This window comes from Brugia malayi, assembly GCF_000002995.4.
Source record: "Brugia malayi strain FR3 genome assembly, contig: Bm_v4_Chr4_scaffold_001, whole genome shotgun sequence".
In the NCBI taxonomy this organism is placed as follows: domain Eukaryota; kingdom Metazoa; phylum Nematoda; class Chromadorea; order Rhabditida; family Onchocercidae; genus Brugia; species Brugia malayi.
In genome coordinates, this window is record NW_025062478.1 from 12,856,382 (window position 1) to 12,995,181 (window position 138,800).

The window sequence follows — 138,800 nt, forward strand, 5'->3', positions numbered from 1 at the left end:
AAATGACTTTTAAACTTAAAGATACATTTATAAAATTTAATATTTTCTAATTGTTTCACTTTTTTTTTTTTTTTTAAACTAACAAAAATTTTAAATATTATTATATTTTTGCATTACTAATATGCAAATAAGTGCAATATAATTTTTTTTTTTTTATTTTTTTGCATAAGTAAATTTCTGATTAATTTAAAATATAATTAAAAAATTATTTATTAAAATTTCTGCATATCGATTTTCATTATTTTAAATTCTTTCTTATTTTATTCATCAGAAAACGTTAGTTCCAATTTATTTCACATGTAACTTTTTCTTTTTCTTTGCTAATATCTTTTTTTTTTTTTTGTTTTAATTTAAATTAATATTTTATTGATTAAATTAATACATGAATACTTTTTGCTTCTTTTTTTCATTTATTTATTTATTTATTTTTTTTTTAGGTTAACAAATTGAATAATTCTTATTTTGCAAATAACGAAAAGATTTGCAAGAAAAAAGGAAAAGAAAAAGAATACTACTATAATCATTATTAACCTATGTATTACTGATAATGATAACTGATAAAACAATTACAACAAATGCTAATGATAGCATAAATGATAATAATGATAAGAATATTGATGCAATTGTTGTGGTACAACGACAAATTGAAATTAATGAACATAATCCAATTGATGCAACAACAATAATGCAATTATTAGCAACAACAACTGAAAATGCTAAGCAATTAAGCGATAGCAATAAAAAAATTGAAGCATCAAAAGAAATGGATGAAAAATGCATTTTAGGTAAGTAAAAATGCTTTCTCTTTCTTTTTTTTAAAAAAAAAAAAATCTTTTTTCATTTTTTAATATATTCAAAATTTAAATGATTTCATCAAAAAGAATAAGAAAAAAAAAAGAAATTTATGCAATATGATGAATAAGAAAAAAAAAGAAAAATAAACAATTTAAATATTATTTCATATATATAAAGTAAGTAATATAAATTATTTAGTAATATTATAAAAAAAAAAAAAAAAAAAAACGAACTTACATTCTTTTATTTATTTGTTATATAAATGATATAAATTTAAACTTTTTGTTGTTTAATTTTAAATGTGAAAAAAAAAAAAAAAAAAACAAATAATAATAATGATAATGACAATGATAGTAATGATAATAAATAAATAAACAAAATTTTAACCCAACAATTTTAGAAGTATATTCAACAAAATTATTGAATGTGCCACCACCAGCATATTCATTAACTAGTCCATGTTTACCACCAAATAGTCCACAACAATTAGATTGGCCACCTGAATCGCCATCATATTTTGATGGCTATCCACCGTATCCAGCTGGTTTGTGTATTAAAAAAATTTTTTTTTTCTTTTTAATATAAAAATTAAAAAAAAAAAAAAAAGAAATGAAAGAAAGAAAAGATTTGTTGCAAAAATTTGTTTTTTATGATTATTTAATTATTTAATTAGGAAAAATTGTAAAAAAAAAATTTTTTTTTTCCTTCAGTAATTTTCTAATTGTTTTAGCTATTTTGTTAGCATAGCTTTAATCTAATAAAAGTGCTTTAAAAAAAAAAAAAAAAAAATTTTATTCATTTCAAAGAAATAATTTCTGATCTTTGTCCTTTATTATTTTACTTTTACAAAATAATATTATAACTTTTTTTTTTTTTATTTTTGCTTGTAATATAACATGAAGGAAACAAAATTAAGCATTTATAGTTTAATTTAAAAAATAAAATTGAATATAAATTTAAAAAAAAAAAAAAAAAACGAAAGAAAAAATTACATTAAAAAAATTTTTGTGATAGATATTATTTTTGCAATACAAATTATTAATTAAAATAAAATTAAAAAAAAAAAAAAAACTATTATTAAGATTTTACAAAAATTGTTGCAACTAATAAATGTAAATTAAAGGTCCACCATTACTTAAAATTGCTTACCCAAAAGATATTCCCGGTCCAACATATGCTTGCCCGAAATGTGATGGAAGATTTTTGGTAAGTTTATTTTTTTGTTTAAAAAAAACTTTTTTCACTTTAATTAACTTTTCATATATTAATTAGTTCAATTTTTTTTTTCAAATATGATTGGTAATTTTTTGATTTTGCTAGAATTTATTTAATTTTATAAAAAGATTTACAATTCATTTTGAATTTACACTGATCAATCGATTAATCATTTTTTAATGCATTCGTTTTCGTTTTTTTTTTTTTTTTTTTTTTTTTATTTCTTTCCTTTTCTTACACAATTAATTTGATATTTTGAATATTATTTATTAGTTTTTTTTTTTTTTTTTTTTTGTTTTTCATTTATTTGAAATGACTTAAAAATGAATTAAAAATTATTAATCAAAAATAGATAATAAATTATTTTTTAATCAAAAGAAAAGAGAAGAAAAATAAATAAAAAAAAGCAAAAAATATTTCTTTTTTTAAAATTATTTATTAAAATAATTGCAGAAAATATGAATTGCTAAAAAAAAAAGAAGAAGAATTAGAGATAATTACAATTATTTTATTAGTAAATTTAAAAAATTAAAAATTGCAATTATTATATTGGTATAAAAAAAATTTTTTTAAAAAAAATTTAAAAAAAAATATCGATTATTTCATTTTCTTCATTAATAAATTTAACAAATTAAAAATTGAATTATTAATTAATTAATTAATTTTGATTTCAGTACTACAGACAAGCTGGCATAGTGCAATGTCCATTTTGTCATTCTGCAATTTCTATTGGTCGATATGTATGTCTAAATATTTTATAAAATAAAATTTTTTCAAAAAAAAGATTTAAAGTGAAACAAAGAAATGGGAAAGAGACAGAGAGAGAGAGAGGGAGAGAGGGAGAGAAAGGGAAAGAGAAGACAAAAGAAAATTAAGCAAGAATTTATTAAATAAAATTATTGTTATCTTTTCTTTTTGTATAAATAATTCTTGGAAAAAAAAAAAGAAAAAATTACAATATAAAGAATTTTTTTTATTAAAAATATTTAAATTATAAATTACTGCAAAGAAAAAAAAAATAACGAAAACAAAAACAAACAAAAATTATTTTAAAATAAATTTGAAATATTCAAAAATGTTATTATCAATTAATTTTTTTGTCATATTTTTAAAAAAAAATTTATTTGTTTATACAGGTACGAATACGTGCATGCTCATTTATTATGTTTGGTTTACTATTTTTAATTATCAGTTTAACTTTTGGTTTGGCAACAAAAATACTTACTGATTGTTCGACAGGCTATTTTATTGTTTGTTAGTTTTTCCCTCTCATAATTATATTCAAATTTATGTAAATTTTAATTTGTAGCTACTATGAAAATCTTAGAATTTTATTAATTCGTTAATTAATTAGTTAATAATTAGTAGCTTTTATTACGATTTCTTAGAATTTATTAATTAGTTAATTGATTATTATACAATATAATTTATAAAAATGGATTATTTAGTAAATTGCGCAAAAATGAACAAATTATTATGTAATATAGTTTATGTAATTTTTTTTTTTTTCAAATTTAATAAAAATTTGATTTAATTACAGAATTTTTTCAATTAATTTGTATGATGTATTGAAGTACTATCCTAATTGTTCTTCTTTTTTTTTCTTAGACATAAATAATGCAGTATTATGATCAATTAAATTTTCTAATTTTAATTAGATTTATTATTATTATTTGTAAAGAAAAAATTTCTTTAACTTAATAATAAATATTATGTATTAAATATGTTAATTAATAAATAGTTAAGTACTAAATTGTTAATAATAAATATTAATTCAATACTTTATCTATAATAACTCAATTTATTAGTAATAATTAATTTAATACAATTATCAGTTCAGTATTCTAACCCTTTTTCTTCTCTTTTTTCAGTTGCAATGATAGCAGTATCAGGTCTAATGTTATTGATTCGTGCTTTTCATATGTGTTTCCGTTATCAGGAAACGGAACGTATCGAATTTCCATAAAAGAAAAAGAAAAAAAAAAAAAAAACGGAAGAAGAAAGAAGAAAATAGAAAGAAAAAAAAAAAAAGAAACATTATAAAACTATAATGCATCAAAGTAACTTTTATAAAAATAATAAAATTTTTATTCAAATAAGTTTAACAAAATTTAGCAATGAATTAAATTAAATTAAATAAATATTTACAAAAAAAAAATTTTTTTTAAATGCTATGTTTCTTTTTTTTTTCTTTTTATTTAATAATAATTTAAAACTCAGCGAATCATTTTTCATTAATTAATTAATTCATTTGTATTGTCAATAATTATTAATTTATCACCACTTATTTCTTCATTTATTTATTTGTTTATTTAATGAAAGTATTAAAAGATTAATTGCTAAAATTTTTTGAAAAATCTTATCAAAACTCTTATCATATCATTCTCAAATATCCATATGAAAATTTTGCAAACTTTTTTCCTTTCTTTTCTTTTGATACTTTCAAATGAAACTCTGTAAAAATATTCAAATTAATTTGTTTTTTTTTTTTTTTTTGTCTTTCTCATTCTTCCTTTCTCTCTCTCTCTCTCTCTCTTTCTCTCTCTTTCTCCACCAAAAACTTATTCAGAATTCATAAACTTTTAATTTTCTTTTTTTTGAAAAGCAACAGGTGATAATAATAATAATAATGTTACAAGAATAATTTCCATATAAAAAAATAAAAAAAAAAAAAAAAGGATATTTGAATTAATTAATTTTATTCCATTTTTATTATAACAATATATGATCATTTTAATTGCATACTAAATTAAAAAAAAAATAGAACAAATATTAAAAATAATAATTTAATGAAAATTTTGCATTATATTTGCCTAAATTTCAGTTGATCGTTAATTATTTAAAAAAAAAAAAAAAAAAGAAAAATGATACAAACAATTAATAAAAATGAATGATAAAATTATTTCCAATTACTTTCTTATTCTGCTCAATTTCATTTTGTTTTTTTGCTTTTTTGCTTTTTTTTTTTTTCATTTTTCAAATTTTGTATAATAAATTTATTTTTACTTCACATTGTCACATATTTTTGTTGCAATTTTCTTTTTACAAATTATTCATATTGCTGCTTTCTTCACTTTTTTTCTTTTGATTCTTTTCTTTTTTTTTTTTATATTTATTTATTTCAAATTTGTTTATATTTTATGCTCAACAATATTTATTTGTATAAAAAATGTTCATTTATTTATGTTTTTCTGTTTATTTATTTATTTATTTTTTTTGTTTATTTGTTCGTTTGTTCGTTCTTCTCTCTGTTTCTTCTTCTCTCCCTCCCTCTCTCTCTCCCTCTCCCTCTCTCTCTCTTTTAAATTGTCATAGTTTTGATTTGCATGTATTATGTGCCTAATTAAAGATTAAAGTAATGTATTATGTGCCTAAAAGTTTAAAAATAAGAATGCACTGATGTGTAGTTGAAATAATAACATTTCTTCAATTAAAATTAAAATAAAACAATAGCAGAAGGAATGAATTCATTTAAATTATAAAATGAAAGGTAATTTTAACTTTTTTTTTGTTATGAATTATTGCTATTTGTGTGATAGTTCAATTATAGCATATTATTAATATTAATAATATATTAGTAAAATATATATATATAATATATTAATAAAATAAATATATAATATATTAATAAAATAAGGAACAGTTGTTAAAATTGTATTGCAAAAATATAATATATATATAAATAAACAAATATAATTAGTTGAGAAAAAAATAATTAGAAAAAGATTTTTTAAAAAATTAAAAAAATAATAATTTTGAAAAAATTAAAAAAAAAAAAAAAAAAAACCTGAAATTCATTCTTCATTAAAGAATAATAAAAGAAAGAAAAAAGTTAGAATTGATAAAAATGATTTTAAAAAAAATAAAAAAATAAAAAAGAGAAAGAAATAAAATTGAATTGATTATGGAAATAATAAAGTAAAGCAAGAAAATATACTAATTATCATTAATATATGATAAAGAATAATGGCAGAAATAAATATATAAATTAAACTTATTTAATTAATAATTAAAAAATGCGAAATAATTGCAAATGTTTTTTTGTAATTTCCTTCTTTCGTTCATTTTCTTTTTTTTTTCATTAAAATTTATTTTTAATCATTTCATTACAATAATTTGAAAATAAATTCATTAATTCATAAATTAATTTCGATTTATTTCTTCTTCTCTTATATCTATTCAAATTATCTTTTCTTATCAAATGTGTAAAAATTTCTTCAAATTATACAGTAACAATTTGATTATGTTCGATAGAGATAGTCATATTAAACTATCATCAAACTATTTCAATTATTTCTTTTGCTAAAATAAAACTTATCATTTTATAAAAGTTAAAGTTTGAAAATAGTAACAATTGTTGCTTGTAATTGGAAATAATTATTATGCATTTTTAGAATAATTATTACCTGTTAGAATAATTATCATCATTATTGTTTGTGACTAGAATAATTATTATCTTTTTTTTTTTCTTAATTTTTTGATTGAAATAAATAAAAATATGAAAAAGAAAATATGACCACAGGGGGATTAAAATTTTAAAAGATTTGATTTAATTAATTAAAGGATGATAATAATACAGGATATGTTCTTCACTTTTCGGATTAATATAACATAATTTGATAAAACGATAAAAACTGTAGTGCTTTGATGAAATTTAAAAAATAACATTTCATAGTTAACAATAGTTTTCTGATAATTTCAAACGATTGATAATGGTCAAAATGAAACAATCATTTTAATTGTTAAATACCTTAATAATAATTCATCAATTCTTTAAAAAAAAAAATAACCTTGCATAAATAATTTTACTGTTATTTTATTTTGATATTAAATTCTGCTTAATTTCTTAATTTAGTGCAAATTTAATCACGAATAACTTCTTTAGTTCTTTATTATGAATTTATTTTGTAAACAAGTTATTTTCAATTAGAAAAATTTATTTCAAATATTTTCCTATTATAATTACATGTTTAAATTTCAAGCTATTAAAATATTACTGATATTTCCAATTCAATTATTATTCTAATGATAAGAAAAAAAAAAAGAATTATTATTCTACTATGTGCAAGGTAACAACTAAGCGAAACCAATATTACAGAAATTTGAAATATGTTATAAAATTAGTTAGAGTAAAAGTAAAGTTAATTTAATTGATGCATTCAGGTAAATTATAGAGAATATTCACGATAATTTACGAAAAAAAAACCGGATAAGGATTGATATCCTGAATCAAAGCTGATAGTTCTCGAAATCCCGAATCTCAGCTAAAACTTGGTACCCTAAATCTTAACTAAAACATCTTAATATCTTTAATTCTAACTGAAACAACCCGATATAATGAATCTCGACTACAACATCTTAGTGTCTTGAATTTCATCTGGTTGATCTCGATATCCCGAATCACAGCTAAAACATTTCGATGTCCTAAATTTTTGTAACACAAGATCTCATTCATCATATTTTACACATAGTAATATTAGAAGTCGGAAACCTGAAGAAAATTAATAATACCATCAAATAATAAATGATTGAAATAAAAAAAAAAGAAAAAAAAAAAACAATTTCATATCAGAAAATATAAAAGTAAACAACAATAAAAGGATAGCAAATAATATTTTGAACAAAAATGTTATAATTTATTAATAATCAAATTTATTAAATTATTCAAAAATTACTAAATTTAATTTAATTTTTACCTTTTATTATTTGCAAAGTAAATATTTCATATCATTCAAATTGTTTGACTTTCTCTTTTTCTTTAAAAAAATAAAAAATAAAAAAGCAAAAAAAAAAAAATAAATAAATAACGAAAAAAAGAAAGGAGAAAACAGTTCATTCATTCATTCATTCATTTATTAATTCATTCATCGTTTCCTTAAAAAAAGAAAACTAATGGCCGTGACCGGAAATTGGTAAAAGACGAATCGTCCCGTTCTTAAATTTGAGTGAATTTAAAGTTTTAGGAGTATGTCTGAGAGTTCGACTGGATGAGTTGTTGTAATGCAATATTTTGAATTAATTGTTCATTGGGAGTTTTTTTCTTTAGTCTAATTTTTCTTTTTTAGTTCAAATTATGCGAAAATATTTTCTTTGTTATCTTTTTTCCGAAATAGCTGAAAATTTTTAACTGCCTGAAATACTTTTCCTTTTTTTTTTTTTTTTTTTTTTGGTTTAATTAGATTACATTTTACGTTATGGTTAAATTACGTTACGTTTTACGTTACAATTAGATTACGTTGCGTTTTATGTTATAGTTTGATTATGTTTTTAAGTTATACTTTAATTATGTTGCGTTTTAAGTTATAGTTTTATTACGTCACTTTTTTACATTGAAGTTAGATTACGTTGCGTTTTATTTTATACTTTAATTATGTCACATTTTAAGTTATAGTTCAGTTATGTTATGTTTCAAGTTATAGTTTAATTATGTTGCGTTTAAGTCATAGTCTTATTACGTCACGTTATGTTTATAGTTAAATTCAGTCATTCGGGAAATATGCTATTGTTTTATACCGGAAATATTTCAGGCGAAAATAAAATATATCATTGATTATGTCGTTTAACATAAAAGCATGAAAACATGCATGAAACACATAAAAGCATGAAAAAACTATGGGCATTGTGTTTGAAAACACAAGATTTTTTTTTCTTTAGAGCATAAAACTTTTTTTTTTTTGGAAATCTTTAGACGAAAGCGCAAATATTTTATTGTTATTGCTTTTTTGGCTTTTTAGTCGGAAATTAAAACTTGAAAGATTGCTATATTTTGATCCTGAAAAAATGTGGTGTGGAATTTGTGAGATTGTTATATTTTTTTTGATTTAAATTTCGTGTTTATTTATATATAAGATATATATATAAGAAAAGTTTTCATGTGTTTTTGTAATTTAACGTACAGTGGCAAATTAAGTTACAGAGGGTGCTAATTTACAATTAATTAAAGTTTCGACTTTGTACTTGATAAGTTTTCCATTTTTATTCCCAGCTTGAATATTAAAACTTACTGTCAAATGTTAAAGTTAGAATTATTATAAGCAAAAGCTATTTTTTTTTTAAATAATTTAAACGTGCTGTTTTCTTTCCCTTTTTTTTTTCTTGCTGTTGTAAAAAATAGTATATTGGTTAGCTAATTGATATATTCTTTTTAGTTACTGGTAATAATTGAACAATAATACGGAATTTATTTGTTATTGTCATCATTTTCCGCATTGTTCTTCATTTTATTACTGTTTGTTTTCAAGATTTCACTCTTTATTATGATTATTACTTTCCGTTAATCATTGTTATTTTGCATTTCAGGTCCATTTTACCAAAATAAAGATGGGGAATGAATCGTTTCTATCAAGTATTTTTTCACGTCAACGAATCGTCACTGCAGCTGGTATTGCTGCTGCTGCATTTGTTGGTTACTGCATTTATTTCGACCATAAAAGACGTTCGGCACCTGATTACAAGCAGAAAATACGTGAACGTAAGTAAATATTAATTTTAAAAGATTTCCTTTAAATGTGGAAAAGAAATTTTCCATTTTACAGCAGCGCAATTATTGAAATATAAAAAAAAAAAATCATTTTAGCTAAGTTAGATTTTGGAATCATAATGTGATGATTTTATTCTTTGTTCACCACATTTGTTTCGATAATCTTACAATTTTTGTTCTTTGATTTAATTGTCTAATATTTATTTGTAAAATGCATTAAATATTGCACCACTGAATGTTTGTAATTTATCATGTTGTATCAAGCATAAATCGATATTGTTACACCTGAATTATGTCCAAATTTCATTGAAAATTTTTTTTTTAAAGTTATTGTAAACAAATGAATTACTTTTTAACAAATATATGCTTCAGAACGCCGCGCTACGGAAAAGAAGAAGCAACCGACAATTTTCCCGAATCCACATAATGCCACTGAAATGCAAGCGTTTTTCCTGCAAGAAGTGCAATTAGGCGAAGAACTTGTAGCAGATGGTACATTTCTTTCTTTTCAAATTTGACAATAGCAGAAGTGCACAAATAAGTTATTTTATCATCGTTGATATTACAGAATACAGAATACCTATCATCTCTATTATTTCTTTTTATATCGTTCAAATCTTTCATCAGTAGATTCTATTAACAGCACAAGATTTATCTATTTGAGTTCCTATATTTATCATAATTTTAATTATGTATCAGTTGTAGTCTATATGTTTTAGAGATTTGAAATGTGGGAAAATGATTTTTCTGGAAATAATTTTATCTATGCAATTTTTTTTAATGCATTTTTTTAGAGTAATGCATTTCCTAATCAGAAAAGCTTCCCAGTAGATAAGACTTATTTAAAAATGATGGATGGGAATTGGATTTTTATTACTAATTGAATTAAATTTTTATTATAGGTAACTGTTTCATATTTAATATATTTATCTTTTATTTTATTCTATTTTTTTCAATTTAAGGACACACTGAAGAGGGTATTGAACATCTCTGTAATGCAATCACTCTCTGTGGTCAGCCGGCACAACTGATACAAATTTTCCAACAAACATTGCCAAGCGAACATTTTGATCTTTTGATCCAGAAGTTGCCGGAAACTAAAACTGTGAGATTTAATTATTTTTCTATTTCAATTACTAGGCTTTCAAATTCATTCTTTCAGCATCTTTTCATTATTTTTTTAAATTTTAAGACGACAGTTATATATGATATATGTCTTTAAAAGGTTGTTTCGACTACAGTTCTTCCTTATCTTTCTTATATAGACTTGAAACCAATAATATCAGTCTTCAATCAGTATCAGGAGAGGATGAGAGACTTCAAAAAAGTCTGTCTCTTTAGTAGTACTAGTAATACTTATTTAAAAATAATAAATACTTACGTTTTTATAGTTAGTAATACCTACTTAAATAAATAATCGTTAGAATAGCCGTTATGGAAAGTTAATGGTCGAATAAAGTGAGCAATTTCAGGACTATAATCCAAGAAGATAAGGTAGAAGTACGATAGTTACAAAATAAATCGCTTTTATCTACTTTTCAAATTTATTAACTTTTAAAACATATGCAGCGTCTTATGCGGATGTTCGGTGATCGTGTGGGGCAAGTTGAACGTTCACATGCTGGAGCGGAAGATGGTGAAGGCCCACTAGCTGTTGCAGCACCGAATACTATTGAAATCAGTGATGATCTCGAACTTGAATAGTTTATGATTGATCATACTTCTTTAATTTCTAGAATTCTTCTTTTCTTTTTGTAGGTGGATAAGATAGATAAGGTAATTTAAAGCTTATTTATAATTTAAAGCTATTTATAAGTTATTTTGTATGAAATGATAGCCGTAAGTTAAAAGTCATGAAATTTAAATATTCATAATTGATCGAATTAGTGCTCTGAAATAATACAAGCTTAGCTGATAATGATACAGAATTCATGCAGTCATGTTCAAGACTAACTTCATCTTTTAGTTAGTTCCTTTGAACCATTTTGCAAATATTAATCTTCTTTATCGAATGTGACTTGTACTTTCATGCAGTTTGTCTATGTCTAACTTTTCTCGTCCATACAGTGCCTATAAAATTAATCTTCATTTTGTAGGGTTGGTATTATGGATCGCTTAACACTGGTACTATAATTATATGTGTTGAGAAATTATGATGGAATTTTATTTTTCTTTTTTTTTTTGAATGATTTTTGTTATTGTTGCTGTTGCTGTTGCTGTTTTTCTGCGAAAAGAAAACGAAGTATACTTCGAAATATGTTCCTCGATGCGGTGTTACTGTCAAAATACTTCACTATTTTTTATCTGGTGGTTAATTAATGACTGGTCGAATTTCGTACTATTTACCTAGGAATATTGCAAGATATCAAATGTTGCAATCTATTTTCCGATTGAAATGAGGACACAGCATGTTGTCTTTTTCATTTGATCACAACAAATTATTACAATAGAAATATGGTAGTTGATCACTAGAAAGGGCAAGTTGCAGGAAAGAGGAAACAAGATAGAAAGTATGTTTCAAACAAAGTAGAAAATATGTAGAAAGTTTGAGTATGTTTCAAAAATTCTAGTAAAGCTATACTTGAGGACAATTCTCGTACATCTCAAAGTATTAATGAGAGTTCTGTATTTCTAATACTTTTTATATTACATTAAATTTATTTATTATTGGAGGTGCTGTGTGTTGAAGTGGTCCTAAGATTTCGGAATATTTCACATTGTATTTAATCGTGTTTTGGTTTTCCAACTCGATTTTTCACTCATCTCTGATAAAATGATGAATACAATATGCAACACATAGATATTACTTTTATTTTTTAATTGTATTTAAAGTTTGAGTGGTCGAAATTGTGCTACACTATTACAACAGTCATCTATTTTTTTTTTTTTTTTTTTGCAATGATTTTTTTATTTGTCAGCTTTTCAACATGACTTTCTTAATTTTAAATTCCTTTACCGATTTTACAATTTGAATATATGCAAATTCTCTTCGATAGCATTTGACATATAATATTTCATTTCTTTTTCTTACTTCACTTCTAATATTTCAATTATTTTTTTGTTTCAAATTTTATTGCATGATTAGATGCATTATGAGAGAGTTGCATGAAAAGCGGTTTTTATCTCTTGAAAGTTGTGCACTGTTAGTAGTTTTAAATTCGAAATTTTCTTTTATTTTATTTTAATATGAAGATATTTTTAAGTTCGATATTTTGCAGTAATAAATTTATGCAAACTCACCTAAAAAGGAAGCATAGAATTTTTACTGAATGATATCATCAAAATGTTAATCTAACATTAAAGCATATATCGGTTAGATCATAAATGATTCATTTTTTGTTCGAATTAATGAGTATATTATGGATAAAATGATTGCATAGAATTTATAATAATAAAATATCTATCTAAAAAATTAATGTAATATCAATGAGAGGTAATTAACGTAATGGAAATGGTCGTCGAAGAAAAAAAGAGTAAAATAAGTAAAAAGAAAGGAAAAGTGAATCAAATGAATGAATGATTAATTATTGGATTAAAAAATAAGTATTCAAATATATAATTTCGTTCTTTTTTTTTCTTTTTTTATGATGATGCAAATCTTTTTTTTTTTTTTCTTTTCTTTTTTATTTGTAGATACAATCATTTTGTAAAAATATTCCAATTTCTATTCGTTCGCTACATCGAAATTCAATGTCACTTTAAGAGATGGGACAAAAAGATGATGGATAGTAGGAAGGAAGAAGGGGACAATTTTAGTGTTTATTGCAAAAGTTAGGAAGTGGACTGGTTGTGAATGTGTTGAGTAGTGTTAGTTGTATCGTTTACTGGTCGCGGTCGATGTCCTCGTATGGTCATGACCGCCGATGTCATCCTTGTCATCATTAATCTGTCATAGTAATAATTATAATTATAGTAATAGAAACTCTAATTACTTATTAAAACTTTCGTCATAATTTATTAATATTCAAAAAAAAAAAAAGAATTTTTTATATTTCTATATGTTAATAATCATTATGATAACTAAAGGCAAATAAAAAGTAATTAAATAATGAAATAATTGAATGATTAATTTTTAGAAAAAGCATATGACATTTTAATTAGCGTAAATGGTCAATGAATTTCAAAAGTATTATTATTTTGGATGTTACTTATCATTACTATTTCGTTATCATTATTATTATTATTATTATAATTACTATTATTGTTATTGTTACTGTTAATGTAACGGATTTTGCACTGAATACCAATAATTCTATGGATAATATTATTGCACCACCAGCAATACTACCACCACCATCAGCGCCACATCACCGCCACGACTACCACAACCACCCACAACTATGCCCTCTTTACGATTCATTCTCTCTCTCCCTCTCCCTCTCTCTCTCCTTTCCCTATTCTTACAAATAAATTAGTTCAGCGGTTTTGTTGGAAGAGATGAGAGGATGTATGTATTTCAACCCGCAACAGTTTTCGAAATTGTTATGTCCAGCGTCACTTATTCATTACTCTCAACCACTACTACTACTACAATTACTATTACTAATTATTGCTACTGCTATTACAGCTATTACTGTTGCTAATATCACACAATCATTAACTATGAAGGATAAATGGCGCTTTTGTCTGTGCAGATTGACCTGTCGCAATTGTCATTTAAATCCGATGAATGTACAATTATTTTATATATAGTTTAAATTGTATATATATATAGGCATACATACATACATATACATATAGTGTATGTGTATGTATGTGAAGCATCGTAATAGATGTATGTATGTATGTGTATGACAAATGGGTGATGGCCTCTTTCTACATCTATCATCACAGCTGACAGTAGTACTGCCGTTTACTTCGACTATAACTATCATAAAATACTCCAATTTATGTGATTTGTTTTCAAGTTGATTTTAAAATTCTTTGAAATGTTTATCTCATGTATATATGTGAGATAAACATTTCATTCATGAAATTTAATACTGTCACTTATACTACAACTGTTACTATTTAGTACTAGTAATACTATTATTATTAGAATTAGTAATAGAAGTAAGAGTAGTAGTAGTGGTAGTAGTAATAGTAGTAATAAGAAGTGTGGTATTAAGAGTACTTCAAGAAATTAGAAATAATAATTTAATATTGGGAATTGTACACCTATTTCCTATCTTGTTTTAACTTTTTATTATTTAAGAATTACTACTACTACTAATAATAATAGTAAAGTGGAAGACAATTTTCATTCATATAAGAAAAAAAAAGCTATATGATAAGATTAATTATGATTTTTAATAAGAAATAAATATTTCATATAGTGATTTTTTGTTGATAGGGATAATAATAATAATGATTTAAAAATTGGAGATTTTATCAACGATAGCATTTAATATTGAGGGGCAAATAACTGATAGTTATTAGCAAAGTTAATGATTTCATTTTTTAATGTTGTAAATATAATTTATCACCATAATCAATCAATAATGATGAATAATCATACTACAGGCCTTTCTTCACCTTCAAATATTCACTATTTTTTGTTTTTTCTTCAACTAAAACAAAAAAAAAAAAGTGGAATTGATACAAACGGAATCGATAAAGACATTATCACAAAATACTTTACTGCTATTATTATTATTATTATTATACAGTAAATAATATAGTACTGTAATTACTCCTCTAACTGTTACTGTAAACAATACAGTACCATAAATGTTACTTTAATTATTACCGTAAAAATATTGATAAGTAGTTACTGTTATTGCTGACATTACAAAATTGTTACTATTATTATCGATATCACAAATTATTTTGCTTTTATCACTAATACCGTGTAATGCTAATATCATACCTCAAAGTGATTGCTATTAATGCTAATATGATAAAAATGATATGATAAAAGCTAGGATTACTTCTGATACTGCAAATGAGCATCCTAAAAGATTATCATTTAAAATAGTTATCATTACTATAAAAACAAATACCTTGCTATTAGTATAAATGAATACCTTAATACCTTGTTGACACTATAAACATCTTAATACCTTGCTGATACTATAAATCAATATCTTAATACATTGTTGACATTGTCAATAAATATACTAATCCTTGCTGATACTATAAGTGAATATCTTAATACCTTTCTGATTCTATAAACAAATACTTCAAATAAATAGCATTTTATCACTAACACGTCTATTATTATTGCTTAAAATTGTTCATGTTAACATACTTCCCCAATTTTGAAATGAATTTAGATAGAATAGTTGTCAAATTTATTATTTATTTATTTATTGTCTTTATTATTTTCATTAATTAAGTACTGCTTATTATTGTTATTATTATCATTATTATTACTACTATTATTATCACTTGTCATTGCTATTATTTTCACTATTATTATTATTTCATATACTGAAGTAATATTAGTTTTACCTGAATGGGGTCATGTCACATGAATCAATGCACTGCTTTAACATGTTTCCTTTCAATTAAATTCAATTTATTTAAATTTAAAATTTTCTCTTTTAGAATTTTACATAATTAACATCCATACTTCTTTATCTTCACAATTACTATATTTCATTTTTTTTTTAACTTTATAAAAAGTTAAATATTGTTATTCATATATTTTACTAATCTTTCTTTTTTCATACCCATCTATTTTCCTTGATCCGATTATCATTATCCTGCATTTTCCATATGGACAATTTTTTAATTTATTTCCTTTAATTACATTCTATTTTCTTTTTCCACCTTTTTCTCTCCTCTCTCCCTCTCTCTCTCTCCATCCTTTTCAAATTGTTATGCGCTAAAAATTTATTGAAATTTATTATTTTTCAAGTTTTTTAAAGATTCTTTTAAAGGCGCGCATAATAACTTCATGCTTTCTCATTATTATTATTTCTTTCCATATTATCTGCGCAATTGTCTAATTAATTTCATTAATGATTATTTGTATTATTATAAGTGTCACTAAATAAATTTAATTATATATTGAAAAAGGAATAAAAAAGGCAAATATATCATTAATTAATAATGATTCGTGCGCATTAATTCATTCCTACATTTTCAAGCAATTCAATTAATTTTAAAAAATAAATTTTTTTTTTGCTAATTTCAGTAAATATTATTGAAATAACTTCGATTTATCAAAATGTTACGACAACTTCTATCAGCAACAAATGGTGTTAGTTCGAGTAATGCATTATCCAGTGATTATGATCATTGTTCATTATATCCATTAAGTAGCCGAAATTTTGAAAATTCAACAATGACATCACCTCTGCCATCGTTATCACAACCGTCACTACACTTATCACAATCACAATTATTACCACAATTACCATCATCATCGTCATCATCATCAGCATCATCATCATCATCGTCATCATCATCATCAGCATCAGCATCATTATCGTCATTATCATCATCATCATCATCAACATCATCGTCATCATCATCGGTATCAGCATCAGCATCATCATCAGCATCATCACTATCATTACCATTATCATTATCACCAGCATCAACATTACCATCAACAGATACTGTATCAATATCAACATCACAGAACCAGTTCCGGATTAATGACAAAAATTTGGTAGTTAAATAATTTTTCTTTTTTCTCCCTCTCTCCCAATCCCTCTCTCTCTCTCTCTCTCTCTATTTCTCCTCTTCCTTTTACCTTTTTTGATTTTTACTGAAATATTCCTTTTTTTTTCCTCACCTTGTTTAATAAAAATTTTATTTTTTATTTCATATTTTCAAAATTTCAAAATATTTAGTTTATGAAATTTATGCAACAACAAGAAGTGAAGAAGTGAAAGTTTAATTGTGCTTAAAGCAATTTATAATACCATTTAACAACAAAAAAAAATTTATATGTGAAAAACATTTTATTCACATACATACTGCAATTAATTTTAGTCATTAAAAAAAAAAAAAAAGAAAAACTCTTTTTTGCTTATATCTATTGGAAAAGAAAATGATAAAACAAAATAAATTTTATGATTTAGTAATTTGAAAAATGATAATTAAAAATAGATTGTAAAAGAAAATTAAATATTTTCACAATTTTTTTATTGTTCCAATCATTTGTGTAATGAAATATGTTATATTTTTTCGTTTTTTTTTTTTTCAAATTTTCTTTCAAATTTTTGTTTTTTTGATTTTAAATCTATTTTAACATTCTAATATTATATTTATTTTCATCAAGATTTTTCAATCATTCCTCCTTTTTTTTTTTTTTGCTATAGATTGAAGTTTTTATTTTAGATCACCACCGAATATATGTCATTGGCCGCGGGTTATGGCATGCAAACACCGATAATATCAAATCATTTGGAAATTTTAGACACAAATAACGATTTGAATGGTTTATTGAATTTAATTACTATGAATATTTTATAATGATGAATAATTCTACAATTATTATTGCATTAAATAATAGAATAAATATTGAATACTACTAGGAAATTTGATATTAATTATTAATGTTATTTTTGAAATGTCTGATGAGAAATGAAAATAATGAATAAGTAAACGAATAAGCTGCTTACTATAAGCATTAATTTTATTTTATATTTTTTTGTTAATGAAATAAATAAACGCAATAATTTTTACTTTATATTTTGCTTTTTTTTTTTTTTAAATTTAAATTATAAAATATTGCTAAAATATTAAATTATTATTTATTTGACATATCTATGCTTCACTTCATTTCGATTATTTTCTGGCTTAATTAAAAACTAAAATTTTATTTGCCAATGAAATAATTAAAATTAATGTAACCAACATAAGTAAACAAATTGTTCTCAACTGATGTTGGGATTTGCTCTAAAGTGCATTTTTCCGCGTAGAATTTAAATTCATTAATTGCATTCGAATTTTTATAGCTAATTACTCGTTCCGAAAATTTTCCAACTTTTTTCTCTTTTGGAAAATGATTAAATTTAAAAAAAAAAAAAAAAAACAATTAGAAAAGTAAGGATTTATTGGTACGCAGCTGAATGTATTAATTGATGAAAAAATTAGTAAAATTTTATCGTAGATATTTTTCTTTTTTTTTTTTAATCCTTTTGTTTTTACTTTGTTAAGCAATTCGTCTTTTTTTTTTTTTTTTTGAAAATTTCTTTGCGATAACAATTAAAATCTTCAAATGTTAAAATTAATTTCAAATAAAGAATTATTGTTTTTTTTTTTTTTTTTTTCAAATAATTTTAACTGAAGTTTTGATTTTATTAATTTAATTAATCAATTGTTTAAGTTATTAAATTTGACTTTATTTCCCTTTTTTTTTTTTTAAAATTTTATTAAGAAGTACAATTGTTTTTCATTTTATATTATTTTTTATTTTCGTAAAAAAATTTTGTACAATTAAGTTTTTTTGCAATTATTTTTTTATTTTTTTTATTTTAAAAATTTTTATAAATAATTTATTTTGAGATACAACAGAATTATTCTCATCAACATATGCAATGCTTTCGGCTGATAGTACATTATCATGGAATGTTTGGGATGAACAAACACGATTTTCAAATAGTACAAATGATTTTACTAGTAATCAAGTAATTATTAATTTTTTAGATATATATATATTTTTTTAAATCATAACTTATACTTTCATTTATGCAGTATGTCAGTGTTATAAATACTTTTCATTTTATAAATTATTTGATAAAATTGTTGAAAACAAAAAGGTATGCTTGTAAAGGAAAAAAAAAAGAACATTTTAATATTGAAGTTAATAAAAGAAAAGAAAAATAAGTAATTAATTACTTAATAAGAAAGTTAATGAAAGGAAAAAAGAAACTAAATTATATATTTTTCACATAAATATAATTGTTATTAAATATTATTAATTTATTTTTCTTTCAAGATTTCTTTTTCTTGTTTTCAATTTTAGTTTTAATATTAATAAAAAAAAAACATTCATAACAAAACACTTTTTTACAAACAAAATAATATATATATGCAATGAAAAATTTTTTAAATCAAATGAATAAATATTTAATTAATTTGACAGTAAAATTTTTACTAATTGATTTAATTTTTTAACAATTTTGTCAACCAAATTTATACTAAATGAATTAATTTCAACAATTTTAACAATGAAAAATTTTTTTAAGAAAAAAAAAAATAATTATTCTTTTTTCTCTCATTTTTTTTTTTTTAAAAACACAGGTACCAATGAGCATAAATAATCATAATTTTGGTTATCCGATACACACAACAATACCTGGTTGCTCAAATAATATTAGGTAAAATAATTATTATAAATTCAGATATTTTCAAAAATAAATGTTTACAAATTAGTCATCAATTTTTAATAATAATTAAAAGATGTTTTTTTTTTTTCAAATTTCATATCTATAAAATATCTATAAAATAGAGGAAATATCTATAAAATATCTATAAAATAGAGGAAAAAAAATTACAGTTTAATTTATAATTTTAATTTATTTTTGTTTCTTTCTTCCTTTTTTTTTTTTTTTTTTTTCAGATATCAAACATGTAATACAAACCGAATTGATAATAATTATACAACAAATTGTCATGAATTAATCAATGATAATCGATTAGAACTACAACAACAACAACAACAATTACAATTACAGCAACAACAACAACAACAATTACAATTACAGCAACAACAACAACAACAACAATCGATGCAGCAGCATGCAGTTGTGCTACCGATTATTAATGAAAGTAGAAATTATGGTCAACAAGAAAAATGTACCGAAAATTTGAGTCAAATAACACAATTACGATTTTCTGACTCCAATCAAAAAATGATGAATCATGCTACAGGTTAATTGCTAAAAAATAAGAATTTTTTTTTTTGTCCTACTCATTTCTGGAACAGGTCCTTTAGAGAAATAATATAGTAATTAAATTAAATTTTTAATAATTGAAATGCATATTTGTATAGAAGTAGTATAATAATTAAATTTCCACTCATTTCTGAAATTTAGGTCATTTAGAGAAATAATATAATAATTACATTTCTAGAGAGATAATTAAATAATTAAATGACATAAAATCGAAAATTAATATAATAATTAAATATAATAAAATTCTCATTTCTGGAATTGAAGGATTTTTAAAGAAATAATATAATAATTTAAAAAAATTTTTTCCTTATAATAAATGCAGATTTGCATATATGTTCTAGCTAATTTGCAAATAATTAAATATTACTTTCTTGTAAGTAAATTAATTCATATAAGTAAAAATTCATAGAAGTAAAATCAACGTTAAGCTATAGCATTTACGTTTATTAAAGGGACATTACTTTTTAATATTTATTAATTAAAAAGGGCAAGAAAAATTCTTCTATTATAATAATAAGTGAAAGTATTAATATGTATGAAAGAAAATAATTTTAAAATCTAAAAGATTTTAAAATAATATATTGCTTACAACAATATTATTATTATTATTATTATTATTTTATTTTTATTTTTTAAAAAAAGGGCAGAAATTAAAAAATTATTAAACTAATAAAAATTATAAAATAATTATGTAGGAAGATAGGAAGAAAGAAAGAAAGAAAAAAAGAGGCCAAAAAGGAAAGGAAATTTTTGACAGGTCTTGGTGAAACAGTTGTCAACAAATGTGATAAGAAGCAAATAACGTGTATGGCATGTCACGCTGTTTACTCATCACGTAGATCACTTACTGGGCATATTGGACGTAATGAAAAATGTCGAGAAATTATCGGTAAAGAAAAAGAAGAACTACTAAACAAATTTCAAATGAGAAAAAAACAAACAAACAAATAAAACTTTTAAATATTTGATGACAAAAAAAAAAAAATAATTAATATAATTTTGCCACCATTATTATTAGTCATGACTATTAATACCACCATTATTTTTATTATTAATATTTATTATTTATTATTATTATTATTATTATTATTACAACGAAGAAATTATTTTATGAAAGAAACGAATAGAATTTATTTCATTCTAATTTTACTTTTTAAACTATCTGTTTTTCCATCATTTTCTTTTTTTTTTTTTTTTCTTAAATTTATTTGTAAGTTACATACAATATTTAGTAGAATTTTTACTGTGTTTTTTCATCCTTAGCACTAAAATAATGCACTTTATCAGAGTGTCATATATATTTTATTGATTTTGTAGAATGTTTAAATTAATTTTTTTTCATTTTAATATCATATTAATAAGATTGATAGGCTGTTGGACCTGTTCCATTTCTTTCTTTTTTCTTTTTTTTTTTTTTTTTTTTTTGTTACAAAACTTTAACATTTTCATTTTTTCTTTTTTATTTTTATAATTAAAGTTCTCTTTCTGTGAGACTTGTTATAATTTTTGAATAAAAAAGAATTTACACGTTTTCTTATTTATTAATATTATTACATATTTAACAAAATGTCATTTAAATTGCTATTTCAAACAATAACATTTAATTCTTAGCAAAAGAAAAAGGAAAAAAAAAGTTTTTTTTCTATTTAATTAATCTGTTTAAATTTTAATTATTTTTTAAATCATTATCGATCATAAATTAATTATTAATATTTATAATACAAAATCCATCATCATTCTTTAGCAAAAGCATTTAGATTTAATTGAATTATTATTCATATGTTAGCATTAAATATTAAATCCTAAAATTAAATTTAGGATAGGTTTTTATTAAACAATTACAGGTCGAAATTATTTAGACCAAATGGGTGGTTCGACTGGAAATATAGGATTATGTGAACCAGGAAATATTACAAATTCGAATGGCATTGACCCAGTTTGCCCGTACTGTGATCGTTTTATCAGTCATTATAAAGTAAGCATTTGTTTATTTTGCTTTTCTTTTTTTAGTAAAGTGCATTTTAGTGATAAATGATTGGTGAATAAATAAAATTTTTTTGTACGAAAAAAAAATATAAAAAAATATTACATCAAAATATTAATATTAAATTTAGTAGTATACTAAAATTAAATAGTAATTTAGCTTTTTATTCAATTTATTTCTAGCTCCGTATTACAATGGTTGCAAATCTATTAAATTCCAATAAAATTTTTAACCATAATTGAAATTTTATCATTTTGTTCCTTTTTTTTATGTGATAATTTAACAGTATTAATTATGGCTATGGGTTGATGTAAAATTTATTTTGTTTAATTTATTCAATTATGAATTCTACTATGTTTCATTTTATCTAATTTTTATTTAAGAAAATTTCAATGATATAACATAGTAATACTATGCTAATGAATGAAAAAATAAAATCCAAGATATGTTTTCATTCTTTTAAAATTTTCTTTTTTAAAAAAAAAAATTTATATTTGTTTATTATTTGCCCTAAATTATTCAAATTGTGCCATTTCACTTTCACTAATTAATATATAAAATTACATAATGATATGATTTATGGTAATTAATAATAATAATAAAAATAATAATAATGATGATAATAATAGTAATAATTAATAATAATAATAATAAAAATAATAATAATAACAATGATAATAATAGTAATAATTAATAATATGAATCGAATGTTATTTTATAGGGTAATATTAGACGTCACGTCAATCAGTGTATGAGATCAACACGTAATGGTAATAAACTGAAAAGAAAAGGTATTTTTTTTTGGTGTCTCTATAAAATTACTTTTAAATTTATTTCATAAATTTTTTTTTCTGCAATTTATTTTTAGTTAAAGAGTTAAAAACAAAAAAATAATAAAATATAACGGAAATAATTTATTTTTTTTTTATTAAAAAATTACTCTAAATAGCTCTTTTAACAAGAGAAAACGAAGTATTAATATTTATATTTCTTTTTTGTTTTCTTTTTAGATACAATCTTAAAACAATTCACATCTGATACAAATCAATTTAATAATGGATGCAATGATTTGATGATATTTTCGGATAATTATCAACCAAATGTCTTAGAAACATCAATGACTGCAGAAAAAGCACAATGGTTGAGTAATTTTAGTGATGTATTATTGGAACAGAATTCAATAATTAAAACTAAATTATCAAATACGAAAAGAGATCGTAGTAATGATGATCCATTTCGATGTCCATTATGTGATTTTGCTACCATTTATAAGGTTTGTTTATTTATTTATTTATTTATTTATTTATAATAACAAAATGATAATATTGAAAGGAAAAAGGAAGGATAATAGTAAGTAAAAGTAAAAATATAAAGTAATAAATAAACAAACTGTGACTAGAATAATTTAAAAAATATGAGAAATGAGAAAATAGAGAGAGATAGATTAATGAAAATTATAAAAAGTATTTGGATTAAATTAAGCATTCCAGTCTTTTTCTCTCTCTCTCTCTTTATTTTTTTTTTTTTTTAGATAAATATATTTAATTATATAATAGACGAATAAAAAAAAAATTTTTTTTTAAATTTAAAAAAATTGATTTTTAAACTAAATGTATTAATATAAGGATGCGTTTTGATTTTTATACACATATCTATCTAATCTAATATTAATTGCTTAACATATTATTTTAATGAGAATTATTATATTAAATTTAATATTTTCAATAATAATTATTTGTTTGCTTACTGAGTAACAAAGAAACGATAAATGTTGCAATTTTGTAACAAAGAAACGATAAATGTTGCAATTTTGATCTGAAATAAATTATTGATTTGTCTTTTTTTTTTTGTTAATAGGGCAATATGAAGCGACATTTGAGTACCTGTCATGGTTTACAAGACGATGATCTCAAAGATGGTTGTATTGATAAAATGAAATATAAGGAAGTGATCGAATCACGTTTAGAAAATGGATCACGTAATAAACGTCCTAGAAATTTACAAGTTTGTTGAAATAAGCTTTTGTCTTTTCTTTTTTTTTTCGTTTATTTATTTATTGATTTTGAGCAATTTTTTGATTAATAAGCTTTTTTTTTTTTGAACAGTTAAGCTTAAATAAAAAGTAAAAGCAAACACTTTTTTTTGAAAAAAAAGACTTTTATTTAAAATTAGACGAAAAAATTTTATCAGAATTAAATGTAATTATTTTAATATTAATAAGATATTACATATGTTATCTAATGCTATGTTTTTCTCTTATTTGTTTTTTTTTCCAAAAAAAAAAAAAGAAAATTTTAATATTATAATAATCTAATAATTATTTAGCAATATTATTTTTAATTTTTTGTACATCTTTTTTAAAATTCTAGTTTTATTTCAAAAAATGAATGGTTCTAAAATTTTAAGTTTAAACTTTTTTAAATTTCAGCACCTCAAAGTTACATCAAAATTATCAGAAATTGTCAGTGATAATGCTACTAGTAGCTCTTCTACTATCACTGATTGTAATACGATGAAAATGATATCAGAAGTAGCAATAGCAGATGAAGCATTATCAACTTTTCCAGTTATTTCTTCTTCTTTTATTAATTGGTTTGTTACTTTAATTTACGCAAAATTCATCATTTAATTCTTATTTTCAAATTTGAAATAATTCTAATTTAATTAATTATCTAATCCTTTCATAAATTGTATATGTGTATATATTTAATTCTACAACAAATATTTTAGCAAACAAGAACAGTTCGCCTTATCATTGATAAATTCATCCGCTGATAATATCGCATTAGAAGCTGGAAAGGAAGGATCATTATCAGAAATGACTGAAATATCATCAAATGATAACACTAATCAGTTCATGAGATTGAACACAATCGATGAGACAATTGAAGCTGTTATAGCAAATGGAAATGAAAATTCCATTAATAAAATGGGTAAAAATAATTGTAATAATAATAATAGTAATAATGATAATAATGATAATAATAGTACTGGTAGGAATAACAATAATAATGATGGCAATAATAATAATAGTGATGGTAATGATAATAATATCAGTAACAAGAGTAATTATAATGGTAGTAATATCATTATTAGTGACAATAGTAATAACATTAATAATAATAGCAATAATTATGATAATAATAGCATCAGTAATCATAAGAATAACAATAATATCATTACGTGATAATTGATATTATTCACAGTGACAGTAACTGTTCATAGTTTCCTGAATTAATGATTATTAATAAATGAATGATAATCTTTAATTTACATATTTTATTCTTGTGATCTTTTTTAAAAAAAATGCTTAACAGAGAAAAAAAAGAAAGAAAGAAATTAGTTCGAATAATTAATAAAATTAGCACATGAGATTTTTTCCTTTTCCAAAATTTAATTCCAATAAATTATTTTATTATTATTATTATTATTATGATTATAATAATAATTATTATTATTCCTGCTACTTTTATTACTATTATTTTCTGCCAACTTCATTTTCTTCCTTCATTTCATCAAATTTAGTTTTGCTTTATTAATTATCATTGAATATTTTGTGATTGTTGTTGTTATGATGCATAAATTTAGCAATTTAGAGAAAAAAGACACAATATATTCTAAAATATATATTCATTAGCATATCGAATAATGAAACTTAAATAATTATAATAATTATTAATAATCTTTAAAGAATTTATAAAATTAGAAAGATAAATTTGTCTAGAAATGATTATGATCATAATTGATATTAATAATTATGAACGATTTCTTTTCATTCATATTATAATTATCAATTACCTTTACCCTCGTCTGATATCATTACCTCTATGATTTCTTTTTATTTTATCTCTCCAATTTATTATCACTTCCTTCATTGGTTTATTCCTGCTAATAATATTATATGTCTAATGAAACTCTTTTATTAAAAAAAAAGAAAACCACTTCGTACATTTACTAGACACAAAAAAATTTTAATGAATTTCATTATTTTATGTTTCAAAAACTATACAAATGAAAATATGAATAATAAATTATTAATTTCTCCAAATTTTGTCAAAAAAAGTTTCTTCATTCCTATTTGAAAATTTTTTCATGAAATACTTTTTGTTATTCATTTTAAAATACTTATTTACAAAAAAGTAATTGCATAAATATGTTGTTTGTTTGATTTTGTCTTGAAATTTCAGTAATGAAAGTGCGCAAAATTAGCAAATAATTTATATTGGGTTTCTTTCAAGTCTTTCAGTTTCTTTTTTTTTTTCTTTACTTTATCCTATGATTCATGCTTAATAATTCATTGTTATTTCATTATTTTAATTTTTTGTATGAACTGCCTTATGTTAATTACTCTCATATACTTACTGACAGCATTATTCATTGATTTCTTTTTTTGAAAATTCTTCATCAATAAATCTTCCTACAGCTGCAGCAGCATTTTCGGACGAAAAGAAAGTGAAAATTCATATTTTCATTACCAAATTCGATTATGCCAAAGAACGGTACACACAGACAACACGCGCACACGTAACGTAAGTACACACCACACACGCAAATCGACGCACCACTTTTTACTGACAGAAACCACACCCATCATTATTATCGCAATCGTTGTCACATATCGAGACCAGAAATTTCACGGTTAATTTTTCAAGATCTTTGGTTTGCTGCCTTTCAGACCATGCCGTAGTGTTAGGTAACAATGATAGTAGTTGGTGCAGCGGTATGAAAATCTTCATCTTACACCCATTTTTTTCCTTTGCTATTCCGCAGTGCATTTCATTTCAGGATATGTTGCATGAAATGAAGCATGAAATAGTGAATCTCATTTGACTAGCTTCTTATGTATATTTTGTTATCATATAAGGGTGGATGAGAGGTTGTTGAAGGATTTTACGGAATATGATAAAATCATATGGGATAGCTTTTATTAATAGTTTCGAAAGCTTTTTGGTAGTATATGTTTTTTTTCGTAAGACTAATATATCAATTTTAAGTATACAAAAAAGGCAAACTTGAGTTAGAAATTTCGCATTAGATATGGAAAGATTTTCAAGTTAAAAAAAAAAGTATGTAATCATGAAAATAATTAAGGGAATTTATTATTTATTATCTTAATAAACTAGTTTCTGACCTGTAGTAATAAGCAAGTTTTGAAATTATAAAGTAGGCAATTGTGTTTTTATCCTTGATAATATATATATTGCTGCTCTTCTCTATTCTAGCACTTGCAATGCTAACTTGTCACTTTTCCATATTGCATTTTCGCAGCAGTTCGTAGAATTTGTTGATATTCACTAGAATCAGTGATACTACAAATACTGATAGTCAAATAGAATATGGCATTATTCAACAATTTTTTTATCTCTTCCATCACATACTGTTAGGGTACCAATATCACTCTTATCATCCGGTCCATTATCATCATAAAATGATTATCAAATTGATTTTCACATCTAACTCATACTTCACGTAACCTTGCACTTTTGATCGGGTGAAGGGTTTAAATCAACTTCAATTCGGAATTCGATCAGTTTTAATGACTGTTATAGAAATTCCACAACACCTTTTCTATACTGCTCTTTTTTTGGCAATGAACGTTGCGATTTCGTAAAATTTGTTTCTCCAGTAGCATAGAAATCACCGATGGCTTTGTGTCTGAACTTGATGAACTCACTCAAATCAGATCGACTCAGCAATGTAATTATGTGAAATCCAGAATGGAAGATCTAATAAATATGTGAACCCTAGAACAGAAGATCCAGAGAGGCAGATTCAAAGATGTTTGTTAATTTTCGAGATGCATTATCAGATGAAAATTCATTTTGAAAACCATCTCAGTCTATTCTTAAATCAGATGACCGCCTCTATATTATCTTCAGTTTATACCAAGTTTTCACACTTGAAATAATGAATATAAGCAGATATGAGTTAGAAAATTCGGTCCTGATATAGAACATATCCCTTTCAGAAACTCTCAGAAGCAGCGGTTTTATTTAATTCACAATGATATCAGGCTGACAAGGACGTCTGAACATCGAATTTTGATGTTCCAAGAAATTATGCAAGATTGTTTAACAACGAAAGTGTGAGTAATGAAAGCATTAGTTTATTAGTAAGACCACTCAAAACTTTCAGTTCACCGAAAATATACCTAAACTCTGTGGGTAAGAAAAAAACTCCAAAAAAAAAGTGATTTCCTGTTTTTTTTTTTTTTTTTATGTGTAATTTTCACAAAATATCTAATAAGCAAAAAAAGCTCTGATTTTCTTACAATTACATTTCTAGATCTACCAGCACATTTGCAAATTGTTTAATTTATTTACATTTAGCTATTTTAGTATCTGAAGTGTTTCTTGGTGCAATTTATGTAAAAATTTTCACAAAATATAAATTTATTTACAAATCTGTAGATTTCTGAAAATTCTCACCAGACAAACATTGGTTCTAAATCTTTTGATGAAAATGAAAGAAAATTGTGGGTTATTTGTTCACCATTTCAATTTTACTCCTTTATAGATGTCAACACTTCAAAACGAAAATGGAAACGATATCGTACAGGATGAATCCAAAGGATTGCTGTCACTTCTGGATGAAATTATCATTCATATAATTGAAAAATTGAATTCCGAAGATATAGCTAATATAGCCGATACTTGCATTAGACTGCGAGAAGTTTGTGTTTAGAAAATTTACTTATTTAGCTTATTTTTTGTAAGTTCTGTTTTATCTCATGTTCATTTCGAAATGTATTTTGATCCTTTAAAGTAACTAATTTACTAAAATTCCAATTATTTTTGATTTCGACCACTCGCGTAATTGAAAATTTGATGTTTTCAATATATAGCTAATATAGCGGCATATTAGAGGAATTTTTCATTTGATAGCACGGAACACATTATTTATTTGCAATATATCTAAATAAACGATTCCTTTAGCGCTATCTGTTTGCACTGCTGTTATGTCTCATTGTGAAATATTTGAATAAACTGTAGTATCTTTTTGAATATGAAATTATCGGAAGCAATTATTTGTCTTTTTTTTTTTTTTTTTGCATTTCGAAATCTCCAAAAAAAAAAAAAAAAAAAAGAGTTATTCATTCTAACTTCATTCTTCATACTTTAAGTTTGTTTTTTGTTTTTTTTTTTTTCAGATTGTACGAAAAATGACGGCAGGTGATGAAAGTTTATCCGATTTCAGCATTGAAAGCATTGATGAATTGGATTGCAAATAAAAACAACTGCATAATCTTTTCTTGATTTTTAATGATTTTAATTGATATTAAGTATGCTGTAAATAAAATATAATTTTTAAACTAGAGGAACTGATGTTGTTATGTTACATCGGTATTCCTATATATTATGTATTGTTATCTTAATGTCATTTAATTAACAGTATAATTAATATCAATCATCTTAATCTTTGCTTCCAACTTCTTGCATTAACATTTGCTGGCATATTTTTTTAATCAACAAATAATAAGTGCTAAACAAGTCAAAACTTTACACAAGTTTTATATTTGATGGTATTGTTTGTGAAGTCTGTTATTTACTGATTTTGCGGATTAAATGTTCGTTTAAATACTTTGTGTTTGCTACAAAATGTAAATTAGCACTTTTTATCCCATAATTCGTGTTTACATCTAAAAATTACATCTCATGTATGCAATTTATTGTGCTAATTTTGCAATAAAATTTATCAATATTTGTGTTTCATTTGATATAATGTATCTAGCTGTATTTAGCACTGTGTCACGTTTTATTTGAATATTTCATTTGTAAATGTTAAAAATTTTTAGGCTGATCTGTTATTGATTCATCTAGAATATTAATCTCGTAAGAATACTAGTCAGTTCTGATTACAGTTTTAGAACATTCACTTCATTCAAAATGAATTTCAGATTTTCTTATAGAGAGTTATTATAGAATCCTATGAGCATTGCAAAATAACTTAACTGTTATATAACTCGAAATCTAACAGTTACTTGTTGAACTTACGCTTGAAACTTTCACATGATACTTATAAAATTATCTTCTTATGCCGCTGTAAGATATCTTTTTTAACCTATATTTTCAAAATAATATAACAGCATTACGAATTTTTTAAATGAAAGTTTTTTAAAGTTTTCATAATTTTCTTTTTTTTTTTTTTATTACAGATGCGGAAGGTGCCAGCTAATGTAGCAAATGATGGTAAAGCTAAGAAGAGAAAGAAAATGAAACGGAAGAAAAATCATACTGTAAAAGAAGTAGCTAGCGAAGATGAACTCGTCAAAAATCGATTAAATGCAAAATTTAAAATGAAAACACAACGATCAAATGATGATGGTATGCCATGTCTAAGACTGACTAAAAGTAAGCATTCGTATCATTTCCTCATTTTTTGAATATCTTGTTAAATCATTCCTGTTTAATCGACTTGTTCATTTGGAACTATCAATAATTATTAGCTAAAATGATTCGAATGTTCTATATGATATTATATGTGTTAACAAGTTATGATTATGCTATCAATATAATTGTACCGGAATCATTTATTCTCGATTATTTGCTTTCGATTTATTGGTGCTAAGCTTTTAGCAACTTTTACTTAAGCTTCTCTGAAGTTAATCTTAGTCTTTCTTTGCATTAGATATTAATTGTTAGTAAGAAACATTTACTAATTATATTTAACAGAACTGCTTAATATAATACAGATTTTTCTTTTTTTTTTTTTTGTTGACAATAATTATTACATTTATTTTATCGGTGGTTATTTCAGGATGTTTTTAGAAATAGTTAATTCGAGAATTTCAAAATAATTTTCTAAATGTTTATTGTTTTATAGAAGAACAAATGGTGGTGAAGAATGGCGAAAAACATGATGTTTTATTGAAGAGAAGTCAAGAAGCGTTGTTAAATCGTTTAAATCAAGTAAGAAGATTACTTGATATTTACTTGTTAGCCATGCCAGATGATCTAGAAGACTTTTTGTAATACCCATTCAGCTATTTATTTTTCGTTTATTTGCTGGTTAGACTATATTTTTTGAGTTTCATTTTAGATTTCACTTTTCATTTTGTTTTTTCGGTCTATTTTTAACTTTATTAGGTTGAGTGTAACGAACTAAAAATAGTAACTCGATGGAAATGTGCTCTTTGTCAACAACGTACTTTACGCTCTGTCTTGGGTGATCTATTCGGTCCATACTTTATACGATTAAATGGAAATTATTGGCCTACACATTTGGCTAAGAAACCACAAAAAATAAATGAGCAAGTTGGTTATTGCTAAAAAATTCAAGTTTCTAAAAAATATATATGAAATTTTGTCGGTTTTCTTTTTTTTTTTTTTTCTTCTATAAAATTCTCCCTTCCCTATAGCTTTGGTTCTATACTTATAATGAAGTAGTTGCGGGTTTTATTGTGACAAATATTTTTCTTGTTTATCATTTGATGAAAAATGACGTATATTAAATCAGTACATCATACTTAAGGGATACCCTAATATAAGTACTGAATGGAAAAAGCATGACATTCTATAAATGAAGAGGAAATATTCATTTTAATCGTAAATCATTTTTTTGTTAAAATCACTTTAGACTGAATTATATTGCGATATTTGGCTTCATGGTCCATGTGCTCTAACTGCACCTGGTATATATCTGGTCGGTAATCAACTTGACGGACTGGAAACAAAAATTGGTGCTTTTTGGGCACAGGTTTTGAAATTTATTCACTTTTTGAAGAACAGTTCTCTAGTAAATATTGGTCAAAAGAAATGACGTTAATTAAGTATAATCAGATAGTTATAATTATGTACCAACATAAATTTTAATTTTCGTTTTTTTTTTTTTTTTTAAAGTTCAGTTTAAATTAGCTCCAGTAAATTTTTAGATTTGTAATGAATTAAATTAAAGGGAGAAAATAAACTATACTACCTTTTACTTTATTTCTGTTTATGTCTTTGTTCCTTTCCTTTTTATGATGGTAATAAAATAATAAAATTTCTATAGCACTGTGCTGTATGCTCTAAAGAAGGTGCAGCAATTGAAAATCGCGGCAAATATTATCATTTTCCATGCGCTCTACAAAAAGGTTCCGATCATTTAATTTTTATCTCAAATATACGTGTTTATTTTATTTGACTTTTACTAGATGCCATGATTGTGACTCATCCTTCGTAACTTTACAACCATTACCCTCAATTGTATATTTTCTCCGAAGTTTTCTAAAATAATAAAATCTCAAACTTAGGAAATATTGTATTTCAATGATGAATATATTTGATTTTTTTTTTTGCCATTTGTTTACTGTAATCTAATTTTAGGTTTAATTTTTTTATATTTATTATGAATAATTGCACAATTCATTTCAGATATCGAAGCATGATTCATGCAGAAAAAGTGATTTTGTTTTGGAAATTTCCTGTGATACTTGAATATTTTGAAATTAAAAGATTTCCTTTTTACTATTTCTGGAATTGTTTTTAAATCTCTGATCTCTGATCTTCATTTATTTATTCGTTGTTTATTAGTACTGTTTTGTTTAATTTCTGTTTTTTTTTTTTTTATGATATATAATATTTAAAATGCTGCGAAGTTTTTTTTTTTTTTTGCAGAAATTTAATGAATTCTCAAAGTGATGGATCATATTTTACGTCATATGTTTTATCATCATATGTAAGATATAAGTGAAATTTTGATGAATATTTCTTCCTTTTTTTTGAAATCTTATCACTTTTATTAACAAGTTATGTCATAAATAACTATTGAAAGTATCGTAGAAAACTTTGACAGCATCTAATAATTGAAATTAGCAATTTCAATTATTTCTATTCTTCAAACTTTCCAAAAAAAACGGAAGAAAAGATAATGAATGTTTCTTATTGTTACATTTTTGTTTGTTTGTTTTTTTTTTTTTGTAAGTGTTAATGCCTTTCATATTAATATTTTGTATAAACTATGCTTTGTTTCAAAAATTATTCATGAAATAATAAACTTACATTTATATCTCCAACACTATTAATATTTTAAACTTCTTGACACCAATCTTTTCGGCAATATAATTTGAGGTAATTTGAGAAATGAATATTCACATCACCATATCAATTTTAGTTTTTCTTTTTTTATTCTTAGTGTGATTGAGTCTTTTTTTTTTCTTTAATTTCACATTTAGCGAAAAAAATAAATAAATGAACAAAGAACAAAAGGGAGGCAAGAGGTAAATATTGTTTTTAGTATTAATTTTATTTATTATTTTCTTAATTAATGAATGAAACTTACCAGCAGACATTTCTATTGTTTTCTTTCTCACTAAACAAGTGAAATCAATAATTTTTTGATGAAAATTTGCATATTACCAAGGAATTATATGCAAATTTCCTCTACTATAAAAGCCAATCATTCACAAAAATTTCTCACATTTGCAAGAATCGGTCAGTTCATTGCGAACGTATCTATATTGATTGAGATTTTAATAATGGAAAAAAATAATGCTAAAGTAAGTTTATTGTTGAAATTAGCAAAAAAAAAAAAAAAAGAAATAATTTGAAATTGTAAATATAATTACCATTTTTTTTCTCAGTCATATTAAAATTTCATTTAAATATTTTGAAGAAATTTTTTTTTTCCTTTTTTGTGTTTGTTATTACAATTTTTTTAATGAACAAATGAAAGAATTGAATTATGTATTTACTAAAAATTAATTCTATATTTATTAAATTTTTGAAATTTAGATTTTTTCTCAAATAAATTGAAATCAAAAAGAAATAAGCAAAATTATTCGACGAATGTTAGCAAATTTTAGGATCTACAAGCAGTGGACAAAGCAACATATGAATTACAAGAAAAAGTTATTGCTGTCATATGGGATTGGATATCAGTTCAAGTACCACTTGATAAAATTAGCTTATTTATTAGTAAAGTTAGTCATTTATAAAATTTGACAAAAATTTTAAATTCTATCATTCAATACACACAATATTTGTTTATACATAAATTTTAAAAAAAAAAAAATACATAAATTTTTTTAAAAAAAAAAAAAAAAAAAAACATAAACATAAATTTTTCTCAATTTTCCATTCTAATTTTGCGAATTTTTTTTTATTATAAATTTATTATTCACACATTAAAGCATTTTTATATTTAAAAAAATATTTCCTTGCAGTAAAATAGAGTAAATTTAATAATTTAACAAAAGTTTTACTTTACTCCTCGAACTAATTTATATAATTAATTCACTTATGCTATTATTATACATTACTTTGTTGCAACATACAATTGAGAATTTCATTTTTTTTTTTGAAATAGTTTTTTAATCTAACTGATGAAATATCGGTTTTTAATTCTCAACTTCAATTCACATTTATTGGATTATTTATAAGCAAATTTAAATTTACATATATTTAGTTATTTATAAGCCAACTTAAGTTGATAACATTCAGTTATGTGTTAACCAATTTAAGTTCATCTATATTCAATTACACAATACTAATTTAAGTTTATATATATATATATATGACAACCAATTTAAATTCATTTATGTTTAAACTATTTGTTATCAGTACTTGATTATTTCATATTAAATAATGATATCATCAGCTTATGCTATTTAATTAATAAATTCGAACATTCCTTTTCCACGATAATATTTCTAAACAATTATGAATCATAAATTTTTACAAGTATTAAATATTTTCAAAAGAAAAGGAAAAAAATTTTTTTTTTTACTATCATTTAGAATATGAAATAATATTTTCTAGCTAATATCTAAAATAATTCATATCTTCAAGCTTCCTTTTTTTAATAATAATAATAATAATCTCATATTAGTCTTGCAATTTTTAAACAAATTGTCAAATTTTTAATTTAATTTAATTTTTTCTAAATTTCCACTTTATAATATATTTGTTTTAGATTCGTTCTACTGTTGTAGAAAATTTGGATGAATATTATCCACGTGAATGTGCTTTTGTGGTTTATTGTGATGCTCGTTTTACGCCACCTGTTATAACTCGTGAACTGGCAAAATCAACGGTTTATATTTCCGGTTTTTAAAAAATTAATTTTCTGAATTAATTTTTTTTTTTAAAATCCAATTATATAAATATAATTCATTTCTTTCTTGAATGGAAAGCTATTTTTTTTTACTCTTTAATTAATTAAATTATAATAGTAATTTTATATATTTAGACAAATTTAATCTAATTTCTTTCCAATAAGTAACAAAAAAAATGAAATACTAACATTATTATCATAGGTAGAATTATCTGTGATATTTTTGTTATCAGTTAAGAAATGATATATGACATTGAGATGAATTTTATATGATTTAATTGTTACATCAATTGATAATTGTTTCATTAAATTTTGTTTTAGTCTAAAACATTATAATTCTTTTGACAATAAAAAAAATAACCTTTAGTTATAATTAATTTAAAAAATAAGTTTAAAATAAATATTTCAATTTTTACCACTGGGAAAATTGATAAATTTTGTTTATCTTAATTTGATCAATGTAATAATTTTGTCATTATGCAAATATTAATTTAAAAAAAAGAAAAATCGTTAGTAAATTTAATAATATATTAGTTTGATCTATTTATTTTCCTTATCTTTTCAAATATTTTTTATCATACTTTAGAATAAGTAACATAAATAATTTTATTTTTTACATAAATGTAAAATATCGAAAATTTTTTTAAAAAACAATAAATTTATATGAAAAATATCTTTTTAAATAGGCATATTTAATGGAAAAATAATGGAAAAAAGAAAGAACAACGAAATAAAAGCAATGAAAAAATTAATAGAATGAAGAAAAAGTTAAAATAAAATTAAATACAATTTTTTACAGTTTAAATATAAAATCTATAAACATAAGCGATTTTACATATAATTTAGCATAAATGTAAAATATAGAAAATTATAAGTAATAGTAAATTCTATATGAATAATATAAAATTTTGAAAAAACATTTTTTTTTTGGAAAGTTTTTATCATAAATATATATAAATTTTGTAATGATTTGAATAAAATATTTGATTATTAAAAAAAGAAAAAATGAAAAAATAATATTAATTATTAGAATGTGGACATAAATCACATCGAATCAAATGAATCGTCCTGGGCTATTTGTAAAAAATTACATCGTTTTCACAGTGATTACGATCCTGGTATAATTGCGCTTATCTCTGGTAAATTTTGTTTTTTTTTTAAGGAAAAAATAAAATGATATTTTAAAAATTTTCAATAATTTCAATAGTTTATCACTCATTATAAAATAAAGAAAAAAAAATATAAAAAATAAAAAAAATGTAGATAAAATTTTTTAAAAAAAGAAGAAAAATATAAAAAAAATAGAGAGAAAATTTAAAAAGAATTAAAAATTTTCATTTCTTCTTTCTTTTTTCTTTTTGAAAGTAAAAAAAAAAAAAAAATTTAACAAGTGAATGTTTTTTAATAGTTTTGATTTTAATTGATAAATGCTAGAAATAATGTTTCATTTTTGTTTTATAAAATCAACAAACAAACAAACAATCAAAAATCCAAAAAGAAAAAGAATAGATAAATGAATCAAATTTAATTTCAAAAAAAAAAAAAAAAACAATGAAAATTTAATTTCTTTCTGTTTAATTTCGAAAAAAGGTTAAAAAAAGAGGCTAGTTGAAATTTGGAATGTTTTAAAATGAATTTCAATCATTTGTAAATATAAATGTAAGTGCAAAATTTAATATATTACTGAAATTAGGACAATCTATTGCATAAAAATTTTATTAAAATATTTTTCAACAGGTGCATCAGCAGCTTATGGTCCAGTGCTTACAAAACTTAGCCGTTGCGGTTGGCATATTCAATTATTTCATCCCGAGAATACATCTCGAGAATATGCACATTATGGTGATCGCAACTGGTCAATTGAGCGATTACTTGATGGCGAAATTGAAAATATTAATGTTTGTTTTTATAATTTTCAGTTTTTTAAAACAATTTAATCATTTTGGTAATTTTTTTTTTGTTTTGTTGCTTTTAAGTTTAAACTTTAATTTTTTTAACTTATTTCATTTATTATCATAACAGTTAAAATATAAATAACAAGATTATTTATTAAAATAGTTAAAAAAATTTTCATATGTTTAATATTTTTTAAATGTAAAATATTAAAATGCTGGCTTTTTATCAAATCATTTTTTTTTTTTTCGCTTAAAAAACTTAATCATATTTTTAATAATTTCCACTTTTTTCTTGTATTTATGTTTTGTTTTGTTTGAGAAACAACAATGGCATTATTTTTTAATGAAATAATTTTAACTATCTAAGCTAATAAATAGCTCATTTTCAGCTTTAAAATTTTCATATAATTTTATCATTTTTTCTTGAAATAAAAAATCTTAAAACAGAAAGATTTTCCCTTGACATGGATATAGTAGTTGAAAAAAGTTAGGAAAAAGATTTTACAAATTTTAACTTTTATTTTTAGATTAATACAAATTTCCCGCATACGGTACACTTTTTGATAACTGAATTATGCAATAACGATGAATCACTTGGTTTTTTGACTAATATTACCGAGCAGTATCAAACAAGAGTTATCTATTTTAATGAAAAAGCTGCTGAAGCAATTATTGAATTGAAAGCATTTGATATTGAAGGGTTAGTTGTTTATTTGATTTTAAAAAAAATAGAAAAAAAAATTTTTTTATTTTAATAGAAAAAAAGGATAAATTAAAACTTGAATTGTTTGTTTGCTTGTTGTTGTTGTTGTTTTTTTTTTCTTTTTTGAAAATATCATAAAATATGATCAAATCTTTTTTTATCATCTCAAAATTTGATTATAAAAGTTAATTTTTTATTGATCTAGAAATTTTGTTTTCAAGTTATTTGTTTTTAAATGTTTAATAATAATAATAAATATATGATTGGAATGAAAGGTATGCAATTATAGAATATATATATTATATATTTGTATTGTTATTAATGTAATGTAAACATTATTAAAATGGTATGTATATACAATATAGGTGATTGTAAGTGACAATATTTACCAAAAGATTAAATGGTATATACGAGGTAGTACGTTGGAATATAGAAAAGTAAACGTTTTGGTGAAAAGATTGATCAGATTGAATGGAATGAAATAAATTTGGTAGAGTTTTACTTAGAATGATTTTATGTTTTTTTTAATAGTTTTAAACTTTTTGTAAGTGTTTAACAATAACAAATATAATATTTCAACTTTATTGATAATAAATGCAATGATTTCTCATTTTGATTTATATTTTTATTGATTTTCATTCAAATTACCACAAATTAATCCAATCCAATCTTTAGTAAACAAATGACCTTCAAAAGTTTCTGTACCTTAAAATACACCTTACTTCTATGCTCCTCTCATCATATTTTTCATAAATTTTTTTTTTTCCCAATTTGATCCAAACTTTATCGTTTCGCCTAAATGAATGAATGAGAACTTTTATAAATGAAAAAGATATAATTATATGATAAGAATTGAAATGAATGTATCATTGAAATTTGAATAATAAACTAATAAGTAATTATTTCAAGCTAATAAATTAGCAATTAAAGGAGAAAAAAATAAGTAAATAATTCGTTGTTGATTTTTGTTTTATTTACAAAAAAAAAAAAAAAAAATTTGTAACCACTAAGTATGATGGAACATTGCTCATAATTTAAAACAGTCAATAATTTAAAAATATTTTTTAAAGGACGTTAATAAAACTTTGAACAACCATAATTTAAAACATTTAATAAACGTTTAAGACAATTTAAAAAAAAAAAAAAAAACGCATTAGTAGATATAATCTAAAAAATCAGTGATTGATTTGCAAATTGTTTGGTATTATTACTATTTCACTTTTCTTTTTAATTTTAATGATTATTTTTTGATTAAATTTTATTAGATAATATTATATAGTGGAAAAATTAGAGTCCTATAATTAATTATTTTCACAATAATTATCAATTTTTTTTTTCTTTTTTTTTTATAACAATGTAATTCAGTTACTCTTTTTATTAAAATTAATACATATGAAAAATTATAATATAAAATTATAAAACAAAAATATAAAATTAATACATATTAATACATATACATATATCTATTGTATACATTATTATTTCTTATTATGTATAAAATTTTAACGATCTTATTCGTTTCCATTTTTCCCTTTCAAATCAAAAGTTTTATCGATTTTGAATTATCTATTGAAGAACGAGGACGATGAACGAGTAAAAGGAATGTGAAAAAGGATAGGATGGGCGACAAACTGGCTGTTTTCTCTCTATATTATATATATATATATATACCATCATTTATATTCTATCATATATCTATATATTTGTATTTAACTAATTAATTAATTAATCCTTTATCTATTTATTTCATTTTATGAATTTACATAATTATCGAAAAATTTCCCATTATAATATATATTTATTATTCATTTATATTTATTTGATCGTATATAATTGTTTATTTATTCATTTATTTACATTTATTTGATTATATATATATATATATATATATATATTTACTTATTTATATTTATTCATATTTAATTTAATAATATAAACATTATTCATAAAACATACATGGTTATTTCATAAAGGAATATGAATTTTGTTCAAAACTCTCGAAATTTCACCTTTTACTCTTTTGTATTCATCACATCACATCACGTCACATCACATTTCATCGTTGTCAACTAACGTCATCGCTGTGCCTTTATTTCGTTAGTTGGATCTCTTCCCTTACTTTTCTCACCTGTCTCTCTCTCTCTCTCTCTTTTTTTTTTAATTTTAAAATATACCTATACATATATACTTAATACAATATTACAATGAGCACTTTTTTTTAAGCAATTTCTTTAAATATTTCTCACACACACACACACACATACATACATAGGCAGACACAGACACAGACACGGACACATACATACACATACACACATACATATTACATATAAAATGTTTGCTTTTTCACAGTCATCCAAACAAATATTGTCTGTGCATACCGTTTTGCTTACATTTCATTTCGTTCTTCTCTCTTTTTTTGTTCTTCCACTTTTTTTTTTTTTTCCAAAATTTCGTTGTAAAAAAATGATTAATTATTAGCACTGTAATATAATTAGATAAAAATAGCACTTAATTTATGGTTTAATTATTGAAAATAATTATTATTTGAATTTTTATTAGAGTAATACTTTCTACATTATTTAAATCATTAAATCAATAATGTTTTATCATTTATTTTATAAAATAATCATTGATTATTATTATTATTATTATTATCAATTATTATTACCATTATTATATATTATATTTGATTTTTATTATATTAGTAAATAAATTCGAAGGAATGATGCAAAATGAAGAATGACCGCTTTGACATTCATTCATTCATTCATTCACCATCCTTTGGTAATCATTCCATTCATCAAAATTCTCGAGAGCACTGTCCGGTCATATGTGGTAGCAATGACCTTCAGAACAATTAGTAATTTTGTTGAGGGATCAGGTATGAGAGATGGAAGAGTAAAAGCAAAGATAGATGGATGGATGAATATTATCATCAAGATAGACATAAATGATTTGAAAGAATGAAAATGCGAAGAATGTATATATGTCTATGTCTTGACAGGTGAACTTCATCGTCCGATTATCTGTCCATTTTAAGAAAGAGGAAAAAAAAAAAAAAGAAAATAAATGACCAAATTTTCGCGCAATTCAATGAAAGTACTGATTGATTGACCTTTGAATTTTTGTTCACCTTGAGAGGAAAAAAGTAAGATAGTAAAATTCATTTCGCGTAACGAACGATGACCGGACAGACTAATAAATAGATGGGACAGACACAGACATACACTTCAACCTAACGATGATGAACCACCGATCAAATAAATCTTACCATACTCCATAACCATTTGTCCGTTCCACTTCTCACTTCAATTTACTTCTACTAGCATACTATTTGCGCTTTCTTAGTGTGTGTGCATGGCATTTCTAATGAGTTGAATTAAATTTAGTTAATTTATTTACATTTTGCGCAACAATTAATATTGGTTAATGCATGATAATTTGTTTTTAATGCAGTGTTATAGTTTTAACTGTGACAATGACAGCGATAGTATTGTAATAGTAAGTGCAACAACAATAACACAAAAGCAATAACAATAACTAATAACAATAATGTGTAACATTAACAATTATTGATTTCTCGTCTTATTTTCTCATTAGATGGAATAAAAAACAGATATTGATTAAAAGAATTATTCATAATTTAAAACTTTGAAATTCAAATAAATCATTTCCCATAGAAATTATTATAGAATTGTTAAAAGTTGTTAAATAATAGTTTTATTAGTCAATTGATTTTGGCCAGTTAATTAATTCATTATTATTACTTTTCATAATGCTATTATTATTATTATTATAATTCTCTCTCAGGACAAATCTCACAAATAAAATTATCATATATAAATTCAATTGAGAATTTATCTTTTTTCATTTCTCTGTGTCATCTCATACATTATACATCAATTGTTTTTGAGCAAATAATACAAAATTTTCGTCTTCTTTTTGTATGAATTTTCTACAATTTTTTACTTTCTTCATTATAACAATTATAATTCCGAAAATTTTTATAAATTCCTCAAATTTAATTAGTAACAACAACAAGTAAAGAAATCATTTTCATCATTTTCTTACAATACTAAGCTAATTATAAATATATGTGCATATAATGGTTAAATAAACTATTCCTATAATTTATGAACAATTAAAATTTCCTAATATTAAATAATATCAACATTTTCTTTCATTTTTTTTTTTTTTTTTTTTCATTTCTCTGCCTTTTTTCTTCATTAATTGTTTACTTTTTATTTTTGTATTATTATAAATGCATTCATTAGAAGTTAACAAAAAAAAAGGAAATTGAATGCAATTTTGTTGGGTACTGTATTTTTCATCAAAAATTCTCATTACACCTTTTTTTTTTTCTTCGATCTTTTACCCTTTCCTTCTCTTTTCTTTGCTTCCCTTGTAATCATCTGTAATTGTAAATTTTAATTTTGGTTGGTTTATATATTACTCAACCGAGAGTATACTGTGTTTTTTTTTAATTATTATCCACTCTTTCTCTTTCTCTCTGTCTTTCTCTCTTTTTATTACTATCAAAAAATCACTTTCTTTGTTCTTAAACAATAGAATAAATAATCGTCGCTATTAGTAGACATGCATATAGATAGATAAATTAATTGACAATTTAATTAAATTTAGCAAAAGTAATGGAATGGTAAGACAAAAGAAAAAAACAAGAGAAAAGAAAAGAAAGATGAGAGAGAGAAAAAGTGAAAAAAAGAAAGAAAGAAGATAAAAATAACAAAAATTAGAACAACGATTCAACAAAATGATAGAAAAAAAAAAAAAAAAAAAAAAAGAGGAAGCAATGAATAAAGAGAAAAAACGATGAATTGTTAGGTTTAAGAAGTGTGCAAGAAATATTTGTAATTAAAAAAAAAAAAACACTTAATTGTGATATTAATGGTTAAAAAAAGTACCTGTGCATTTTACCTGTTTCTTCATACGATTCTTGCATTGCATACCCGTCTGTTCACATTTCTGTCAAACATCTATTTAGTATGTTATATAAATTGCTGAGGAATATGATATGTGTCGCATGTATGTATGTGTGTGTGTGTGTGTATGTGATTATTCATTTATGTACACCACGTATATTATGCATGTCGTTTTGAAAGAAATTTTTTGACTAAAAATTAGTGTGAAATGATATAATTGATAATGGTAGTTATACGTTTGTGATAATTATGATAGTGCTGATAATACATATGATAAAGATAGTATTAATGATTGTAGCAATAAATGAATGGTGATAATTAATGATAACCATAGTAGTAGTAGTAATAATAATAATAGTATATTAATGACAAACAATACGATGATAAATTTTTAGAACAATTTAAATTAATTCAAATTGTTAATAATATAAACAAATTATCAAATACTATCAACAATAGGGAAGTAGAGCAAAGATTATTATTGTCAAATAATGCATTGCAAATATAATCACTATGCTACTATCAGTGTTAGCAAATTTTTTAATCATATCAATATTTATCATTTATTAGTGCAAATATATGACATTTTACTATCATTTATTAGTTATAACACTTTACGTTTTTATTCATTACATATAAATGTGTATTAAATTTGAAGTGATTCTGAAATTTTATTGACTTGAATTATTTAATTAAATTAAATGATTTTGATTTAAAATAGGTTTCATTTTTTATTAAATCGATTAATCATATTTTCAACATATAATCTATTTCTTTTAGCATTTTTTCTTTTTTTTTTTCTCATTTTTTCTTTTTCAAGATAAATTATTTTTCTTTGGAAAGAAAAAACAAATTCTTATACATACAATCACCATTTTTGGGCAATTTGTGCATAATATTTTTCTTATTAGTATCACTATTGTATTTCAATATTTATTAATTTTTTTGTTTCAGTATTTTATTCAGCATTTCTCATTTATTTTTGCTCTTTTTCTTTAAAGTTAATAAAGTTTTCTCCAATTTTTTGTTATTTTAATATCATTTTTTTTTTTTTTTTTTTTGATATATTAAAATATATTTAATAGAATGAAGTTCCTCTATCAATAAATTAATGCATCATCAGTATCTTAATTAATCATAACATTGTTGTTCTCGATGATAAAAAATTTTATCAGCATTTCCTATACTTAACTAATTCTAGTTATTGCTTCATTTCTCTTTTTGTATAAAATAAGATGAGTTTTTAAAAAAAAAAATGAAGTGATCCAAATTATTAAAAACATTATAGTTTATAATTTGGAGATGAGTCTTAATTTAATTTATTCTTTTTATTTTTACGAAGTATCAGACGGTATTACAAAATAAATCTTATTTAAAATATCCAGAATAAAATTTTTTTTTGTAGTATTTTATTTCAAAAAAAGAAAAAATTATTATTATAAATTTGTAATGAGAGTGTTGGTGATAAATGAATTTATCAATGACATTTTGGCATACCAGAAGGTCGTTAATAGCTGATTACGATCAAACTAAATCAAAAAATTGCATTATTGCAATTGTGATTTTTGTATTATTGTCATACATGTCTAATGCAATTCGTATTATAATTTTGTGATTATTTAAATTTTGATCAAAAAAGAGGCTAGTATTATTTATTTTAAGGAAGAAAATTTTTCGATCTTTAAACTTTTAAATTCATACATTTAAATTTCAAATTTTGCAAAAAAAGATCGATAATTTCATTAAATTAAGAACTAAAACATTAAATGTTACAAATTTAAGGATATAACAATTTAGCTGTAATTTGGGTGGAACAAAAATTCGTGCAATATCATTATGTGAAATAATTTATTTACTAAGTGAATACTTATAGTTAAACTTTTTATCAAATTAAAATTCATTCAAATTTTCAGTGCAGTATCGTTACTTGAAGCACGTATTCGGGCTTGTTCGCCGAATAACGGCGTTCTAGTGGCTTCTACCACGGATGCTTATCGTTTGGAAATTTTAACCAGTGCATATTTCCTTTCCAACATCAAAATTGCAAGACTAACCAATGCACCCAATGAACGGTAGTATAATTTAAAGATTTTCTTTCGTTTGCTTTACTTTTTCTATTTTTTGTTTTTTAATTTTTTTCAATTGATTGCTGAAATTTATCATTCTTTTTCATTTTGATATTAAAAGATATTAATGATTTTTCAATCTGTGATAAAAAACTTTCTTATAATTATCTTTTCATGTGACATCGAAATGTATTAACAAAATATCGATATAGTATCCTATATATACAATTCAAAATTGTTGAGAACTTTTAATAATAAAGTGATAAAAAATAATAATAAGAATAAAATTTCTTTAAAAACGAAAAATCAATAAGAATAAAAAATTTTTACTCTTAAGCATTTCTTAATTGCATACTGTAATGTATTGTTCTCAAATGGCATACTGTAACTACAGTGATATTTAACCCAAATTTTTAGGCCCAACATACAGTATCCGAACACTCCAACAGATATAGGAACACTGGAAGCAACAATCGGTAATAGCTTCAATGCTGCAATACCACAACCAGTAGCTGTACCGTATTCAGTGATGCTACCATTAAATTTTATACAACAGTTGACTTTTCCATTTCGCTTAGATATTACTTCTGCTGCTATTGCACATGTTGATACGGCTGCAGCTGCAGCTTCAGCAGCTGCCACTACAATATTCAATATTGCATCATCAGCAACAGCAGCAGCAGCAAATATTACAACACATACTGCAATACCACAACATACAACATCAACTCCTGCTGCTACTACTGCTACTGCTACTGCTACAGCTACTTTCGATCCATATGTAGCGGAACAAATTGCTGCTACTACTACAACATCACAACTTTTGCAAGAGCGACACGAACTGCAACAACAAGTTATGCAACAGCTCAAAGTTAGTAATTGCAATATGGATGATACGACAATTGATTATGAACAGAATAAGGTATGAAATATATATATATTTTAATTATTTATTTTAATTTTTAATTATTAGCTCATTTCCAGTTATATATTTTAATTATTTAAGTACATATTTTATTTTAACCACATATTTTCATCATTTTAATTAATTACTGTGAATTTTACATGACACCTATGAATATTACATCTACGTATAGCATGTATCACGTTTAGCAGGTTAAATTTTTCCGATTGACTATAAATTTTAAAATAACTCTTTCTCAGGGTATTATCATTTATTGCACATATCAGGTTTAATAGGCCAAAAATTTCCCACTAATTATAAATTTTACAAATAACTATTTAGCACATATCATATAATGCATACACCACATTTACTGGGTTAAATTTTTTTCACGAATTATATGAATCATAAAAGTTAATGTTTTTTATCACGTTAAGTAGGTCAACTTTTTCCCATGAATTATGAATTTTGCAAATAATTATTTAGCACATCTCATATTGCATTACATACATATATGACATTCTGTAACAGTTCAATCAAAAAATTCCTGAAACTTATAATTCTATAAGAAGTTAGTGTAATTTTACGACATTTAACCCTGGATTAATATGAGATTTTGTTAAAATGTTTAAATTATTTCCAAAATTATTACATTTTATAATAATTTAAGTAGAAATGAAATGAAGAGATGATATATTGATGTGGTAGAAAATTAATTATGGAAAAGTTTATGAGAATAGCAAGCACAAATATATGATTACACAAAAGCATGTTACTAGCCTAAGGAGGATTGAAATTTCAAATTCTGAATTATTGATTAGTGAATTGGTAATTTTATTATTGTTGTTTATAGAATAAAGAACTAGAGGATGATTCAAAAAGTCATAAAGAGGTTAAAATTGAAGTATTTACTGAAGATGAAGATGACTATGGTGTTGAAGAGGATGCTGTTTGTGCAGTCAATCAAAATGGTAAATAAATTTGAAAAAATATCTTTGAAAATTTTCGTAAATTTTTTAAAAAATTTTTTTCCAATTGTATTGCAAAAATGTTTGATAATTTTAGGGATAAAAGTTGCACTGTTTAATTTTTATTTAAAACAAAATAAATTAGTTTAACAGCAAATTAAAACAAATTTGTGTTTATTTTAAATACTTCTCCAACTTGTTTAACTTATAAAACTTATTTAAGCTGTTTTTCAATGATTGATTTATCTGGCAGTATTATGATTTATAGATAATAGAAATAGCTGGGAAATGGAGTGTAACAAAAGTTTAAATGAAAATACGAATATGGCGATGAATCATTCATCATATGATGGAGCAGCAGTATGTATTTCATGTTCTGATGATTTCTAGCAATTAAAATTAGATTTAAATGTTTTCATTTATCTTTGAACAAAAATTCTCTGTTTTTTTCTCGTTTTTACTACATGTCAAAAAAAAAAAAAAAAATCATACTTAAAGTTATTTTTGGAATTTTATAAAAAAAAAAAAACAAAAACAAAAAAACAGGATTTTATATTTTTCCAATTATTTTTTTCATCATAAATTTTACATTAAGTTAAAATATTTTATCAATTTTTACAATTCTTCATTTTTCAAAAATTTTTTTCTAAAAATCATTAATTTATTTTTAGAATTACAATATAGCAGAATATGTAAATGAATATCCACCATTACCAAATACGGAATCCGGAAGTCCACTATGTTATTCAGCTGTTGTAAAGGGTATTAAACCATTGAACAACAATAACAATAAACCATCAACTAATCCTATAAAAGGCAAATGATATTTTAAAATTTTTAAAATAAAATATTTGACTGACAAAATTTAGAGAGAAAAAAAAGGCTTAGAAAAAATTTGAAATATTTAAACAAAATTTTCAAAAAAAATTTTTTTATATTAACTTTTTCTTTTTTTTTTTAAAGATTGTTCAAATGTAGCAACACCACAACGACATACATCAAGTATGACCTCAGTGTCAACCCAAATGTCACAATGGGATCAAATGGTAATCGAACGTGGCGGCAAATTTAATAAGCCAGCACCGCAGTGCATCCATTGGAATAACCCCAAGCATCGCCTCGATTTTCCATGTCGTTTTTGGCATCCACGTGAGCAGTGCCGGTAACTTTTTCAAATTTTACGTACATTTCCTTGCAAATATATATTGATGTAACCAGAAAAAAAAAGTGAAAATCAGTCAATAATTTATATAATTCAGTAATATTTAAATTATAAATTTTATATTAATTTATTATTTTTTCATACTATTTAAAATAATTTTCAATTTTATTATTTAGGTTTTAAAAGTTAATTTAATGTCATTTTTTTTTTTTTAAAAAAAAAGAAAAAACATTTATTAATTCAGCTATTATCCAAATTGCTCAAATACAGCCGATGAATGTGGTTTTGCTCATCCATTTTGTGGTGATTTTTGTCGTTGTCCAAGAGGAAAACGAGATCCACAAAAAAATCATCGTATTCCAGAGGAAAGATATTTCGGTAATTTGAAATTAATTATTCCTATTTTTTTCTTTCTTGAAATTAATTCGTTTATTAAAATTGTATGCAGATTTTTGGGTAAAAAGTTTAAAATAAAAAAATATCGAAAATTTTTTCTTTCATTTAATATTTTGACATTTTATTTATATCATCATTATTTCCGTTTATTTTAACGATTCATTTTCTGTTATTTTTCTTTTTCATTTCAAATAAAATTAAATATAAAAGAAATAAAATAAAACATTTGAAACTGGAATATAAAAAAAATTTTACATAATATGAAAATTTTTTGAAATTAAAATTATAGGTGGTGGCGATCGAATGAAATACGCCACTGAGAGCGATATACAATAAACAATGAATGAATTAAGAAAAAATATCATTCAGTTATGAGCAACAAAAGAAAAAAAGGACGAAAATTTTTAAAATTATTTATTTATTTTTCTTTTTTTCTTAAAATGATTGATGTATACTAAAATTATTAATATTATTTGTGTTTATATTTGTTTGATAAAAATTTATAAAAATATTTTTTTTCTTTCAGGTAACATTTTTCCATTTCAAATTCAATAATTTTCCCTTTTATTATTATTATTATTATTAATTCAAAATCAAATTGACTCGGCTAATTTAAATTTTTATACAATTTAATATTACGATGAAAACATATTGTTCATTTGTTTTGAAATCGAAAAATTTTCCATCCTAATAATATTTTATTAAATACTTCATACTTATAGCGGAAAAGCGATGTCCTTTTTTTCAATGTATTAAATTTTCTACTTGTTTCTTATTTCTTTAAAACTTTTGATATTCCAGTCAAAAAAAATAACGATTCCATTTTAATTTCTGATACATAATTGAATTCAAATATCTTCATTGTCTTTAATTTAGTATAAATTTTTTTGAAATTTCACTTATCGATTCATTTATATATAGGCAGATTCTTCGTTCTTCTTTTCCACATAAAACTTATGGGTCTTCTAGGTTTCTGTTTTTTTCTAATCCATTACCAAATATTTAATTGTTCAAGAAAAAAAAAAAAGAAAAAATTATAATTTATAATATTCTTTACTTATGCAGTGGAAATAAATTTAAATTTAATTTCATTAAAATTAATCGTTATGAATGATTGGTATTTTTGTTTTTCTTCAGACATTATCAATGATACTAAATTATAAATAAGTGAAAATATTTAAAAAAAAATCTATATTAGCCCATATTTACCAAAACTCATAACATTCGATTCTAATTAAACAGTATTTAAATTAAGAAGTGATTCCAATTTCGTCTGATTTTCTTTTCTTTTTTTTTTCTGTTTTTTTCCTTCATTAAATTTAAACCATTTCATTTCTTTTTTTTAAATCTTTCTTTTATTCTTTTCTGCTTTTTATTTATTTGTTTTTTTTTTCTTTTTTAAATTTTTTTCAAATGTAAATGAATGCAACGCCGAATTTCAGCGAATCTGTGATTATTGTGTACAGTTTTTTTTTCATTTATTTATTTATTCATTCATTTATTCCATTCATTGAATTTAGTTGATTGATTTTTTTTAGATTTTTTTCTTGAAAATATTTATTTTTTGATCAATCTGTGTTATGTAATAAAAATTAAAACAATTAAAATTGTTTTTTTTTTTTTCTAATTGCATCATTTCTTAGCAGCCAATATTTATTTTTTTCTCTCTCTTTTATCAGTGTAACAATTTCCATCTTTATTTATCATTTTTGTAATGGCTCACCATTCGTGCCTTTTTGTGCCAAATTAATGCATGAAACATATTCTCTTTTTTTTAATTTTATTTTAAAATTACATATATATATGTTTTGTTTTTGTTTTTTTCAAATTCAAGATTATTTTTTTTTAATTAAAATGTTTAAAATTTTACCATCTAATTGTAACATATTTTCCTTTTGTATTTTTTTTTTTTTTTTTGTAAAAATTTTTTTTCATTTGTGGCAGTATGGCTCTTATATATGTGTAAAGTATTTATTTTATTTATTTATTTTTTTTTTTTTTTTTTGATTATTATTTTTTATTTCGATCTTTTCCTTTGTTGCGAAAATGTCAAATTTTTGTTTTTCAACCATATTTATTTTATATAGTAATGTAAAATGCTAGTAAATGATAAATGATAGTAAGATAAGACAAGGAATGAGATGAATTAATTGATGTAATGATGAGGAAAAATTTATCGTCAAATCTGATAACGGTGTTAAAATGGTTTCTTTTTTCTTTCTTACTTCTCTATTTTACTGTCATTCATAAGAATTATATATAATTTAAAGTAATATTTAAATCCATAACACTCATCAATTTTATATTCAACAATAAGATTTTATATTTTTATTTCTTTCTGATCAATTAACTATGCAAAAGATCTAGAAAATGCAGCGAAACTATATTATATTTATAATTAATCTCAAAGTTTTTTTTTTAAAAAATGAAAAAAAAGAAATATTTCAGGAATATAAGATGGTAGAAGTGTTAATGGAATATATGTGTAACTGGAATATATAATCTGAAATTAATTTCTTGAAAGTATAATATAAAGGAAAATGAATGAATAATATAAAAGGAAAAATCGAATTATTACTCTTTAGTTAAATAAGCAATCAATTCTTAGAATGATTACAATAAATAAAAAGAAATATTTTACCTATTTTTTAAAAAAAAATATCTTTTCATTTTCTTCTCGTTAAACTGCATTGATAGAATGAAAATAAAAAATGTTATAAAAATTAAATTAAAACATAGTATGAAAATAATTGAAATTATGATAATGATTAAACATAACTAAAACTTTTAATTCAACATATGAAATATTAATATAACTATTTTTAGCTCAATATACAATAATAACATATTGTTAAGCTAATCATCCGTCGTCTTTTTTCATTTCTTTAAGTATGGAAAATAAATTTACCGAAAAGGATCAAAAATAAAAACGAAAAAATTTGCTAAAAATTTTTTATATATTTTAATCATTTTGTTCATAACATGCCTATACTACTATAATATTAGTAACAGAAATAAATATTCATTGATGTTTGATCTTTGACCCTTTGTTGAAAGACATACAAAATACAATCATGCTGGTATAGCGAAGGAAGATAAGAGGAAAAAATATTAATTGATGATAATTCATGCATAAAATTTTTTTAATAAATTTTTTTCATCTTAAATTCGTCTCACAGAATCATTTTGATGTAAACTGTAGAATATTTTAACTGACATAAGAATAATCATCATTTAATATTTCTTAGTTCCATAATTGAAAAAGTTAAATTTATAAACTTAAAAGGAAATTTTTCTATAAGAAAACGAAATTTTTCATATTCTTTTAGGTGACAATTGGTATAGAAAATTGTTCCACAAGGATTTTTTAACTTAGTGAAATTCAATTTAAAGACATAGAAACTATGAGTTAAAAGAAAAAAGATATTTCCGATATATGTGTATTATGTTTTAATACCATCATATAACTTTTGAGAAGGTAAGTCATCAAATTCAAAATTTCTTTCTGATTATTAGTATTTCATTAATGAGTTTCAACTGTGTTCATGTAATATCCCTCAGATATCACATATCACGAATGCATTCGGTGTTATAATTTAATAATATGATCGATTTTAGTATATTGTGATCACAACATTATCAATCACAGTGTTTTACCTTACTTTCATGCATACAATGTGAATATTGTCGATGCATCCGGCAATAATCAGTGGAACACTGCAATTTAAAATAACAAAATTTAAAAAAATATTTTTTACTTATTTGATAAAAACTCTAAGATTACGAAAATGAAGAAAAAAAAATAAACATCATATTTTGAGGTTATTCACATCATTGCTATTGTTATCACTGATGAAGAATTCGATGAATTTCTTTTTATCAGTGTTAGAATTTAAAAAGTAATTGATCAGAACAATGAATATTGTTATGGTTTCACTTACAAATTGAATTAAATGGTGTTTCTTTCATTTGAATGAAATTTTAATTAATTTAATTTAAACATCATTTAATTCATTAGCATATACATAATACACAACCTAATAATTGATGATATCATCCTAACTTCTTGGATGATATCATCCTAACTTCTAACTTCTTGGATAATATTGGGCTAAAGACGTAGCCTTTGACACTTCTATACTAACGATAGATTATTCAAGCTTTGTAATGAAATTTTACCTTAACAGTTGATTCAAATTTTTTGGTGTTAAACTTTTGGCGAATATCTTCCTAATGCATGTATCAGGAAAGAAGTGTAGAGAGAAAAAAAATTAATGGTTTTCATTTATATGATAAAATTTTTGATTGTTTTGTCCTTAGCAAGCAGATAATCAAACAGATTTTTTGCAATAATTTCAAAAAAAAAAAATGTATAATCAGTAAGCAGTGGGATTTTAAATTTCGAAACAAATGCATATCAAGATCGTTTCAAAGAAAACAGTATGTGGATGCCGGCAGAAGGAGAAATGAATCATTTGATATTACTATATCGCATTCATTTCTTTTATCTTCTTCATTGCAGTTACATAGCCATTATTATTTCATGTAACTTTTGATCAATGCCAATAATTTTAATCTATTTCAATCAAACTAACCTTCTATATAAATCTAATAAATGCAAAATGTAGAACATTAGCATTGAATCTGTCTGAAAAAAATATGAACGAATTTGACCAAAGAAAAATTTAAGGAAGAAATTTAAAAATGGTGTTCAAAAAAATATTAGATGAAATCAGTTAACATATGTAAATCATTTATATCAATTCCAAGCGATGTAATTACGTAGTTTTCCCGTCTGACCAATATTGCAAAGATTTGAAAATTTGTGAATCGAAACGAAATAAAATTGTGCAAAAAACGTTGCAACTGCTTTGCATAAATTATTTCCAACAATGAAATATAGCAGCTAAAATGAAACAATTCAATGCAAAGGATTAAACACTGACTGTTTTTATTATACTAATATAAATTCTCTTATTACTTATATTATTATACGTGGACATAAGTTCATCAATATACGTAGTTTGCCACTCCCATCTGAATGAGCATTTATACATACAATTCTCGAATAATACCTAACAGAAGTGATCTTGTGGTCTCTGTCAAATTCTCTTCAACAAATTTCATTCAGTAAGTTCTATTTCATTTATTTCGACAGAGTATGTTGTCTTTTTCGAAAGTTTCAATGATTAATTTGTAAATAATCCATTATACTTAGAAAAGCATTTACACTAAGATATTTTTACTTCGCGCATTTGTCAACACAGCGGTGATATTTCTTGTGAGCACCGTCCAGTAAATTTGAATGTTTTTTCAGAATTGTCAAGAAATTATTCTCATTGGCATGCATTTCATCTATTACTTCTGCTTCTTCTTCCAATTGATCAATATTCAAACCACTGTAAGTCCACTTAAAGTTTGAGAAATACAACAACGCTGCAATACCTTGAAATTTTAAAATTTTACACAGTGTAATTCCATATCATTTGAGGCAGCGCAAACGGACCAAACAGAACCGTTGGATTTATCAATATCAAAAGTGAAGGAGAAAGGAGATGGATCACAAGGCTTATCAATGGAGGCAGTGAGTGATGAAGGAATTAAACCGCTGTTACGGCTCGTTCCAATCGAATCACTGATGGAAGAGATCGAACTATCAAAGCAAAAAGAGAGGAGAAAGAAGCAACGTTGTGATATATGTCGAAAGGAAGTAACATACATGAAAACACATATGATGACTCATACTGGGGGGAAGCCGCACAGTTGTCCGATATGCAAAAGGAACTTCACTTGCTTGCAAAATATTAAAAAGCATATGATTACTCATACCGGTGAGAAGCCATTCAGTTGTCGGATATGCAAAAAGAATTTCACTCAGTCTTGTCATGTGAAACAACATATGATGATCCATACCGGTGCAAAGCCGTACAGTTGTCCAGTGTGCAAAAAGAATTTCACTCAGTCTTGTAATATGAAAAGGCATATGATGATCCATAGCAGTGAAAAGCCGTACAGTTGTATAGTATGCGGGAAAAGTTACACAGAAAAATACATTTTGAAGATCCACATGGTAACCCATGATATGAATAGACCTATCTACCACTGCACTATTTGCAGTAAAGACTTTCAGAGTAAACTAGGCTTGAAATTACACATGAAGAAACATTAAAACTTTCGCACTTTGAAGAGAAGAAATTTATATTTTCTGTTGGTCAAATTTTTGTTACTTATTCCTTTTTTTATTGATAAATTATTATTGGTATCTTTGATCTTATGTGCATATTAGAGTCATATTCTTCACTCTTTTGTTATCCGTGCAATGCATTTCTCAGTATTAACTTTTTTTTTCTTGATTTGAATTAGCAATTTTTATGCAAATCATCGTTTAATTCAAATTAGCGCATTTGTTCGTTAAGCGGATGAAACGCGTTGCGTTCGCTATCACATTATCAGCTACATCTCTGTCAAGCATTCGGTCATCCTTATACTCCGTCACTTTTTAGGTTAGTCTAAAATAGATGGTAATGATGAGATGGATATATTCCTATCTAAATATGTGAAACATCTGCATAAACACGTGAAAATAAGTATGCAAGAAAGTAAACAATACAATAGTGAAAATATACCATCTTTACAACTATTTGACCTTCATCATATTAACTAACATTGGAATAGAATCGTAGTGTTAAAACAGTGCGCGTCCTTTTAGCTATCATTAAACTGCACTGATTGAACCGGCACCAGAATTTCACTGAGTAAACCGGCATTAGATGTTGGACTGATCCAAATCGTTTCAGTATTTATTGAATAATATTAACTGAATGCAAAAAGTTAACGGAGAGATATCAGTGATAAAGTAAATTGCCGTCTTATGTTATGCTAGAACACACTAAAATTTCTTTAAATCAAAGTTTTGTTGTTAAAAATATCATTGCAACAAGCGGTAGAATATGAAGTGGTTGGTTTTTGTAAATGTTTTTCTAGAAAGTAAACTTACTTGATGCTGTGGTGACAAGCTTTACTTCCAAAATTTCAGTTAATTTCATCGGTACAGCGATTTATGCATTCATTAATTGCTTTTGAGGAAAAGATTAGATGAAATTATTAATTAAATTTTCTTAACTGACAAGAAAAAGTGGTCTAGGCGAATACGATAGGGGAAATATTGCATAATTGTAACATCAGAGTGTTAAAATATGTCATTGAGATAGCTTTTATCATCTGTCAACTAAACAGGAACAGCCCATCTCTGAGAATTATTATGCGATATGCTAATTTGTGGAAAGATAAATCAAATTTGAATTAAAGTTGTAAATTTTCTTGCCGTGTAATTTTTCTTCTTGGGCTTCTATGGATATATGAAGTGGCTAAAGTTTAATTTGAGATAAACATGTAAGAGTGACTCTACAACGAAAAATTCTAGAAGAAAGTGGATAGTTCCTCAGTCGTTGTTCATCTTTTCTTACATTCAATAAACACTTTGTAGGCACATATAACTATAGTAAGGCATGAAATTTTCAATGACAATAATTGCAATCTTTTTTCTGAAATAATACAAGATTTTTCAAATTTTCCGATTTTTTGGAAATAAAAATTTTTTTTAAAAAATTTGAAATTTAAAACAAAGCAAATCTGAAAATTTACAGACGTCGTTCAAACGAAATATTAGATGAAGTCATTTAGCATGCGCAAATTATCTATATCAATTGCAAGCAATGTAATTATGTATTTTCCCTTCTAACCAATATTGCAAAGATTTGAAAATTTATAAAAATTGAATCGAAACGAAATAAAATTGTGCAAAAAACGTTGCAACTGCTTTGCATAAATTATTTCCAACAATGTAGCAACTAAAATATAGCAACTAAAATGAAACAATTCAATGCAAAGGATTAAACACTGACTGTTTTTATTATACTAATATAAATTCTATTATTACTTATATTATTATACGTGGACATAAGTTCATCAATATACGTAGTTTGCCACTCCCATCTGAATGAGCATTTATATATACAATTCTCCAATAATCTTCAACAAATTTCATTCAGTAAGTTTTTATTTATTATTTCATTTATTTCGACAGAGGATGTTATCTTTTTCGGAAGTTTCGAGTTATGAGAAAGATTTCGGAACTCAATGATTAATTTGTAAATAATCCATTATATTTAGAAAAACATTTCTACTTTGCGCATTTGTCAAACAGCAGCGGTGAGCACCGTCCAGTAAATTTGAATGTTTTTTCAGAATTGGCAACAAATTATTCTCATTGACATGCATTTCATCTATTTCTTCTGCTTCTTCTTCCAGTTGATCACTATTCAAACCACTGTAAGTCCACTTAAAGTTTGAGAAATACAACAACGCTGCAATACCTTGAAATTTTAAAATTTTACACAGTGTAATTCCATATCATTTGAGGCAGCGCAAACGGACCAAACAGAACCGTTGGATTTATCAATATCAAAAGTGAAGGAGAAAGGAGATGGATCACAAGGCTTATCAATGGAGGCAGTGAGTGATGAAGGAATTAAACCGCTGTTACGGCTCGTTCCAATCGAATCACTGATGGAAGAGATCGAACTATCAAAGCAAAAAGAGAGGAGAAAGAAGCAACGTTGTGATATATGTCGAAAGGAAGTAACATACATGAAAACACATATGATGACTCATACTGGAGAGAAGCCGTACAGTTGTCCGATATGTAAAAAGAATTTTACTCAGTCCCAAAGTATGAAAGCACACATGATGATTCATACCGGTCAAAAGCCGTACAGTTGTTCAATATGCAAAAAGAATTTTAGTCTCCCTGCGCATATGAAAGGACATATGATAACTCATACCGGTGAAAAGCCGTACAGTTGTCCGACTTGCAAAAAATTTTTCAATAATTTCTCGAATATGAAAAAGCATATGATGACTCATACTGGAGAGAAGCCGTACAGTTGTCCGATATGCAAAAAGAATTTCAGTCGCTCTTCGCATGTGAAAGGACATATGATAACTCATACTGGAGAGAAGTCGTACAGTTGTCCGATATGCAAAAAGAATTTCAGTCGCTCTTCGCATGTGAAAGGTCATATGATAACTCATACCGGTGAGAAGCCTCACAGTTGTCCAGTATGCGGGAAAAGTTACGTACGAAAGAGCGATTTGCACATTCACACGGCAATTCATGGCATGAATAGTAGACCAGTCTACCACTGCACTATTTGCAATAAAGACTTTCAGAGAAAACTAGGCTTGAAATTACACATGAAGAAACATTAAAGCTTTCGCACTTTGAAGAGAAGAAATTTATATTTTCTGTTGGTCAAATTCTTTGTTACTTATTCCTTTTTTTGTTGATAAATTATTATTGGTATCTTTGATCTTATGTGCATATTAGAGTCATATTCTTCACTCTTTTGTCATCTTTGTTACCCGTGCAATGCATTTCTCAGTATTAAATTCATCCGCGAATTTCATTTGCATGTAACCTTGCATGCTATGCACGAAGGAGTTGCAAATAATTGTCGTTGGTGTTAAATTACTAATAAAATGAAATTGCACGTATGTATTTCTTACTCAATTATTGCATGAATAATATGAAATAAACTTTTGGAAAAGAATCTTCTTAATTACTACATATCATTTCATAAAGTTATATAATTATGCGATCTACAACAATGCGTCAAATTTATATCAGTGAGTGACTAATTGTAATCAATAAAGTATTACAGGTGAAAATCAGGAAGAGATTTATGAATTTGATTTAATTTAAAATTTTTACATGACATTTTTTAATTTCTTGATTAGATACGCACTCAGAATTTTTTTATATTTTTGAAGTTTGGATAATGGTAAAAATACCTATCCAGCTGTTTGTGTCGATTGAAATATTCTTAAAGCAATTAACTCTCACTTCCATCAATTATGTTAGCAAATGTCGTAAAAGTTTTTCAGCATATTTATTGAGATGATACTCATTGCATTTGTAAAGAAATCACAACGCAGCATGTATTTCATTTGATTTAATCTTTTTAATTTAATCACATTATTTATTCCAATTTCTATGATTTACTTTTTTACATGCTGGAATTTTAAGTGTCAAACAACCTTGACATTTTATTAAAAAACAACCTATAACAACTCAATGTATCGAATTTTTTTAAGGACTAATTGATATAAAAATTTCAAACATTGTGATTTCTTTATTTGCTTCTAAATTTCTGTCAAAATTAATTAAAACAAACAGCCATACCAAAAAAATTAAATATATATAAAAAAGGAAAGTTGTACTACCATAGTATGCAGTTAAGTATATTTTGTAACAAATGCATTAATATAAAGAACAACCAATTCATATTCGACCGTTTAATGCACTGACATATTTAACTATAAAATTTTGATATAAATTAGCAATTTGTACGCAAATTATCACTTAATTCAAGATAGCGCATTTGTTCGTTAAGCGGATGAAACGCATTGCGTTCGCCATCATATTTACGAGAAATCCATTTAAAAATTACTGTCTTTTAATATAACGTAAAACGGCAAAGTCACATTATCGGTTACATCTCTGTCAAGTGTTCAGTCATACTTTTATTCTTCACTTTTTAGGTTTGTCTAAAATAGATCACAATGATCATTTCAAACTGACAAGGAGAATATTATGAATGTCTTTTTATTGTTACGGCTGCGAAAGGCTTTTCAATTTATAGCAAATGATCGATTAACAAAATTTAATATTAATATAACCTATTAAACTATACATATATCCTCGCTTAAATTTTTTGATTTTTTGAAAATTAAAATTTTTTTTAGGAAATTTAAAATAAAGCATCAGAAAATTTACAGACGTCGTTCAAACGAAATATTAGATGAAGTCATTTAGCGTATGTAAATCATCTATAACAATTGCAAGCGATGTAATTATGTATTTTCCCTTCTAACCAATATTGCAAAGATTTGAAAATTTATAAAAATTGAATCGAAACGAAATAAAATTGCGCAAAAAACGTTGCAACTGCTTTGCATAAATTATTTCCAACAATGTAATATAGCAACTAAAATGAAACAATTCAATGCAAAGGATTAAACACTGACTGTTTTTGTTATACTAATATAAATTCTCTTATTACTTATATTATTATACGTGGACATAAGTTCATCAATATACGTAGTTTGCCACTCCCATTTGAATGAGCATTTATACATACAATTCTCGAATAATACCTAACAGAAGTGATCGTGTGGTCTCTGTCAAATTCTCTTCAACAAATTTCATTCAGTAAGTTCTATTTCATTTATTTCGACAGAGGATGTTGTCTTTTTCGAAAATTTCAATGATTAATTTGTAAATAATCCATTATACTTAGAAAAGTATTTACTCTAAGACATTTTTACTTTGCGCATTTGTCAACACAGCGGTGATATTTCTTGTGAGCACCGTCCAGTAAATTTGAATGTTTTTTCAGAATTGGCAAGAAATTATTCTCATTGGCATGCATTTCATCTATTACTTCTGCTTCTTCTTCCAATTGATCAATATTCAAACCACTGTAAGTCCACTTAAAGTTTGAGAAATACAACAACGCTGCAATACCTTGAAATTTTAAAATTTTACACAGTATAATTCCATATCATTTGAGGCAGCGCAAACGGACCAAACAGAACCGTTGGATTTATCAATATCAAAAGTGAGAGATGACGGACATGGATCACAAGGCTTATCAATGGGCGGAGAGGATGAGGAAAGGATTGGTTTGCAAGTGCTTCAAACAAAAACTCTGGATTTATCGGCTCCAAAACTGAAAAAGGAAGGGAATAAATCGCAAGGCTTATCAGTGGATGGAGTGAGTGATGAAGGAATTAAACCGCTGTTACGGCTCGTTCCAATCGAAACACTGATGGAAGAGATCGAACTATCAAAGCAAAAAGAGAGGAGAAAGAAGCAACGTTGTGATATATGTGGAAAGGAAGTAACATACATGAAAACACATATGATGACTCATACTGGAGAGAAGCCGTACAGTTGTCCGATATGCTACAAAAATTTCGCTTACTTGCATAATATGAAAAAGCATATGATTACCCATACCGGTGAGAAGCCGTACAGTTGTCGGATATGCAAAAAGAATTTCAATGATCCCAGTAATATGAAAACACATATGATGATTCATACCGGTGAGAAGCCTCACAGTTGTCCAGTATGCGGGAAAGGTTACGTACGAAAGAGCGATTTGCACATTCACACGGCAGTTCATGGCATGAATAGTAGACCAGTCTACCACTGCACTATGTGCAGTAAAGACCTTCAGAGTAAACTAGGCTTGAAATTACACATGAAGAAACATTAAAGCTTTCGCACTTTGAAGAGAAGAAATTTATATTTTCTGTTGGTCAAATTCTTTGTTACTTATTCCTTTTTTTATTGATAAATTATTATTTGTATCTTTGATCTTATGTGCATATTAGAGTCATATTCTTCACTCTTTTGTCATCTTTGTTACCCGTGCAATGCATTTCTCAGTATTAAATTCATCCGCGAATTTCATTTGCATGTAACCTTGCGTGCTATGCACGAAGGAGTTGCAAATAATTGTCGTTGGTGTTAAATTACTAATAAAATGATATTGCTCGTATGTATTTCTTACTCAGTTATTGCATGAATAATATGAAATAAACTTTTGGAAAAGCAAAGAATCTTCTTAATCAGAGCATATCATTTCATGAAGTTATATAATTATGTGATCTACAACAAATATTTTATCAAATTCATATCAGTATATTTTTTTTTAACGGCACTAAATATTAAAAAAGTAATCAATATATCATATCATGCTATTTGTGTTAATCGGTAACCAATATATCTTATCTCACTATTCGTGTTAACTGAAATGTTCTTAAAACCATTCCACTTCGATCAAATATGTCAACACATGTCGCAAAAATTTTTTTAGCATATTACTTACTATTTTCTTTATTGAAATAATATTTATTTTCTTTATTGAAATAGTATTAACTACACCTGTCAAGAAATCACAACGCAGCATGTATTTCATTTGATTTAATCTTTTTAATTTAATCACTTTATTTATTCCAATTTCTATGATTTACGAGTGTCTTAAGGACTAATTGATATAAAAATTTCAAACATTTCCTTATTTGCTTCTAAATTTCCGTCAAAATTAATTAAAACAAACAGCCATACCAAAAGAATTAAATCAACATGAAAAAGGTAAGTTGTACTACCATGCAGTTAAGTATATTTTGTAACAAATGCATTAATATAAAGACCAACCAATTCATATTCGACCGTTTAATGCACTGACATATTTAACTATAAAATTTTGATATAAATTAGCAATTTGTACGCAAATCATCACTTAATTCAAGATAGCACATTTGTTCGTTAAGCAGATGAAACGCGTTGGAATGTTAAAATATTTAAAATGCCAGCAATGCCAAATCTATCAAACAAATGGAATTTCATTGTTAATCTCTTCTTTGAAAAGTCAGTTACAACTACGTGAGATTTTTTTTTGAGAGGTTGTTGATGTCAGGAGCAAACAAGAAATTGAAAAGCTTGTATGAGTGTAGAATAAGCAGTTCAAGAGATGTAGTAATAATGACAAACTTTCGTTTAAGTTTGTCCGACAAACCTTTCTCATTTGAGTAAGTTTTTCCCTCACCTCTCCAGTTTCATCCATTCCGAAATGAGCTTTTTCATCGTCTTTTTGTTTTTTTGTTTTTTTTTTTTTTGTTTTGGAATAGATTTTAAGTATCTTAAATGTTTGCTTATTAGGCATTAAGTGATGGTTGGATTAATTCATTCTTTTTTTGCTAAATCGTCTGTTTAGTTGATGGAATGAAATATCATTTTAAGTCATTAACTTATTTAGTCATTGATAGCGAATAGTTCGTTATTTGAATCTGTAAAGAAACTTTCCTTATATGTCGAAGAAAGAGGATGAAAGACGAACCTTTATCTTCCATGTTTGGATGATGGATGATAACTTCCTGTATTTAACATATATCGATTGGAACAATGTTAAATCACGGCTGATACTTGGAATAAACTACTGTTCACATTTGACTTATGTAGTGGAAGCAAAAAAATGTTTTTGGAAACAAACCTTTATGATTTGGTTAAATTGTTATTCGGGGGAGAAGTTTGATGTCAGGGAGATGTGTTGGATGCCAGCTAAATATCTGGGCAACAATTGAATAAACTGATTCGGAGGATTGGATGATTTAAAAACTGATCTAATTGACAATAGTATGGTTATAAATCTACATTGATGTTAGACAATGATCGAAACAAAGGAGAGGAGGTGCTTGCATGGGCACCAGTTGCTAATAAAGAGCTTATTAGATAACCGCATGATTATGATAGCTAACAAAGAACAATGTAGATATCCTCATGATTGTAAGGATTGCTAACAAAGAACGATGTAAATTGTTTCAATATGTAGAAGCATAAATTTGGAAACAAAGAGTCCGAAGTATAAGCATTATTTGCGGAAATTACGTAGATATCTTTACTACAATTTGCAACTCATATTTTTAGATCGCGATATTAAAATCCGCGACACTCCCGACCGAAGGAGCTAAATGCTTTAGTTCGTTGGACAGCTTTGGTTGATTGCTTCGCCTTATAGCGCTTCTAGTTCGTAGAGCAATTGGTTCTTGTTCATTGACATTTTGCACTGATTTGTTAAACATTGTTGGTTGAGGGTCAATTTCCTCACCTTTGACTTCCAGTGGGTATAACATATTCACCGGTCTGTTGAGTATTTTTCCTTTCGGTAATTCTATCGAGACACTTCTCACTTCTCCATCCTTTCCTGTTTTGATTTCTCTTATTCTGGCTAGTTTCCACATGCCACGGGGAATTTCTGGTTCATTTAGTAACACAATCTCTCCCTCGTGGGGAGTTCTTTTTACTACATCTCTCGGAGAAGAGTGTTCCCTTTGTGCTCTTTCTTTAAGAGTATTTAAATATTCCTCTTTCCATATTTCCCAGAAGGCATCGAGGGCCTTTAGTGTATTTGACCAGTATTGAATGAGTTTTTCTCTCGAATCCAATTTATGAGGGATAAAATCATCCATTTCATTCTTGTTTTTAGCAGGCATGATTAGATGCGCATTCGGTAGTATAAAGTCAACTGGACGCAATATGATACAATCATCAAAATTTACGTAAGTTAGTGGTCGAGTATTCAAAATACTTTCCACTTCCGCTACTAGCGTAATCAATTCCCGTTCCCATAATAACTTTCTGCCGATGGCTCTTTTCATTGCCCTTTTTGTTAACCCAATAAGTCGCTCATATACTCCTCCGTTCCAAGGCGCCTTTGGTATTATATTTTTCCAGATCATTTTCCTTTCCGCTAGGAATTCATTTAATTGTTGTTTCACAATGATTTTAAAAATTAACTGGAATTGACCAGCGTTGTCGCTTAAGATTAATTCTGGAAAGCCTCGTCTTGCTGTAAATCTTCTGAAAACATGTAAAAAGCTTTCGGCTGAAAGAGTTTCTACTACTTCTAGATGTACAGCTCTTGTTGTGAAACATGTGAATAGTGCTACCCATCTTTTTGTTAGCCCATTATCACTCCTGATATTCACAGGACCTAAATAGTCTAGTCCTACTCGCGCAAAGGGTCTTGATCTTGTGGTCCGAGATGCTGGAAGATCAGCCATAGTTGGTAATTTGAATGGTTTAGTTGTCCAGCGTCTGCACTTCATGCACTTATTCAAGATTCGTTTGACTTCCGTTCTACCTTTTGGGATCCATATCGTCGATCTCAGATTTGAGAGTGTATGAGCAATTCCAGCATGATACAGTTGTTCATGTCGTTGCTGAATAAAGAGTTCAGTTATGGTGTTGTGTCTCGGGAGATATATTGGGTGTAAGTTACTCTCTTTCATTTCAGAGTTAACTACGCGGCTTTTGTATCTCCATAGTTCGTTATCATAGAACAAATTCCATTTGATTATTTCATCTTTGGTAACTCCTTCTGACTGTGCTTGTTTGAATAGCACAATTTCTGACAACTCGTAATCCTGTGTTGTCAATATATTCTTTTCTTTCGTTGCCATCTTTAGCCAAGGAATTTCCCTTTTCATTGTTAATCTTATGAATTTCAGAACCCAACCAGTTGTTCTTATTAATCTTGACCATTTGCTAAAACGACTAGCATCTAAGATTCCGAAATGTTTGTTTATGATAATTGGTTCTGTGATGTGGGCCACAATTTCTTCATCCTGGTAATCCTCATTGTAATTGTATTTCCACTGTGGCCATTTTGATTCGTTTTCTGTTAACCACTTTGGTCCTTTCCACCAAAGATCATATCCTTTTAGTTTATTCGGAGAGATTCCTTTTGTAGCTATATCAGCTGGGTTTTGTTCACTTGGGATATATCTAAAATGGATTTTCGCCTTTCGTATTTCTTCTACCCTATTTTGTATGAACGTTGGTAGTAAACGGGAACTATTGTGAACCCAATGAAGCGCACATTGAGAATCGGACCATAAAATTGTTATCACGTCCTCAAGCTCTTTTTGTTTTAATACGAATTGTACCATTCTCACTCCGATGAGTATTGCCAGTAATTCTAATCGAGGTATTGACATTCCTTTAATTGGCGCAATTCGGGATTTAGCAAACACTAAGAATACTTCTCTTTCTTGAGTTCGAATGTATAAAGCTGCTGAGTATGCAGCAGTTGATGCGTCAGTAAAAACATGAAATTGTACTTGCTTGGAACAATTTGTTGTGAATCTTGGTAGATCCTTTAGTTTCTTTGGCCATTCGTTCGTGAGTAATTTCCACGTGGTTTCATCTTCCTCACTTATAGTTTGATCCCATGAAAGGTTCTTTTTCCACAAAGTTTGGAGAAACAATTTGAATCTTATCAGTATAGGAACTATGAATCCTAGTGGGTCATATTGTGAGGCTACGAATTGCAATATAATTCTTTTAGTTAATTTCTTACCAAACCATGGTTTTAACGTTACTTGAATGATATCTTGTTTGTGGTACCAATTGAGACCTAGAATTTTTTTAATTGAACTTACCTCTGCTCGATCTTGTACCGGAAGTTTTTCATTGACTTCTTGATCGTTAGAGAGAAATTCCCGTACATTCATTGATGCTTCATTGAATATAATTTTAATTTCCTTATAATTGGAAAGAGCTTCGTTGGTTCCTTTGGTTGGTATTATAATGTTATCGACATAGAGATTTTTCCTTAACTCGAGTGCGATTTTGCTTTTACAAGTTTCCAAATGATAATTGAGTGTAGCGGACAATAAAAATGGAGATGATACAATTCCAAATGGAACTCGTTGGAAACGGTAACAACTTACGTTTTCTTCGTTAACTGGACTTCGAATGTCTTTCAACCAAAGAAATCGAGTGCAGTTTCTATCTGTTGGATGCAATTCTATTTGCAAGAACGCCTTTTCTACGTCTGCTATTATTACATTTTTCATTGTACGGAAACGTAGCAAAACTCCAACCAAATCAGGGAGTGTTATTGGTCCCCGATATAAAACATCATTTAAACTTTTCATTCCTTTACAATGAGCTGATGCATCATAAACTATCCTCAGATTTGTCGTGGTTTTATTTGGTGTTATCACTTCGTGATGAGGCAGATAATGAATAATACCAACTTCATTCATTTCCGATGACACTTTCTCAATTATATTGGAATTGAGTTGTTCTTCAATAGTTTGATTGTATCGACTTAGTAATTGAGGTTTCATTTGAAGCCTCCTAATTAACGACTTTAATCTTCCAAGGCAAAGTCCGAAATTATCGCTTAGTTTGTTCTTTGAATCTTTCCAAGGCCAACAAACTTGATATCTTCCCTTGTCCCTAGTGATAGTTTGTTTAAATTGCTGCAATGCTTTTTCATCATTGTCAGAGTTTATTTTGTCTTGTATACCCATTAATTCCAGTTTCCAAAAGTGATCTAAGTCTGGAATATTGACGGCATTGACTTGAGAAATCGGACTTACTGATGTGGTTTCTGAAATACTGTCGTGTATTTCATTTATATACCCACTTCCAGCTATTATAGGTCCAACCTTTGTATGGATCAATGAAAATCCTGATTTTAAGTTCTCTGCTTGGTCAAACTGGATAAACTTGAAGAAGTGATCCGCACCTATGAGTATGTCCGGTTGTTTCCATTTGTTTTTGAAATTACTAAACTGATTTCGTTTGTCTATCATCAACAATTCCTTTTTGTTTAGATTAACTACTTGCAATTCATTCGTCAAGTGGTTAACTGTTATTACATCTAATCGGATTATTTCTTTATTTCCAATTTTTACTCCGATTTCAGTTTTAGTAGTGATACACGTTTTTGGCGTCTTATCACCAAATGAAGCAATTTTTATTTCCATCTCGTTAGTTTCTTGTAGATTCAATCGATAAGCCAAATCCTTTGATATGAACGATAATTGAGAACCAATATCGAATAGAATTAAAGCCTTTTGTTGGATTTTTGGGCGATTTGGATTGGTTACATTTATTTCCTTACATAACAGTAAGGTTCGCTTTTTCCATTGATTTCCTTTTTCGGTAATGGAGTTAGCGATTGTGACTGAACCCAATCTTTCTTTGTTGGAATCCACTGCTTGCGTGAGTTCCTTGTAGTTGTTGGGACACAGTGCTGTATTGTGTGGACTTTTACAATGGAAACACAAAGGTTTCCCTTTTTTACAATCACTTGTTGCATGTCCTTTTCGTAAACATTTGAAACATGCAGTGATTTCTCTCAAACGTTCCATCCGGAGTTTGAGAGTGGGATAGATGTTACATTCATTGTTCCAGTGGTCCTTATTGCAAAATACGCATGGTTTCCTTTTCCCATTTATAGGAATTTTTCCTGGAACCTTTTTTGATTTGATTGTATTATCTCCCTTTGTTTGGTTGATTGTGGCGAAAGCTGACGTTTCGCCTCTAACATTATTTTTGTTTGTTTTCTTCTCCCTTGTGTCTGCTTGACTTCTAGCAACTTCTTCATTTCTTAGAACTAGTTTTGTCAGGTACTGCCGGATATCCTTAACTGACCAACTCGTCGAATCCTCTTTCAATTGGTATAATTTATCAATTATCCACGCTGGTAGTTTATTTTCAATTGTAATTTCGATGCTTGAATGCTCTAAATTTTCACCTATAGCTTCCAGTTGTCGAAATGTTCTCTCCATGGCTTCTATGGTTGCTTTCCACTCTCGGTCATTTTTTTTGATGGTATTCAACTCGTTGTAGAGTGATTTCTTTATGAGGAAAGGTTTACCATATTTCTCTTTTAGTAAACCTATTATAACATCGTAGTTTTCTGGCGCTATATCATAACCTCTTACAGATAACAAAGCATCTCCTTTAAGACATGATATCAGATAGTTTAACTTTTGAATATCTGGGATGCTTTGCTCATGGACTGCTGCCTTGAAACTACACCAAAATTGCCTCCACAATTTTGGATCCCCACTAAACGTTATTAGTGGTAATTGAGGAAGTTTTATTTCTGCTTGATTTGTGTGAATCATACTATTCTTTGGAAATGATTCTTTGACCTCTTCTTGTTTTAAATGTTGTAGTACCGAGCAATATTCATCAGTATGTATTTTAAGGGTAATAATAGTTTCTCTTGTTCTAGTGATTAAACTTAAAATACCTTGTGGATCGTCAACCATATTGGCGTATTTCGTCTCCTCTTCCTTTCTCCTCGTTGCTATTGTCAAGCTCTGAATATTATCCAGCCAATTTTGATTAGCTGTTTCGAGTAACCCAGCATAATATTCGAGATGTGCGATCTTCTCCTTGACGATTCGCAATTTAATTTCGTATTGATGCTGAAGTTCCCCTCGTGATAGTGTTTGAGACGGGGAGGTCAGATCGAGTTCACTTGCTTCTTTAAGAAGTTCTAGAGTTCTCGACTTCGATAATTCGCTTCCTTTTCTTATACTGTCGGACATGTCCCGGCTCGTGGCACCAAAATTGTAGTGGAAGCAAAAAAATGTTTTTGGAAACAAACCTTTATGATTTGGTTAAATTGTTATTCGGGGGAGAAGTTTGATGTCAGGGAGATGTGTTGGATGCCAGCTAAATATCTGGGCAACAATTGAATAAACTGATTCGGAGGATTGGATGATTTAAAAACTGATCTAATTGACAATAGTATGGTTATAAATCTACATTGATGTTAGACAATGATCGAAACAAAGGAGAGGAGGTGCTTGCATGGGCACCAGTTGCTAATAAAGAGCTTATTAGATAACCGCATGATTATGATAGCTAACAAAGAACAATGTAGATATCCTCATGATTGTAAGGATTGCTAACAAAGAACGATGTAAATTGTTTCAATATGTAGAAGCATAAATTTGGAAACAAAGAGTCCGAAGTATAAGCATTATTTGCGGAAATTACGTAGATATCTTTACTACAATTTGCAACTCATATTTTTAGATCGCGATATTAAAATCCGCGACAACTTATTCTTTTTTGCCTGTTATTTGAATCTGTTTAAAATTCAATTAAAGAAAGCCACGAGGACTTATGCAAACATGTACAAATTAGATTCTTGTTTATAAGAACAAAATGAAGCCTGCCCTTAAATTTAACGGTGTGGAATTGCAGATAGTTCCAGTCCGAGCTTGTTGCTTGGAGCCATTAGGCATCTCTATTAGCTACATAGCCATGGATGGCGAACTGATAACTTCCGGTTCAGCATTTCAAGTGATGCTAATCAGACACAATGCAGTAATTGATAGAACTTTACCACCGTCTTTTTTTCCTTTTCAGTTTCATTATGATTGGCATTTAAAAGGTTCATAAGTATTAGGAATTATCAATTGGTACTCGTTTGACAGCTAACTTCAGCAAATCATATTAGATATGATTATTGATACAAAGAAAATTTGAAAATTTAAAATCCAAACGAAAGATTTGGTGAAATCATTTATCATTTATAAATTAATATTATCAATTATAAGAGATGCAGCAATGTAATTTTCTCCTTTCGTTAATAATCCAAAAGACTTGGATGCATGGAAAAATCGAAGCGAAATGAAATAAAATTACAAAAAATGTCACAACTGCTTTGCATAAAATTATTTTCAACAATGCAATGTAGCATTTGAAATGAAATAATTTGATGTAAAGGATTAAACAATGATTGCTATTTCGTATTATTATGCGCAAATATTTTATATTCTATATTATCAGTACACGTAGTTTGCCACTCCCATTTGAATAAGCATTTATACATACAATTCTCCAACCATAATTAACAGAATTGATCGGCTGATCTCTGTCAGACTTCCTTCTACAAATTCCATTCAGTAAGTTTTGCTTTATTTATTTCGAAAGAGGATGTAACCTCTTTTCAAATTTTTGAATTATAAGGAAGATTTTCGGAATTGATGATAAATTTGTAAATAATCTAATATAATTAAAAAAAAAAAAACATTTCTTGGAGAAACCCTTTGCTCATTTATCAATGAGCATTTGAATGCTTTTCAGAATTTACAAGAAATTATTTTCATGGACATGCATTTCATCTATTTGTTTTTCGTCTTCCAATTGAGCAATGTTCAAACTACCGTAAGTCCACTTAAAGTTAACAAAATATAACATATCGTTCAATATCTTGAAGACTTGTAATCTTGCATAGTGTGATTTAATTTCATATGATTTGAGACAGCGCAAACGGATCAGACAGAACCGTTGGATTTATCAATATCAAAAGTGAGAGATGATGGAGATGGATCACAATGCTTATCAGTGGAAAGAAAAGATGAAGGAGAGGTTGGTTTGCAAATGCTTCAAATAAAACCCCTAAATTCACCGGTTCCAAAAGTGAAACAGGAAGGAAATAAGTCGCAAGGCTTATCAGTGGAGGGAGTGAGTGATGAACGAATTAAACTTCGGCGACAATTCGTTCCAATCGAAACACCGGTGGAAGTGATCGAGCTATCAAGGCAAGAAAAAAGGACGATAAAAAAGCAGCGTTGTGACATATGTCGAAAGGAAGTGGCAAAAATAAAAGAACATATGATGACTCATACCGGTGAGAAGCCGTACAGTTGTTCAATATGCAAAAAGAAATTTAGTCGCTCTTCGCATGTGAAAGGACATATGATGACTCATACCGGTGAAAAGCCGTACAGTTGTTCGACATGCAAAAAAATTTTCAATGATTACTCGAATATGAAGAAACATATGATGACTCATGCCGGTGAAAAGCCGTACTGTTGTTCGATATGCAAACAGAATTTCAGTCAGTCCCAAAGTATGAAAAAACATATGATGATTCATACCGGTGAAAAACCGTACAGTTGTTCGATATGCAAACAGAATTTCACTCACTCCCAAAGTATGAAAAAACATATGATGATTCATACCGGTGAAAAACCGTACAGTTGTCCGAGATGCGGAAAAAGTTTCATTGTGTCCGGTAACATGAAAAGCCATATGATGACTCATACCGGTGAGAAGCCGTACAGTTGTTCGAAATGCGGAAAAAGTTACACCCGAAAACACAGTTTGCAGTCTCACATGGTAACTCATGTCATAAACAAACCTATGCATTGTATTCAGTAAAGATTTTTGAATTAAACAGAGCTTGAAATTGCATATGCGGATTCACTGAAGCTTACGCTTTACTTTTTACTTTAAATTTGAAGAAATACATTGCATTGCTATTTCCGTTGTTATTGATTATTTATGTTTTCCATCAGTCAGTTCTTCTGTCATTTGTTTTTAAAATAACACTCTCTCACTGTTATGTGTTATATTCTTCGCACTTTTTTATTTGTTTTGTTATAAATTGCCTAGCGATGCCTACACAACGAGCCAGTAACTTCTTGCATGCTACTGAATACTATGCATAAAGAATTTGCAAATTAATATCGCTGTTGTTAAACTACTAATGAAATGAAATTGTTCACTCGATTATTGCATAAATAACATGAATTTCATAAGGTCATATAACAACGAAATTCATTCATTTCATTTGTCGATTCACATTTGGAATTTTGTTTCAGTTGTTCTATTTGCATTCAAAATTCCATTCACTCAAAACATTTGACAATCTAACTCAACAGTAAATCCATCAATGAATGACAGCATTAGCTAACTTCCCATTATGAAATGAGTAGACCTGCCTACCACTTCACTGTATGCAATAAAGATTTTTGGATTAAACCCGACTTGAAATCACATATGCAGATAAGCTCTGAAATTTTTGTTGTTAAGTGACTGCAATCAATAAAATTATCGAATGAACAATGGATTTGAAGATTTATACGAAAAAGCATGGATGGCATTTGTCATCTGGGAGTATTGCGCCACATATCGAATATCGAATAGCACTGATGAAACAGAAAATGATCAAAACATAAGAAGTGAAATTCTAATAATGATGCGATCAGGAAGGTTAAATAATGATTAGGAAGATTAAATAGTGATCAGGAAGATTAAATAATGATCAGGAAGGTTAAATAATGATCAGGAAGGTTTAATAATGATTAGGAAGATTAAATAGTGATCAGGAAGATTAAATAATGATCAGGAAGGTTAAATAATGATCAGGAAGATTAAATAATGATCAGGAAGGTTAAATAATGATCAGGAAGATTAAATAATGATCAGGAAGGTTAAATAATGATCAGGAAGATTAAATAATGATCAGGAAGATTAAATAATGATCAGGAAGATTAAATAATGATCAGGAAGGTTTAATAATGATTAGGAAGATTAAATAGTGATCAGGAAGATTAAATAATGATCAGGAAGGTTAAATAATGATCAGGAAGATTAAATAATGATCAGGAAGGTTAAATAATGATCAGGAAGATTAAATAATGATCAGGAAGGTTAAATAATGATCAGGAAGATTAAATAATTGCGACTGAAACAGAGTGCAATTATCCTTTCATTTCACTAAAACTGCACGTACATTTAGAGCGTCTCTTTATATTAAAGCTCGAGGCGCAAAATGGATATTAGTTTCATCCCTTACAAGTCGAGCATACTTCCTCTCATGCGTATGTCAAGTACCGCCCTTCTTCCAACAGGCAAAAGGAGCGCACTTATTCTTTCATCTCACGAAAACTGCATGTACGATCGCATTAAGGCATTCATGCATAGTCTCAAGAAGTGTTCGAGCACGGCGAGGATTTGACTATTAGTGCTATTCGCGAACATTTTAATATTATCGTTTGAGATGCAAACTGGGTAATAGCTCCCTGTGAACAATTCACTTCCCTTCTAATGTGTTAAGTACCGCTCTTCTCTCAGTTCTATACCTTTTATATTGCAGTAAATTCTCATTCTGCTTTCTGCAAGCAAATGGCTGGGGCAAATGGGTTTCTTATAGCTTTCCATGTGTGTTTGATATTTACATGCTTCAATTGAGTTGTCGTATCTTCTCTGAAGCAGTGAAACTGTGGAATATTCTGAATTATGTTGCCTTCTTCAAAGGTATTTCCACCTATAGCTATAGTTCAGTGTGTGAAAACTTAAAATTTTGAAAAAGAGCTATTGCTGTTATTTTCATTGTTTACTTTGCATTTAATTTTTATTTATGAGTAATATCAATTAATTGCAATGGCTCTTTTTTTTTACTTAGTGATTGATTATGATATAAAGCAAGAGATACAAAAATCTTTTCTCACAGTAAATAAGCCAAGTTGAACTTATGTAAATGGAGTATAAATGATATAATGAAGTGAATGGGAAAAACAAAACTGACATACCTTGCCTTGGGTTTGTCAGCTTTCTGAGGCTTTGGCAATTCATAAATTTTTAAAAGCGTAAGTAAGAAATTTTGTTAGTCTTAATTAAAAAAGCAGTAAATAGATTACTGATAATAGTAATAATAATAATAATAATAGCAAGTAAATGAATGAATTGCTCGAATTTTTAAACATTATTATCAATTAAAGTATTTGGTAATATCAATATTAAGAAATTTTTTTTCTTTTGTATCCATACATGCTCAAAATTACAGGTGTATCTTCTGTTGCACAGCTCATTACCGTTTACATGCAAAATTGATTTGCTTGCTAAATTAAAAAATACTGCAAAAAAAATAATACTGTGGTCAATTGTCCAATTGTCCACTATTTTTTCAACAGCTTCAGTTATTACGTTCTGTTCTTGACCGATTTTTCATGATGGCTTTGACTGTTGTGATGAACAATGATTGCTAATCAGTTCAGTGATCACTAGATCATTATAAATTACGAGGAAATTAAATAGATTACTTCATTCATTTCATATATGAGTACCCGCAGAAGGGATCAGAAATCAATCATTTGATATCAGTACATCGCATTCATTTCTTTTATTTTCTTCATTGCAGTTACATAGCCATTATTATTTCATGTAACTTTTGATCAATGCCAATAATTTTAATCTATTTCAATCAAACTAACCTTCTATATAAAAAAATCTAATAAATATGTAGATATAAATCTAATAAATACAAAATATAAATAAATCAAATAAATACAAAATGTAGAACGAGACATTGAACCTGTCTGAAAAAAAAATTTAAGGAAGAAATGGCCAATCTTAAAACTTCTGCTTTATTAAATTACTTGCGTAGCAGCCTTCTGAGATTTCAGACTGACAAGGAAAATAATATGAATGTTTTTTTTTGTATTGTTACAGCTGCGAAAGGTTTTTCAATTTATCGCAAAGAACCGATTAACAAAATTTAATATCAATATGACCAGTTAAACTATAAATATATCTTGTTTCACTCCGCTCAAATTTTCTGATTTTTTGGAAATTAAAAATTTTTTAAAAAAATTTGAAATTTAAAACAAAGCAAATCTGAAAATTTACAGACGTCGTTCAAACGAAATATTAGATGAAGTCATTTAGCATGCGCAAATTATCTATATCAATTGCAAGCAATGTAATTATGTATTTTCCCTTCTAACCAATATTGCAAAGATTTGAAAATTTATAAAAATTGAATCGAAACGAAATAAAATTGTGCAAAAAACGTTGCAACTGCTTTGCATAAATTATTTCCAACAATGTAATATAGCAACTAAAATGAAACAATTCAATGCAAAGGATTAAACACTGACTGTTTTTATTATACTAATATAAATTCTCTTATTACTTATATTATTATACGTGGACATAAGTTCATCAATATACGTAGTTTGCCACTCCCATCTGAATGAGCATTTATACGTACAATTCTCGAATAATACCTAACAGAAGTGATCTTGTGGTCTCTGTCAAATTCTCTTCAACAAATTTCATTCAGTAAGTTCTATTTCATTTATTTCGACAGAGTATGTTGTCTTTTTCGAAAGTTTCAATGATTAATTTGTAAATAATCCATTATACTTAGAAAAGCATTTACACTAAGATATTTTTACTTCGCGCATTTGTCAACACAGCGGTGATATTTCTTGTGAGCACCGTCCAGTAAATTTGAATGTTTTTTCAGAATTGTCAAGAAATTATTCTCATTGGCATGCATTTCATCTATTACTTCTGCTTCTTCTTCCAATTGATCAATATTCAAACCACTGTAAGTCCACTTAAAGTTTGAGAAATACAACAACGCTGCAATACCTTGAAATTTTAAAATTTTACACAGTGTAATTCCATATCATTTGAGGCAGCGCAAACGGACCAAACAGAACCGTTGGATTTATCAATATCAAAAGTGAAGGAGAAAGGAGATGGATCACAAGGCTTATCAATGGAGGCAGTGAGTGATGAAGGAATTAAACCGCTGTTACGGCTCGTTCCAATCGAATCACTGATGGAAGAGATCGAACTATCAAAGCAAAAAGAGAGGAGAAAGAAGCAACGTTGTGATATATGTCGAAAGGAAGTAACATACATGAAAACACATATGATGACTCATACTGGGGGGAAGCCGCACAGTTGTCCGATATGCAAAAGGAACTTCACTTGCTTGCAAAATATTAAAAAGCATATGATTACTCATACCGGTGAGAAGCCATTCAGTTGTCGGATATGCAAAAAGAATTTCACTCAGTCTTGTCATGTGAAACAACATATGATGATCCATACCGGTGCAAAGCCGTACAGTTGTCCAGTGTGCAAAAAGAATTTCACTCAGTCTTGTAATATGAAAAGGCATATGATGATCCATAGCAGTGAAAAGCCGTACAGTTGTATAGTATGCGGGAAAAGTTACACAGAAAAATACATTTTGAAGATCCACATGGTAACCCATGATATGAATAGACCTATCTACCACTGCACTATTTGCAGTAAAGACTTTCAGAGTAAACTAGGCTTGAAATTACACATGAAGAAACATTAAAACTTTCGCACTTTGAAGAGAAGAAATTTATATTTTCTGTTGGTCAAATTCTTTGTTACTTATTCCTTTTTTTGTTGATAAATTATTATTGGTATCTTTGATCTTATGTGCATATTAGAGTCATATTCTTCACTCTTTTGTCATCCGTGCAATGCATTTTTCAGCATTAACTTTTTTTTTCTTGATTTGAATTAGCAAATCATCACTTAATTCAAAATAGCGTATTTGTTTGTTAAGCAAATGAAACTCGTTGCATTCGTTATCACATTATCAGTTACATCTCTGTCAAGCATTCGGTCATCCTTTTGTTCTTCACTTTTTGGGTTTGTCAAAAATAGATGACAATGTTCAGATGAATATATTCCTACCTAAATATGTGAAACATCTGCATAAACACGTAGTATGCAAGAAAGTAAACAATACAATAGTGAAAATATACCATCTTTACAACTATTTGACCTTCATCATATTAACTAACATTGGAATAGAATCGTACTGTTAAAACAGTGCGCGTCCTTTTAGCTGTCATTAAACTGCACTGATTGAACCGGCACCAGAATTTCACTGAGTAAACCGGCATTAGATGTTGGACTGATCCAAATCGTTTCAGTATTTATTGAATAATATTAACTGAATGCAAAAAGTTAACGGAGAGATATCAGTGATAAAGTAAATTGCCGTCTTATGTTATGCTAGAACACACTAAAATTTCTTTAAATCAAAGTTTTGTTGTTAAAAATATCATTGCAACAAGCGGTAGAATATGAAGTGGTTGGTTTTTGTAAATGTTTTTCTAGAAAGTAAACTTACTTGATGCTGTGGTGACAAGCTTTACTTCCAAAATTTCAGTTAATTTCATCGGTACAGCGATTTATGCATTCATTAATTGCTTTTGAGGAAAAGATTAGATGAAATTATTAATTAAATTTTCTTAACTGACAAGAAAAAGTGGTCTAGGCGAATACGATAGGGAAATATTGCATAATTGTAACATCAGAGTGTTAAAATATGTCATTGAGATAGCTTTTATCATCTGTCAACAAAACAAGAACAGCCCATCTCTGAGAATTATTAAGCGATATGCTAAACTGAGGAAAGATAAATCAAATTTGAATTAAAGTTGTAAATTTTCTTGCCGTGTAATTTTTCTTCTTGGGCTTCTATGGATATATGAAGTGGCTAAAGTTTAATTTGAGATAAACATGTAAGAGTGACTCTACAACGAAAAATTCTAGAAGAAAGTGGATAGTTCCTCAGTCGTTGTTCATCTTTTCTTACATTCAATAAACACTTTGTAGGCACATATAACTATAGTAAGGCATGAAATTTTCAATGACAATAATTGCAATCTTTTTTCTGAAATAATACAAGAAAAGTTCAGTAATTTGGATAAGCCAATTATTTATTTCTGAATTATATCGATGAAATGAAAAACTCGAATGAAATCATTGCAGAAAAATTAACTCTGAAATTTGTTTGAAAATAAATTGCTTTTATATCACTGAATTCAATGATATTTTCGTTCTAAATATTTTGAAAGTAGTCAGCAATCAACAATATGCTATCTTAGCTGTTCTATTAATTTGATAATGAAATATCACATATCTTAAAATATTCTTTAAGATTTTCCCTTTATCGATTTGTTAAAGAAGCTGTTAAACATTTTAGTTTTTGTTTCACAAGTATATAATTTCTTCAAATTTTTTCTTTTACAACAAATATGAATACTTTTCAGGATTACAGTAGCAATTTATTGCTCTTATACTTTAGTTTCAAAAAAAATGTTAATGGCAACAAAAGTTTTTACCAGATATCCATACGTTCCTGAAATAATTGATGAGGGTCGTATAAATGAGAATGAACGATTTATATTCTATAATACAACTAAGGTATAATGCTAGGATAGTAATTCAAAATAAAAAATAAAAAGGAAATATTTAAAATATTTATTTAAACATATGCAATGATCATTCAATAATAATTCGATAATGCAGTATAAATTTTTATTTGTGAAAGTATTAGTATATTATATAATGATGTGAGCAATGTATGTTTAAGCTTAAGAATTTATATTTGTGAGATTTTATTTTTAGAAGGTTTGGACATTCCATCGATTGGCATTCAATGATTCGATTATGATACGCATGGATAACACTTATTTTAATTTTTCTGAATCAAATAAAAATCAGAGTTTGTAAGTATTCAAAATGTAGCTATCTAATTTTAAATGCATGTTAGAACATTTTTTTAAATTTGCAAAAACCCATTTCAAATTTGGATGAAATACATTTTCATATTTCAGTGTCACATTTTACTTTCTGGATAAGGACGAATATGAAATTGTTCATTTTATGTTTTGTCTTGGCAGCTCTGAAGTAAAGTTTTATATTTTATATACCTTTTTTTTTTGCAATAGACGTTAAGGTTATATAATTTGGAATATTTTCTAGGAAATTAGTCAACAAAGCATTACATAAATTAAAGCTTAATTTTTGATATATTTCAGCTAAATCATTTGATCATTTTTAGGTTAAACTTAAATGCATTTACAAACCATATGAAAGTGCTGTTACTATGTGGTGGTTTCCACCATATGGACATTTGTATCATGAGTTTATATTATTGTTTTCAAGTCAAGGCATAATGGTTCATATTTTTTTGATCAACATTTCTAATTAATTAATTAAAAGTTTGATTATTTTTTCATTAATTTAATTACTTATTAATTGATAGTGTTGCTTCCAGGTATTCTTGAAAGAAAAACTTTATCTTACAAGCAAAAGCTGTATTAGTCGTATTCCTGACATTACCAAATTTAAACACAATTCAGTGGGCATACATAGTTTAGCAACCATGGTAGAAGTACGACCTGAAAGTGCTGTATGTATTAAAAGCCAAACATTTTTTATGCTAAAATATTTCATATTATTGATTATTACTTAATTCTATTTTGTTTTATTTCTTTTTCTTTAATTTCGTTATTTTTTTATTTTATTTTTTTTCTTACAGAGAATTCCCAGTAATTGGCATATTATTAAGCCGATTCCAATAAATCACAAAATTGTTATCAAATATTATCCGGATAAGGAAGATGAGAAGAGCATAGTAACAATTCGATTAACGGATAAAAATGAAATAACAGCACTTACCGTTATTGTAGATCATAAAATGGGGGTACTCTCTTCTATTTTTTTTTTTTGAATTTAATAAAAATTAAAAATGTGTTTATGATCTCGTTATAAGTTGTCATTTATGAATTTTGATTAAATTGATCAGCTATGCAGAAATGCTTGAACTTTGAACTTTCAGATGCTTCTTGCAAGACGTGTTAGATTAGATAATCAAAACATAAAATGTGTCGTTTTTGCACGCACTGAACGAATATTTTGGTCATTAGTTGGTCAAATTGAAATTAGCGTATTCCCACATCAATATAAGGTTTCAGTTTTGACTTTATACAATAATCCATCAGAAAAACGATCAAACTTATGACTGTTCGATTATATTTATTTAACTGAAAGATAAACTTGCAATGCTAAATTCAATAGACATTAGCTTGATTTGTTTTATTTCAATTAACATTGAATAGATTTGTTCGTTCGTTTTAGCTAATAGCAAAATAATTCATATTGCTAAATAATGATAATCTGATAGTTTATAGAAGGGAAAAGAAGTCAAACAAAATAAATTCATTATATTATTTTTGAAAAAATACAAAAATTAACATTTTGCTATTTGTCACAAACTGAAACTTTATAATTTTATGAAATTTTTTTTCTCAGCATATCGAGAAAAAGCTAAATATGAAATATATAAAATTACTGAGAAAAATATTCATCAAAATTGTTTAAAGTTAGGTAAAATAATAATTGAAAATAAAATATTTATTTTCAAGGTTGCTATGCGAGCCGTAAGAGGAAAATTTTTTGATATGCCTATGGACGAATGTATGGTTTATGGTCATCATTTATCTCCATATGATATTCAGCAAACTGTTTTTGATTCAACAAATAAAAGAACAGTATTTTATGCTTATTATATAGAACCAGTGTGAAGCTTTAAGTTATTTATTCTGAGATATTCTTATGAATCAGAAATATAGTTTGTTGAATAACTGAATAGAATGGATTATTCTATTCAGTTAACATGTTTTGTTGTGTAAATATTTGTTTTTTAATTTTTATAGCTAAAAAAAGAAAAAATTTTCAAGTTGTAAAGATTAAGCAAATGTGAATATGCTAATGTAAAAAGATTTCTGAAAAGATTTGTCAACTTATGCTCGATGTAAACATTCGATAGATGAAAAGATCAATGCGAGATAGGCAAGTTCCGTTGCAAAAAAAACTCCGCGGAAGATCTGCTTGGATTCTTTGTATGTGATTTTCTCGAAACTGACCCTATGTGCAGACGGTAGCTACGTTATGGATCGTACGTGATTTGGGATTAAAGTGGACTGGGTGACGGCTGATTGGCGTGCCCAAAGCATAATCTTCGGGAAGTAATAATATGTCTCGAAGATGAACTCAGGCAATTGCGTTGTCAATAAAATGGCTTCAATGACGTAGGCTTTGCTTTTTCATTATCATGCTGTCAGCGCAGCGGAACGTGCGGAAGCGGAGTTGTATTCCAAGAGTCCGAGATAGTAATAGCAGATGGTTCATAAGTGACTCATCTGTGCAGAAGAATGGACAATATCTAAAGGCTCTAAAGATAGTAATTTTGTTATCTTTCGTTAGGTATTTATTTGTCTTATATTTTTTGTGGGATTTTCCAAATGTCTTTGTTTTATTGTCAATCTCTCTGTTGTTCCTGGTGTCCGAGATCAATATACTGCTAGACCAATATAAACTTAAATGATCCTACAGTGACATGAAGAGATGGTATTCTACAGTTTCTGCAAAGCAGGAATTTATGAGTTATGCAAAACAAGGAAAGCCTTTGTTTGCAAAAAGCGTTTCTTAAAAAAAATGATTTTAGGTTTTTAGTCTGAGTTTTCAGTTGTATAAGGCTGAGTAAGCTTAAAGAACAACAGTACACAACATACTTCCGAAATTTAGATTTCGGATAAAATCTCATTAAGCCTAGTGCCTCGTCACATTTCATTTACTGTATGTGTCACCTTGAAAGTCTCTTCTAAGCTTCATCGAACGGTGAGCACATAACTTAGTCTTAGCGTCTGGATATTTCTGCAAGACTAAAAGCTGTTTTTTTTTTGTAAGATAGGACAGGTAGCATCTTTGATGAGCAATTTTGTTGTTCAACAATAAAGGTAAATTGTAGGTTATTTTCATTAGACCTTATAATTTCTCCGCAAAATTACAAACTTAGAGTTTTAATTATGAATATAATTTCAGACCTAACCAGAAGAACATGTAGCTGAACTACTACTGTATGAGATTACTTTTATGGCGATAGATTTCACTGAGACGCTCAATTTATAGATAATTTACAACTACATATTCTTCTGGTTAGATCTGAAATTATATTACATGTAAAAAATATTTTAATTTTGTTCAATTTTGCAAAAGTGTAATATTATCAACACCTGTCTTTTATTCCTAGGTATATTGCTACAACGAAAGTTTGATGATATTTAGCTTTTTGAAAGATGAATACATGAAATTATTGAAATTTTCAATCAAATGCATAGAATATATTTCACATAGCTTTTTTATCTAGTGATAACAGAGGTGATAATAAAAGGTATAGCATATTTTTTTTCTAATTTTTACGTTTATTGATAAAAATTTCACTTTTTATAATCAAAGATAAATTATATAACAATTGAATGAAGAGGAAAAATTCAAACTTTTTGACAGAGGGAGAGAATAAAGATTCAAGCCTGATATATGTAATAAGCATAGAATACTGCTCGTTTATTTGTTGAATCAAAGATAATTTGCTGAATGTCATAAGGAGATAAGTGATGACCATAAATTAAACATCCATCCGCAGTAATTAACTGTGATCGTTCGTTTATTTGCATTGTAATCTACGAAATGTCACCGAATCAACTGAATGAGAGACTGGAGAAATGGGATAAAAATTGAATTACTCTCTGTTACTTTCAGTTATTTCATCCTTCAACTTACACGTGAACAACTTTCATCAATATTTGCGTGCGTCAATCATTCGACGTTTTTCCTTTTATAAATTTAAATCTTTCTCAGTTCTTACTAGATCAGAAGGGAACATGCACGGAGCATCAAAATTTTAACTCGAAATCTAACCATTTTTGAAAACAATTTTAAAATATGAGTTTTTTTTCTGTTTAAACTTTTCTTCTTTTCGTTCCCATAGATTATTAAATTATTGTTATTCAATAATGCAAACTATTTTGATATAGCTGAAACAACGCTCTTTAATAACGCTTGAAATGTCGCGGAAAAGCTTAATTCCGTTTGAGTGACATCGCTAATTTTTTTTCTTTCAATAATGTAATATACTTATAAGCTGATTGAATCTAATAGAATTATTGCATAAGATCAAAATTGAAACCTTATATTGTTGTGGGAAAATGCCAATTTCAACTTTACCCAACATTTGCGTGGTAAATTGTGGGGTACTTCCAAAATTAACGCATTGTTTGTTTTCATTGTCTAATCGCATGCGTCTTGTGTAAAGTATCTAAAAGTTGCAACATTTCAATTCAATGATCAGTTTGAGGTTGTTATTAGATACGTAAACCATTTCATAAACAAATTTTTGATTTGTATGAAATTTGAAAAGTGCTTACACCTGTCGTATAATCTATGATTACATTAAGTGCTGTTATTCCGTTTCTATCTGCTAATTGGATTGTTATTATGCTTTTTTCATTTGGGTAATATTTGATAATGACTTTGTGATCGGCTGGAATTGACTCTACAACATGCCAATTGCCTGGGATTCTCTGCAAAATTTTTTAACTCCCAAAGATAATAAAATGAGAAATAAATAATAATCAATGATGTGAAATACTTATTTCAACACAGAAATCTTGCATACCGCATTTTCCGCCCGTACTTCCAACGACGCTTCAAAATCAAATGTTTCAGCTATAATATGTTGAAAACTGGTAATATTGGTAATTTGATTGATACAGTGTTGCACTTTAACTTTAAAATATTCATTATAGAATAGCTGAAAATAATATGCTAAATTAAAAAAAAAAAAAAGACTGCTAATTGCTAAATTAGAAATAATTGAAAGAGAGTAGTTACTATTTTAAATAATTATATACCATAATGCCAATGTTTGAAAATAATAATAGAAATTCATAATATTTATTGTAAGTGTTATTCGGAAATGCAGCGGTGATAGCTTTATCAGAAACGCACAATAATGAAAACTGCAAAAGGAAGAAGCATTTAATTGAAATTAGCTTATTTATGCTAATAAATCAATTGTAAAATACTGCTAGAAAATAATTTCACTTTCAATTTAGATGTAACAACGTTTCTGAATAATAATAATAACATAAAATTTAAGAAATCATACTTCAGCTGTGCCAGGGTTAATTGTCAATCGAACAATTTCATCTTCATGCTCATCCAAGAAATTAAATATAATTCTGGAATAAAACATAAGCATTGCTTGGAATGATTAATTATTTCTAATTAGCATTTCAGGAAATGCTTTTTGATCATAATAATATATCATAATAAATGATTACATGCATTGAGTTTTATCACAAAGTGTCTGAGAGTACGAGTAATGCTTCATGCGTATCTTTATGGAATCATTAAATTCTAACCGATGAAACGATCGTATTACCTCAAATGAAATGAATAATTTACAAACAAATAGTAAAGTTGAAGAAATAAATAACTTATTACATAATATTATTCAGTTGACAGCATTCTTTGATATGAATAACATAAGAAAAGTGATGAGAAAACAAAATTTCTGACTTATTTTATTGTATTGCAATATTAAATTATACTAAATTGCTTGCAAATGTTTTGTTTTGCTTTTTTTTTTTTTTGCAATTCATTAATGCTATATATATATATATTTTTTTTTTACCTTATTTTACCTTATTTTGAACTCTTCTTATTTTACTACCTTATTTTGAACTCTTCCAGAAATCAAATAATAATCATCATCCTGGCTTATAGGTCGTAGTTCATTTACATACGACACAGATGGCATAGCTTCTACTACCATTTTATCCGAAACTAAAGCACAAAAGCTATAAATTGTTATTGCAATCCTGAAAAGTCACATATTTTCAAACCAGAAAAGCCTCTTTATAAAGTTACTGTAGTGATAAATTACTAATATTATTATTAAAATTATTGAATATTTCATACACAAATATAATTATGTATTTTTCCTCTATCATATTTGTTCATTAAAAAAAAGATTTACTTAATAGTTTTATTTAAATCTTATTGCTTTCCATCAAAAATAATTGTTCGTTGTTCTCTACTGGAAGAATGGAAGTAATTAATTGAAAATGTATGAAAGGAAATTAGCTACCGTAGCATACAGTAATTATACTTTGCAGTTGGCACATTTAAAAAAATCGATCGTTTCATATTCGACCGCTTAATGCACTAATATATTTAATAATAATGCTAAAATAAATTGTTTTAAAATGTAATTATGCAAAATTAGTGAAGAAATAATGAATATAAATTTTCAAACTTTGACATTTTTTTTTTCATCGATAAAAAAATTTGTTTGTTGAAAAAAACACTTTTAGTGGTTGTTTATGTATTTGCTTATGTTGCGTTGTATTAAAATGATAAATTTCATTTTCAACTTTCATTTATTTCTAATTATCTTTTATCTCAATGCATCAACAATTATTTGCAATGAACAACGTTTGTTTGTACTAAATTTCAATAAAAAAAAAAGTGTACAAAATTCATTTTTATATAATTCATCACATAGTTTTTGCAATTTTAATTTTAATATTTTAAAAAAACTTTCAAATAAGTAAATATTATAACAGTTATTATTAATCATCAAACAATGTAGAGTCATTTTAGTTAAACTTTTTCTTTTTTTTTTGACTTTTATTGTTAAAAAGGAATGACCAACTAAATCAGATTTAAAGGATTTTTTGTTTTTTTTTTTTTTTTTTTTAAAGAAACAGAATAACATAAAATAGTTTAAGATTATAAAATAACAATTGCTTTAAGTTTAAGTTTCCATACATTTTATCACCGCAATCATTGATTGCTAGTTAGTTAATTAATTAATTAGCTCATTATCTGGGTAATTACTAAAAGAAGAAGTCACTTTTATTCATTTTATCACATAATTAAAGAAATGATAATTTTTAGTTACAACTTACAGTTATCATTCATCACAATAGCTAACATTTGATATGGTATGATAAGATGGTAAATTAATTTGTTGAAAATGAATAGTTATTTTATCACACTTAGTAAGCTTAGATTTCTAAATATGCAAATTAGCTTTGAACTAAATATAATTTTCAACTTTTTAAAAATCAAAATCTAATTGTAGCAGTTTTTCAGAAGGGACGGATGAAACTGTTGTTTGCACCAACTTATTTACTCAATCTAATTATACTGGTATGGATCAGGAAATTAAAATTAAAAAATTACTTTCTCGTTTTTTTCGATCATTTCTGATATAAATTATTGATGTCATTTTTATTTTCTATTTTTAAAATAATATATTTGTAATAAAAGTATTACAGATTTAATTTAATTCAAATTTTGTAGCATCAAAATATTGCTATTATTGGTTAGCAATGGATTTGAGTACAACAGTGAATTACAAATCGAATGATCATGCTGAATCAATTAATGCTGAGCATTTATTACAACTTTGTTCGACATCAAAAAATGATGAATTATATGGCTTCACTTATAGCACTGAAAATTTTCCAATTATTTTGAATAGTACATTGAATGATTTAACTCAATCAACAGTGCATTTAAAAAAGTAAATCAATCAATCAATAATTTATTTACTAAAAATTAAGTAATACATTTTGTAATTATTATTTATTTCACTCATAACTATTTTATAAATTAAAAAAAAAAAAAAAAAAATGAAGCATTTTTGATAATTTCTGTAAATTGTAGAACACTGAACAAAAATTCATTATTTTTATATTATTTTAAAGTAAATATTAAATAATTACTTTAAGATTAATTAGTTAACTTAGTAATTCTATGAAATTTTTATAATTAGATTACAGTTAAAATACATTGTCATTGAGGAATAATATGATAATGTATAAAAAGTAAAATTTATAAATATCATTCATTATTACAAATAATAATAATAACTATTATTCTTCACTATTTATTACGATATCATAACTTAAAGATTTACTTTTTAAGGTTGTGCATTATTAATATTATTATCATTAAGAAAGATAATTCATTAACACTAATAATTTTAAAATTTGCAGTAATGATCTTTTAAAATTCATAAATTTGTAAAAATTGTAAGTAAACGACAACAACAACTTTTTCATGATTAACAATTTTTAAACTTATTTTTTTTTTAATTTTTAAATTAAAAATTTTTTAAGCAGCAGCAAATTTTAAATTAAGGTGAAAATTTAATTTTATTTATTAAATTATCAATCAATGCAACAATTTTTCTAACATTTGAAATTTTTTTTACAAGATTTAAAAACTTTATAAAGAAAAATTTTTAAAAATCAAAAATCTATAACTTATTTATGTGAAATTACAGTGAGCAAAAAGTACTACGCTATGTTGATGCAATATTTTTTTGTCGTAAAGGTAATTTACAAATAGATGATGACAATGGTGCTATGAATTTTATCACCAGTTCATTTTATCATAAATTATTGGCAGATTATTATCAGCTGATAATATCACCAAAAGAAATTGAAACTATTAATAATATTCGTGCAGAATGTTTGCATAAAGTTTATGATTTCGCTTTTTGTTTTTTTTTTTTTTTTCTTTTATTTTTCACATATACGAAATTATTTTATATAAATAAATTTAAAAAAATAATTAATTAAAAATGATTATTACACTTTTTTTTTTTCATATTTAATTCTTATTTTGTTTAATCATTACTATTTAATAAGTGCAGTCAAAAAAAGAAAAAGTATTATTATTTATGATAGGAATGTAAAATTTTACAAAATAATTTTCAATATTTTTCATAAATAAAAAAAGAAAAAAAAATGACAGGGAAATATAAATACCGGTGATTCATGTATTGCAATTATCGAAGGAAAAGCAGATTTTATTCCTCATTTTGATGTTGGATTATTTCATATGCATAATTTAGCACAATTTGAAGCATCGGATCTTATTAAAAATTACGTATGTTATAGTACTTATGTATTGAATTTTATATTTAAATAAAATTTTGATGTAAAAAATTTGCCTAATTTAAATTATTATTTTGTTATTTTAATTAATCATTATAAAATTATCATTTTAATTAATTGCTATTAAATTATTATTTTGCTATTTTAATGAATCATTACAAAATTATTATTTTGATTAATTATTATTGAAATATATATGAATGTTATATGTTCTGCTATAATAAATTTAATTTGTTAATATATTAAGTAATAAATTTTTGTCAAAAGACTCATAATTACCTGCTTTTTTTTCATAGATAGTTTTTGGATATAAAATGAAAAATATTATACCTGAAAGCTTTTATTATAAATTAAATTATTTTCTTATAGCTAAAATTAAATTCATTAATTTTAAAGTAATAAACATTATTTTGATTATATTTTAAAAAATTGTTTTATCATTTTAATCACAATTTTTATTAATTACAGTTTCCACAACAAAAATATGAATCATTTCCAATCGATTATCTTGCATTGGGAAATAAATTATTTTGTGGGTCAAAATATATTGTAGCTGGCAAAAATGGCGCAGATAAATATTTCGATGTGAGTAAATATATTTTAAATAATTTAAATTAAAAAAGAAATCCAATTGGTATATTGCATTCAAAGTGATTATTAATTACCACATAAATCACATAATTTATTCATTCAAATCTATTCTCAAATTATTAAATTACTAAAATTTTAACATAATTTCTTAACTAAAATTACTAAATACCAAAAATTTATCTTCAAATTACTAAATTACTAATTTTTTCAATTTTTTATTTAACCAAAATTCTTAAATAGCAGAATTTATTATCAAATTAATAAATTAATTTTAGCTTTTTTATCATCCTTAAGTTTATTATTAATTACATTTCTGTTTAACTAAATATTTGAAACAAAAAAAAAAAATCAAATTCCAACCAAAAACATGTTGAATTAATATGATTGATTATATCAAAATTAGATAGCAAATTACTAAATTAGTTTTACTAAATTAATTAATTTTAATTTTAGATAAATAAAATTATCATATTTCTTTTTTTAATCAGCATTCCGAATGTGTAACATTATCAACACCTGATTTCTATTATCAGTTATGTTGTTGCGATGAAGAATTCAAAGTTTGCGGTACATTAAAGGATGATTTAAAAATTGATCTAAGCCAACCGATATTTTTAATAAACGATTCACTCGATGAACCAAATAAATTAGCAAAATATGAATTAGATGAGAAGTCAATACGTAAGAAATATCAAAATAAATTGGATGAAAGATATAGAAAGAAGTCACAAATTGTTTGTGCTATTGGAATGGTAAATGATTAAAAAATTAAATTTGGAATTTTAGAAATTATAATACTTATTTAAAGATAATTTTGCAATGTACAAATATAATTTTCATTAAATACTTCATTAATAATATATAATTATTACAAGTAATTAACAATTTATTGCTTATTATTTGTGAAAAAAAAGAAAAATATATCGAAAGAATAGGTTATTGTATTAAAATTTTTTATATTAATAATTTTCTATGTTAGCATTTTTGATGGAAAAAAAAATTTTTTTAAACTGAAGTTAACATCATACATTAAATTTTATTTTTTTTTTTAAATTCTATATTTTTTTAAAAAAAAGAAATTTGATGTTCGTCAAATAATAACATTTAATTTTTATTTTAGTAGTATCTTTTAAAAAAATTTCCTTTTTTTTCTTGTTTTATTTAGCTCAAAACGAATGAAACATTAAGCGAAAATCGATTAATAAATGAAGCATTTCCGGCTAATATTAGCTCATGTCGATCCATTTATCATTATACGAAAAAAATTGGTGAAGAATATCAAATGTAACATTTATATTAATAATTGCTATTTCTTAAATTATCATTTTTAATCAAAAAGAAAGAATGAAATTTATTCAAAATTAAAATTTTCATTTTTCCTACAAACATAATTGAAATATTCGAGCAATAAATGAAACAATTAATGTCAGGTTTCTTTTTTTTGCTTTTTCATCTCAAATTTGTAACTCTAAAATTTTCAAATGATAATGAATAATTCGTTTTTTATCAATGATAATTTACTTTTGCTATATCTAACTAATAGCTGCATTTATTGTAATCTAAATTACTATCTAACTTAGCTTGTATTATAGAAATATTATAAATCTAATATAGTGTAAAAATAAGCATTAACAATTAAAATTTAAACTTTTCAATTTTATAAAATAAAGAGAAAAAATGATAAATTAATTTTTGAGGACAATTGAAATGAATGTCGCATTCGGTTGTACATTAGCAAGAAAAACTGAAATTGGTTATCATTACTGTCAATTTCGTGGTTTAATTTGTCCAAAACAAAAAACACTTCCGGAAAGTGAGATGAAAGTAGAATGTTGTTGTGAGGGTAAACATTTATGCAATCATGATATGTACTCATATCGTGCTTTCTATTTACTGCCAATTTATATGGAAGTTAGTTTTTCTTTTTTTTTTTTTTTCTTTAATTTTAATAATTTAAATTTTTTTTAAAAAGATAGGAAGAAAAAAAAAGTTTAATAAAAATCAAAAGAAATATATCATATGATATAATATATATACATATTTAATTTTTTTTTCTTTTTTTGCTATTAATACAATTCATTTTATCAATGAATTGTATTAATTAATAGAATTGAAGAAAAAAAAAAAGCAAACTGTTTTCTTTTTTTAGCAAACTCTTTTTTTTTTAATTCAAAATTTAAATGTATTTGTATTATGCAAACAAAATTTGAATGTACAATGATATGATAATCAATCTGTTATCATATATTTTATGATCCATTATGCTTACAATGATATGATAATCAATCTGTTATCATATATTTTATGATCCATTATGCTTACAATGATATGATAATCAATCTGTTATCATATATTTTATGATCCATTATGCTTACAATGATATGATAATCAATCTGTTATCATATATTTTATGATCCATTATGCTCTCAATTATCATCCTTTCGTTTTGTCTTCTTATCAAGCAGAAAAAAATATTGCGCAGTGCATTATGATTTTGTGCTTGGACAAGTTGTCAACTTGCATATGAATATTAATATGGATTTACCACGTGAGGAAGACTATAAGTAAGTAAACGTTAGTTTCTCTTTTTTTTACGTGTTTTTTTTTTTGCTTTCTGAAATAGTAAATTATTGATTAAAAAAATTTTTAAAAAGAAAAATATTGATTTATTTAAAAGGAAAAGAAAACTTAAGATGACTTAATTTATTTGAGATAAATTAGTTTAATCATTTCATGCGTTAATTGTTAAAATTAGCAATTTAATCAAAACAATTACGTTATTTTTTCATTTTTTCTTTTGCATTTTAATAATTTTAGTTTATTCATTTGTAATTGAAAAGTAATAACAGTTTTATTATTTATTTATTTCTTTTTAAATGTATCAAAGATTTATTTGTGAAAAAGAGAAAATTCAGAGATAGAAAATATTGATGTATTAGTTGGATAAATAAAATTAAACAAAAATTTTTTTTTAGCGCTTATGACCAACTTGGTTGCCGATTTATTGAAGCAAAAATACGTGTAAACATACCAATTCATTGCAAAGATGAAATTTACAAACGAGAAGATACGTTAATGGGTAGACTGATATATATGTGTACCTGTCCTGGAAAACCTTTATCAGACAGGTTTTCCGGTTTTCTGTTTTCTGATAATTGCATTCATTCAATACTTAATTAATTTACGAAAAAGATTAATTAGAAAATATTAGCTGCATCAATAGGAAATAGTTGAAAAGAAAACAAAAATATTAAAAAAAGAGAATGGTTTGAATGATAAGAGTGATCAGTGTAAATTAAATGATTAATTGCATTGAAAAATTAAATAATTGAAGTAAATTGATTGATTAATTCGAAAAAATATCGGAAAAAATTAGATAGATACAATTATTTCTATGATTTTATGTTTAATTTGAAATTATAATAAAATTATTGTGAAGTGAAGAATTTCAAGAAAATTTCAAATTTTCTTTATAAGAGAAAATTAAAGTAAAAAAACAAGCCTAATTTCTTCTTTTTTTAAAGTATTTAAAATTTTCAAAAAAAGAAAAAATTGGAAAAAATATTTGAAATTTTTCTTTTGTTTTACTAATGAACAGAGGAATAAACTTAGCAATAACATTTGTTAATAAATAATTATTAATTAATTAGATTCCAAAGATGAACAGAAAAGATAAAAATTTGATATGTATAATTGCTCACGAATGAATATTTCATAGATAACATTCAATAATAATCTTAATAAGAGAAATAAATAACTTAAAAATTTTTTATTTTTGTTTTTTTTTTTTTCAGAATGAATCAGTCAACTTGTGATGTTAAATTAGAAAAAGAAATAGCAACAAAAGCAATAAGAGATGCTGAAAAATCCAAATTACCTAAATGTTATTATATGGATTTCATGACGAAAACGGTAAATTCAGCACCAACCGGTATAACCGAATTTTTAATGAATAATATCACAAAACCATCAAGTAAAATTTTTCTTGTTATTTTTCTAATTTTATTTTAGTGATATAAATTTCTGAATGATTATAAAACTTTAAAAGAAATGTTTAGTTAGAAAAAAGAAATTATAAAAAAAAAATATAAAAATAAAAGGAAAGCACTGAAATTTTATTTTTTTGTTCATTTTAATTTTATTTTAATTGTTTTAACTAGAAATTTTTAAATTGTTATAGAAACTTTTTATAACCAAGTTTAGTAATGATATTTTAATGAATGAATGATTTATGAATTTGAATATTATTATAAAAAGACTAGGAAAGATTTTTATATAATAATGAAACATTTGAAAAAAAATCATTAAAAAATAATTAATTATTTATGATAATGTTAAATAGTTTGTAATTGTTTCATTTCCAATTTATATAATACATTCATTTTCAATTTATATAATATATTTATATAATTTAAAGCACTGTTTTTTTTTTTCTTTTTGTTTTGAATGACATTTTTCTGTTTCAAATAGCTGAAACATTTTGGTGTTATGATCAATTGGAAGTTGTCAAAAATAACGGAGAGCTTATAGCTCATTGGATCAGTGATGAAGTATGTATTCATTTAATTCATTATTCCTTTTTCCTATAATTTTTACTGAAAATTTATAATATTGCAATTTTTTAAAAATTAAAGTTAGAATTGCTTTATTTGAGTTGAATTAAAATTATTGTAAATAAATCATTCATTTTTTCAGTGTTATTTGTTACCTATTCAAAATAACTCTTTCATAATTAAGCAATTTGCTTATTGTTTATTGTTTTTTTTTGTTTTCAGTATTTTTGATATTTTATAAGTTAAATGCAATTTGCTTTAGGTAAAAATTACAACTCATTCAGAAATTCGTGATGTTTGCATTAAAATTGCAACAGAAGATGGAACATATGTTTGCACATCATTTCAATCTCGTGTCATTTGTTGCTGCAAAAATTGTACTTCATTTTTTTTTTTTCAAAATAAAGCAAAGAAAAAAATAATTAAATTTTAAATTATAATAAAAGATTTAATCGATGATCCCTTCATAGTAAATTGTATAACATTTATCAAACATTTTTTTTTTTTTTGCAATTCCTATCAAATAGTAGGTTGATAAAAATCCTAATAAGATTGATAAAATCTTAATAAAAAGACAAAAAGATTGATAAAATTCTGACAAAATTGTTATCACCATAATGATATTTTTTATGAATTGTTATTTTTATTTTTTGTTAAGAAAAGAAAAAAAAGTGGTCAACATCAGAAGTAATTGTTTATATTTTTGGGCAAAAATAAGTGTAATTTCAATGATTGTTACTCTTATAAATGAATGATAATCCTTTATTTGCCAAAAAAAAAACTAAAATAATTGAAGTAAATTGATGATAAAATTCATAATCGTTTTATTTTAGATGGCAATACTCCATGTAATAAGAAGAAAGAAATACAAAGTATGTTTATGCGTGATTTAGTACCAATCGATTCAGTGTGGACAAAAACCGAAGAGACATTTCGACAGGAGCAAAATTTTTGCATTCAGCCTGATCGAAATTTGGCCAAGTGTAAATCACCGATGGGTTGTTATCATATTCGATATGCTATGATAAGTGATCCACGTGCAATATCCAATAATGTAAGTTAGGGCTAAATTATGAATGAAAATATAAAAATTATATCTTAAATTTATCACAAAAATTTTATCATAAAACTAAATTAGATAGTTTATTTATAGCAAAAGGTATTACAGTTTTTTATTTTTTCTAGTTTAATAACCCATTATTAATTTTAAATATTTTTCCATTTTCAAAAATACTGTAAATCTTTTTTTGCTGTAACAAACGTTAAATTTATTTATAATGTTGAATTGTTTTTCTTTCTTTTTTTTACTAATTATATCAGTAAACAATAGTGTAATCTTATTCTTCATTTTTCAAACTTTTTATAAATTATTTTAGTTTCTTTGTATTTAAATTTTTTGAAAGAAATTTATTTTTTAATCTTTTATTCATTTTTTTTTCTAAATGTGCAATAATATATTTATTTTAGCTTTCGGCTGGTTGCATATCAGATATTGATCAAACATTACTGGAAAAATATCCATATTTAGCATTATGCTCAAATTATCTTAAAAATGGCTTTGCCAAAAAATGCTTTTACACGGATACACGTGATGCAATGACGTCTATACCGTTGGTTGTATGTTGCTGCAATACAAATCCATACAATGACTGTCCGTTACGTGCTCACGTTAATGATTTAGGATTTGCTTATAAAATGATCAAAGAAGAAAATAAATTTGAAATTTCATCTGAACAGAAGAAAAAATTGAAAAATAAAGTGAAAAATAAATTAAATTTGTTGCAATCACTAGGAAAAAATCAATAATATTTTATTTTTTTTATTATATTCTATATATAAATAATATAAATATTTCGCTTTTTTTTTTTCAAACGTTAATGTTTTTCAAATGTTTTAATAATTTTGTAAAATAATTATAATTTAATTAATATTGCTATTATTTCTAATAAATATTTTTTAATAAAAAATTTTGGCAATAAAAATGTTTGTTATAGTATATCAATTAAATGATTCTTTAGAAAAAAACATCAAAAAATTATTCAAACTAAAAGATTATTTTTTCGTTTTCTTTTTTTTTTTTTTTTGTTCAGCAAAGCTAGACAGGTAATAATTATTGACTTTTTTCCTTTATTAATCAAAGTGTTAAATTATCAATTTTGGTTTTTAACTATTTAAATTTTTAACTTTTTTAAAATTTAAATTAAAAGAATTTTTAAAAATCTTTTTCTTCGGTTACCACTTGTATAACAAAAACCTTCTAGTTATCCTTGTACTTTTACTTTCAAAATATCTTGCTGCTATCTGATCAATACCACTTTCTTCGCAGAAGTTAGGATTTTATAATTTTCAAGAACTTTTCTTAGCTTCAAATCTGTATTTTTTTTTTTTTTTTGCAGAATTAAGAATTTCTGGAAAAAATAACTAGATAGATCATTGGTATCATTTTTGCAACTCCATAAAATCGATGCATATTTTAGGAAATAATTTTATGATGATTCAAAGTTTACATTAGTTTAAATTAAGATCATACATTTAAAAATCTCAAAATTCATTCAGTACCAATTAGAAACCTTAACCATTTACTGAATCATTCTGCCTCAATTAATTTCAAAATTTTATTAATACTAAAATGTTGCAATAATATTTTGATCTTCCATTTTGCTTTCATATCTATTATCTTCCTTACTTATATTACTCCGAAAGTAACAATTTTGACTATCATAATAATCATTATAAGCTAGTTTTCATCAGAATCATGAAATTTAGTAATGATTATAACACTCATTCATATGATCATTTCTGAGGTATTAATGAGTAACTATAATATTAATTCAGAATATATAATTTATCAAAGTGAATAAAATTTTGAGGAAATAATCGATAGATCAAAAATTATTTCTGGCATTCTTTTTTACTTTAAAATGATAATTAATTTAAAGCATCTGACATTAACTGATTGGGACAAGCAGTTTGGGTGTAGGAAACACCAATACAATTATATTTTAAATCTTAAAAAGTTGAAAATTAATCAATAAAATCTAGCTTTGACTGTTGTGATGAACAATGATTGCTAATCAGTTCAGTGATCACTAGATCATTATAAATGAAATTAAATAGATTACTTAAAATAGATTACGAGGAAATTAAATAGATTACTTCATTCATTTCATATATGAGTACCCGCAGAAGGGATCAGAAATCAATCATTTGATATCAGTACATCGCATTCATTTCTTTTATTTTCTTCATTGCAGTTACATAGCCATTATTATTTCATGTAACTTTTGATCAATGCCAATAATTTTAATCTATTTCAATCAAACTAACCTTCTATATAAATCTAATAAATACAAAATGTAGAACGAAACATTGAACCTGTCTGAAAAAAAAATTTAAGGAAGAAATGGCCAATCTTAAAACTTCTGCTTTATTAAATTACTTGCGTAGCAGTCTTCTGAGATTTCAGACTGACAAGGAAAATATTATGAATGTTTTTTTTGTATTGTTACAGCTGCGAAAGGTTTTTCAATTTATCGCAAAGAACCGATTAACAAAATTTAATATCAATATGACCAGTTAAACTATAAATATATCTTGTTTCACTTCGCTCAAATTTTCCGATTTTTTGGAAATAAAAATTTTTTTTAAAAAATTTGAAATTTAAAACAAAGCAAATCTGAAAATTTACAGACGTCGTTCAAACGAAATATTAGATGAAGTCATTTAGCATGCGCAAATTATCTATATCAATTGCAAGCAATGTAATTATGTATTTTCCCTTCTAACCAATATTGCAAAGATTTGAAAATTTATAAAAATTGAATCGAAACGAAATAAAATTGTGCAAAAAACGTTGCAACTGCTTTGCATAAATTATTTCCAACAATGTAATATAGCAACTAAAATGAAACAATTCAATGCAAAGGATTAAACACTGACTGTTTTTATTATACTAATATAAATTCTATTATTACTTATATTATTATACGTGGACATAAGTTCATCAATATACGCAGTTTGCCACTCCCATCTGAATGAGCATTTATATATACAATTCTCCAATAATCTTCAACAAATTTCATTCAGTAAGTTTTTATTTATTATTTCATTTATTTCGACAGAGGATGTTATCTTTTTCGGAAGTTTCGAGTTATGAGAAAGATTTCGGAACTCAATGATTAATTTGTAAATAATCCATTATATTTAGAAAAACATTTCTACTTTGCGCATTTGTCAAACAACAGCGGTGAGCACCGTCCAGTAAATTTGAATGTTTTTTCAGAATTGGCAACAAATTATTCTCATTGACATGCATTTCATCTATTTCTTCTGCTTCTTCTTCCAGTTGATCACTATTCAAACCACTGTAAGTCCACTTAAAGTTTGAGAAATACAACAACGCTGCAATACCTTGAAATTTTAAAATTTTACACAGTGTAATTCCATATCATTTGAGGCAGCGCAAACGGACCAAACAGAACCGTTGGATTTATCAATATCAAAAGTGAGAGATGACGGACATGGATCACAAGGCTTATCAATGGGCGGAGAGGATGAGGAAAGGATTGGTTTGCAAGTGCTTCAAACAAGAACTCTGGATTTATCGGCTCCAAAACTGAAAAAGGAAGGGAATAAATCGCAAGGCTTATCAGTGGATGGAGTGAGTGATGAAGGAATTAAATCGCGACAACAACTCGTTCCAATCGAAACACTGATGGAAGAGATCGAACTATCAAAGCAAAAAGAGAGGAGAAAGAAGCAACGTTGTGATATATGTGGAAAGGAAGTAACAAATATGAAAACACATATGATGACTCATACTGGGGAGAAGCCGTACAGTTGTCCGATATGCTACAAAAATTTCGCTTACTTGCATAATATGAAAAAGCATATGATTACCCATACCGGTGAGAAGCCGTACAGTTGTCGGATATGCAAAAAGAATTTCAATCATCCCAGTAATATGAAAACACATATGATGATTCATACCGGTGAGAAGCCTCACAGTTGTCCAGTATGCGGGAAAGGTTACGTACGAAAGAGCGATTTGCACATTCACACGGCAGTTCATGGCATGAATAGTAGACCAGTCTACCACTGCACTATTTGCAGTAAAGACTTTCAGAGTAAACTAGGCTTGAAATTACACATGAAGAAACATTAAAGCTTTCGCACTTTGAAGAGAAGAAATTTATATTTTCTGTTGGTCAAATTCTTTGTTACTTATTCCTTTTTTTGTTGATAAATTATTATTGGTATCTTTGATCTTATGTGCATATTAGAGTCATATTCTTCACTCTTTTGTCATCCGTGCAATGCATTTCTCAGTATTAACTTTTTTTTTCTTGATTTGAATTAGCAATTTTTATGCAAATCATCGTTTAATTCAAAATAGCGTATTTGTTTGTTAAGCAAATGAAACTCGTTGCATTCGTTATCACATTATCAGTTACATCTCTGTCAAGCATTCGGTCATCCTTTTGTTCTTCACTTTTTGGGTTTGTCAAAAATAGATGACAATGTTCAGATGAATATATTCCTACCTAAATATGTGAAACATCTGCATAAACACGTAGTATGCAAGAAAGTAAACAATACAATAGTGAAAATATACCATCTTTACAACTATTTGACCTTCATCATATTAACTAACATTGGAATAGAATCGTAGTGTTAAAACAGTGCGCGTCCTTTTAGCTATCATTAAACTGCACTGATTGAACCGGCACAGAATTTCACTGAGTAAACCGGCATTAGATGTTGGACTGATCCAAATCGTTTCAGTATTTATTGAATAATATTAACTGAATGCAAAAAGTTAACGGAGAGATATCAGCCGTCTTATGTTATGCTAGAACCGTCTTATGTTATGCTAGAACACACTAAAATTTCTTTAAATCAAAGTTTTGTTGTTAAAAATATCATTGCAACAAGCGGTGGAATATGAAGTGGTTGGTTTTTGTAAATGTTTTTCTAGAATGTAAACTTACTTGATGCTGTGGTGACAAACTTTACTTCCAAAATTTCAGTTAATTTCATCGGTACAGCGATTTATGCATTCATTAATTGCTTTTGAGGAAAAGATTAGATGAAATTATTAATTAAATTTTCTTAACTGACAAGAAAAAGTGGTCTAGGCGAATACGATAGGGAAATATTGCATAATTGTAACATCAGAGTGTTAAAATATGTCATTGAGATAGCTTTTATCATCTGTCAACAAAACAAGAACAGCCCATCTCTGAGAATTATTAAGCGATATGCTAAACTGAGGAAAGATAAATCAAATTTGAATTAAAGTTGTAAATTTTCTTGCCGTGTAATTTTTCTTCTTGGGCTTCTATGGATATATGAAGTGGCTAAAGTTTAATTTGAGATAAACATGTAAGAGTGACTCTACAACGAAAAATTCTAGAAGAAAGTGGATAGTTCCTCAGTCGTTGTTCATCTTTTCTTACATTCAATAAACACTTTGTAGGCACATATAACTATAGTAAGGCATGAAATTTTCAATGACAATAATTGCAATCTTTTATCTGAAATAATACAAGAAAAGTTCAGTAATTTGGATAAGCCAATTATTCATTTTTATTATATCTTCCTTATCAGTGTATTGAACAAGTTATTAGTATTTTACAATTACAATTTCTAAATTTTTTGTTTTTCTTTAACAAACCAGCAATTCAGTAATCTTTGTTTTTTTGTTTTATTTTGTTGTTTTTTGTTTTTCAGATACGTATGAATGTGATAAATGGTTTCATTTAAATTAACTAGAGTGATATTAAGTCCAATTTTTATGACTTTTCAGGATTGCAATAGCAATTTACAGCTTTTGTGCCTTAATTTCGAAGAAAATAATGACGGAATCTTTGCCTTCTGTGTACGATGAAAGCGAAGAGCCGTATATAGACAAGGAAGCACAATTTTATATATCTAGTTCACAAGATAATGAAGTATGGCATTAAAGACGAATTGAAAATGTAAAAAACAAACATTAAAATGTCATTTGTAAACATATGCAAGCTATTTAGTATAATTTAATATTGCAATATAATGAAATAAGTTTATATTTTGCAAATCGTTTATTTCAGCTAAAGCGATCATTTCGTCAACTAAATTTCAATGATTCGGTTACGATACGCTTAAAGCATTATTCCTATTTTTATTACTTCTTTGACAGACGCTCAGCCTGGTAAATACTTTAATATTAAATATATTATTATGAATAAGTGGGACATTTTTTAAGTGTTAATTATATTGTAAAACATTATTTATTATTCTCTATAGAAATATTCATTTTATTTCTAGGATTACAATATCTTTTCTGGATGTAACTGGAGCTTACGTAGCTGCTTTTATGATTGTCCCTGGCGATGCCGAAGTAAATTTGCATCTTTTATTTTAATTAATTGTTGGAAAATTTATTGCCTTCGAAGTCAAAATCATCTACTCAGTTTACAATTAATTTGTTAGCATAAATAAGCTAACTTTGATTAAATGCTTTTTCCATTTGCAGTTTTCATTATTTTGCCGTCATGGTAAATATAATACTGTTTCATTTGAACAAAACAAATATAAGAAGTATTATGAATTTCTATTATTATTCTCAAGTGTTGGCATTATGGTATCTATTATTTGAAGTAAAAGTTAATCATTCAATTTTTTTCTTTTTAATTATTCCTAATTTAGCCGTCTTTTTAACTTAATATATCGTTTTCAGCTGTTCCATGATTACAGTTTTAAAGTAAAGACGGAAGAGTGTATTAATCAAGTTACCGATATTACCGGTTTTAAACACTCTATAGTTAAAACATATTATGTTGAAGCAGTATTGGAAATGCCACCGGAAACTGCGGTATGTAGATTTTTGTGCTGAAATAAATATTTCACTTCGTCCATTATCACTTATTTTTCATTTTGTTATTTTCGGATATTGAAGAATTTTTTTAGAGAATCCCGGGTAACTGGCGTATTGTGCGGCCAATTCAAATAGGTTACAAAATCATTGTCAGATATTATCCCGCTGTAAAAAGTATAATAAATATTCGATTAACGGATAAGAACGAAATAGCAGCACTTAATGTAATCATAGATTATACGACAGGTGTAAGCACTTTTCAAATTTCATGCAAATCAAAAATTTGTTTATGAAATGGTTTACGAATCTAATAACATTCTCAAACTGATCATTGAATTGAAATGTTGCAACTTTTTTTAAAAAAAAAAACTTGTTTTTTAAGATACTTTACACAAGACGCGTGTGGTTAGACGATGAAAACAAACAATGCGTTAATTTTGGAAGTACCCAACAATTTACCACGCAAATGTTGGGTAAAGTTGAAATTGGCGTCTTCTCACATCAATATAAGGTTTTAGTTTCCATTTTATGTAATAATTTTACTAGAAACGATTAGCTTACAATTATATTATATTTTATTAAAAAAAAAAAAAAAAAAAAAAAAAAATTAGCGATGTCACTCAAACGGAATTAAGCTTTTCCGCAACATTTCAAGCGTTATTAAAGAGCGTTGTTTCAGCTATATCAAAATAGTTTGCATTATTGAATAACAATAATTTAATAATCTATGGGAACGAAAAGAAGAAAAATTTAAACAGAAAAAAAATTCATATTTTAAAATTGTTTTCAAAAATGGTTGGATTTCGAGTTAATATTTTGATGCTCCGTGCATGTTCCCTTCTGATCTAGTAAGAACTGAGAAAGATTTAAATTTATAAAAGGAAAAACGTCGAATGATTGACGCACGCAAATATTGATGAAAGTTGTTCACGTGTAAGTTGAAGGATGAAATAACTGAAAGTAACAGAGAGTAATTCAGCTTCTCAATGATTTTGATCTCGCAGGTTGCCATGGGAATGAACGAAATACGATCAAATAACATGAAAGAATGTATGGTTTATGGTCATCACTTATCTCCGTACGATATTCAACAAACTGTTTTTGATTCAACTGATAAAACAACAGTATTTTATGCATATTACATTGAACCAGTGTGAACCTTTATATTATTTACGTCAAAGATATTTCGCTTGAACTTTTCTTCTATTATATAATTATTAGTGATTTGTATTTGATTATATATGATATCACTAAAATTTTCAGAAATTACAGCGTAAATCACATTCAAATAATGAAAAATCATTTTTAAACATGTGTAAATATACATAGTATTAAAAAAAAGAAAACTGTCTAAACCTTTTTCGTAAATTTTATTGGGAGCTCTTTTTTTTTAAATCTTGACCATGAAGAATAGGATGAGCAATGTGATGAATTAGTCTTTATATTTATGATTTTTTTTTTTTATTTTTTATTTTTTAATCCAACTCAATTCAAAAGCTTTTTCCAACTCAAAAGTTGGAATTTTTTATGTGTTATTTAAAGTTTAACTTTATTATTATTTTTTGAACTGCGCTGGAAACACTTTTGTTAAATTCTTCGTAGTGTGTTATTTGATAGAATCGATGTATATATAGTTTCTGAGAATAATTATAATATTAATAAAAATATAAGCAATATATTATTTTACTTTTATATCAATAAAACAACCTAAAAAGGGCATCCAAGCTATGTTCTAAGAAAAACAGCTTGCATGTAGTAAACTTCAGCAGAAGTATCTAGACACTAAGAATAAATTATGTGTTCACCATTCGGTCTGAGCAGTTTAGAAGAAATTTTCGAATGACAGTAAATAAAATGTAACAAGGCATTAGGCTTGATAAGATTTCATCAAAAATCTAAATTTCGGAAGTTTATTGTGAGTTGCTGAAAACAAGACGAACTTCTAAAAGATGTCCATGACATGATATAGTTATTTGCACCTTATATATGGAAACATAAAAAAGTTCAACTATTCAAAATATTGAGGTATTACTTTGCTCTCTATTGCTGGCACCAATCCTTGCAAGAATACTTTTGAATAGATTACTATCCACACTTTAACCTGAAAATAAATGTGATTTTAGAGTAAATAACTCTAAAATACCATTGACCTTTCATTGCAAGAAACAATCTAGCAACTCGTACAAGGATTCTATGTGCTCTTACTAGAATACTGCTTGCGTTAAGTGTCACAATGATTGCGATTGTCTTCCTCAGTACACCAAAATAATCAATCTGCTAGATCAGATACGGTGATACACTCTTTGAACACTTCCAACTCCTTGAATACAACACCGCTTCCGCACGTTCCGCTACGCTGACAGTATGATAATGAAAAAGCAAAGCCTACGTCATTGAAGCCATTTTATTGAGAACGCAATTGCCTGAGTTCATCTTCAAGACATATTATCACTTCCCGAAGATTATGCTTTGGGCACGCCAATCAGCCGTCACCCAGTCCACTTTAATCCCAAATCACGTACGATCCATAACGTAGCTACCGTCTGCACATAGGGTCAGTTTCGAGAAAATCATATACAAAGAATCCAAGCAGATCTTCCGCGGAGTTTTTTTTGCAACGGAACTTGCCTATCTCGCATTGATCTTTTCATCTATCGAATGTTTACATCGAGCATAAGTTGACAAATTTTTTCATCTACCGAATGTTTACATCGAGCATAAGTTGACAAATCTTTTCAGAAATCTTTTTACATTAGCATATTCACATTTGCTTAATCTTTACAACTTCTTTAATCCACTTTAGGAAATTTTTTTGGCTATGAAAATTAAAACAAATATTTATATATCAAAACATATTAACTGAATAAAAAGAAGAAAACTTTATAGCAATATTTCAGACATAAATAATCTAAAGTTTCACACTGTTTCTATATAATGAGCATAAAATATGTTTTTTTTATTTGTTGAATCAAAAACAGTTTGCTGAATGTCGTATGGAGATAAATGATGGCCATAAATCATACATTCTCTCGTAGCTGGTTCCTTGCTTTCTTTATGTTTTCCACCCATTAACATAGTAACCTTAAAAATAAGCATAAGTGATAAAATAAATAAATGTGAAAATTTAAATTGAATTACCCCACTATTACTTTTAGTTACCCACTCTCTTAGCCTAGATTCGAATAACTCTATATAACTCTGAATGAATTCTTGTGTCAAACTTCTTTAAACTTCATTTCAACTCTTTCTTTTTTTTTTTTTTTGTTTCGTCTAATAAGCCATTAAATTGTTATTTGAATTATTTCAATGTAGCTGAAAATAATATTGATTTGTCCAATAATGCTTGAAATGATGCACCTATTGAAATAATATTGTAAGCTGTTATTGTTTGATCAAATAATATTCATGACTCATCACAAACTGATTATTTCTAATGATTTCTAATGAAATTATTATTATTATTGCATATCATTAAAACTGAAACCTTATATTGATGGGCGAATACAGCAATTTCAATTCTACCCAGCATATTCAAAATATACCGTATGCTAGTTGAAAAATTAATGCATTCTAAGTCTTTGTCGTCCAATCCAACGCGCCTTGTGAAAAGCATCTAAAAGTTTCTGGTTAAGAATTTTTGCTACCTCAAATTTTTGATGTTTATGAAATAAAAAGAAAAAAAAAAAGTTTGCTTACACCTATTGTATAGTCTATAGTTACAGTAAGTGCTGCTATTCCATTCTTGTCCGCTAATCGAATTACTATTATACTCTTCCCAACTCTATTACCCAGACAATATTTGATAACAATTTTGCTACCAATTGGAATCGGTTTTACAAGATGCCAATCGCCTGGGATTCGCTGGAAAATTTTTCGTATTCAAAAGTAAAAACAAATAGCAAAACAAAAAATTAAAAAAATTGCATTAAAAAAATCAATGATATGAAACATTTTAGCATAGCATAGAAATCATTACATACAGCTCTTTTAGGTCGTACTTCCAATATTGCTTCAAAATCTTTTATACCATTTAAATAGTAACTGAATTTGACAATATCTTGAGTTTCATTAATGCAGCGCCACGTATACCTAAAATACCTTTCATCGTGATATACCTGAAAATTACTATTCTTTACTAAGCAGTAGTTAGTTTAAGATTAATCAAATTAATTTCAAAAAAATAAAAAATGAGTAATAATATACTGTGCATACCAATATACCATAAACTGAGAATATGAACACAAATTCATAATAATTTCTATAGTGATCAGTGCCATAATGATAACCACCTGAATAATAAGCTATAGTGCAACCCATAATAAGCTAAAACAGAATGTAGTAATGATTTAATGAAAACTGAAGTCAGAAGTTTAGTTATTACTTTAACAACTTATGAAACTAATTTTTATAGTTTAATTTGGCTTATTCATGCTAAAAACTATTTAGATGTTACCGTGTAATAATTATATAACTTCAACATCTAATGCAATGAAATATCAGATAGATCTAATTAATTACTATAAGATATGCAGTTAATTATTATAGAATATATTAAAAAGTTTACCCAAGTATCGCCAGGATTAAGCTTTGTATAAAATACACGTGAACCTTTCATATCCAAAAAGTTTAATTTAAGTCTAAAACAAATAAATAAATAAGCACTTCCCAATGCACTGATGAAGTTATACAAGAGTTATATTTTTAATTATTTTTGTAAAAAATACTTCTGTAGCATAATAATGTAACTTATACTTCAATACTTACTCACTCATAGTTTTATTTGATTTAGAATATTCATAATGTGTATGCCTTAAACGTATAATAATGGAATCATTAAAATCTAAATGATGAAATGTCCAATTTTTCTGAAAAGAAAATCTTTATAAAATAGAAATTATTAAGAAGCAGTAAAATGTCAATCAACCTATACATTGTTTGATATCATCGTCAACTTTAACTTATTTCATTATTAAGTTATATCGGCACAAATATTTTAAAAATATTCATTTCATTATTTCAAATTTTGCTTTAATGTTATACCTCAGATGGGCCAATTAAATGAAACCGCTCATTCTCGTCAATGCGACTCTTTTCCGTTTCATCAATCACCGAAGGTAATTTTCTGACCATTTCTACTTCTATCGAAGCTAAGACGCAAAAGTAATAAATCGTTGTTGCAAACCTTAAAAATCATATACTTGTTTGCTAAGCAAATTTCCTCGCCACAAAGGCTTTTTTTCCCTTTCGCATCGATCGATAGACGACAAAAGTCAACAATTGCCAATAATATCACAAACAGAATTATGCATCCTTCTTTATCGTATTTGCATAATCTGACTATGACCATCTTCTCTTGTTATTTAAGAGAATTTAATTAGTGCTTTTCTTTCATCTAATCTCACACTTTCCGCCAAAAAAGTAATTTAAAAAAAGGTACAAACAGCCATACCAAAAGAATTAAATCAACATGAAAAAGGAAAGTTGTACTACCATGCAGTTAAGTATATTTTGTAACAAATGCATTAATATAAAGACCAACCAATTCATATTCGACCGTTTAATGCACTGACATATTTAACTATAAAATTTTGATATAAATTAGCAATTTGTACGCAAATCATCACTTAATTCAAGATAGCACATTTGTTCGTTAAGCAGATGAAACGCGTTGGAATGTTAAAATATTTAAAATGCCAGCAATGCCAAATCTATCAAACAAATGGAATTTCATTGTTAATCTCTTCTTTAAAAAGTCAGTTACAACTACGTGAGATTTTTTTTTGAGAGGTTTGTTAATGTCAGGAGCAAACAAGAAATTGAAAAGCTTGTATGAGTGTAGAATAAGCAGTTCAAGAAATGTAGTAATAATGACAAACTTTCGTTTAAGTTTGTCCGACAAACCTTTCTCATTTGAGTAAGTTTTTCCCTCACCTCTCCAGTTTCATCCATTCCGAAATGAGCTTTTTCATCGTCTTTTTGTTTTTTTTTTTTTTTTTTTTTTTTTTGGAATAGATTTTAAGATCTTAAATGTTTGCTTATTAGGCATTAAGTGATGGTTGGATTAATTCATTCTTTTTTTGCTAAATCGTCTGTTTATTTGATGGAATGAAATATCATTTTAAGTCATTAACTTATTTAGTCATTGATAGCGAATAGTTCGTTATTTGAATCTGTAAAGAAACTTTCCCTATATGTCGAAGAAAGAGGATGAAAGACGAACCTTTATCTTCCATGTTTGGATGATGGATGATAACTTCCTGTATTTAACATATATAGATTGGAACAATGTTAAATCACGGCTGATACTTGGAATAAACTACTGTTCACATTTGACTTATTCTTTTTTGCCTGTTATTTGAATCTGTTTAAAATTCAATTAAAGAAAGCCACGAGGACTTATGCAAACATGTACAAATTAGATTCTTGTTTATAAGAACAAATTGAAGCCTGCCCTTAAATTTAACGGTGTGGAATTGCAGATAGTTCCAGTCCGAGCTTGTTGCTTGGAGCCATTAGGCATCTCTATTAGCTACATAACCATGGATGGCGAACTGATAACTTCCGGTTCAGCATTTCAAGAGATGCTAATCAGACACAATGCAGTAATTGATAGAACTTTACTACCGTCTTTTTTTCCTTTTCAGTTTCATTATGATTGGCATTTAAAAGGTTCATAAGTATTAGGAATTATCAATTGGTACTCATTTGACAGCTAACTTCAGCAAATCATATTAGATATGATTATTGATACAAAGAAAATTTGAAAATTTAAAATCCAAACGAAAGATCTGGTGAAATCATTTATCATTTATAAATCAATATTATCAATTATAAGAGATGCAGCAATGTAATTTTCTCCTTTCGTTAATAATCCAAAAGACTTGGATGCATGAAAAAATCGAAGCGAAATGAAATAAAATTACAAAAAATGTCACAACTGCTTTGCATAAAATTATTTTCAACAATGCAATGTAGCATTTGAAATGAAATAATTTGATATAAAGGATTAAACAATGATTGCTATTTCGTATTATTATGCGCAAATATTTTATATTCTATATTATCAGTACACGTAGTTTGCCACTCCCATTTGAATAAGCATTTATACATACAATTCTCCAACCATAATTAACAGAATTGATCGGCTGATCTCTGTCAGACTTCCTTCTACAAATTTCATTCAGTAAGTTTTGCTTTATTTATTTCGAAAGAGGATGTAACCTCTTTTCAAATTTTTGAATTATAAGGAAGATTTTCGGAATTGATGATAAATTTGCAAATAGTCTAATATAATTAAAAAAAAAAAAAACATTTCTTGGAGAAATCCTTTGTTCATTAATCAATGAGCATTTGAATGCTTTTCAGAATTTACAAGAAATTATTTTCATGGACATGTATTTCATCTATTTGTTTTTCGTCTTCCAATTGAGCAATGTTCAAACTACCGTAAGTCCACTTAAAGTTAACAAAATATAACATATCGTTCAATATCTTGAAGACTTGTAATCTTGCATAGTGTGATTTAATTTCATATGATTTGAGACAGCGCAAACGGATCAGACAGAACCGTTGGATTTATCAATATCAAAAGTGAGAGATGATGGGGATGGATCACAAGGCTTATCAGTGGAAAGAAAAGATGAAGGAGAGGTTGGTTTGCAAATGCTTCAAATAAAACCCCTAAATTCACCGGTTCCAAAAGTGAAACAGGAAGGAAATAAGTCGCAAGGCTTATCAGTGGAGGGAGTGAGTGATGAACGAATTAAACTTCGGCGACAATTCGTTCCAATCGAAACACCGGTGGAAGTGATCGAGCTATCAAGGCAAGAAAAAAGGACGATAAAAAAGCAGCGTTGTGACATATGTCGAAAGGAAGTGGCAAAAATAAAAGAACATATGATGACTCATACCGGTGAGAAGCCGTACAGTTGTTCAATATGCAAAAAGAATTTTAGTCGCTCTTCGCATGTGAAAAGACATATGATGACTCATACCGGTGAAAAGCCGTACAGTTGTTCGACATGCAAAAAAATTTTCAATGATTACTCGAATATGAAGAAACATATGATGACTCATACCGGTGAAAAGCCGTACTGTTGTTCGATATGCAAACAGAATTTCAGTCAGTCCCAAAGTATGAAAAAACATATGATGATTCATACCGGTGAAAAACCGTACAGTTGTTCGATATGCAAACAGAATTTCACTCACTCCCAAAGTATGAAAAAACATATGATGATTCATACCGGTGAGAAGCCGTACAGTTGTTCGAAATGCGGAAAAAGTTACACCCGAAAACACAGTTTGCAGTCTCACATGGTAACTCATGTCATAAACAAACCTATGCATTGTATTCAGTAAAGATTTTTGAATTAAACAGAGCTTGAAATTGCATATGCGGATTCACTGAAGCTTACGCTTTACTTTTTACTTTAAATTTGAAGAAATACATTGCATTGCTATTTCCGTTGTTATTGATTATTTATGTTTTCCATCAGTCAGTTCTTCTGTCATTTGTTTTTAAAATAACACTCTCTCACTGTTATGTGTTATATTCTTCACACTTTTTTATTTGTTTTGTTATAAATTGCCTAGCGATGCCTACACAACGAGCCAGTAACTTCTTGCATGCTACTGAATACTATGCATAAAGAATTTGCAAATTAATATCGCTGTTGTTAAACTACTAATGAAATGAAATTGTTCACTCGATTATTGCATAAATAACATGAATTTCATAAGGTCATATAACAACGAAATTCATTCATTTCATTTGTCGATTCACATTTGGAATTTTGTTTCAGTTGTTCTATTTGCATTCAAAATTCCATTCACTCAAAACATTTGACAATCTAACTCAACAGTAAATCCATCAATGAATGACAGCATTAGCTAACTTCCCATCATGAAATGAGTAGACCTGCCTACCACTTCACTGTATGCAATAAAGATTTTTGGATTAAACCCGACTTGAAATCACATATGCAGAATCATTAAAGCACGTAAGTTAAACAGAAATAAGCTCTGAAATTTCTGTTGTTAAGTGACTGCAATCAATAAAATTATCGAATGAACAATGGATTTGAAGATTTATATGAAAAAGCATGGATGGCATTTGTCATCTGGGAGTATTGCGCCACATATCGAATATCGAATAGCACTGATGAAACAGAAAATGATCAAAACAGAAGAAGTGAAATTCTAATAATGATGCGATCAGGAAGGTTAAATAATGATCAGGAAGGTTAAATAATGATCAGGAAGGTTAAATAATGATCAGGAAGATTAAATAATGATCAGGAAGGTTAAATAATGATCAGGAAGATTAAATAATGATCAGGAAGGTTAAATAATGATCAGGAAGATTAAATAATTGCGACTGAAACAGAGTGCAATTATCCTTTCATTTCACTAAAACTGCACGTACATTTAGAGCGTCTCTTTATATTAAAGCTCGAGGCGCAAACTGGATATTAGTTTCATCCCTTACAAGTCGAGCATACTTCCTCTCATGCGTATGTCAAGTACCGCCCTTCTTCCAACAGGCAAAAGGAGCGCACTTATTCTTTCATCTCACGAAAACTTCATGTACGATCGCATTAAGGCATTCATGCATAGTCTCAAGAAGTGTTCGAGCACGGCGAGGATTTGACTATTAGTGCTATTCGCGAACATTTTAATATTATCGTTTGAGATGCAAACTGGGTAATAGCTCCCTGTGAACAATTCACTTCCCTTCTAATGTGTTAAGTACCGCTCTTCTCTCAGTTCTATACCTTTTATATTGCAGTAAATTCTCATTCTGCTTTCTGCAAGCAAATGGCTGGGGCAAATGGGTTTCTTATAGCTTTCCATGTGTGTTTGATATTTACATGCTTCAATTGAGTTGTCGTATCTTCTCTGAAGCAGTGAAACTGTGGAATATTCTGAATTATGTTGCCTTCTTCAAAGGTATTTCCACCTATAGCTATAGTTCAGTGTGTGAAAACTTAAAATTTTGAAAAAGAGCTATTGCTGTTATTTTCATTGTTTACTTTGCATTTAATTTCTATTTATGAGTAATATCAATTAATTGCAATGGCTCTTTTTTTTTATTTAGTGATTGATTATGATATAAAGCAAGAGATACAAAAATCTTTTCTCACAGTAAATAAGCCAAGTTGAACTTATGTAAATGGAGTATAAATGATATAATGAAGTGAATGGGAAAAACAAAACTGACATACCTTGCCTTGGGTTTGTCAGCTTTCTGAGGCTTTGGCAATTCATAAATTTTTAAAAGCGTAAGTAAGAAATTTTGTTAGTCTTAATTAAAAAAGCAGTAAATAGATTACTGATAATAGTAATAATAATAATAATAATAATAATAATAATAATAATAATAATAATAATAATAATAATAATAATAGCAAGTAAATGAATGAATTGCTCGAATTTTTAAACATTATTATCAATTAAAGTATTTGGTAATATCAATATTAAGAAATTTTTTTTCTTTTGTATCCATACATGCTCAAAATTACAGGTGTATCTTCTGTTGCACAGCTCATTACCGTTTACATGCAAAATTGATTTGCTTGCTAAATTAAAAAATACTGCAAAAAAAATAATACTGTGGTCAATTGTCCAATTGTCCACTATTTTTTCAACAGCTTCAGTTATTACGTTCTGTTCTTGACCGATTTTTCATGATGGCTTTGACTGTTGTGATGAACAATGATTGCTAATCAGTTCAGTGATCACTAGATCATTATAAATTACGAGGAAATTAAATAGATTACTTCATTCATTTCATATATGAGTACCCGCAGAAGGGATCAGAAATCAATCATTTGATATCAGTACATCGCATTCATTTCTTTTATTTTCTTCATTGCAGTTACATAGCCATTATTTCATGTAACTTTTGATCAATGCCAATAATTTTAATCTATTTCAATCAAACTAACCTTCTATATAAAAAAAACTAATAAATATGTAGATATAAATCTAATAAATACAAAATATAAATAAATCAAATAAATACAAAATGTAGAACGAAACATTGAACCTGTCTGAAAAAAAAATTTAAGGAAGAAATGGCCAATCTTAAAACTTCTGCTTTATTAAATTACTTGCGTAGCAGCCTTCTGAGATTTCAGACTGACAAGGAAAATATTATGAATGTTTTTTTTGTATTGTTACAGCTGCGAAAGGTTTTTCAATTTATCGCAAAGAACCGATTAACAAAATTTAATATCAATATGACCAGTTAAACTATAAATATATCTTGTTTCACTTCGCTCAAATTTTCCGATTTTTTGGAAATAAAAATTTTTTTTAAAAAATTTGAAATTTAAAACAAAGCAAATCTGAAAATTTACAGACGTCGTTCAAACGAAATATTAGATGAAGTCATTTAGCATGCGCAAATTATCTATATCAATTGCAAGCAATGTAATTATGTATTTTCCCTTCTAACCAATATTGCAAAGATTTGAAAATTTATAAAAATTGAATCGAAACGAAATAAAATTGTGCAAAAAACGTTGCAACTGCTTTGCATAAATTATTTCCAACAATGTAATATAGCAACTAAAATGAAACAATTCAATGCAAAGGATTAAACACTGACTGTTTTTATTATACTAATATAAATTCTATTATTACTTATATTATTATACGTGGACATAAGTTCATCAATATACGTAGTTTGCCACTCCCATCTGAATGAGCATTTATATATACAATTCTCCAATAATCTTCAACAAATTTCATTCAGTAAGTTTTTATTTATTATTTCATTTATTTCGACAGAGGATGTTATCTTTTTCGGAAGTTTCGAGTTATGAGAAAGATTTCGGAACTCAATGATTAATTTGTAAATAATCCATTATATTTAGAAACTTTGCGCATTTGTCAAACAGCAGCGGTGAGCACCGTCCAGTAAATTTGAATGTTTTTTCAGAATTGGCAACAAATTATTCTCATTGACATGCATTTCATCTATTTCTTCTGCTTCTTCTTCCAGTTGATCACTATTCAAACCACTGTAAGTCCACTTAAAGTTTGAGAAATACAACAACGCTGCAATACCTTGAAGTTTTTAAATTTTACACAGTGCAATTTCATATCATTTGAGGCAGCGCAAACGGACCAAACAGAACCGTTGGATTTATCAATATCAAAAGTGAGAGATGATGGGGATGGACAAGGCTTATCAGTGGAAAGAAAAGATGAAGGAGAGGTTGGTTTGCAAATGCTTCAAATTAAACCCCTAAATTCACCGGTTCCAAAAGTGAAACAGGAAGGAAATAAGCCGCAAGGCTTATCAGTGGAGGGAGTGAGTGATGAACGAATTAAACTTCGGCGACAATTCGTTCCAATCGAAACACCGGTGGAAGTAATCGAGCTATCAAGGCAAGAAAAAAGGAAGATAAAAAAGCAGCGTTGTGACATATGTCGAAAGGAAGTGGCAAAAATAAAAGAACATATGATGACTCATACCGGTGAGATGCCGTACTGTTGTTCAATATGCAAAAAGAATTTTAGTCGCTCTTCGCATGTGAAAGGACATATGATGACTCATACCGGTGAAAAGCCGTACTGTTGTCCGATATGCAAACAGAACTTCACTCAATCCCAAAGTATGAAAAAACATATGATGACTCATACCGGTGAGAAGCCGTACTGTTGTTCAATATGCAAAAAGAATTTTAGCCTCTCTGCGCATGTGAAAGGACATATGATGACTCATACCGGTGAAAAGCCGTACAGTTGTTCGACATGCAAAAAGATTTTCAATGATTACTCGAATATGAAGAAACATATGATGACTCATACCGGTGAAAAGCCGTACTGTTGTTCGATATGCAAACAGAATTTCACTCACTCCCAAAGTATGAAAAAACATATGATGATTCATACCGGTGAAAAACCGTACAGTTGTTCGATATGCAAACAGAATTTCACTCACTCCCAAAGTATGAAAAAACATATGATGATTCATACCGGTGAAAAACCGTACAATTGTCCGAGATGCGGAAAAAGTTTCATTGTGTCCGGTAACATGAAAAGGCATATGATGACTCATACCGGTGAGAAGCCTCACAGTTGTCCAGTATGCGGGAAAAGTTACGTACAAAAGAGCGATTTGCACATTCACACGGCAATTCATGGCATGAATAGTAGACCAGTCTACCACTGCACTATGTGCAGTAAAGATTTTCAGAGTAAACTAGGTTTGAAATTACACATGCGAATTCATTAAACTTGTGCACTTTAAACAAAAGAAATTTATATTTTCTGTTGGTCAAATTCTTTGTTACTTATTCCTTTTTTTATTGATAAATTATTATTGGTATCTTTGATCTTATGTGCATATTAGAGTCATATTCTTCACTCTTTTGTCATCCGTGCAATGCATTCTTCAGCATTAACTTTTTTTTTTTCTTGATTTGAATTAGCAAATCATCACTTAATTCAAAATAGCGTATTTGTTTGTTAAGCAAATGAAACTCGTTGCATTCGCTATCACATTATCAGTTACATCTCTGTCAAGCATTCGGTCATCCTTTTGTTCTTCACTTTTTGGGTTTGTCAAAAACAGATGACAATGTTCAGATGAATATATTCCTACCTAAATATGTGAAACATCTGCATAAACACGTGAAAATAAGTATGCAAGAAAGTAAACAATACAATAGTGAAAATATACCATCTTTACAACTATTTGACCTTCATCATATTAACTAGCATTGGAATAGAATCGTAGTGTTAAAACAGTGCGCGTCCTTTTAGCTATCATTAAACTGCACTGATTGAACCGGCACAGAATTTCACTGAGTAAACCGGCATTAGATGTTGGACTGATCCAAATCGTTTCAGTATTTATTGAATAATATTAACCGAATGCAGAAAGTTGACGTAAAGATATCAGTGATAAAGTAAATTGCCGTCTTATGTTATGCTAGAACACACTAAAATTTCTCATAGTTATGACATATGACGAATGCAACACACATCGTTCACTGAACGAAAAAATGCGCAAATGTGCATCAAACGGTCATTTTTATATCAAATGAACATTTTCATACAGATTACTAATTTAAATCAAAGTTTTGTTGTTTAAAATATCATTGCAGCAAGTGTCGAGCACAAATTGGTTGATTTTTATAAATGTGTCAATTGCAAAACATACTTATTCTACGATAATCGACTTCATTTAAGAAATTTAATTAATTTCATCGGTATAGCGGTTCGTACACTCATTAATTATCCTTGACGAAAAATGGCAAAATTAGGTAAAAGTACTAATTAAATTCTTTTAAACAATAACCGACTGATGGTAGGACTGTGTGAATATGACAAAAAAGAAAAGCGATCACATCCTACTTGTATAAAACTTTGCTTATGTTGGCGGCTTTTTTTTATTTTGTCATCCATCGATTGATGTGAGGAAAAGAGTCTTTTATCACTGGGAATTGTTAAGTGGAATATGATAAAATAAAACAGTAATGAAATTAAAAAATAAGTAAAAACAAATAAAAATTAATGAACAAAAAAATTTTATATGCCACATTTTCGGGTCGTATTTTCAACATTGTTTCAAAATTATTTTAACTTTATTGTGTTAGTAACTGGTAATATTGGTAATTCAATTAACACAGTACCGCGCTTTGATTTTAAGACAGTAATCGTAAACAACTAAAAATAGTAGATCAAATTAGAAGAATGTTAAATTAGGAATAATTGTAAATAATACAAACCATAATGCAACACTTGCGAGTAGTAAGAAATAGAAATTCATAGTACTTTTTATAAGCGTAAGTATAACAAAAAAATATAATATTTTTGTGTTTGAAATGCACATTTCACTCCATCAATTATCATTTATTTTTAATTTTATTATTTTCGAATATTGAAGGTTTCAAAGAATCCTCGGCAATTGACATATTATAGGGTTAATTCAGACAGGTTACAAAATCGTTGTCAAAATATTATTCCGGTGTAAAGAATATAATAAATATTCGATTAACGGATAAAAACCGGAATAACAGCAGTTATTGTAATCATAGATTATAGGATAGATGTATGCATTCTTCAAATTCCAAATTGAAATTTAATTATGAAGTCATTTGCGAATCTAACTATATCCTTAAACTGATCATTCGAGTTGAAATGTTGGAACTTTTAGATACTTTACAAGACGTGTAGGACGTAATAGAAAAATTCATTTTTTTGGGAGAGGTTTGCTGATTTGTTTGATGTAAGCATAAGTATATTAACGCAACACAGAGATATATTTCTTCTGCAACAGTATAGCAGTATTTATAATGAAGAAATTCTCTTTTTTTTCTTGTTGTTCCTTTTATTTCACCAAAACATTTATATATTATTAAAGTGGGAGTGTTGATGATGAGTTCTTTGTTAAGGTCTATTGAGAAAGATTTAAATTTATAAAAGGAAAAACGTCGAATGATTGACGCACGCAAATATTGATGAAAGTTGTTCACGTGTAAGTTGAAGGATGAAATAACTGAAAGTAACAGAGAGTAATTCAGCTTCTCAATGATTTTGATCTCGCAGGTTGCCATGGGAATGAACGAAATACGATCAAATAACATGAAAGAATGTATGGTTTATGGTCATCACTTATCTCCGTACGATATTCAACAAACTGTTTTTGATTCAACTGATAAAACAACAGTATTTTATGCATATTACATTGAACCAGTGTGAACCTTTATATTATTTACGTCAAAGATATTTCGCTTGAACTTTTCTTCTATTATATAATTATTAGTGATTTGTATTTGATTATATATGATATCACTAAAATTTTCAGAAATTACAGCGTAAATCACATTCAAATAATGAAAAATCATTTTTAAACATGTGTAAATATACATAGTATTAAATTAAATTAACTGGCTAAATTTATCAAAAAAAATAGATATATTAAGATAAACTAAAGATAAATTTAGATAAATTTTTTTTTTGGCAAAGATTTACGACTTAATTTATTGGATAGTTGTGAAATCTTTAGTAAACGTTGATGGAAAAACAAGCGAGTTTAGAATTTAACCATAAAAGTGAAGTGTGCAATGTAATGAATTAGTTTACATAAAATTCATTTATAAATTTTATTAAATTTAGTTTCGCAATTGAAAATAAGCAGATATTATGAGTTTAACTTTCATTTCCAATATTTCTATATATTTTTGATTCCGAAGACTAGTAAATTCACAAACGGTAGCTAATCATAATGTTATTAATTTTGTTTCAAAACTAATGATATTTTGAAACTCAATTATAAAAATAAAAAAAAAAGTGGAATAAATTATTGTTTAATTCTTATTATTTTCATATTAAATGATTTAAGTTATATTTTATCCTAATATGAAATAAAGTAAAATAATAAACTGTTGAAAAAAAAAAATACTTTATTCAATTTATTGAATGAGCAACGATTGTTTGTTAACTGTTTTTTTTTTTTTAAATGCATGCAATGAAAATTAAACACAACAAATAAACGACAGATAATTTTTATTAAGCTAATGATTAATGTTAAATGCCCCAAATGTTAACAAAAAAAAAAAAAATTTCATATCAAATAAGAATTTTTGCTTAATTTCATAAATTCTTTTTTTTTCACATTCATAAATGCCACCTTCTTACTTTTTCTTTGATTCCCTGCAAAATTAAGCATTGAATTGAAAAATATAACAAAGCTAAAATTTTTAATTTAGCTAATAATAAACAAGAAAACACAATAAATTAGATACATTTCGTCTTGTTTTAACTAAATTTATCGTTTTAAACTAAAATAACATTTCCTTAACTGAATCTAAACAAAAAAAAATTCTTCCAAAATATGTTGAAAAGGAAAACTTATTGTGAATGCATTATTTAGTCATTGTTTTTCCTTATTTATTTTATTTCATAAAAATAAACTTTTTTTAAAAGTTAGAAATATGAAATAATGTTTTAAAATTTGAGAACAATTCCGATCTTTTAAAGAAGGAAATAATAATTTTGATATTTCAAAGGCAAAGATATTTGTATAATTTACTAGTATCATTAGCATCTTTCGTGAAGCCAAGCTTTTGTCAGATTAAAGTTCAAAATTGAAGGCTTCAAAACACATCAAATTAATAAATCCCCAAATTAAAAACCTATTCATTTGCCTAGCATTAAAAGACAATAAGTAATCACCATAAAAATAAGACGAAATGTTTTGCATTGCTTATAGAAAAAAGAAGCATAACAAATTTATCATTGTCAAAACTGAACTAAAATGTAAAATTTGGAGAAAGAAGCATTTTTTTTTTTTTTTTGTAAATGAGTAAAAACTAAAAAAAAAAATATTGCGTGAATTAAAATTTCACTAATTTTAAAATTTAACAAAGAAAGAAAAAAAAAAAAGCAAATGAGGAAAAAAAAAAACGAATTGGAATTATCATGAATAATAATAATAACAAAAAATGTTCCATCTAACATTATTTTAATGACTAATAGTCAAAATTTTGTTCTATAAATTTAACAGATTGTAATTTACATTAGCATAGTTTCAGGCTTTTCCATATATTCCTTAAAATGTTTTAACCAAATTGCACCAACAGCACCATCAACAACACGATGATCACAAGACATTGTCACAAGCATTGTTGTTATAATTTTAAACCTAAAATTAATTAGCTTTGAAGTGAAAATTGAAAAGAATAAAATTGTTAAAAAAGTAAATGAAAAAGAAAAATGAATGATATTAACAATGCGGTACTAAGATATTTGATAACCATACTATAAGACTGCATAAATTTTCATAAAGTAAAATAACAAATTTTGCTTTCCCTTTTCTTTTTTTCTTATTAAAAAGAAGTATACCCATTTTCATTATCATCAGGTACAACTTTACGCTCTGAACCAGCAACAGCTAAAATGCATGACTGTGGTGGATTGATAATTGCTGTAAAATGATGTATGCTACCGAACATTCCCAAATTTGATACAGTAAATGTACCACCCTAAAAATAACATTAATATATTAACTAATTTGAATTCACATAAAGAATAAAATGGATTCTATATAGTTGTAATTAAATTACAGGAATTACAAATATCATTATTCAATTTTCTTGCAAGATTGAGATAATATTTCCGAAATTTCTCCACAATTTAAATTCTTAAAAAAAACTTTTTTTTTTTTTCCTCTTTAATATCATTTCAATTTGATATAAAAAATATGGGTTGAAAATTATATTTTAACAGCAAACATACCATATACTCGTTTGGTTTCAGCTTATTGTTATGCGCCTTATTTGCTAATTGTTTAATTTCAGTACTGATTTGTGCCAAACTCTAAAATTTTACTTAGAAAAAAAAAAACTCCACAAACCATAATAAATTCATGACAGAAAACAATTAAAAAATTAAAATTGAAAAATTAAATAACTGTTCAGCGTATATTTCATGTCTTAAAATTTATTTATACTTAAAATATTTCATGTCTTAATTTATTTATATTTTATACGTAAAATAAAAACTAAAACATATGAGTAATTCTTAAATAAATTTAAAAAAAGTTACTTCAACTTTTGCTAATTTACGAGAGAGAAAAAAAAAAGATGAAATGAACAAACTTTAATATGAGCACTGTGAATGATAGGTGTTATAAGGCCTGTTTCTGTTTTTACAGCAACAGAAATATCAACAGTTAAATTTTGACGGATAACTTTTTCTTTCTCTAAAAAGAAACTATTCACTTCGGGTACATCCATACATGCTAATGCAGATGCTTTAATGACAAAATCATTTATGGATATTTTGACACTTTGATCTTTTAGATCAGCATTTAAATTTACTCGCATCCTGAAATAAAATTTTAATCAATCAATAATGAATTGAGTGAAGAAATGATATGATAATTGTGATAAGAAAACATATCAGTGCAATGATAATATAATACAAAATGAACTAGTAATTGTAAGTTAGAATTAAAACATTTAATTAATCAATAAAATGAAATAATAATAAAGCAAGTAACTCCTCAAATTTAACATTCCTTTTCATCTATGAAATTTTTTTTTATTTATAATTGTAATTACTCACTCAATGATTAAGCAAAAATATAATTTAGATTATCAATAATAATTTCAGTTAAAATAATTCTAATTATAATATTTTTAGTTGAAAAATTATCAATTAAAATTATTTCATAAAACATTCAAATGGAAGAAAAAAAAAAAGAAAAAACGAAATTCAAAATATTACTAACTTCAATAATTCGTCCATTTTAATTTCAGAAGTAAGATAATAATGTGGTATATTTTGTTTACTAAATGATAAACGTTTAGCAATTGTTTCTCTCATAGTCGTAAGTGGTATATCTTTATATTTTGGATTATCAGATAAAACTTGTTTTCCATCTTCTTTTTGTTTTTTTCCCGATACAATACTTTTTTCATTCATTGCAATATTATCAGTAGCAGTTTTGCTTACTTTTGCAATATTATGTCGTCCATTTGAATTGATATCATCAATTTCCTGCAATACTTTTTCGGTAGCATCCCGAAATAATATTAAAGATATATTCTTACATTATAATTAATAATAATTATGTAATAAATGTAAGTAATATTACTAAAGAGTAATAAAAGAATAACTAAATCAAACAATACAATTAATTTATCATTGATAATATAACTGCAAGTTTAAGTTTACATGTAACTTTTGAAAGATGTAACTGATTGCCATGTTATTAATATATTTCGTTTAAATTTGTCTATTAATAGTATGAGACATTATTATTTGTCATATATTTGAAATGACAAAAAAAAAAAAAAAAGCAAGCAGTATTTAAATTTTAATACAATGAAAGAAAATATGATAAAGTGTTAAATAGAGAAAAATAATTTATTAATTAAACGATTATTAGAAAAAAAGCCTAATATGACATATGTAAAAATATTAATTTAAAATGGAATAAGATAACTGAATAATAGGGTTGAAATAAAAAACTCAAATAAAAAAAACAGATATCACCTACCAACAAGTTGATACCCGGGACAGTAGTTAATTTCCGGGCATATGGCATAGCAACGATACGATTACCTTCGGATTTCATAGCTCGAGAAGGAGAGATAATAGATGACCCATAGTTTCCGGTTGTTGCAGTCATCGTATTAGCTTTAGGTACAGCCGAAGCTGTACCTATTGTTTCATACCGAACACCTGGAAAAACAGAAGTATTTGAAATTGGATAAAATTTTGAAAATACGTAATGAATAGGAAATAATGCAGAATCGTTAATTGCTAAAGATATCTTTCAAAATTATTCAAAAACTTTATCAATCTTTCTAATATATCATAAAGTTAAAAAATCAATCACTGATTAAAATATCAATAATATTCAAATAATATAGACGTAAATATGATTATTTGAAATGATTAATTGCTGATAATATGAAAAATGCTTCAATTTAATATTTAAATAAAAATAAAAAGAAAAGAACATAAAGTAAGACATAAAAATGTAAATAAAAAATATATTAGTTTTCAGAAGACAGAAAAAAATTACAAAAAGTTAAACTAATTTAAAAAAAAAAAATATTTGTTTGATATATTGTTGTACTATTTCTGCCACCATTTCAATGCAAATTTGTTTTTTCTTTTTCATTTTTAAATTTGATTATTATTTAAAAACTACAGCACCGATTGCAAGAATAATAATGAAACATGACAATTTCAGTTAATTTTCATAATTTAACTCGATAAGGCTATAATTCTAAAGCAAATCAAATCGATCATCTTTTAATCGACACATTTTATTTAGCAAAACGAACTAAACTAACAAAATGGACGAACTAATTTTTCGGCAAAATAATAAAATTCTTTTTCTAAAAAGAAAACATTGCTTCTCTTAACTTACATATTAAATATTAATGGTGCATATTATATATATTATTAACAGTATGAAGTATTAGTTAAAATGTAATTTTCCGCTTCATCTAATTAATTTTCCATGCCGCTCCATCCGATTTACATAAATCATTTCAATTTTGAATAATTCTTTTCCATTTAGCTTAGTATTTTTCTTTCTTTAAATAACCACTACCAAATTTGTTAGTATCATCAGCTAACTGCTTACTTCTTATTTTGTCATTGTATATGGAAGACGAAGAATTAATACTGCTAACAATTCAAAAAACTTTTATAATCATAACTTCGATCTTTTTAATAAATAGTCAAATTTTCGATTGCCAATTACTCAAAAATACAAGAATATATCAGAAAAACCATAATGCACAAACTGATTTTAATTGATTTCATCAAACATTTCTAGAAATAATCTTTTAGGAGACTTCATTCGTCTTTGTGAGATTTCATTCGTCTTCATTTAGCAATTAATTTTTGTTCATTCCCAAAAGTATCCCAATTAAAATTTATTGCATATATTTTAATCAAAATAAACTGTAGAATATTCTATAGATTATTCAGGAAAAATTAGTTTATGACTGCTATTAAACATTAGCATCATTACCTGTTATAATGAAAATTCATATGCATATTGCATAAAAATCGCATTAAATTAATACTATTTTCCAAGAATGAACCCAAAGCATCACTTTTACAGTAAAATTTTCATTTTTGGTACTTACAAAAAGAAGAAATTACTCGGAATTATTACAATTTGATACCAAAGATAAAGTTGATAATCCTTGGGTGAATTATATTTTTAAAAAGATTTATAAATAGACCAAATGAACTACGACTGGAACCAATACTGTCATTCCTTATCAACATATCTGCTCTTGCTAATAACAATTAAATGATAGCAATAATGTTTAGCAAGTTTAACCTAAAACGCAATCTCTGCTTAAGCATTGATCTCAGTAATTTTTGCCACGATTTTCTTGAAAATCAAAAAAAACCTGCAGAAATTTTCCAATTTCATAGGCGATAGTATTGTTTTGTGGTTTTCACTTGGAAAGCTAAGAAAATTCAAACCTAAAAACCACTTAAATAGCATTTTAGAGCCGTCGAATTCACCGAATTCATAATTATAGAAAGACATAGAAAGGTTAATGAATTAAATATGTATGAAACTACTAAAAAATAGAAGTAAATGGTTCGGGTTCATTCTTCATTAGGAAAAATCAATCAAGCAAAAACAAAGCAACTTCAAAAACATTGATAAAAAGATTTATTCAAAAAATCATCACTAAATTAAAATTCATCTGACAATGCCACGAGGGACAGCTGATAATAGTATATACTGCATTTCTTAATTGTTTCAATTGCCTGCAAAAAAATTGTTAACTATTAATCGCCAAGAAATAAGGAAAATTTACAGCAGATTTTTGTTGAGTTTCATTAAAAAATGCAACTTTTTTGAATGCACTTTCTGTTTTCTTTACATGTCCTTTTCATGCAGGAATATATATGGAATATTTAGTTTGTTTTTTTTTTTAAATATTATGAAAAGTCCGCGCTATGCTATATATACCCCACTTCATATGCAATTATAACTTCCAAATCAATAATAAGTCGAATTAGTCAAGACTATCATGGATCAAACCCGCAACGTAACTTATGCAAATCTAAAATTAGTTAAAACCAAAAATTAGACGAGAAATATTAGAATAGCATTTGATGGTTTGAACTTCTTAGGTGTTTTAGTTTTCTATTTTTCCATAAAAGTTACTACAAGTCCGGTATTCACTTTTTTCTAAGTAAATTTTGGAAAAATGGGCTAAAAATTGTATATGTATATATGGAAAACTTTCACTCAAGACTTACAGAAACCAAAAAATCCAAACTATCTAAAGATCATGGAGAGTGGATTTAAGTAAATGGTATGACGATATGCAAAATATACTCTGCATGTTGTCATCCTATGAAACAGTTCGAATTCCATTTCAGATGTCTGTCATCATCATTATCGTTGGACGTACAGTTGCATTATCACAATATGGCAAATGTGTGGGAAGATTTAAGATCACACCGATAGTTTTGCGCAGAACATCCAAAATTTTGGGAAATTCGCAAAAAAAAAAAAAAAATTAATTCCCTAATGCTTAATCCATAACTTAGATATCAAATGTTATCCTAAATTATTTAACATATTCATTTTTTTGTTTACAATCTTGAGCACAAAATACTTAAGCAATCTAATTTCTGAAAAAAATAACATAACTTACCATCAACTTTGAAATTAGCAAACGCACTACAATCTTCTTTCTTATCAACGAAAACACAAATAGGCTGAAAAAAGAAAATGAAACTGAATTTTACTGTAAATATAAAAGTATTTAATAAATCAGAATATGTAAATAAAACAATAACTTATAAAATATGAAAACTCGTCATTTACTCTTTCAGATTAATTTCAACTTTTCCTTACTAGTTAATTGAGACATTTAAACAAAAACAGAATGTAGCACGAATTTTAGAGAAATTTATAATCAAGAAATTTGAGAGGAGACTTACTTTTCCCAATTTGATACCTTTCGTGCCATCAGGCGCCAAAATTTTAGCTAAGACACCTTCCTCGGACGCTTCAAATGCCATCACCGATTTATCAGTTTCAATTTCACATATCAAATCACCTTCCTCTACTTCATCACCTTCTTTTTTATGCCACTTAACAATGGTACCATGTTCCATTGTTGGTGAAAGAGCTGGCATTGGGATCAGTCTGTGTTCCGGTAGACCTGAAATAATCAATATTTACAGTTTTATGCAAATGCTTAGACCTGACGATGAACTGATGACGATGATTCTACCTACCTATTTTTTATTTTAAACATCCAAAAACCTAACTAATTTTAAGCTGATATACTTAGTTGTCTTAATTACTTTAATCTTAACTTAATCGCCTTAGCAAACGATGAATTAAAAAAAAAAAATAAAAAAAGAAAAACCATACCACTAGAATATAATCGATATAGCTGCTTATTGCTATTTTGAAGCTGATGAAAACGATTTATACAATAGTTGGAAACACTGAACAAAGGTGTGAGTCCGGATGTCGATGCTGCACGCCTAGAAAAATAATTTTTTACTTGTTGACTAATGAAGATGACAAACTTGATCAGAAAGCATTTTAATGAAATTATTACTAACAAATTCAATACTGTCATTCAATGTACTTAAAAACAAATGTTAAACTTTTAAAGTGGACGTACATAAATGTGACCGGAACTGCAGTGCGAGGTAAAGATGCAAGCTGAAATCCATTGCGTGAACAACGTAATGATAGTGAAATACTTCGTGAAGAAATTTTAGGCATCATTCAAGATTAATTATTAAGATTTTGCAGTAACTCGTTTTCTTCCAAAATCGAGAAATATCAAACGAAGATAAAAGAATCTGGAAGCAAAACCGATATTTATATCGTTTACATATAACCTTTACATATAGGAAAAAAGAAAATAAAAATTGAAATTATTCGATAGAAATATTAAAATTAAGAATGCCAACAATAATAATCAATGGGAAAAAAGAAACTTCAGAAAATTATATGTAAAAATAAATTTCACATATATGAATAAAACTATATAAGGAAAAACATCAATCGATTATTTCTTAAAATATTCTAAAATTCAACAGCAAAAAATTCCAGCAATGTTTTTATAAATTGTAGCTTAACTAATCCCTAACTGTCTCTCTCTCTCGGTATAACTAATATTCCGTGGTATTCCTATCCTAAAAAAAGACAAAAACATTTCAAAAAATCATTCCAAAAGTGACCATTCATTCACGTAATACACGTAACCAGTATTTATATTTCAAATAACATTTAATTATCCGATATTCCGGAAGTAACTACTCTAATGCTTTTAAAATTTGTGGACAATAGAAAACGATGTCAAATATTACCAAAGTCAAACACTATACATACATGCATACATACACACACGCGAACGAACACAGAGGCACAGACACACAGACACATACACAAACACACGCACACACGTACGCACGCACAAACGCACACACACACAAAACTGAAAAGGACCTTTTTTTTCTTCGTTTAAAACAAAATACTCTTTCTCTCTTTTCCACATTTCTTTCTCAATTATCTCTCCTACTTTTAGGTCGTACCATTCCATTCCTTCCTCTTTTTTTTCACTTAACGTATGTTCTCTCTCTCATTTTCATATAATCTGATTCTCTCTCTCATTAAATTTCTCTCTTTTTGTTTCCTTCTATTCTCACCTCTTCTTCTTATGTCCTATTTCCTACACGTGTATCCTAAGCGAAATTATTATTAAACGTGAAACGCATAAACATATTGAATAAATATTGCAATTAGCATATGATCAATTGAACATGTACTTCTTATGTACGTAACAGATAATATGAGACTCGTAAGTGACGTGTTTTAAGTTAAAGGAAAGAAAAGTAATAGTGCATAATAAGTGGAGAGACACGTAACTGAGATAAAACAGATTTTTTGACGATATTATCGATGATAGCATCGTAGCAAGGAAGTATTATTTTATCAGAGAGTATCAGAAGCTATGCCGTCAGGATGAACTAAAAGTTATACCGTCAGGATGACTAAAAGTTATACCGTCAGGATGACTAAAAGTTATACCGTCAGGATGACTAAAAGTTATACCGTCAGGATGAACTAAAGGAATGAATCTCTTTCACCTAGAATTACATTATCGAATTCAAATTTAAATAGGTGAAACAATAAACTGTTAAAAACAATTATAAAATCTTTTGTGACAAAAAACTGATCGTAAATGCTTTTCGAAAAATTGAAAATTTTATTTTTTAAAATTGATAACATTTTCTACTGAATAAATCATAACTGTTGGATTTTCAATGGAATTTACCCACTAATTTTAATTATTCATATTATGTCAATGAAAATAAGAAAAACAGTATAAATTATTTTAACAGTTTTTTTTTAAAAAAAAAAAGATAAATTATTTTACATATTATAATATTATAAAATATATTTCAAAAAATAGGAATATACTATTTTTAATTATTTTATGATATTAGCTAACTTTGAAAATTGCATTATCTTTTAATAACATTGAAATATTCCATTCATCGATTCACATTATCTATAGAATTTATTATCCTATAGTAAAAATTTATTTACAATAATTTATATTATTCATTACTGAAATAATCATTAATTATTATAAAAATACATATTCTTTCTTAATTTAAATCATTCATTCTTTGATCTTTTTATCAGCAATTAATGGGTGAATTTCGAGAAAAAAAGGCAAAATTTTAAAACAAATTCTGTATATTACAACTTATTAACTTTCAAAGCTTTTTACAAATATATTTAGCATTAGCAAATATACAACATTCATCCATTCGTGGATGTAAGCCATTCCAATGTTCACAATATATGTATATAGACAGACACACACACACACACACACACACATACATACACATACACAGACATACATACATACATCTGTGTATGTTAAAGCTAATGAACAGCTGCACAATGATAAAAGCTAATAAAATATGAAATATATTAGGAATATGATAAGATGATTTGTTATCACATAGAATTAATATATTTTATAGATTAAATTGATTAAAAGAAATTTATTTTATCTAATTAATTAATAATGTTATTTTAAAATTGACACAAAACAACAGTGTTATCTTTGTTGACAACAATCACTGATTTACTATTATCATTTGAAAGAAATATGTTGATAATGTGTATGTGAATGATTATTTAATTAGACATTAATCATCTAAAATAATCTTTCTAAACTGATTAATTAATTAGTCAACTAATTTTTAAACTTTGAGTGAAAATAAGAAATAGTGAGTAAATTAATTAACTTAGCTAATAAATTTGGCGACTGTGCAATAATATAAAATAAAATAAAATAAAATGAAATAATTAATTATCAAAATTTAGATAGAGTATTTAGAAAAAAAAAATATATATATATATATGTAATAATTGATTAATTTCGTTACAGTTAATCAATATTGCTGTATATTTTATAAATTAAAATTTCTTTTTTAGATATAAAATATATAGTAAAAACCAATTTTTGAACTTTGAATGAAAATATAGATTATAGTTTTATTAATTGTTCTTAATGATTTTTTGTACAAAATTCACTCAAAAAGATCAATCAATAGCACTGAAGTATAGTTCATTTTTTTAATGCTGTTATGAATTGAATTTTAAAATTTAATAGTTTAGATACTAAAGTTACTTAATTTGCAAATAGTTGAAGTAACTGAGAAGTATTTTCTTTTCAGTGATCAAAAGTTTGATAAATTAAAAAGTTAATTGAAAAAAGAAATGTTAAATTGAATTTTCAATGATAAACAGAAACATTGAAATTGCTGCAATCTTGAAAGCCAAAATAATTTTGATAAATTACTAGCCCTGGAAAAAAACCTTTTAAAAAATAGTTGAGAGAGATAAAAAACATGTGAAAAATGTGAATATCATTAAAATTTTAATAATTTAATATTAAATTTTACTTTATTTGCAATATCATATGTGTTACGTAGTTTGCGTAAAATTTTTAACGTAATGTATACGATAAAAAGAGAAATACGTTTAAAAAAAATGTTTACAAGTAAGTTAACGTAATGTATTTTAATTAATGTATACTTATAAGAAATGAAATTAAAAATTTCTTATCCATAAAAAAGGCAAAATTTGAATTGAAATAACATAATAATTAGTAAAGACGAAAATAAGAAGAAGAAAAAACATTTGATGATGAAAAAAATTTTGAACTTTTGTTTTCATTAATGAAGAAAAATAGAAATGGAAGAATGTGTAAGAAGATGAAAATGATCTTTTGAAGAAAAACAAAAATAACAAAAATCAATGCTAATAATAAAGTAATTTCAAAAAAAGTTTTAAGGAACTGAAAAAAAAAGATTATAGAGAAGTTTAATTGATAAAATAAATTTATTTGTTCTAAAAAAGTCTAAGAATGATAGCGAAGTTTTATAATTTAAATTAGATTAAAATTTGGTTGAAAACGTACAGAGAAAACGAGGAGCAATAAGTGATACAATATGAACAAACGTATTATATAAAATATCAATTTTTTTTTTTTAAATAATATAACAAAATTTGAATATTTAAATTTGCAATAATGAAAATTCAAATGATTTAATTATTTGGTGGGGGAAAAAGGATGATACTGATAGGATTGATTACTTTACATAAATATTGTCCAGCTAATTTTTTTTTTTTTTTTTTTTTTTTTGTTTTTTAATAATTTCATAGAAGTTTAATTTAAATAATTTTATAAGCGTTTAATAATTTGAAAGATTAAAATAAACTTGGAAGCTTTTTTGTTTAATTTTATCAACAATCAATTGATAAATATTAGCATATGGCCTAATAATTTCATTAATTTTTCATGAGTTATTGTAGTAATAAAAGTAAATGTATTTCAAAACATTTAAACGTTACTAAGCGTTAAGTATCATAAATACGCCACGTGTAAATTAATTAAAACGCAATGTAATAGCAACGATAAAAGTTGACGAAAACAACAACAAAAGAAGAAAATAATTCCTTTTTTAATTAGTCATGAATCACTGCAACATAAATTAATTTCAGGTAATTGAAAAAGGTAAGTTTCCTCTTTTCATCCTGAAATTGTTAAATGCTATATACACATATATGTAGTAATTACTCAGTATGTTTTTCTCAAATAGTGGCAACAATTTTTAACAATATTGTAACTTAATTAAATTTCAAATTTAAAAAACTCCAAAATTAAATAAAATAAAAGAGAAAAAAATGAATTAAGTCAATCATGATAAAAACAAAGGATTAGATAAATCAAGTAAAATTGTTTAAATTTTCCTCTTTTTTTCTCTTTTTTTTCTTTTTTCTTTTGTTGATTAATCTTTTCCTTTTTTTGAAGAAATTAAACTCAGTTCTTTTTTTCGTCTTTTCAAAATACAATTTTGAATAAAAAATATTTATAGATATAATCTGAAAAGAGAAAGGAAATTAAACTTAATTTTTCTTTCTTGTTTTTTTTTTTTTTAAAATACAATTCGGAATTAAAATATATACATAATCTGAAAAGACATAATTTAGAAAAAGAAAAAATGAATTTAAAAAAAAAAAAAAAAAAGCAATGGCAAAATTGTTGACGGTTTTTGTATTGGTGTAACCTAAGTGCTGCTTCCAGGGATATATATCAGACATACCTGATGATGCTTTACTCCACCTCTTCTTTTTCTAGTTCAATTTTTCTATTTTTTTCTGAAGTTTTAATTTTTTGTCATTTTTTTGTTTAATTTTTCTACTTTTGTCATTTTTTTTGGTACATTTTTTTCATATTTTTACTATTTTTTTGGGGGGAATTTTTGTAATTTTATTCGATTTTTTTGTATGCAGAAAGTGAACATTCACATACACCGAGCAGAACTGATAGCGATAACCGCGCACCTTACTTACAGCCGGTGAAAGGGTATACACCACGAACCAGTCAACCCTTGTATTCAACTTTTTCAGGTGTGTTTTATATTTGCAGTGGAAATATTTGCTATTAATAATAAGTTGATTATAAGAAAAAAAAAGTTATTTTTTTCTCTTTAATGAGAGATTACTTGTAAGAGAAGATGAATAGATGACGAAAGAATTTTTGTCTATGTCTATATATATATTGATATTTAATCTTTAATCTAATTATATATTTTTAATAAAAAAAATATTAGAAATATATTTAATAGAAAGAAAAAAAGAAAAACTAAATAATTAATATTTTAATATAATGAAATTTATTAACAATGTATTCAGAATAATGAAACTTAAATAAATTTAAAAATTCATTCAAATCTCATTAATTCAAATTATTTAATTTTTTTATGAATAAATGAAAAAAAAAAAAGAAGAATAGTAAATGCGACAAAATGTGTCAAAAATGTGTCAAAAATGCATTTACAGTAATGAAATTTAGATAAATTTAAAAATATATCGATTAATTCAAGTTAAATATTTAATATTTTATGAATAAATGTAAAAAAATAAGGACAAAGAAAAACGAAAGATTAGTAAATACGATGAAACGCATTGCATTTACTGTTTTTATAATGCAATATAAATACTTAAAAATAATAAAATTTAAATAAATTTAAAAATTCATTCAAATATATCTATGAATTCAAATAAAATATTTATTATTTTAATGCTATGTCATCTATTAGCAGTATTCATATATTTCATAATGCAATACAGGTACTCAAAATTAATAAAACTTAAATAAATTTAAAAAAAAAAAAAGCTAGGCGGTTTATTATTGAATGGATACAACACGCCACGTCGTATCATTAAAGTTGTTTCCAACAGTGGTAAGTGTTTCTTTAACGCAGTTCAGCTTTTTGGGACGATATGCATTCACGAACCAGCCTGGCACTTATCTTATCAGTATGACATTATATTAGTTATGATAATGCTTGCTATCAGTAATTAGCAGGTTAGAAATTATTGTTAGGATGGTAAGAAATAATCATTGATTATTATTTCTTATGCTATGCAATATCATTGAATTGTATAAATTACATTTTCTTTTTTCCTTTTTGGAAAAAAATGATCTCAATTTTAGAATAATTAATATAATTGATAATTTAATTTGTTTGATTAGTTTTTGCAATTTAATTTTTGAAAAAAAGTGGTAATATAATTGGTTTAGATATTTTTATTATAAAATAAAAAATGATAAATAGTCATTTTTTCGTATATTATGTATATCGTTTCAAACGTTTTTTTCTTGTTTATAATAATATCAAGATTTTAGTTTGTGTAATATTATTAACAAATATTAGCTATAACAATAAAATTTGTTTATGATTAAAAAAAAAAATTTTTTTTTTCATAAATGATAAATGATTAATTCGAAGATATATTTCTCTGTGAAATACGATGTTTAAAGTAATACTTTTAATTTTAATACGTAAAAAATTTTTTTTATGTATTATAATATAAATGGAAGGAAACGGAATGCTTTAGATTAATTTCAACTAATTAATTTTTTATCATTTTTAATTTTTTAAGATTAAATAAAGTAAAAAATTAATTGTTATTAAAATTATTAAATATTGCAATATTTACCTTATATATACTACGTCATTGCATACAATTATGTTCATTATATTTACATTAAATTTAAATTGATATTTTATTTTTATTATTTAACTTTTTTTTATTCTCAATTAAATTGATTGAAAAAAATGCTAACTGCCTTTCTAATTTTTTCGATTTTTAAAATTATTATAAATTATATTTCAATTGCAAGAATCTATATTTAAATGTAATAATATTATTTCTATTTATGTCATTAATGTAACGATATGAATTTAAAATTTTTTAAATTATTTTTATTTTATGCTTCTTTTTTCATCACATCAATCTCAGAAGTTTCTTTTCCCTTTTTTTTTTTTTTTTTTAATTTCAATAATCTAATCAAACAATTTTTTTTTTTTTTTTTTGTATCAATTTAATTAAATAAAGAAGCGGTCACTTTTTTTTGATGCCATTTTTGTATAATAATTAATATTATACATTTTATTAATAATTTTAACATTTATATTTATTTTTTATTGTTTATTTGAGTAATTATAATTATTACTTGTGTAAACAATTTCATACTAATTAAAACAATTAGCAATAGTTTTCAATACCAATATTTGGTTTTTTTTTTTTGTTTTGCTTTGTTTATTTGTTTTTCTTTCCTCTTTTTTCGCTTTAACAATTTATTTTAATTATAATTTATAAATGAATTTTTGTTGAAAGACTAATATTATTTTGAGCCAAAATATTAAATTCATTTGGATTATGTGTTGGAAAACCACAATGTACTTCAAATGTTATCGTTACATTGCGACATTTGCCTGATCTCCACATGTACCACTGATCATCTGAAGGAAATTTAAATAATTGATAGAAAAATAATGTTTAGTTGCTAAAATTAATAATAAAATATTAATTAATAATGATAATGATATTAAAATAGTTGGTAAATTAATAAAAATTAAGTTAATAATAATGAAAATCAGTAATTAATAATTATAGTTGCTAAAATAGTTAATAAAATTAGTAATTAATAACGAATATTTATCGAAACAATTAATAAAAATAATAATCAATAATGATTGGTTACTAAAGTAATTGATAAAAATAATAATTATTAATAAGTATTAAATAATAATAATAATAGATATATTTATAATTAGGCACAAAGTGAGATTTAAAATAATATTTAAGTATCAAAAAAAAATATATATATAATAATTAAGTTTAATTTCATATTCAAATTTAGTTAACTAAAAAATTTAGGCAGTCCATAACTTTAGTTATAACTCAATTTGTTTAAAATATTTAATTTAACTATAAAATTTAACATATTTGAACATTTAAGAAAAACAGAGACCATTTCGTTTTTTCTTAATTAAATATTAATTTTGATTTTATCATAATTTTAAATCACCAAAAAGTTGCAACAAATAATTAAATATGAAATAAGCAATTTTATGAAATAAATTTTCAAAATTCCCAAATTTCAATCCTTTTCTTTCCTATTTTTATAGCAAAATATTACAATTTCATTTGTGTAATTGAAAAAGAAATTATAAATAATTTTGAAATTTAAATATTATTAAACAGATAAATACCTTTTTTTAAAGTATTATAATTATGCCATCGGACACATTCGTGAATTGAATTTGGAATTTTTGAAATAACCGAATCACGATCAGCACCTTTGCATTGTATATTACAAATAGTTCGAATACGTTTTGATGAGATTTTATTACTGTCTAAAAAAAAAAAAAAAAAATATACTCTAAAAATTAAAAAAGATAACAAAAATTTTCTTGCTTAAAAAATTAATATTTTCACTTTTAATATAATATTCTTTAAAATGGTATGATATTATTTTATTCATTTAAAATAATTTAATGAATTTTGAAACAAAAAGAAAAAAAAACACATAATTTTTTAAAATATTATTTATTAATTATTAATCCTGAAATTAAAAAAAAAGCAACAGAAAAAGCACAAACAACATTATATTTAAGACTATTATTGACACAAAAAATGATATATTATTAAAAAATTATAAGAAAATTCTAATTTTGATTAATTCTATGAAATGCATTTTAATTTATTTGTTTTTTTTTTTTTATATTCAATTTCTTAATGTAATGGGTAGAAAAAAAAAACTCCAAATTTAAATTAACTTTAATTTAAGCTAGAAAAAAACAAACGAACTTATTGGTAGTATGCTTATTTACTTCAATTCAACATACTTAAAAGTTTTTTAAATTTACTATTGTAGATCTGATTTTAATTCTAATTCTTCAGTAATAATAACATTTCAATAAACGCTTTTCTTTTTTTATTATTACATATATTTACAGTAAATTTGTTTCACTCACAATTTAAAATTCAAACAAACAATTTTTTTTCACTTAAATTTAAATTATTGTTGAAAATGTAAATAGAAATTTTCTTTATTAATTATTTACTTTTTTTTGTTTCACCAAATAATTGCTCCGTATATTCTTCATCATGGCAATTAGTTTCAATAAGTTTTGTGCTATCAGCGATTGTTAATTTACAAATTGATTTATAATTAGCACCATTTTGAATATCATTACCAAAACATGTTAATGTACGCTTTTCTGAAAATTTATTTTTAAACTAATAAGATTAAAATGAATTCGAAAACAAAAAAATAATTTGTTAAAAAAAAAAAAAAAACAAGGAATTAAAAAAAAATAATATTTATAAAAAATTATTCACGCAAAAAAAAAGATGAAAACGAAATAAAATAGTTTATTAAAAAAAGAAAAAAAAAACAATAAAAATAATTTTCAAAAAAAAAGAAATAAAAATTTACTCAAAATAATTGTAAAAAGAAAAAAAAGAGAAAAGTTTATAAAAAATTACCCCAATTAACAATTTTAGAAAAATCTATGCAAGTAATCATACTACTACATAGAATATTGATAAGAAAAATTGTTGTAATTGCTTCATGCTGAATTATTCCTGATAACATAATTGATAATTGATTAGTGATATGAGCAATTTGAACTGAAATATGAAATTAAAATTAGGATGCAATTCTTTTAAATTAAATAAATATTCATTTTTTGAGTTCTTTTAAGTTGCATAAATAAAATGGTTAATTATAAAATAAATTTAATTCATTGAAAGAAATTTTGATACAAAATAAAATTTATGTCAGTTCAATTCAAAATAAAAAAAAAAATGAAAAATGCACAAACATTTAAAAATATGCTCAATCATTAATGCAATAGAAAAAAAAGCAAGAGAAAAGCACAAAAAACAAATTTTGTTTATGTTTTGGAATTAAAATTAAATCTAATTTAATTAGTCTTTTAGCCATAATAAGTTTAATGAATTCAAGAAAAGAAAGAAAGAAAAATAACAAATAGAAATGTGTAAAATCACTAATTCAATAGATAAAAAACAAAATAAAGCAAAAATAATATTACTCGAAAATAGAAATAAAGCTAAAATCAGTTTATTTGGTAAATTAAATTAAACAAAAAAGTTACTCACAATTATTTACATAAACTTCTATTCAAGTCATTTCTATCGAATATTTATTATTATTGTTATTATTATTATCACCAAGTAATTTTTCGGTGCAAAAAACTACTATTTTTCCTTTTTAGAAAAATTTAAAATTTTCAAAATCCTTTCAAAAATACAAATTTACTCATACATTTACTAATAGATGATATTAATTACATTCTTTTATTTCAGCAGTATTTATAATAATGAATTTTAAGCTACAATAATAATAATGATACTAACAATAATAATAATAATAATAATAATAATAATAATAATAATAATAATAATAATAATAATAATAGTAATAATAATAATAATACAATAATAATAATAATATAGAAAGAATATAATAAAATAATAGTGATAATAGCGACAAATAGTTAATAATAATAACTATAATAATAACAATAATTAGTAGTAATTAAATGTAAATGGTAGCAATAATAATAATTGGAAATGAATAACAGTAATATTAACAATAATAAAAACTCAATAAATTATTTTTTTTACAGTATGAAAACACAATAGTTGATAATAATTTTTTGATTAAACAATAAAATTGATTTTTCAACTTTTCTAATACTAATAATAATCTAATAATAATAAACTATTATGTAACTAAAACTATAATTAATTTTATTAATTACAGAAAGTTCACCCAATTGATAGTAATCTTTGCAGCAATTATTTTTGTAATTAGTATAATAATACGGACTGAAATATTTGCTTTTTAATTATGCTAATTTAATTTCATCAATCGATTTAAGTTATTTAACAAAATTAAACAAATAAATTTAATTTTGATAAATAAGTAAAATAATTTCAGAAAATTTTTCACATATTTTTTAAACAAGAAGAAAACAGCAAAAATTAATTTTAGATAATTTTATAAAGGAAAATAATGGCTTTTTTTGATAACGAAAAATTTCATTTCATTTTATCATATAATCATTATATTTATTAGTATTATTGTTCTTATCACTATTTATCATTGCTATTGATAATGATAGCAGTGACAATACCAATGTTTGTTGCTATTATTATTGTTATTATTATTATTTATCATTATTATTACTATTATTATCATTATTATTATTGATATTGATATTAATATTAATATTAAAAAATCTACTAGTTTGATAACTATAATTTAGATTTAATAATTTTGATTGATTTAACAACAAAATGATAACACTTTAAAACTATTACGCCATTTGCTAAATAATTTCTCTCCTACTGTCCTACCTATTTCTCATTAAATTAATTTGGGTTAACCGTAAAGATTTAAAATTTTTAAATACACTGTGAATATTTCAGAGGAATGAGAACAGATGAGCAATTTTCTTTTAATTTCCCAAATTTTTCAAAATCATTTAACAGTTTTTAAATGGCATTATTTTTGTTTAGAATTAAAACATGGAATTTACCAACGCATGTGTTGATTTGCTGAAAAAACAATTAAATTAATTAATTAATTAAATTATTTACTTGTTTATTTACTGATTTATTTATCTGTTTATTCATTTGTCTATTCACATTTATTTGTCCATTTAATTAAATAATTAATTAATCACCGCTTTTAAAAAAAAATTTATTTTTTTTTAAATTTTAAAAATTAAATACTTATCATTCTAAAATCTTAAGTCAAGAGTTAATGATTTTTTTTTTAAATAATAAAACTCTTTAAAGGTTTTTTTCTTTTTCTTACCATAAAATAAGCTTTTATTATTGCTTGTAAATTCTTTTTATTTTTTAATTTTAATAAAAAAATTTCACTTCATTAAATGCTTATTTTATACGAAATAATAATAATGAAATTATTTTAATAATTAAACTATTTTAATAATTAAGTAATTAATAATAATGAATAATAGTAATGAAATTAATTACAGTGGCTGAAATTGCCAACAAATGTGTCATATTAAACACTTTAAGTAATTAATAATTAAATATTGAATTTTTTTGATAATTTTAGCAAATTAAACAAAAACATCTATCGAGTAGCTAAATTTATTGTTAGTAAAAAATTTATTTATTGCTAGTCGATGAGTTAAACTTAAAAAAAAATTATTTTATTATTTAACCAAAAAAAAAGTGATTTATATATTTTTGTTTCTTTAAAATGAAAATTTTTATTTTGAAGTCTTATTTTCTTGTAATACTTTTTGCGCCACTACCTGAATGTTAGAAATTGTATAGAAATGATAAGATAGGTGATAGAAATGGCAGATGAATGATAAATATATTGAAATGAATAAATGAAATTAAATAAAGATAATTAGTGCGATAACATCCATGTATATTGATTGACTGGTCATACAAATTGCGCCTTTGTAGAGCGCAAATGTTAATTATATTTGTGATAGAAATAAATGCTGTTCAAATTTAGCGGAAGAGGAATTGGAAACTATTTATATTTTACTTATGAAATAGAAAACTTAACTAGAAGTTGACATGTGTTTATTTATTTATTTATTTATTTATTTTTGTTTACTTACTCTTTATGATATGATAAGAGTGATAGATGGTGAAATAAAATTAATTGTTTTATCATAATTAATTGTTTTTGTGATTAATAATTTTGCACTAAAAAATGATTTAATACAAAAATTAAATTATATTTTTGTCCTAATTTATCAACATAAATATTTTTGAGAATTGATTTTAAAAATTTATATTTAATTTTCATAATTGCAGTAAAACTTTATTATTCAGCGCGATTTAAAAAAAAAAAAGATTTGAACTTCTTTTCTTGTATTTGAAAAGATGAAAAAAAAAAGTTAAAAAATATGGTGCATAAAAATAAAATTTTTCATATTATATTAATCTTTTAAACAAATTAAGTATTATCACTTTTTATAAATTTAATTTAAAAAAAAAATTAAATTTTGAGGATAATAATTCTAATAATTATTCTGAAATTAAAGTTTTTCTTTCTTTTTTTTTTAAAAAAAAAATCAAATAAGAAAATAATTTAGAATTATTTGTAAAATTTTACAAACTTATGTATTCCTTCTTCTTTTATCTAATTCTTTTTCTATTATTCTCGTTCTCTTTTTTTTTTTTTGACCTATGAAAAAAAGAGGAGTAAAAGAAAGAAAGAAAAAAGTATGATAAAATTCTAAATCTGCTGATCATTGATTGCAGTAATTATTATCACTAATAAAATTAGTTATTGCTACTTCATGTGATATCTGGCTGGTTCGTTGATATATATTCCTTTCCGCAAAATTTACTGCATTGGTGATTTACAGTGATTAGCTCGTATTTGATAAGCAAAAAAAAGGGTTCAAAAAGGAAAAAATAGAAAAAAAAATTGATAAAATTATAAAAAATGAACAAAAAGTGGAGAAAAATTAAGCAAAAGTGGGAAGAAATTAAGCAAAACAAAAAAAAAAAAAAAAATTTCAAAAATTAGAAAATTTCGGAAAAAAAAAGAATTAAAATAAAGAAAAACTATCAAATGCAGTTTAAACCAGTAATGTGTAGGATATATCATGATTTGTTAAACCGCCAGACTTTTGATTGAAATTTTAGCTTAATAATATAAGTATTTCTATTATTAATATATGTTACAAATTATTAGATAAAAAAATAAAAATATCAAAATTATTGATTATTTTAATTTCTAATTATGCATATCGTTTAGTATATGTATGTAAATTCTTTTAAAATATGATTAAATTATACACAATTATTTCAACCACTAATGGTAATAGAAATTTTAATTAATAATAGTATAACAGTTTAATTAATATTAGTTTAGTATTAGTTTAACTTAATTAGTATTAGTTTCACTAAACATTTATAAAATTATTTTCCAAAAATTGAAATACACAAATTTCCTGAAAAGAGGAAAAGAAAAAAAGAGACATATAAAATTATTTTAATATTTAATCATATTTTTTCTTTTTGCAAACTTAGCTTATTTTTAACACACTCAGTTTATGGTTTCATTTATTAATTCCTTCAAATAATTCCCATAATTAAATTATAATTACTTATATTCAAATTTTAATTTAACTGCATCATTGATTTCTTTTATTAAATCACAATTTCATATAGGTAATTTATAACTTTAATCCTAAACTTTGTATTAATTTTTTGTCTTTTCTCACGAAAAACAATATTTTCATATTTGTCGAAAATAGAAATGAAATTTTAGACTATATTATATTATATAAATATATAATAAATATTTGAAATCGAAATT

At 25.6% G+C, this 138,800-nt stretch overlaps 14 protein-coding genes across 16 annotated transcripts; 11 read left to right on the top strand and 3 right to left on the bottom strand.

Annotated features, from left to right (window-relative positions):
- Window positions 1-547: 547 nt before the first annotated feature.
- On the top strand, window positions 548-3,976 carry Bm17844 (Uncharacterized protein; the record flags this gene model as incomplete). Its single annotated transcript, XM_043082576.1, has 6 exons — window positions 548-785; window positions 1,196-1,339; window positions 1,919-2,001; window positions 2,685-2,750; window positions 3,147-3,264; window positions 3,882-3,976. The coding sequence occupies 6 exons, from the start codon at window positions 548-550 to the stop codon at window positions 3,974-3,976; spliced, it is 744 nt and encodes a 247-aa protein (XP_042938510.1).
- A 5,354-nt stretch (window positions 3,977-9,330) lies between these two features.
- On the top strand, window positions 9,331-11,194 carry Bma-tomm-20 (MAS20 protein import receptor containing protein; the record flags this gene model as incomplete). Its single annotated transcript, XM_001892652.1, has 4 exons — window positions 9,331-9,481; window positions 9,863-9,982; window positions 10,453-10,595; window positions 11,060-11,194. The coding sequence occupies 4 exons, from the start codon at window positions 9,331-9,333 to the stop codon at window positions 11,192-11,194; spliced, it is 549 nt and encodes a 182-aa protein (XP_001892687.1).
- Window positions 11,195-16,643: 5,449 nt separating this feature from the next.
- On the top strand, window positions 16,644-29,540 carry Bma-somi-1 (Uncharacterized protein; the record flags this gene model as incomplete). Of its 2 annotated transcripts, XM_043082577.1 has the most annotated exons (18): window positions 16,644-17,090; window positions 17,765-17,864; window positions 18,935-19,056; window positions 19,673-19,749; window positions 19,992-20,302; window positions 21,083-21,214; window positions 22,170-22,300; window positions 23,031-23,100; window positions 23,320-23,582; window positions 24,167-24,313; window positions 24,738-24,901; window positions 25,040-25,242; window positions 26,733-26,838; window positions 28,072-28,089; window positions 28,278-28,295; window positions 28,364-28,394; window positions 28,826-28,981; window positions 29,460-29,540. In XM_043082577.1, 18 exons carry the CDS (start codon window positions 16,644-16,646, stop codon window positions 29,538-29,540), a joined length of 2,577 nt encoding a protein of 858 aa, XP_042938511.1. The 2 variants fall into 2 exon arrangements, with proteins under 2 accessions (XP_042938511.1, XP_042938512.1); XM_043082578.1 differs by lacking the exon at window positions 21,083-21,214.
- A 924-nt stretch (window positions 29,541-30,464) lies between these two features.
- Bm3121 (Uncharacterized protein) lies at window positions 30,465-32,431 on the top strand (the record flags this gene model as incomplete). Its single annotated transcript, XM_043082579.1, has 5 exons — window positions 30,465-30,660; window positions 31,133-31,218; window positions 31,396-31,563; window positions 31,886-32,005; window positions 32,300-32,431. 5 exons carry the CDS (start codon window positions 30,465-30,467, stop codon window positions 32,429-32,431), a joined length of 702 nt encoding a protein of 233 aa, XP_042938513.1.
- Window positions 32,432-33,764: 1,333 nt separating this feature from the next.
- Window positions 33,765-48,714, top strand: Bm10115 (uncharacterized protein; the record flags this gene model as incomplete). The annotated part of the gene is made up of 14 exons (XM_043082580.1): window positions 33,765-33,785; window positions 34,092-34,208; window positions 35,201-35,320; window positions 36,372-36,480; window positions 37,079-37,239; window positions 37,764-37,936; window positions 44,796-44,954; window positions 45,366-45,870; window positions 46,706-46,823; window positions 47,089-47,180; window positions 47,492-47,636; window positions 47,784-47,982; window positions 48,227-48,360; window positions 48,668-48,714. The coding sequence occupies 14 exons, from the start codon at window positions 33,765-33,767 to the stop codon at window positions 48,712-48,714; spliced, it is 2,100 nt and encodes a 699-aa protein (XP_042938514.1).
- Window positions 48,715-53,722: 5,008 nt separating this feature from the next.
- Bm17845 (Uncharacterized protein) lies at window positions 53,723-60,719 on the top strand (the record flags this gene model as incomplete). Of its 2 annotated transcripts, XM_043082581.1 has the most annotated exons (4): window positions 53,723-53,779; window positions 53,870-54,088; window positions 56,800-57,498; window positions 60,012-60,719. In XM_043082581.1, the coding sequence occupies 4 exons, from the start codon at window positions 53,723-53,725 to the stop codon at window positions 60,717-60,719; spliced, it is 1,683 nt and encodes a 560-aa protein (XP_042938515.1). The 2 variants fall into 2 exon arrangements, with proteins under 2 accessions (XP_042938515.1, XP_042938516.1); XM_043082582.1 differs by lacking the exon at window positions 60,012-60,719 and having other exon boundaries at window positions 56,800-57,648.
- An 8,270-nt stretch (window positions 60,720-68,989) lies between these two features.
- On the top strand, window positions 68,990-79,773 carry Bm9847 (Uncharacterized protein; the record flags this gene model as incomplete). Its single annotated transcript, XM_043082583.1, has 11 exons — window positions 68,990-69,151; window positions 70,091-70,951; window positions 75,042-75,511; window positions 77,455-77,608; window positions 77,813-77,913; window positions 78,022-78,094; window positions 78,249-78,365; window positions 78,465-78,599; window positions 78,729-78,893; window positions 79,029-79,157; window positions 79,615-79,773. 11 exons carry the CDS (start codon window positions 68,990-68,992, stop codon window positions 79,771-79,773), a joined length of 2,526 nt encoding a protein of 841 aa, XP_042938517.1.
- A 1,782-nt stretch (window positions 79,774-81,555) lies between these two features.
- Window positions 81,556-84,190, bottom strand: Bm9848 (Uncharacterized protein; the record flags this gene model as incomplete). Its single annotated transcript, XM_043082584.1, has 9 exons — window positions 81,556-81,711; window positions 82,218-82,346; window positions 82,456-82,611; window positions 82,707-82,841; window positions 82,942-83,049; window positions 83,199-83,271; window positions 83,374-83,474; window positions 83,766-83,913; window positions 84,183-84,190. The coding sequence occupies 9 exons, from the start codon at window positions 84,188-84,190 to the stop codon at window positions 81,556-81,558; spliced, it is 1,014 nt and encodes a 337-aa protein (XP_042938518.1).
- A 2,760-nt stretch (window positions 84,191-86,950) lies between these two features.
- On the top strand, window positions 86,951-88,885 carry Bm17847 (Uncharacterized protein; the record flags this gene model as incomplete). Its single annotated transcript, XM_043082585.1, has 4 exons — window positions 86,951-86,998; window positions 87,475-87,591; window positions 88,086-88,349; window positions 88,763-88,885. The coding sequence occupies 4 exons, from the start codon at window positions 86,951-86,953 to the stop codon at window positions 88,883-88,885; spliced, it is 552 nt and encodes a 183-aa protein (XP_042938519.1).
- A 1,235-nt stretch (window positions 88,886-90,120) lies between these two features.
- Bm10201 (Uncharacterized protein) lies at window positions 90,121-97,314 on the top strand (the record flags this gene model as incomplete). Its single annotated transcript, XM_043082586.1, has 8 exons — window positions 90,121-90,161; window positions 90,573-90,725; window positions 91,392-91,570; window positions 92,068-92,147; window positions 92,413-92,527; window positions 92,984-93,204; window positions 93,618-93,908; window positions 96,607-97,314. 8 exons carry the CDS (start codon window positions 90,121-90,123, stop codon window positions 97,312-97,314), a joined length of 1,788 nt encoding a protein of 595 aa, XP_042938520.1.
- Window positions 97,315-98,093: 779 nt separating this feature from the next.
- Window positions 98,094-101,165, top strand: Bm10202 (Uncharacterized protein; the record flags this gene model as incomplete). Its single annotated transcript, XM_043082587.1, has 9 exons — window positions 98,094-98,101; window positions 98,959-99,103; window positions 99,242-99,342; window positions 99,459-99,531; window positions 99,667-99,774; window positions 99,871-100,005; window positions 100,101-100,256; window positions 100,391-100,519; window positions 101,013-101,165. 9 exons carry the CDS (start codon window positions 98,094-98,096, stop codon window positions 101,163-101,165), a joined length of 1,008 nt encoding a protein of 335 aa, XP_042938521.1.
- Window positions 101,166-102,924: 1,759 nt separating this feature from the next.
- Bm10203 (Uncharacterized protein) lies at window positions 102,925-105,555 on the bottom strand (the record flags this gene model as incomplete). Its single annotated transcript, XM_043082588.1, has 8 exons — window positions 102,925-103,089; window positions 103,493-103,621; window positions 103,705-103,869; window positions 103,989-104,123; window positions 104,573-104,645; window positions 104,773-104,873; window positions 105,049-105,190; window positions 105,548-105,555. The coding sequence occupies 8 exons, from the start codon at window positions 105,553-105,555 to the stop codon at window positions 102,925-102,927; spliced, it is 918 nt and encodes a 305-aa protein (XP_042938522.1).
- Window positions 105,556-106,547: 992 nt separating this feature from the next.
- Bm17848 (Uncharacterized protein) lies at window positions 106,548-108,369 on the top strand (the record flags this gene model as incomplete). Its single annotated transcript, XM_043082589.1, has 2 exons — window positions 106,548-106,610; window positions 107,551-108,369. The coding sequence occupies 2 exons, from the start codon at window positions 106,548-106,550 to the stop codon at window positions 108,367-108,369; spliced, it is 882 nt and encodes a 293-aa protein (XP_042938523.1).
- An 8,294-nt stretch (window positions 108,370-116,663) lies between these two features.
- Window positions 116,664-124,282, bottom strand: Bma-dlat-1 (dihydrolipoamide S-acetyltransferase, putative; the record flags this gene model as incomplete). The annotated part of the gene is made up of 11 exons (XM_043082590.1): window positions 116,664-116,682; window positions 117,548-117,673; window positions 117,874-118,013; window positions 118,267-118,347; window positions 118,629-118,857; window positions 119,264-119,532; window positions 120,035-120,219; window positions 123,189-123,252; window positions 123,478-123,701; window positions 123,917-124,032; window positions 124,176-124,282. The coding sequence occupies 11 exons, from the start codon at window positions 124,280-124,282 to the stop codon at window positions 116,664-116,666; spliced, it is 1,560 nt and encodes a 519-aa protein (XP_042938524.1).
- Window positions 124,283-138,800: the final 14,518 nt, after the last annotated feature.